Source organism: Xiphophorus couchianus, chromosome 6 (assembly GCF_001444195.1).
Source record: "Xiphophorus couchianus chromosome 6, X_couchianus-1.0, whole genome shotgun sequence".
Taxonomy (NCBI): domain Eukaryota; kingdom Metazoa; phylum Chordata; class Actinopteri; order Cyprinodontiformes; family Poeciliidae; genus Xiphophorus; species Xiphophorus couchianus.
Window position 1 is genome coordinate 20,484,759 of NC_040233.1, and position 141,394 is coordinate 20,626,152.

The following is a 141,394-nucleotide window of genomic DNA, read 5'->3' on the forward strand; positions in this document are numbered from 1 at the left end:
GATAAATAGTTGTCACCAAGATGAAGTGTGTTTTTTTGGTCTTATTAAAATTTATTTATTTTGCAGAACTGCAATGGAGAAATTTGTCATGTGATCAACAACCGGATGTTGACACTGGCACAAATGAAGGAAAAGACTACAGGAAGTATTTGGAGAATAACATGGCATGTTTTTTAATGGCCTACTGCATGAACACACTTAAACACGTGATTTTAATTAAGTTTTTTTTAAATCTAATCAAACACCACAATTATGAAATTGTGTTTTTACAACATTAGCAAAATATTGACAAAGGCTTGCACACATTTGTAATTGAAACTCAGTTATAGACAGGGTTGATTCTGAGATTAAATTACAAACAGATGGACTCTATTTATTACTAATAGATTGTTTCTGGGTTGAACTGGGTTATACTGAAGGATTTTTATTTGTGACCTAGTCTAAAAAACCCAATTTTCCTCCCACTTCACAAAATAGGCCTAACAAAAAAATCAGTAGTTTTCCCTTCAAGAGACTAAATACTTTTGTAATGCACTATCAAAAAGGAATACTACATTCATCTAAGTATCTAAAAACAAACACAGAAAGCTTTTTTAAACTTTTAATGCTGTTCTCTGCATGTACATGTGCATACCTCCGTCTTCCACAGGAAAGCTTGTTGTATATATTTATATAATAAGATAAAGTTATCTCAATCCCGTTTCATCTCTAACCACAGTACTTCCTTGCAGCTGTGGTTGGACTGCTCATCCTCCTGCTGGGATGGACGGATCCCTTCATCTTCCTCTGCTGTTATCCTCAGCAGTTCTTTTTTTACAACCCATTGTTTTCAAGGCTCCAGTTATTTTCTTTCAAAGCAGAAGCCTTTCTCAGATGAAAATCTGCAACACAAGCGAAACAGAGAGAGATATTGCTAGCTCATCCTGCGCTGACACGCCTGTTTTCTTCTTTTTATCAAGTTTAGTTACACACATAGAACTGAGAGAAGAAAAACTAATGACTTTAAGTCCTGATTGGGCACCGCTTTCTCCTACAAAACTGTGGTAGAGTTGGACTTAATTCAGTGCCTCGCAAAAGTTACAATCACAAATTCCAGTGTATATCATTGGGCTGTTGTGCATAGTTGTAAAGGGGAAGGCCCCTTTTCTCTAAATAAAATGAAGCCCAAACATTTACCTTCAGAACTCACCAAGTAGTTGATGTAGTTCACGTGTGTGTGATTTATTCTTAGTATAAAAATAGCTTTTCTAAGAAATGTTTCAATGGACATTTGTGAGAAAACAACACATTGAAAACAGAGAAAAGCAGAAAACAAAAAGCCAAGAGGCTCATGGTAACTCAGAAGGAACCGCAGAAAATCAATGCTGATGTTTCTCTTCAACTAGTTCTATTTGGTTAGTCCGCTTCCTGCTTTTGGAGCGTTTTCCAGTCTACTTGCCATTCAATGCATTCGAACTGCACTTCAACCTAACCAAGACCTACGTTTTTAGATGCACCAGAGTTCATTTTTTTTTGGTGTTCATTAGAGATTGATTGTGCAATCAAAATTCCTCAAATGAATCGTACTTTCTAAGAAAACGAACTAGGGTTCAAAAAACGTGGACTAAATACTGCTAATGTGAATGCACCCTTGAAATAATCCCAAGTCTAGAACTGAGTCCAATTAGAAATCTGTAAAATAGCTCTTCACAGATAATCTTCATCCAATCTGATCAAAATGGAGCTAATTCAATTTGAAAAACGGTCAAAAATGACCTACTAAACTAGGAGTTGGTTTGGTTGAAGCAAACTTTGGTACGGTTTGAATACATATGTGGATGAAATGAAAGCAGAATGGGAAATGCTCCAAAAGAAGGAAGCAAACTATAACACTAAGCATTCTGGGTAAATAGAACCAAAACTAAAGCAAGTGTCTGGCACTAGTGGGAGAAATGGATCATAGTCTTTTCCTAAGGACAAAAGAGAAATCCTACTACCTCTAAAAGCTGATGTCCCTCCATTTTTGTTGACATTCATGAAGAAGGAAGTTGAGCTAATGTCTTCTTCAGAGGTTTTTGTGTTTTCTCCTTCAGTAGTTCTTGGTGAAGAGCCACCACAGGCGAGGGCGTGAACTGCATCAGCTGTAAATGTAGCAAATTTTGCAATTTTGGTGCCCAATCAAATCACCACAAGATCAGGTGTGAAAACATCCTAAATGCGTAAAGCCCTCTAGAGATATACTCCAAAGTGCAAAAGGTGGTTCTGTTCACATGTTCACTGCTTCTGTTGGCTTGTCACATAACATGTCAATAAAATAGTAATAATCTGTGGTTGTGAATTGAGAAATTCTGAAGCGAATGAAAACCTTTGCATAGGGCCGTGTCTATAGACTGACATTTTTTCAGCTGTTACGTTGAACAAAATTTTTTGAATGGAGAGAACAAAAAATATATATGTGGGAGAAATCTGAGGATGAGAATAATGAAAAATTGTCGTCCCTGACTACGTCTCTTTTGGCTCAGATTGCTGTCTGTTCCCTCGTCTGTGTATGTTTGAAACTCCACCTCCCAGAGCGGTCCTCTCCAAACCCCTCCCCTCCACTTTTCTCTCAGTCTCTGGCTGAGGAATCCCAGGCAGCGTTTAATTGCAGAGTGCAAAGGCTTTTAGTTGGGCTAATGAGCTCAGCACCGGAGCTGAGGCGCTTCCACGCACCCTCTGAGAAAGCAAAACACCACATGGAGTCCTTCACCAGACGAGCCTCACATGGCGGCTGGATTTCAGGTGGAGGGGAGAGAAGGGATTCTCAAATAATCCAGGTACTATCGACTATGTGAGAGAATATACCAGAGGCGAGAGGCACTAAGAGGTGGAGAAAAGAGCCAGAGAGGGGAGGGGAGGAGACGGGAAATACTCTGCCAAAGAGAGAGAGAGAGTGAGACTGGACGCCTGCAGCACCAAATGAGACAGAGCAACGAGGCGGGAGAGGTAGAAAGAGAGACAGAGGGAGGGAGGTGGAGAGGGGCCCCGTCCTGGAGAGAGGGCTACAGGGTGACCAAAGAAGAAGGAATGAGAAAAAGTTTGAGGGGGGAAGTACGTAAAGTAATGAAGGTCTGAGGAAAGTGTGCATGAAAGATTAACAGTTACAGGAGAAAAGAAAAGGGGAAACAACAGACAGGAAGGAAGGGGAGGGAGGAAGGAGTCTTGGGTTGAGAGTTGAAGAAAAAAAAGAAAGACAAAAGTTTTCTTGTGGGAAGACGTAGATGAGAAAAACAGCAAGCAAATGACTGGGCTGGAGTGAGCTCGCATAGAAAGGAAAGCAGTCGTTTTTTAAGGCGTTTTCTTCTCAAGTCTACTGCCCACTTCGGACATGTACACAGAAGGCTCCGAAATGACGGGACACCACCGATTTCTGAACTACAGCAACAGTAACAGCCCCTGCCCCTGCCGGCACTGCATCTACTATGACCAGCTGCACGGGCATCCGCAAGCCAGACAAATGGACCCGTCACTGCACGGCTGCTGGAGAGACAACCAGGCTCCTCGGGGTAAAGATGGAGGAGGCAGAGATTTCCTGGTGGACAGAGTTGAAAGAAGCGGTCATTTCAGCCCACAGAGGAGGCCTGTGTTTGCGGGGCCGGGCCCTTGGAGTCAGTCGGACGACTTGAGTCAATCCTGCCCCTGGGAGTTGAAACCTGCCCAGTGGGGCGACCCGACGGAGCCTGGGGTGAGACACTACTCATTTGTGAGAGAACAGTGTGGCTGTGTGGCAGGCGGTGACAGAGCACGCCCCTTCCACTCTGGGATACCCCACCCTCTCCCTCATCTTCAGGTCAAAGGTCAAGGGTACAGACGAAGGCGGACTGTCAAGTACATATCGGTGGATGAGGAGGAAGGCTGTGCGTGCGCTCCTAATGGCTATCATTTGGAGCTGCGCCATCCCCAGTCGGGTCATTCGCACTTGACAAATGGCCACTGTGGACCAAGGCATGTGGTCTTTAAGGGAGAGGAGGAAAGAGATTGCTATCTGGACCAGGGGAGGCCAAAGGGTGGATCAGAGGACCACTTTAACGGCTACGCTGAGTCTGATAAGGGCTTCTTTCCGACTGAAGTCCCTCAGAAGCACTTGAGCCAAAGGAGACATAGGGGATCTGACATCACCTGCTCGGAAACCTCCAAAACAACAACCAACAATGATCTCCACAGTGAAGAATCAGAAGTGACGAGGCAAAGGGGGCGGCAGGACTTGGTGAGGGATCAAATCCGACAAGTCGTAGCAGATCTGGAGGAAGTGTTGGGGGGTCTGAAGCAAGTTCATGTGGAGATGAAAGAGGTAGGAAGGTCTGTAATTAAAGATGTTTAATCCTCTGGGCGTACCTCAGGTGTCCAATCATGAAAGACTTCATCGGCAGATGCTTCAGCCTTTTATCAATTCTCTCCTGGCTACAGTGACATTTAGAGTGATTATCACAAAGTTCAGATCCTGGAAAAAAATTAGCTTTTTGACACAGGTCATGTGTGTGTGTGTACATGTGCACTCGTCATAGCAGGGGTGTGAATGTGTGTGTGTCAACATGCTGACTGCATTGTTTGTGAGTCAGTCATCGTCTCTCACTAAAGACGTGATTGAGAACAATTTGCACTGACCTTTAGCAGACCGCCAATGTAACCGGCAGCGTTGCGGCCGACACATTACAAAGCCCAGAGACATAGACTCTTACTAAATCATGCAGCATTCATTGTGCATGCGGCTGTAAATGAGCACTGATTTGGAGCCAAATGCCTGGTGTTGCTGCTCAATGAATAAAACTGAGCCATATGGACACAAATAGTTGAAATTCTTTTTTAATTTAAGCCAGTTGTTCATAATTTATATTCATGTTTACACAAATATTCCAATTTGGCAGTGGTGAAATAATTATCGATTGCTAATATAAGCTTAAAAGTGCTCAATCTTCAGGTTTGGCTTTAAGACAGCATATTATTAGGCGTTATATAACACTTTATAATACTGTTAAATACATTTTTAAAAACTTCTTACATGAGCTAAAAAACTCAAATTTATGTGAAGTAATCAGAGCCAACCCAACAGTGCTAAAGCAAAAAATCCTGCCAAGTTTTTCGGTCTGGTCAATAATTCCTTAATATCTATGAAAAAGTGCTTGCTATTAGTGAAATAATCTGTCAATGGAACAAGACATGGGAAAAATGCCATGAGGTTATTTCACTTATTAATACAACTTATTTGATCCATATTAAGGAATTATTGACGTAAAATAAGCTACTTCTTGCTGAAAAGTTACATGCAAGCTTTTTATATTATTTCAATTGCAACAAGATCTCTGCACTAGAAACTAGACAAAAAAAAATACTTGGTAAGATTTTGTGCTTTTGCAGTGAAAGAAAAGCGAACTAAATTGCTGGCCAGGTCCTCCAGGTCAGCAGGGGGCTCCACACAAATTTATGTGTGATGTGCTTATTAAGACTAAGGCTGATTTTAAATGTGCTAATAGTAGGCTTGTAAGATTTTAAACTTATTTAGATGTTAGGAGAACTGACAGTGATTCAAATAACTCATATTTTCATAGTCATGGGCAGTTCTACAGAGGGGCCAACAAAGGCCGGTGCCCCTTTAGAACACGCTAAATCAGTATTTTACTGGCACAGAAAGAGTAATTTTGTTTGCTAACCATGAAATAAAGGGTGTTAAATACACAACTTTCAAACTGTTGAGTATTGACAATTAAAAAGAGACATTATTGGTGTATTGATAATGGTAACTTTAAATGGGGCCCCAAATTAAACTATATTTTTGGCCACTTTACTGTTTTACCTGCAGCAGACAGAAACCCCTGTGGTCAGAGTTTGAAAAAATAGAAAAACCTTTTCACACAAGAGTAATGCTCATGGCATGTTAGCCTTAAGCAAGAAAATAATCCTTTAGCTGGGGTAAAACATTTATATCTGCTTTACCCCAGTCTATCACAAACCTGGCGGGCCACCAGGCTTTCCTTGTGCCCCCATCAGGCTAAGCACTGCTTATTTTTTAAAAATGTTTGCATTTTTTAAGATTTTATAGTTTGTGTTCAGGTATTAATCTTCCAATCTTTTAATAACACATAATTATAAAGTGATATTTTCAAATTTCCTGTCAACTTTAAGCATTTTGTAACTCAAAAAGACGATGAGCCGCTGGATGAATGACTCCCCTAACACGCAAGCCCCGGGCTTAACAAGTTTTTTGGGGGAAACCTGTTCAAGCAAACACTACATTAGCTGTTTGTTGTGGGGGAGATTTGCTCAGTTTGGCCTCGTTTTCTCAACAGGGGGGTCAGTGTTATTTCAAAAACAACTGCTAGATAGTAAAAAGAAGTGATAGCAAAGAAGAAAATAACTTTGCTCTTCTATGGACATGGGAATAAACAAAGGAACATAAACACAGAAACTACTGGTGGTTACAGAGACGCCAACAGAATGACAGAACAGGAGTAGAAAGTGACAGTGCTAATGTGAAGACTCCAGAGAGAAAAAGTCTCCCTGCTGCATTTTGGTGCCACTTTATTTTAGCTGCAAATGCTGAAATGAGTGGAATGAATCAAGGACACGGCTTCATTTAATCTCCAGAGGGGATGCCAGTGCTCTGTAGTCAGTCTGTATTCTATATCAAGCAGAGATCCAAACCCTCTTAAATCCTCCTAAAGCCATTTTTTATATTCCAAAGATAAATGCACGAAAAAAGCAAAAACAAAAACAACCCAACACCGTAGGGGCCGGATGAAAACATTTACTCCTCGGATTGAGTGACGAGTAGAACCAGAGTCGGCACAGGTAGTTCTTGTGCCAACATGTTGCCATTTTGTTTATCGCTATGCTTCTATTTCACACACATATGTTTAATTAATCCATTGCAAACAAGTTGATTTGTCATATTATTGAGACAAATAAACATAAAAAGCAGACTTTCATCCATAATTCATTCGCATATCTTTCTAATTGCAGTTTCAGCATGCTACCTAATGCAAATATAGGATTTGATCAGTGATCAAACTCAAATAACTGAGCAACCTCTTGCTGTTGACAACTTTTATTGAAGTTATATAAATGTTTTCTTGCGATGATCAAGCAGATCATCGCAAATGACCTCAAAAGATTGTTTCTGCTGGTACAAATTGATTCGTGACTGGCACAAAATTTCTAAAACAATTTCGAAATCATGTTTTGTGTATTTTTAGAAGACAGGTCCTTTTTGTATCAAGGAAAGTCATAATCAATATGACTAAACCTGCGACAAAGAAATAAAGGAACAGCAATTAAATGAAAAAGAGGTTTAAAACGACCAAATTAAGCATTTCTTTCTTTTTCTTAGGAGGATATTTTTTAGTTGTTTTGGTTAAGCTGCAAATTGTTTCATAAGGACACCATGTCTGATGAGCTTCTAACCTTACTCTGGATTTTTAAATTGTTAATTCTGATTCAGAGTGCTACGAATTAGCAGATAACATAATGGCTACTAATATCAATACTATGGATAAGAAGCTTTCCATAAGTCTATAATATGTCTTTCTGTTGCTAATTAGTAGTGCAAAGTTACAAAACGCACATAGCAGTCTAAGAACATGACACTTTCCTTTAGCTTTAGCAATTTAGCAGGTTAAACATTATCTCTCAAAACAGGAATCATCTGTTGTACAGAAACTGGTTGCATCCCAGTTTAGAGCAGAAACATTTACTTTAATAAAAAAAAGCTGTTTGTGTAGCCCTGAGCATATCATATGAAAGAATGACAAGTACAATTGCTTTAAGGCCGATTAAAGCAATATTTCACACCTATCTCACAGATCCCTGCTTCAAAAACAATCCAAGACATCCCTTCTAAGTGCATCTTGTTTTTGTACCGTGTCTTTAAAAAATCTGTAGATAAACACGAACGAGTCTATAATTAAAATTTTATAAATCTGATCATTTTGAGCAAAATCCAGAATGAAACTTCAGAAAGGAGAATGTTAATAATGGCATATAATTATGTACAAGCTGACAATATATTTTGAATTAAATGAATGCATATTTGTAAAATGGAAGAATAAAGTTTTTAATAATGTTTGCAAAGGAAAAGGTGGAAAGCATTTGTTTTCAGTCCCATTCTCTAGTTTAACCAGATGCATTCAAATGTCACATAGCTAGAGAAAAGAGTTCAGGTTTGTGTTTAAAGTAGTATCATGTTAGAAAAACTAAACTTTGAACATTTCAGACCTGACACGGCCATCCTTTCAAACAGAGTAATTGACGAGCATTAATCAGAGTTAATAATAAGGTGCTCTGATTGGATGAGAATAAACCATAATTTTCTGGGCTACCCACATTATATATGGCAAACAGCTAAAACTGTGAATCATGATGGTGGCAGCATCATGCTGTGTGGCAAGATTGACTCCAATCAAGTGGATGGGGCCCAAATACACGACTGTCCCAGAAAGAAAAAACTATTAAAGGCAGCAAAAAAACGTCAGACTGGGGTGGTGATTAATCTTAATAAAGACAATAACCATGAAGATACAGACAGAGGTAGAGTAGAATAGCTTGGATCAAAGAATAGTCATGCTAGAGCGGCCTAGCCTAAGTCCAGACCCAAACCCAATTGAGAATCTGTAGCAAGATATATTTATATCTTATTACACTTGAAATAAGACAAAACTAACTTACAAGTAACTTTTCAGTAAGTATTAAAAAATACTTACTGAAATAAGTATTAATTTCAGTAAGTATTATTTTGCCTAAAAAGTAATAGTTCCACCGGTGGATAACTATACTTATGACATTTTTCCTTTAAGTGAACTAATGGGCAAGTGGAAATAATAGCTTTTCATCAATATTAAGAAATTATTTACTTAAAACAAGATTGTATATCTTTCTAAAAAGTTAATTGTAAGCTGGTTTAGTCTTATCTCAAGTGTACTAAGATATTTGCAGGAGAAATTAGACCAAAATACTTGGTAAAACTGCAGTGTGGACAAGTACTTCAGTTTTTAGATGCAACGACCAGAGAAACTTCTAGAAAGCATTAGGTCAGTGTGGGGATTAAAAGTATTTAAAAAATATATTTTTTTATATTTATGTACTACTTTCTGTTGGGCTATCACTTAAATTAAAATAGATTTGTAGGTAAGAGTTTACAAAGAACAAATACTTTTCTAAAGAGTTGTATTTATTAACCAAAAGCTGCTAAACTAGACTTATTAAACAAAATTCACTTTTTTCAAATTTTTTTTATTTCCATTTGAGTTTCTACTGATTCTTAAAACAATCCAAACACATAAAAAAATAATAAAAAAAAGACACCCAGCAGTTTTTTGTTTGGCAATAAGTTAATGTTTATAGGTGTCTGGAAAATGAACTGTTTCAAAAACCTTTTGATTGTTAAGCACAATCAACGGGCACTGCGCTGTTACCTAGCAACCCCAGCAAATTCCAGCCTGTTACCCAGCAACCCAAGCTGAGTTCTAGCACGTTTGGTCAGCTGGTTTTACCGCTGTACAATGGCTGCTGGAAACTTACTTGACTTACCATCCAGAAGCTACTTGCTGTATTCTTGTTGGTTGTTCAGAAGTCTCCACTTCTGCTTTTCAAAGATGTATGGCTGTAGAATTGCGCATATATTTGCAGCCATTTTCAATTATGAGTTAAACATTGAGTTGGGGGGGCAGCAGCAGCTTATTTGGATTTAAAGTGACAAACTCAAAGGAGCTCAAAATAGGCAGAACTGATCAGACTGAAATCTCATTATCTAGGAGCGATTTTGTGGAAAAATGTAATGAATGGGTTTTGTTCAGTCTGTAGAGCTATCATAACTTGTTCAAGGAATCATAATGGGTCACTTTTAAGAACATGTAGAGAACCTTTGTAAAAACTGTGACTCAGAAATTCAGTGGTATTTTAAATTGGTCTGCAGTTTGGTAATAACCGCCTCCTCTATTATCATTCAAGGTGGTTGAGCAGATTGATCGCCTCACAGCAAATATCGACCTCAGCGAAGAGGAGCCGTGCATCACTCTGGTGTCATCAAATAACCTTCACGATTCAGCGTCTTCAGGGGACTTCAGGTTATCCCCTCTACCCGCTCGCAAGCCTGCTGCGGTCCGGGTATCGTCGCACGGCGCTGTCGAAGACCACGTCGTATTCAGAACCAACTCCGTCTCTCCCGTCCACATGGCGTCCGTTGTCAAAACGAGCCACTTCACCCCACCCAGTCTCCAGAAAGGTGTCAGTCACAAAAAGCCAAGCGCAAACGGCCACCTGCCTCACCTGAAACTTGCAGGAGATTCAAACCACAACGGCCCAATTTGTCCCGAACCTTACCCACACACCCTTGACCCGACAGTCATCATAGGCAACAGCACTTCCAGTGCAAGAACTCAAAAGCCGCCACCTTACCCTCAAAATGGCCGGTGTGGGAAGGGCCCATACCCGCCACTGAAGCCCATTAGGACCCCTGCCTACCCTGCTAGAGGACGCCAGAGCACCAGCATGGTGTAAAGGAGGCGGGGGGTGGGTGGGTTGGTGGAAGACCCCCACTGGCACAGGAGGCCCAGCCATGGAGAGCAGAGCTCAGAAAGGGACAAGGCAGGGGAACAATTCACAGTAAGTCTTCCTTTTCTCCCTTTCTTGTCTTTTACAGTGTTGATGTTTCTGTCTGTGTCTGCAGCTGATGACGTTTCCTCTGTTTACTGGCAGGGCAGGGTTCAAAGTCAGTAAATGAATAGCAGCGTTCCATCTCTTTGACAAAAAAAAGGAAAAAGGAAAACATGTGTGTTGAAAGTGTGTGTGTGTGTGTGTGTGTGTCTCTGTGTGTGGGCGGCAGAGGAAGGAGAGGGCGTAATATGTCTGCTTTTGTTGATATCACATGATTTCCCGGTCCTCACCACACTGCAAAATGCGTCTGGCCTGGCGAGCGCAACAGGGAATTTATTTCTGAGTTATGTTACACATGTGGTTATAATCAGACAGCAGAGTTGGATGATTTTCTCTCAGGAAGGCAAAACTCCTATTTTAAGACTTTCTCACTTTATTGCAGCAAATTGAAAAAGTATTCACACCTGTTTGACTTTTTCACATTTTTCCAAATTACAATCCCAAACTTCGAAGTATTTCATTTGAATTTTGTAGTAGAGTTCAGCTCACAATCACACATTATTGTGACATGTATTGAAAAGATAGATGATTTTAACAAATTTACATCTGAAAAGTGTGGTGTGTACATGTAGCCAGGTCTTTATAAAACCAAATATCACTGCCACATCGTTTAAAAGAATAATATCGTTCACATGGGAAGTTTTCATTCACATGAACGACAACAAATCCACCACTGATTGTTGTTTTAAACATACCAAACCCGTAGGGGGCAGTGTAGAGCAAATATAAAATCTATGTCAGCCAATCAGATTGCTTCAAAACAAACACAACTTCCTGTTAGGACTTAAACATGGCACCAAAAAGTTCATTTGTGTGGATGGATATTTAGGTTGAACTACTTTTAAATAGCATATTAGAATATAAAACTATTGAAACACAAGAGGGTGTCGATTAGGAATCATGTAAAATTAAGTGTCTGGATATATTGGTGCTTTATTTGTTGAAGGCTTGAATGCATTGGACCCGAAATCTCAGTTTTCCCATATGCACACGGAAACACAAATATGGAGTATTTTTAAATCTCCACTTTGACCGGAGTTTTTATCAATTATCTTCTTTAATTCTATTAATCTGAGGTCCAAACGCATGAAGATATATTTGTTTTCCCAGATATCTGGCTACGTGTCAATGCTTTGTTGAACTTCTTGCTTACTCTTCTTTACAAAATAGCTCAGGTTCAGTTGGAAAGTGTCTTTAATCAATCAATCAATCAATCAATCAATCAGCTTTATTGTCAATTCCTCTTACATGCCCAGACATACAAGGGAATCGAAATGACGTTTCTCACTATCCCACAGTGATACAAGACAGGGCGTTACTAACATTGAGTAACAATAAAATACACAGTCTAACTAAAATTATCCTAAACAATTAATAAATAGATGTACAATAACTAGACATATAGCGTAAAAAGTTTTACAACTGAGAATGTATATGTTTATATATAAGTATATGGAGATATACAGATAAAAAAGTGGCAGAAGTGCAGAGTTTAAATGCCGAATTTGCCCTCTATGTTAGGAGGAAGGGCAGTTGTGCAACGTTCTGGGTTTCTTCTTCTTCATCTTCTAATTAGTTTGAATCTTTAAATTTACATGTTAAATTTGAATTCCTTCTATGTATTTAGATCTGGACTTTGACTAGGCCATTCTAACAGATGAATATTCTGTGATATAAATCAGGGTGGCAACTTTATTTTCCTTTTGGATGGCATCAACATCCTGAATATGCCCTCAAAGGATCAGTTGATAAAATTATCTTTTAACAAACCGTTAAAATTTCTCTGCTGTATATAAATATTTCTCAAAATGTAAACATCTTTTTACATTGATGTAATTTGGTCATGTTCAAATGAAAACTGATATAAGTGATAAAATATTTAACCACACAATTGTTATCTTAAGCAGAAGATGTAAAAGGGCCACTCACCACATAAATAGCTGGAGCGGGCCAGATTTAGCCTGCGAGCCTTGAGTTTGACACCTGTGATCTAAACCAGTCCACTTTTGGTTGTATGTCTGGGTTTAGGGTTAGGGTAAATATTTGCCCCAGTCTCACCCAGATGCCTTCTTGAGACACTTATCCGTGGGATATTGTTTTATAAAATAACTCACTTTGAGCTCTTACATGCCATTAGCTCAAACTCACCTCAAATAGCTTGTAAGACTCTGCTGTGTCTCTATATCCATTTTCAACTAGAACAAAGAATCATTCCAGTCTGAACGAGCAGCCAGAGTGTGATGGTTCAAGATAATGAACCAAAATGAAACTTGGGGTTTGATTCACATCAAGCCTGTTTAGCCCACTTAATCAAACTCTAGTTTGTTTATCTAGAAAGTCCTGTTCATTTGGGGAGGTGTGAATGCGCAGTCGAACTCTAAACCAAAAAGGTAAACTCTGGTCTGCCTAAAAACCTACGTCTCGCTTTGATTAAAGTGAACTTTGGCGTGGTTTGAATGCATATCTCTATGCCAAATGGACTAAAGGCCGCTCCCAAAGCAGAAACAAACTATAGCACAGGAATTATGGGTAAATACAACCAAAACAAATGCACCAGTCTAGCGCTACCTCTGAGAGAAATGTTTGCACTTGACTTTATTTACACTAACTAGTGTAAAGGTATTCAATACAAATGGGCAACATTTTTAGATTTTAAAATACAGAAAAATAAAAATAAAACCCTGCATTATCCACCACTTTTTAATGGTCTGTCGCATAAAACTACATGAAGGTTTGTTGTTCTAATGGGATATTAAGTGAAAATGTTCAATTTGTACAAATATTCAAGTAAAAAGTGCAAACAGGTTGCCTTGTGTTTCCTATGTTTTAGCTAATTAGTTTGAATCTGTTGGTCACGAAGACAGAAACATTGACAGAGCAGAGATCTTTTTTTTAGCAGTCACCACTTTCAGGAAAATAAGATTCAACAGGAGTTGTTGTTGGTTTTTTCTTTTTAAAAAGGAAAACCCCAAACTTGCTCCACACTCCTCTCATGACACAAAAGGAAGCATTGACATATTTACTGCGTGACTCAGAATTGGGTAAAAGACGGGGAATTTAGTTTCTTTTTCTGTCACTTTCACATTCGGTTTTACTGAATGTGAATGTAGTTGCAGCGTGTTTTCATACCAAAGGTGAAAACTTGACTTATACTTGAATTTCAGTCCTCCTCATGTGAGTCTACCTGTACTAATGCTGCACAGACTGAGGTGCATGCTTCTGTACTTCCCTCTTGTGAAGGATATCTGTAACTGCAATCTATTTTTCTGGCTTCTGCAAACTGCAGGAGTCTGGTTTTAATCACTACACTCCTTCAGCCATGTGACAGAGCAGAGTAAGTCAAACTCTTCGTATGTCTGAGAGGTCGTAATAAACATAAAACCTGGAGCTCTGGGTTTTATTCGTTCAAGGTTACAGACTCAAGCTGGAGCTTTGCAATCTTTCAGCTTTTCTTGAGTTTTATATATTTAAATAACACAACCTCCTCTGTTTGTTGCTCTCCTTTCGTCACCAAAGCGTCTCTAAACCCTCCCTGCTGTTGTTGCTTTGCAAGGATGAATCATCTAAATTAATCACCCAAAGCAGGTTCAATGTTAAGGCGACTAGTGCAAGACATTGCTAAGCAACCGAGCCCTGCACAGCAAGTTGTCTCTTGGTCCCCTTTTCTTTATTGTTAAATAACGAATTCCCATTAGAGTCCTTTTGTGTGATCGCCGGCCTCCGAGTGGGCATCAAAGAAACAGAAATTAATTAATTAAACAATGATGCACACTGTAACCCTAATTTGCAAAAATGTCTTAAATAATTTAAGATTTGTATGTTATCTTACATATTAGATGTTATTTGTACTTTGAAATTATACTTTTTTGCCATGGTAATAGGAATCGGTGTTATTTCCCTCAGTTTACCTATCTGGTGAGGCTATTAAAATCACAATAATCGGATTTAAACTCTTCAGGTCCACTCTCAGGCATGAGTTACCAGCAAAAATAAAACAAAATTTGAAAACTAATTTGCTAATATCACAATAAATTCATGGATTAAGGCATAACTTATAAATAGAATGGTAATTAAAATGAATAAATGTAGCTTTGTTAACGTTAAATGAGTGTGGCAATCTGTTTTTTAAATTGTCAAAACATTTTTTTTATTGTTTGGTTTTTACAGTGCTTTGTAAAAATATTCACACCCCCTGAACATTTTCACATGTTTAAACCACAAACTTTGTTTTATTTTATTGGTATTTTATAATGATAACACACAGTGGTATGTCACTGAGAAACAGAAGAAAATTGACTCATGATTTTCAAATATTAAAAAAACATAAAATCTGAAAAGTGCTGTTTTGTAATTATATTTAGCTTTTCTAATTAAATTTTTTACAGAATCGTCTTTTGTTGACATTACATCTGCATATGTGTAGATGTAATATCTACCCATATTAAATTTCTAGTTGAAATTTCAACTAGAAACTTAATTTGTTTTTTTTGCAAACCGACTCTACCTCCGTCACATTGGATGGAGGATCTCTGTGAATCTCACTATTTATGTCTTATTTAAGGATCTTTATTCATGTTTGGACTTTGACTAGGCCATTCAAATATACTGATCTGAACTATTTAATTGGGATAGCTCAGATCAATGAATCTCACAGTCTCCTCACAAAGTTTAATTTTGGTCTCAAGTCAAGCAATTGTTTAAATTTTTTCAATAAAAAGTCGATTCTGCTCTCTGAAAAACACTTAAAGCTGCCATCAAATTTAAGCAAATTATATTTAAATTTCTGGTTTTAACATGATAAGGTCTGGTAAAGTTCAAGGTTTATGAATTATTTTGCAAAACACTTAAAAATAATTCTAATTTAATGCAAATGAACTTTTTGAAATGATAACATGGATTGCTTTACAATGTTTTAAACATTTATGCTGTCAGGAATCTAAAGGTGCTATATGTTGTCAGATTAAAATAATCTTTCATATTACACTGAGTAAAACTTCTGCCTTTTGCAATCGGTCTTGAAGATGTTCTTACGTATTTCATGCTGTTTGCAGCCTACAGTGAGAAAAAAAATCTTTTGTGCATCAGTCATGACCAGAAAGTTAATTTTACTTGCAAATGATAAGCTGTGAAGTTCATCACCTTGCAAAAGGTGCAAAACTTGCAGCAGCTTTCATAAAATCAGAAAGAGCAAATGCACAAACCTTTGACAATTTTGACAAAAACCTGAGTCACAGCAAGCCGACATGACTCACAAGGACACACAGTGTCTCCCTTTCAGTAAAAGGCTGACTGGTTTTGCCACTGAATGATGTTACTGGAAAAACCTTGAAAAAAAGCACAGACTGTGAATAAAACCATGTTTGAACATCTTTGAGCTTTCTGAGCCACTTTAAACTGTTTGTTCTGACAATTTTGATTTCTTGGTGTTTTTTTGGTAGATGCTGCTGAAACAAGCTGGTGGAAACGGAGCACGGCCTGAAGGTGGAGATGTTTTCACAGGGAAAAACTCCCCTGAAGTCGAGCGTTGACCTAATGCTGTCGAATGAGAGCATGAGGCTCTCAAATCTCTCTCAAAAATTTACCTGGAGACGAATAGCTAGTACAAAGAGAAATTAAACGCAACACATCCATCAACTGAAACAAAAAGATGTATTTTCATGATAGAATTTATTTATTTTTACTGTTTTCATCCCCCAAAGATCTATTTTCATGCAGTTTCCAGTAAGGATGTTGCTTGAATTAGTGTACTATAAAAAAAAGATGTCATCTATATAGCTATTTTCTTACATGAGAATGTTTTTCTTTCTGCTACAGGAATTTGAAGAGCAGAGACTGAATTGCAATAAAATGAGATTTCCTGCACTTTTGCTACACAGATCAGACATCTCACTTATTTTAAAAATACATCATTGATTATTGAATGTCTCATGTTTGCAAATCAAATAAACAGATGGCACCAGCATTACATCACACCCGTGTATGAGAAGTTCTTAATATGTCCTCTGAAGGAGGAGTGCTTTTGCTCAAACTGCTGAAACACTTCTTCATCGGTGGTGTGTGGTCCGAGAACAGCTGAGCCACCATCGGTCTCGCCGTTTGTTTAAATCTTGTCTGAGAATTTCACCACCCTCTTTATTCGACCTGCTGGTGCTACCGGAGCGCGCCGCCTCCAGTGAAGTACAACCACAGTTGGTCTGTTTAAAAAACGTCCCGCCCCTTTAAGGAACCTCTTTGTGGCACCAAGAGATGCAGCGACGGCTGGACCTGTTAACTGTCAGGTCCATTTGATTATCATCAACTGAATAATTGTGTTGTAGCTAAATGTGAATCAAAGTTGCAGTTAGCATGATGAGGTCACTTGTCAACATTCATAATTAAAAATGTAGCTATAAACTTAGTAAGAAAACGTATAGGATACTCTAAACTTACTGAAAAATCAATCCTAAATCAATAAATAGTTTACTGCTGTAGCATGATTTCACAATGAACAATTTTTAGTAGGTATAATAAGGGGTGTGTCCAGATTTTTTTTTAATGCCAGGCAGGGATATAAACTGTATGTGGCACTCTAAAATAGCCAATTTCATCTAAATGCACTGAAGTTTATATTAAAATGAACAGTTGGCCAAAAGTTGAATAACAGAACTATTTATTTACCAAAACAAAAAGCATATGAAAACTATAAAGTAGATTTGTTTGTTACAAGCTAATTTTACCAGTCACGCGATTGGCCTATTTAGCTTAGCATAGCTTAACTGTATACAGCTCTACTTTCTGTTTAGCACAGTTATGCTAACTCTATGCAACTTAACAATTATAAACGACAAATTGCAAACAACTGGGAGGTTTTTTGTGCAGTAGCCTAATTCTGCTTTTTTTGCTTTTTCTTTTTAAACATCATATTTATCAACCTGCCGACGGGACTAGAGATAAACATAATCCACTTTGGCCATAATCTCATTTATGTACATGTAAATGTTAATATGTAATGTCCCATTTTTAAAACTTGAAACAGTCAACAAAAAGAAAATATTAATGGTGGCTGAAAACAGCAAAAGGATTAGGATTCACATTAAGTGTGGACAAAACTCTAATCTATGTACAATATGATATTAACAAACTGTTGGGGCTGGCCAATCGTATTTGAAGGGTAGCAAGTGGCCCCTCCCCTAACCTCTATGACCACGCCCCCGACATCTGTGACCACGCCTTTTTGGGAGTGGAAAAGGCATTTCTGTACTTAATTTTCAGAGCTACATGTGAATAAGCCTCAAAATATTTGGAATAAGCCTGAAAAATGATTAAGACTCTTTAAAAGATTATCAGATTAAAATTGTCTCAGAACTTTTTCACAGTCCTTTTTTCATGCTTTCAATTAGGTCCAGAACTCAGTACAAATAATTACCTAATATTACGAGGTCAACGCATTCTTTTATAGACCCTGTTTCATTTTGAAAAGTCATATTTTCTGCTCAGAGACATTTGCTGCAATAATACAAAGTTAAACAAAAAGAAAAAGCATCGATACATGAAGAAACAGAGTCTTAGATAATGTCTGGAGAAAGAGAAAGGTCATGTCTTGATCTGCTGTCCAAGTCTGAGTCACCTCGCCATTTGGGGTAATGAATCTTGTGAGACGGCGCATAGACGTTGCTTTTATTGTAAATACTGGTGGAATGAACCAAAGAGAGTCAAACCAAGGACGATACTTACTAATATCTTCTTATTCACTCATGGAACAACAAATAATATGTGACTTACTGCTTCTTTCTCATCAGCTTAATCTTCACCTTTCTATCAGCAATATTAGATGTTTCCTCATTAAAGGGATCCAAGATTAGTTGACCATGTTGGCCTAAATATGTTGTATCTTTCCTGCTAACTAAAAAAAATTGTTGTGATCTAACAAAGCTCATAATTACTTCAAAATATATACTTTTTGTTATATTTTTCACCCATGGAGGTCGCCATTTTTAAACCCAATGGGTTGATGACACATAATGGTCCATTCTGTACTAGAATCTACAGAGTAAACACAGGGAAGCTAAATTTACCTGAGTTTATCATATTGCCTTTGACTGGTGTAATTTTAGATAATGTCACACTGTGTCACTGTTGGCTGTAATTAAAAAAAAATAATTCATGAGGTAAAGCTAGATGCTTCCAACACACACAAAAAAAGAGCGCCGTGCGAGAGAATCGGAGCCGAACACAGCTTCTGAAGGACCTAATCTGTTGTGATCCCAATATTTCTCTCCAGAAGACTTAGAGTCATTCATATGAGCAAAACTGACAAAGGCTTTAACAGGTGATCATTACCTTAGTGAGTTGAAAACAAATGCAGTACGGACAGTTTTTATCCACAATGCGCCTAGACCCTGCTACTGCCAGAACAAAAAACGCTGGGAGATCAGACTGGCAGCACTGGAAACTCTTTTAAATGCTAACGGAGCTCTGCAGTAGTACAGGCGGCACTACTGCCTCCCCAGACGAACATCGGACCGACACAGAGCTATAGAAGTACTGACCGGATCACACAGTCCGGCCAGAGGTACTGTCATTCATTGTTTCATTTACGAAGCTGAAGGCAGCAGCAGCAAACACCAGCTCCTACAACCAACTCTGTCCTCTTCCTCCATTTGGTCCTCCTCATCATCATCACCTCTTGTGATTTCTACACTCCCATCGATTTCAACGCTGTGGTTAAAATTAAAAAGGTTTTATGATGTTATTCATTGCTGTTTTGGCTGGTGGGGGCTAGCACAGTTGGACCATTAGACATCATTTACCCAGAATGCATTGCAGCGTGAACAACATGGAGACGTTCGTGTGCCACTATTTTATTCAAATTTATAAAAACTAAACGGCCTACAGTATTACTACTGTATTGTTTTTACATCTAAAATAAATATTTCTCAAATAAAATGTATTGTTTCAACTAATCATGGATACTTTTAACATTAATAAACTTTATTCTGTCATCTCTTTTCATTTATTAGTATTAGGGGCCAGATCTCAAAAAGAAGGGTTTTCTGTGTTCAAGCAAGGTTTCATTTGTTGTATGAGAACAGCTTTTATGTTGTGGCCACAATCACTAGAAGAGATGAAGAACATGTTGAGTCAAGAGAAGCAGAAATCCCTCCAAATACCACCCAAGCCATGATACCACCCACTTTGAGAGAAAGAAAAACCGAATCCATCACCAGTCCCACTCAAAGATGACTCAACTGTTTTGTCTCTGGCTTCGCTGGAAGAAGTGTGTGTCTGCTTGTTGTGTAAGGACTCCGATGTGAGGAAGTGTGTGTCTGCTCTCCGTCTCCCCTGGGCCGTCGGATGACCCCCAAGCCGTCCTGAATAATCTCAGCAGGATTACAGAGCTGCTGAGGAATTTCTCCTCTCTGTGCCTAAACCAACCTGCCGATGCTCTCTGGAGGCCGAGCACGTTTCTCTTTTTTCGCCCGCTGTCACGCGGCCTGGCTTTGTTGAAATACGACCTCCAAATACCAAACCTCTCCAAACACTACAACACCTGGAAAGCTCCTCTGGTTTTCACTCAGTGTACGTTAAATACATATGGCACAATCTCCCTTCTTTACCTCCCTGGACACTGGAATATACGTTCTCCAGCCAAATAAAAGATAACAGTCTAGTATTTCTTTTTCCCTTTGGCTTTTCAGTGCCAAAGGATCGTCTCCAGATGTTGACGTGAAGCTGCACAGCTGAGCAAACAGGTATTGTCTTCTCCACAGCACGGCTTGTTTGAAATTACATGTTGGTCTGAAAAATAACGAACCGTTCTCACTCAGATTTAAATGCATCACTGGACATTGGATGGAAATTGGCAAAAGCAATGTGGAGAGTGAAAATTAATATTTAAAATGTAATCTTAGCTAAGAAATTGCACTACAAATCAAATGTTTTCGGTGCATTTTAAGTCAATTCAATCAATCCTAGCAACATTACATTCAATTTAGACATCATTATAGAAGATTCCTGTATTGCTGGGTTTCAAACGCACTTGGATGACGGCGAAATTCAGATGGGGGTCAGGAAGTGGATTTATCTGGTTCAAAACAGAGCAAAATGGATCACAGAGAGTACGCTACTGCCCTAAATGGACTGGTACGGACGAAGTATCTTGAAAAAATACAAGACAATATGATCCATATTGTCTCGGTACAAAAGAGGATATATCCTTGAGGATATACCTGGTGGTGGATCTGGATGATCCTTTCAATAGCCTAGAAGCATACAATTATTTTGTTTGGGTCAAACATTTAGGATCAAGAGAAGCATTAGATGCCTGTCGACTTGTTTCTGCTGGGTGAGTAGCGAGTTGTGCTATTTTGAGTAATTAGTTTACTATAACAAATTCTTTGCATTTCAAAGAACCATTTAAAATTCAAATGGTTCTTTGAGTTGTTAGAGTACTATCGCTCTTTTGAATAATCTTCCCACAGTTTCTGACATTTATCTTTAATTTTCCTTTCAGGAACGGTTTTAACCTCTGATTCAGTCAAAGGTCGTCTGCTAATGAACCTTCGTTTGATTCAGGTTTGTTGAACCAGGGATAAAAACTATAACATCCAGGATGCTGGCCCCATAACGACTGGATTGTTCCTAATGAACACTTTATTGCAGAAACCTCAAAAAGCTGTTGGTGTTTCTTCTGCCAACATTAGTAACAAAGAAAACGGTTTCGTTCTCAAGTACAACCCTGATGAGCTCATAGCACATTTCTGAACTCTGATATTTATTTAGTCAAGCACATCAATCTCAGCTTTAGGCTTTTGTAGCTGAAATCAGCTGCTGGAAAGATCCCTGTCTGTAAATATTAGCTCCAGAAGTCCAAGACAAACAGGAATGGAGATGGATAATTGGAGTAGGGGGGATTTCCAGACATATTTTGTGGCTTACACAATCTATTGAGGCAGGGAAGGAGCCTGGCAACTAAAATGTCCTGGTTTCTAAAGCTAAAACGTAGCTCAAACACCATGTTGGTGAAATACTTTATATATATATATCCTCCAGGATTTATGTTACTTGTTTGCAATTTGATACTTCTACAAAGTCCCCAGTAACGATGAATGCATGATGTGTTGAATTAGAATAAAGAAATAGTCTTTTTCTTTAACAATGCAACAAGGAGGACAGTAAGAAATGGCCTCTGTTCATTCCTCTCTGGACATGTTTCAGTAGAAGTGACACAGAAACACGAGATCCCGTTATTGTGCCTTCACAGAGATCTGTCGGCAAACATGCCGTGTTTGATTGCAGCTCTGTTTGTGTTTGAGGCCACAAGCTGCTCAACCACATCCATCAAAAACAGAGCTCTTCTGCTCACCCGACAGTGGGAAAAAGAGGTTTTTGCACCACAGGATGCTGCAATAACATACAATTATTTTCATTTTTATATTAAAACACAAATATTTATTGCAAATAAAGAAGATTTCACATAAAAATGGAGGCAATTTAGATTTACTTTAGAAATGTTGCTCACAACAGAAAGTAGTTGGAGGATGATGGTGCAACATCTTTTCCAATGACTTATCGTGTGATTTTAGTTTAATTTCTTATTTAATAGCAACACCGCAATTGTGAAATTGTGTGTTTTTTTGGACATCTGCAGAATATCAACAAAGATTTGTAATGGAAATGCAGCTTTTGTCAATGTCCTGTGAGGAAATTGGTCATAATATTTAGGAACAACCCAAAACCAATAAGGTTTTAGTCTAACTGGAACATCAGCGTCTTCGTTGGAGAGAACAACTGGAAAGAGAACATTTCTAATTGATCAGTAAAAGCCCAAATTAATTACATCCATACAAGCGATTTGTGTTGGTAAAGTTCTGCCTCCAACCTACGCTTGTAAATAACAAATCAGATGTGAGGTTGAAGGAAAGGTTGCAGGATAATCAGTGTTTTGTGTGTTATGGGGAACAAATCTGATGTTCCCTGAAAATATTTGGTTGTTCTGTTTAAACCGGACATTCCTTCATTATCACAGCTACTTTTGGTCAAGCCCACATCCACCATGAGGTTGCCATGTTTGTGCAACAGTTGCCAGAAGTAACACTTGACAGTTGTTTCAGTATCCCGCTGTGTGCAGCTTTTTAAATAAACCAAACTACATAACTCGGGACGGATCTTCGAGGTTTCCGAGATTGTTTTCCCCAGAGTTGGGTTCAGACTAAACAACATTCACTTGACGGCCGTCCGGCCTGAAAGATGGAGCCTGACCAAAAATGCTGCTGGTTTTAAAACTTTCCAGGAGTTTTATTGTTAAAATATACAAGTAACCCTGCGGACACAGACGGGACAGAGCAGAGCACAACAAGAACAGAGCCGAGAAATGACAACAAAACAAAGATTTAAAGCCACTAAGCAATACTTCTCAAAGCAACAGTACTTGCTGAGTTTGCATAATCAAGTAATTCTTATTAAATCTCTAGTTTCATTCACAATATTTTACAGAAATGACCAATAAATGCAACTTTTTCCATTTAAATCTGTAATACAAACTTCACCAGTTGCTTTTTTCAGAATACAGGAGGCGACGTTCTGCTGCAGAAATCCAGCAGCTTGATGCAGGAGTTTATAAATATTTAAGCCCTGAAAAAAGAAAGACATGATAAATGTAAGGCATATGACAAACCGGGGTTTACCTGCATATTATGGGTAATGGTGTTATATGAATGATGGTCTTTAATGATTTATTTTTGCTGTTCTGCAACCATTAGTGTAAAAAAAATATTATGGTTTGCATAAACTGCAATTTATTGAAGAATTTCTGTAAAATCTATGCAAATGTTCACCTAAATTATTTCACACATGATGCTGAAGATCTTTTTACTTCACAAAGTCATGACCTGTTTACTTCTGCAGAACATTAATCCCACTTACAAGCAAACAATGATTTATTTGTCTGCATTCATTGGATTAGCAAATACTCAGAGAAATGTGAGAAAGAAAAAGTTAAAACTTTAGATGTGCACAACGTGGAGTAATTTAAAAAACAACAGATCAAACCAAAATCTATGTTCAGACATTTGCACATAAGTCCAAGATTTCTGTGACTAATTAGTTTAATAAGAAACCACAAACTGTCCAGCTCAGATGAAAGTGAATTTGTTTGAACATTCAGAGACAATTAAAGAAAAGTCAATGCTCATGAAGTTGAAAGTGCTGAAACATCTCCATAATTTACATTGACACAACCTCCTTCAAACTCAGGAACTCCTGACTTGATTAAAATTTTCAAATGCTCACATGGAGAAACAGCATTACTTCTGGTGAAACGTTTTATGTTCATATCAGAAAGACGTTAAGCTATTTGATCATAAGGCATGGTGTTCACAGTGTCATGCTATGGGACTTTTTTCAGCAACGGTGCTGCTCAAAGTGGATGGAATAAGGAAGGAGGACTACCTTTAAATTATTTTATCTCATACTTCAAAGAAAGATGATTGGGAAGTGGACACAACTTTCACATTAATTTCAAATTAATCAAGTTTTACCACATTATCTGTAACAGAACAACGAAGTGCGTAGCTACACGAACTGATTATTAAAAGGTTTCTAAAGTGGTTGGTACCTTGCTATTCGACAGCCACGTGTCTGAACATAGACGCCTGTGTATATGACGTCACACCTCACAACGTTGTTGGTGAAATCTGATTCCAGGACGTGGAAATTGGGATTCACTGTAACCTGAAGAAAACCAAAAAATAAATAAATAAATAATGGAAACTTCTGCAGGAACATTTTTAATGTTGGGAGTTCTGCTGTGAATTCATTGAGATCATAAATCAGGAGAATGAGTCGTAAACCTGTAGGATGTAATTTCCTGGAGGCACGTCGGTGATGTCGATCCACTGGCAGTCGATGTTGGCGGCGTAAGTGTCATGGCAGCCTGGACTCAGTCCCTGAAAACACAAAAACATATACTAAAACTGTGAGAACCTGGGAAAAGTTTGAATTTCTTCTTGATGAAAGATCAATTTATCTTTTTATTATAACTGTCTTTATTTTAAACAATAAATAAACCACAAATAAAAATCACACACAACTGAAACCATAAGTAAAATGCATTGTGAAATATTTATGAACAATATATCCCATTAAAAATTATTAATCATCAAGCTCATTTTAATTTAACAAGTGATTAATTGCTAAATTGCTTATTGTGAATAGTTTTGGAAGGCTTTCCATTCCTTTCTGACCAAATTAGGACAAAATCCTACTTAAATATTTTCTGGAAAAGGCAGATTTTTGACAGGTTTTACCAAATACTCTCTTGAGGAACAGAAACTCTGCTTGACGGCAGCTGGAGGTCCGTTTACAGTGGCCAACAGGCCCACCTGGACTTGTATGTTTGAAGGAAAATCATAACAGCTATAAAGTCTTGGCTCACACTTCATTTCCAGCTCTACCTGCGTGTGAGACGTGCAGGCGTAGCGTCGTCTGAATCCGGGGTCGCAGCCTGTGTCCTCCAGGCAGAAACTCGCCTTGTGTCCCTCAGCCACTTTACGTCCTGTCATGATGTCCAGCAGGTCGTAGTTACTGAAGGCGTCCATGCTGTGGAAATGCCTGAGGATATAAAACAGATTAAGCTGAACTGAGAATAACATTTTATTTCTTCTGGCAGGCTTCAGGAATGCCTCTAGGGACACAATTTTATTGTTATGGCTATATTTTGGGGTTGTGGTGATGCTTTCCTGGCTCGTCAGATCAGAACGGAGCAGCACTAATCCGGCCATCTATAAACAAAATGATGCGATGTCTCTTATTTCTACATTAAACTCACTGGTGACAGCTATGCCAGTCCCACTGATATCTGGGCTTCAGCGGGAGGAAGTCTGCGGTTCCTTGGTTCTTCACTTTCTGTGGGAATCGCAACAGAACCCTGAAGTCGATGTCTCGAACGTTGGGCGCATAAGCCGACCTTGGATGGAGATGAAAATAAAAAATAAAAAATGGGATAAGAGGAGCTGGAAAGCACTGCTGCTGCTGCTGCTGCTGGCTGAGCTCCCAGCTCTAGTTTTCTTAAACGTATTGAAGCACAAATGATTTGTTCGAGTGAGCTCAGTGCTTTTGGGAAAATCAACCCAGAACATTTATGTCTTGGCAGGATTTTATTCTGGCCAGCCACTTCTCCATAGGAAGATCAAACAGCTTTTATAACTTCACCCAAATAAATGAAAAAAGAAAAACCCAAAACAACCTAAAGCTGAGACGTAAAGGAAAGTTTCTTGTGCTTGTGTGAGTTACTGTGCGGACGTGCAGCTGAGTGCGTACCAGACTTGAATGACCTTTGGAAACGTACCTGGACAAACAGTTTTCCTCTGCAGCACAGCGTAGCGCGTACATCTGCATGCGCTGGACGTAAGTCCCTGCTTGGATGGCGTAGGGGTCTGGAATGAGGTCTGGCAGTCCTGGAGAGGGAATAAGAAGGACAATCCAAATTATTTAGGCTGGAAACAGTTTGTGGAGGTGAAATCTGGACTAAAAAATGTTTGCATTCCTTCACGATCATTGTTTCTGGTATTAGCTTGATTCAAAGACATTTTTCTCAGTTCACATCATTGCTCTGGAAACTGAAATATTCACAGAACCAGATGACTCAAAGGATAACCATCAAATTATACAAGTTGGGAATTAAAAACAAAGTCTTACTGTTTACAAAATATGTTTTTTTTACACATTTGTTAAAACTGTCTTCATGTTGTGACTGTCTGTGAAAAGATCGATCGCCTCCATCTCCTCTCTGAGCTACTACTGCCTTTTGAAGAAATGCACCACTTCCAACAAAAACCAACCAATCAGAGCCAGGAGGAGGGTCTTACTGCTGTCAATCAAGCTCATGTACTCACTGCTCAATGTGGTATGTTGGTGGAGAAACAACTTAAGAAGAGTTTTTATGTTTGGCTGTATTTCTCTCCTACATGAAGCAACTGAAAGAGCTATCGCTAACATTAAATCTTTCCTTTAAAGCAGTAGAAAGTACTCCTGATTAGGTAGCAATATCTGCACAATATTTATATCAGAAAGGACTGGTTAAAGTGCAATAATTGAGCAATAAACTTTCATTTTTTAAAACAAAATATATATTTATCCAGTTAGACACAGTATCACAGCAGCAGAGTCATGGAAGCACACATTATTTTCCAATATTATCGCCAAATTCAAGACTAGAACTTGAATCTCGAATCTTGAATCGGTCAAAAAACTGATTAAGTGGTTCTGTTTCTCAGTCTTCTCAAGCCTGTAGTTATCTCTGTTTCTGGAGCAGCCATTAAACTTTTCCTTTCCACTGAACTTTCCAATAATGTGCCAGTTTACAACACTGAACAGCCAACTTCTTAAGCGATGAGTTGGTGCGCCGGAAAACTGCCAAGTCAGCAATATCCTCAATTACCATGGAGGCCATAACTGGACCGAAAGATTTCCGTCTTAAATGTTGTAGTTGTTGTTGTTTTGTGTTAAAAAAAATTTTATCTTTAGAGAAACAGAATTTTAGATTGTAATTATAATAGATTTGAATTAATTAAATTAAATCGATGACATTTTAGATCACATTTCAATTTATTGAGATGAATAAATGACGACTTCCTGAGAAGTACATTAACAGCCAGACATCCTGGCTGTTCTTTAAGATATGAATGAATACTTTTTATGGTAATAAAATTTGACATTCATCTTAACAAACCCCCTAATCTTAAGAACAATCACTAATCAAGGATTATCCAATTCAGTTTGTACATTTTAACTTCTGGATATCAAACTCCATCAGATGCTTCCTGAAAATGTTCCAGTTTTTGAACATACAAACACACATTTTTACTCCAGTAAAAGTAAAACTTTTTTTCTATTAAGAGTAAAACATGTGTTAACTGATCAAAACATCAATCTTTTAATGTTTAAAAGTTACATATTCAGACAGATCAAAATATAAAGTTATGATGAAATTTTGGTCTTTAAAAACCTAAATGAAAAGAATTCATAACAAATTAACAAAATGAGGCAAAATAAACATTTCCAAATCAGTTTCTGTCAATATAAAAATACAAAGGTTATGAAACTTTAACAAAAAACTGCAGGAGTGTGTTCATGTCCGGTGAATTTTTGGTTAAAATGTATTTGTGAAGTAACTCAAACTAGAGTATCCAGTATGAGTAACTTCAAACTGGAAATTACACAAACTGATACTTTTACTTCAGTAAGGTAAAAGTATCGCTACTTTTACTTTTACTCAAGTAGCGATACTTCAAAATAAAATCACTCAAGTAATTAAAATACTCCTTAAAGTATTTTTTCCCAAAATGTTACTCAAGTGAATGTAACTAGAACTCCGATTAAAATCGAGGCTTGTTTTTAATGTGACTGGATTTGTTCCCAATGAAAGAGACACTTTTGGACTCACCATTTTGAAAGTACCTGGTTCCGTACCCTGTGCCGGGCGGGTGGCGCGTCCGGCCCACTGACCTACCTCTGGCAGGATACATGTTGTAAAAAACAGAGTTCCTGTGCGTTTTGAACGGATTTCGGGGGTCGTCGCTGACCATGCCGTCCCCGTCAGCCTCGTTTGTTAGATAAACTCTTGACACTGGGAGCGGAGCGGGAGCGTCAGATTCGGTTTCCAGAACTGATGGATGCGCGGGTTGCCTGGAGACAAGTATCCCGTCCCGCAATGCGCGTAATTGTTGGAGTTGCTGCTGCTGCTCTCCTGTGTTACTGGATGCTCCAACAGCTTCTCTTCTGCTTAACGATTCTCTTAAACTCCCGGATGAAGAGGAATTGAAGCGCTGTGCGTCAGTAAACCTCACAACCTGCGCTCCTCTGTGCGCACCCGGCACATTGCTGGCAGCGCCCTCCCTCCTCCTGCTCAGATAAACTCTGGACTGGCTGCCAGACCGAGCCGGAGCCTGGTACTCTGATCCGGTGCTCATCAAGCTGTAAACCTGCCCGTTGTTCTCCCACTGGATGCGGTGCCGCCAGGGTCCAGCCGGGCGCTGCTGTCCAAAAACTAAAGGCAGAAGGACTTGGGAAAGATATAATAAAACCAACCACTCTGCCATGACAAAAATAAGAGAAAATAAAAAGAAATGCACAAGTTTAAATGATATGTTATCAGAAACCAGGTGCAGAGAAGCTGGAAGAAGAGGATGAAAAGCGAAGATGCGCACTCGGGTCCAACTCTTGGAAGCAGCATAACTTAACAGCTTGAACAGAAAGGAGGGACGGACCTGGCCTCTGGAAATTTGTCCAGTTACTTTTGTAAAGCCAAACTCCCATGACGATGAATTAACCCTTCCCTCGCCATGGTTAACTTTGGTTACACGAGGACGTTTGTTCAGTAAACTTTACGCACAGGTGTGAACACCGGCCATCCCAACGCTACCATTAAATCTAATTATTTTCCACGAAGAAAATCACCCAATCTTTTAATATCTTACATTTACCTGCGCATCTATAATTAAACATGTACTTTTTTCTCAAGTGTTGCAGATCTGCAAATATAACAAACCGCAGTTTTTTCCTATTATTATTATTATTATTATTGTTGTTGTTGTTTTCATTTGTAAAACTGGAATGTTGAACGGTCTTATAGTTTGCTGTATTGAAAATATCAAAAGATTCCTAAAATTAAAAAAAATAAAAATAAAAACCTGGTTGGAGTTCACACGTAGCGATGGCTTGACTCAGTTTTAAACGTTCACCAGAAGGCGGCAGTATAGGTCTTTCTATTTCTTGATATTTCATGTTTTTGTTGCATTAGCGTTGCCCAATGTGTCTTTGAATTTTCTTAAAATGTGGGTAATGAGGTGCACAAAAAGGATAGGCAAAGTTTTAACATTCTTCTGGATAAATGCAATATTGTTGTTTTATCCTTGTTTTTTTCTGTTCTGATTTTTCAGGTTTATTTTTGTTCATTTTGGATATTTCTATGAAATAATAACATTATTTGAGGCATTTCCAGTAGCTTAATGTTAGCCTGCTTTGTTCGCTCCTAAAAAAAGCAGCTCTTACTCTGAAACGAAGCCTTCAGGGTCACATCAAACCTGCGGATTTCCACATGGACAAACTCAATGCCTTCGTGAGAAAAACTGAGCTATTCAGCTATTTTTATTTGGATCCAGATTCCATCTGGATGCTGTGCAGTTCGAAGGATTTCTGCCTTTATTTTTTTACTTTTGGATGCAACACCGTCTCAACAAGGTCTTATTTATAGAACCAGGCGCAGCTAGTTAGCATCTCAAAAGCGCAAATAAAACCTGAACTATGACCCTAAATCCCAGGGGAGATGAAAAGGATGTTTGGCGAGCATGAGAAAGAGAAAATCTTTTCCATCTGTCATTAAGGGGAAGCGTTATATCTCTAACTATCAGCAAAGATTCAAAGTGGAGCGGCAAAAGCAAATGTGGTGGATTAGCAGTGATTGCTAACAGCTGATGGTGTCATTCAGGACAGTTTGCTCAATATTGAGCTGTTAGCATGTCATGACACAGTCAGTCTTCAGTCAGAGGCCTCTTAAGAGGCCTGCAAGACTGACTGCTACTGCTACTGGAGAACCGTCCTACCTGCAGATAGATAGATAGATAGATAGATAGATAGATAGATAGATAGATAGATAGATAGATAGATAGATAGATAGATATTCATCTTCTGTCAGATGGAATATCACCCAGTAACTTTTCCTCAGCCAAATAGGGCATTGTCATGGAAAGCTGCTCTATTTTTAGACAGAGAAACCTTCCTCCTGTTCTGAGTCCGGCTCCGCCCCGTTCTGAGTCCGGCTCCGCCCCGTATTGGGTCCAGCTCCGCCCCGCTCTGCTGTCTGTCACCACCCATATTTATAAGAATCACCGAGCCTCAGCAGCGGTTTGGCAGGAGACCTCCTGAGAAGAACATGTAACCCACAAAATATAGCCAGTAAGTATTAACGTTGAATTGAGCCTTTATTGTATGTGTGACCTGAAAGTAAACAAATCACAACAAATGTTGCACCAATAATAGTTATTACTGTAATTTAGTAATGGTTTGGAAATAAAGCAAAAACGTTTCTGGTTGTTTTGATAGTACAGGAGCAGCAGCAGCAAATTACTCCCTGAGTGAAAGACTAATGCTTTTACACTTTGAATATATCAATCTAGGTGACCAAGGCTGCTCACAACTTTGATTCTTGTGAGAAATAAAGAAGATGATGGTCTTAAAATGGTTTTACTAGAAGAAACTCCCCCCGTTCCTGGAATATACCAGTTGTGTTTTTACTCGTGCCATTCTGAGGAGTAAAATGATAAATCCAGAGGGTTTACCACTGATCTCTGGGGAGACAAAGCAGGTGAGAAGCTGGAAAACTGTTTGAAAAAATGAGAATGAATAAACTCTGCTGCTGTGTGTGTGTCAAAGCCAAAAAACAATAAATAAAATATGAATGTTGAAGGAAAATGCTTAATTAAAGTGTAATATTACTGAGTAAGTCATGATTTGAGACGTCGTTTAGTGTGACATAGACATGCTAACCTTATCTGCTCAGTCAGCTCTCCTCGTGTTTCAGCCCTTAGCCACATGCTGCTCTGTCCATCATCACGTTTTTCATTCATCAACATGTGACAAATTAGTGTTGCAACTTCAACATGTGATCTATTAAAAAGAGTCTGACCTTTAGACTGTCTTGTGTCGATCACATGTATTAAACTTAATTTCTTTTATGAGACAGAGAAGCAACAATAAACCAGAAATATGTTGCTGGAAAAAGTTTAAGTTTTACTTTACAACATCTGATTTGAAGGATGTGATTATTGAGCTTTACACAAATGATTAACAATCCAGTTTAATTCAGTTTATTAATGTAGCACCAATTCACAACAAATGTCATCTGAAGGCTCTTTACTTAACAGTAAAATCAGTGATACTAGCAGCAATATTGATTAATCTGTGTCTTACGTTGTCCTTAATACACTAAGTTTATTTTTCTGAAATTATATATTGTTAAACTAAACCAAATGTAAGAATATTACTTGTGTTGCTGTCTCTGGACATGTTTTTTATGCCACTTTAAAGTATTATTTGCATTGTTAAAGCAAAAATGTTCCACATATAGAGGAGGTAATAATGAATTTATGTGTATTTTTTAAAATTCTCCAACTAAAAAATGTGAAATTATGCAGCTCACGTTGCTTCTAAAAAAATAAGAGGCCACTTTAAATGATCAGTTTCTTTGATTTTACTTTTTATAGGTTTATGTTTGAGTAAAATGATCATTGTTCTTTTATTCCATGGACTACTAACGACAAATCTACACCATTCCAAGCAATAATTTAGTTTTTATTTGCAGAAAATGAGAAATGATTAAAATAAGAAAAAAGATGCAGTGCTTTCAGACCTTAAATAATTCACAGAAAACAAGTTCATGTTAATTTAGAAACAGCAATACTAATGTTTTAACTCAGGAGGAGTTCAGGAATCAATATTTGGTGGAATAACCAGGAGGTTTTCAATGTTTTTTTTTTTCAGAGTTGTTTTGCTGTTTATAGCTCAACATTAAAACTTGTCGTTTCCCTTGAACTTTTAAATATTTCAATAAATCATAACTACAAAAGGATCACAACAAACTACCAACTAAATGTTTAATGGAAGAAAAATTAGACATGGTTGATGCAATTGTGCTCAGTCCCCCTGTGGTGCTTCTTTGTAGAATGACCTTTTACCTTTGACCTCATTCGCAGCTGCAGGTCTTTCATAGTTTGTCTCTGTTGGCTTTGAGACTGAAAACTTTTTCCATTCTCATCTGATGGAAACTGTTTGTTATTTTTGACACTTAGCACAGATATTCAGAGCTAGCTCTAGACTAGACTGATTGTAAATAACAGAGTTTGATCTAAATTACGATATTTCTGCCTTTGCTGCATGTTTAGGGTCACTGACCTGCTTGAAGTCTCACGTCTTTCATCGTCCTCTAACAGAATATTTAGCTCCATTCATCTTCCAGTCAACTCCGATAAGTTTGCTTTCCCTTCATATTTTTATCTTTTATTCAACAGTAGCTTTCCTCTTGGGATTTCAAGTCTTTCCCTTAGATTTTCAAAGAGATTTAGATCTGGACTTTGACTGGGCCGTTCCACAAAATGTGGGAAACGTTCTAGATGTTCAAACTGTTCACCTGACATGTTTACAGACATTTTTAGATGCCCTTATTTTACATATTAATGTTCTTTGTTTCTGGCCTTATGTTTTGGTTTCTTTTCTGCTTGTTCCTGCCAACAAAATGTATTTTCCCACAGTAAGATGCTGCCACCACCGAGTTTTAGTAGGACTGGGGTGTTTAGGAAAATGCCCACATGAGATTTGTAATTAGGACAAAATATGTACATTTCTGTCCCATCTGTACAGAGGACAATAGTAGTAGTTTTGTAGATAAATTGTCCCACCTGAGCTGTGTATCTCTGCAGCTCCTCCAGAGTCACCTTCAGTTGTTTCTGTGATTAACTCTCTCTTCGCTCAGCCAGTTTAAGTGGACGGCCATGTTGTTTTAGGTCTGCAGTTGTCACACACTCTTCAGTTGTTAAATAATTAAAGAGAAATCAGTGAGATGTTCTTGGGAAATTGTTTTGTAATCTAACTCTGTTCAAACATCTCCACAATTATTGACTCAGTGGTTCTTGCATGAATGGTTTCCTAGGTAACCCCCTCTTTCTGCCGCCTTATCACTAATTAAAATGTAAGCAATTATCTGAATGTTTTTCCAGCAGAAAGCAGTAACCTAATCTCCCAAGAAGTAGCCAATTTATTTCTTCATGATGGCACAATTATTATTTTCTAATTCTTCTGTGCTCCATCCTTTTCTAATGTACTGTAAAACATTTGAAGGTAGTTCAATTTTAAAATGAAAGTCCTTATTCTGCCTTAAAAATGCAATTTGAAGTCAACAAGAAAATTGTTTTGGTTTTTACTCAGAAATTAAAGTTCATGAGGTTGATTTAACAACAACAAACAAGTTGTCTAAATATAGTTTTTTTTTAATTCATTAATCTTCAATTGAGTTTTAACTTAATGCTGCAATTTAAACCAAATAATTATTTCACAATATGAAAGAAAAAACTAGTCGAAAAACATACGTTTCTCTATTATTTTCTTACTCACAATATCAAGTTAAAATAACTTATTTTACTTTAGAATAATTTACAATCTTATTTTAAATTGCATGGACAAACTTTCAGATCTGATAATCAATTTGATTAAACTTCACAATGAATTCAGCTCAGAAACATTTAGTGTAAACAGGACATTAACCTCAAGCATTAAAATAAACATTTATCCTAATAACACACCAGAGTCAGATCAATTTAACACACTTCCATCTCAGGGTACAACATGCCGCTAAGCATTCTGGGAAATAGTTCCCACTCTTCTCTTTTTCTTCTTTCAGTTTTTTTAAAGTGCTAACCTAGAAGCTCTAGTTTATTCAACTCTTATTAAAAAGTCGACACAACAGTTTATCTTTCACAAACTCACACATTTAGGTTAAAAATCTAAAACTCACTAAATTTATTTGACTCAAAGACACAACTGAATGCTGCTCAAATGTTTTACAGTGCAGTACAAAATGGCGGCTGTTTATTAATTATAAGGCAGTCAATTATGCTGGATTTAATTTAGGAGTATCAGAGGAAAAGGGGTCTGTTTGGAAATGAATGTTGCTCGTTGCAGATTCAACCACTTTGAAAACCATGTAAAATTTTCCTTTTATTCCACAAAATATGCAGCTGAGTCATTTTAACTTTTTACTTACTTGAGTAACTTAAAAAAGAAAAAAACCCATTTAGGATTATTTTTTACTACACTATACTTTTAACTTTTATTTAAGTAATATTTTTTATAAAATACAACTATCCTTCAGTTCAGGCTAAAGTGAGACTCATTATTTGTGAACAAGGTTTGTTTTCAAATGTTATTTTCTGCCTGCTGCACAGTTTGGCACTAGAAGTACTTCACCCTGTTCAAACATATTTTTTATTTGCATTACTGACTATAAATATTAGCTTCATAATTTTTTTTTATTATTTGGAAAATTTCTGCCTGAATCTATTTTTTTTTTTATTTGAGGTTTTAAAATACCAGAATTTAGATACAACTACACTTTTGTCTCACTGATTACATTATTTTTAAATATTAAATCAGATGTTTTTACTTGTTGTTACTCAGTAGTTTAGTAGTTTTTAAACCACATATTTTTTTTACTCTTACTTGGACAGCTACGTTTTACTTTTATTTGGGTAAAAACATGTTGAAGTGGTGCTACTTTTACAATTTTTGGAAACTACCAAACTCTGTCTGTCAGCAATTAACTGCACTGTTTCATTACTGTGTATATCTTCTGAAATCATGACAGATAAATAAATGAATTTGTAATTAAATTAATTGTTTGTAAGAATAAGACAAAAACAGTACTAAGAAGTACTTTTACTCATGTAAGAGAAGGTATTTCTGTGTCATTTGCACATGATTTAAGGATAAACTCCTTCTCACACAGCATGGCTCATGTGATATGTCTCCTTATCTCCTGTGTCATTGCCTCTCCGTCCTTTTTTGGACTCCCTGGCTGGCCGTCCGGAGGTTTCCATGATGACTGATCACATTACATTTGGGGGCAGGACAGGGAAACCACACAGGGCTTCAGAGCTGTGAGTGGGTGTGTTGCAATCAGTAATTGGCTGTACATTTGTTCCATATATTCCCTTGAAGCCTCAGGGCTCGAGCCTAAATTTATTCCTGCTCTTCTGGCATGTGAAGAACCCCGCAGATGCATCATGAGACCCTGACCTTCCCCCGACACACCCTCGGTAGTGAAAATGCTTTGAATATACAAACTGAGGTCTGTCGTTGAGATTTTAAGATTGTAAGGATTGTAATAACCATATTTAACAATTATTTTCTGTTTATTTTGTTTGTCTGCCTTTTTTTTCACTTGGTTTTCATTTTAAAATGCAAATAAAGTGAAACTACACCACTTTGTGTTTTGTCTTATTTTACTTTTTGGCATATTCTGATAAATCATTGAAGCAGAAATCATAAAACTAAACAAAAAACTAAAGTTTATCAAGGATTTTAGCCCTGATTGGGACAACATAATATTACAGGATGCAGAAAAATGTGGTGTAAGCCTTAAAACCAACAGCTGGTGCTCTGGGCGTTGGATTCAGCCAGACATACACAGTTTGTTCTGCTGCTGACTCAACTTTGCCCGGCTGCAAGGGAAAGAATATTTTACACATGGGTTTGTTGATATGTTACCTTTAGAGGTCCTTTAATAACTTCAAGAAACACAGAATAAATCTAAAAGCAGCATATTTAACCAAGAATACATTTGGTATTTCCAAATTTAGCGTTTACAATTTGCTACATGGGTCAAAGTAACAAATTAAAACTGAAGAAACAACAAATACAACAAATTAAGTCATAGTCATCATGGGCGTGAATGGAAAATTAAATTGAGTTTTTATTGATTTATTCAGACAAACAGTTGAATTTATTGTCTATTTTTTACATCTATAAAAGGTTAAAATAATAAGGATTTCTCCTCACTAATAGTTGGTTAAATGTCCTTGAATTTGTCTTTGATCACATATTTTTTGTTGCTACCAACTCACTTCTGGCATAATTGTAGCTGAAAATGTATCGCTCTTCTTGGAGGGTTTGATAGATTTTAGTTAAATTGTTTGATTTTCTGCAACAGATTCAACATTTTAATGACAATTTAAATATGGTTGAGATTGAGGTTTATTTCAGATGCTAGCCAGTTTTATCCTTACTGTGTAATGATCAAATATGAGATGTTTTGTTTAGTTTACCTCTATTTGTTGTGTAATGCTTGTGCTGCGATGTGGTTTGTATTTTTTTAATTGTACGATTGCTTTTGTGGGTATGCCCCAAATTAATGTTACAATTGGGACAATAAACTCATAAGTAAAATATGCTGTAAAACAAAACACAAAGTGTTTGAAAAGGGAGCAGGAAGAAGCAATGGCGACTTATCCAATCCTGTCCGTAAATCTTCTTCAAACAAGTTCTTAATCAAACTAGAGATTCAATAAATACAAATTCACTTCATCACCTATAGATCAGAGCCTAATACGCACATAAATTAAAAATAGAATTTTATCTCATCCACTTTTTTACGCATTATTTATGTACTTCTTATGTTTTTCTATTGAATTGTGCAATATTTTTATTTTTGTTTAGTTTCATCATCTAAAATCAAAATAACTCCACAAACTGATATTAAGTGTATGGCTGCATTAAAGTACATTTTCCTCTCATGTTGAACTTTCCCTGTCAGGTTGAGGCTTTCAAATGTAACAACACTACAGCGGCTGAGCATGGTGGTGGCAGCATCATGCTCTGTTTAGCTACCATTGGTTTAATGCAAAAAGTGGATGGGATAAAGTGAAATCATCTCATAAAAACATTAAAACTATTTTTAAATAATTTAGTGTAGCATTTTGCTTATGAAACGACTCCTAGGTCAACAGGTGAAGATTTTTGAATTATGTCAGAAGTTTTTCTTTGTATGCTGATTATCACTTCTGGCTCAAAAAGTCAGCAACAATTATGAAAGATGGCTTCAAACATTTTGCTCATTTACATTTATACAACTATCATGACACAAATATTCACTTATATAAATATATAAGTAAACTTGTATGAATAATTGGTAAAGATTTGCAATAAACAGATCTGTGAACTCAATGGACAGATTTTTTGCTTATGAATTTAAAAAAAAGAAAAGTTTCTGAGCATTGCTTGAATTATTGTGAAGCTAATTTCTTTTATGAAGTAAATGACTGATGCACTAAGTTAATCTTAACCGTCTTTATTATTGCTTCATGCTGCCTGCTTTCTTTCATCTTCTTCTACCTGAAGTAGTGATAAACCTGTAGATGTGACAACCTGCTGGATTTTATCAGTCATATTCAATAAACACAAAGGATTTGGCACTGAGTCGCCATTTTATGACGCTTTATGGGATCTACATCATTGTGTGTGTAGGTGTTTGATTATATCTGACAGGAAGGAAACAGGAAACATGAGGTGCATTCAGTTTTCTTTGAGTTGTTTCAAGTGACAGCTTTATAATTTCACATCAGTTACAGGTGTTAAACACTGGGTAGTCCAGAGGTGACTAATCTTTTAGAAAAAAAAGTTACACATGGTTATACAAAACAGTTTTTCTGCTGTTCAGTCATAATAAGTTACACTTGTGTCTATTTACAAATCAGGCTAGAAGTACAGAGCTGGTGTTACATGTTTACTCAAAATGATATTTACAAGTCTATACACAACCTGGTGTCGACCCAACCTGCTGGAGAGACAAAGAAGAGAAGCAAAGTTACCCACATGGATTATCAAGGCTTTAATATGTGTTATTAAAGCAACTTATTTACCTATAAGTTATTCAGCAGGGAGTTCTGAACGCTTTCATAAACTGCATTGTAGATATCTTCCTTCGTTGTTGTTCCATCAAGGTATTCTGTCAACAAAAATACAAATTAAAGTCAAAATTTCTCAGCGGGAAAGTGTTTTACATCTGATTTAGAGTTTTTGCAAACCTATTCTGCTGCAGTTGTTGTCCATCTCCTTCCTGTGCTTCAGGTACATGGGCCAGACATGGCCGTCGAACAGGCCGAGGGGGTCTGGGACTGTGTATGTTCTGGTACTGCAAAGACCGGATCGGTCCAGAGTTACAGCGTGCTCTGATGTGCGTTCTGAAAATTACTCCGACAGCTGCTCACCTTCTCCTTCGCTTGCATTCCTCGTAAGGAATGGAGATGTAGAAACACTTGTCATAGACATCAATAAGAGGCCTGCAGAGGGAAACAGGATCTCAGGTCAGGGAGAAGCTTTGAAGGTCAAGAGGTCAGGTAAATGGTGACCTACTTATAGTTGTAGATGAGGAACCCCTCAATGATGAGAATATGGATCCCTCTCTGCTCTGAGTCGGACTCCTCGGCTTCGGGTGACAGACTGACTCCATGCGAACGCGCGAACTTGACGGGGTTTTCCTGCCAGCCTTTCACGGTGTTCACCATCGCTTCCATGTCCAGAGCGCTGATCACTGATGAAGAACAAGGAGACAAACAAAACAAAAACAAAGCTTCACCACGTGTGCAGCCGACGTTTCACACCAATTTATTTCAATCAGTGAATGACGTAGCATTCACAGTATATTTATTTATGTGGTAGTCTACGACTGATTGGTTACCACTGAAGAAATGTGCAGGAAAGGAAAAAGTACATTACTGAAGGGTTTTCCTACGTGAAATCCACTCTTACCATCCCACTGTCTAAAGCCGTCCTCCCCGACTTGTATTTGATCGGGTTTCTGAAATAACAGTCACCAACAAAACATTGCTGCAACCCAGTAACCAATGGGAGCTCATCCCTCCTGGACAGGACAAGTCAGGGACTCGTCTCCACCAAAAGTGAACGCGCGGAGGAAACGATTTTTTAAACGATGTTTCAGCTGGATTGGACCTCCTTTAATGTTACTTTTTCATTTTTTAAAATTAGTTTTACCTTATGGTCATAATGTATGCTGATGACGCCTTTATTTAAATCTGCAAAATTTTTGTTTACAATTTTAAATAATATTTTAAGAGAAAACAACATGTATTTCTTTGGTTTTAATTCTGCCAAAATAGGGAGGAAAACAAAGGATAAGCAAACAAAAACTGGCGGCCATGAGTACAGACGTCATTTAACAGTCTTTCATTTTAGTGGGGACGCTCAGCCCTTTCATTAGCTGTCCAGGAGACAATCAGCCAGATGATTACAAGGCTGCTTCGATGATAGGACATCTGCAGGTCAGACTGGCCATTTCTTACTTTTTAAGCATAAAAAAGAGAAAAAGCTTCAAGCGCAAACAAAACTTATGAGAAATATTCTAGTTGCCACACAAAAATAGTTTAACACATAACAGAAAAATAACACCAGACTTCTTTCTTTGTCTTACCTTGAAAAAGTCATCCTGATGCACCACACAACAGTTAGGTAATGTCTTTAGCAGTCTATTTGTCAAAGTTGTCTTCCCACCGTTGGTCACCCTGAATTTAATGCCACACAAAAGTGAGTTACATCTCAGTTTCTTGTAAAAGCATCTTGGTTTCTATTTTAGCTGAAGCTTACCCTCCGATGCCGATGATGAACTTCATTTCTGACTTCTTCTGTGTTATTGGTCACCTCAGGAATTCAGTAAGTAAAAGCAGGGAACCCCACCAAACCAAACTCTCTCTCTCACAAAGGCTTAAGCTAAAACCTCCCTCTCCTTCTCCTTCGTCACAGATGTCCCCCCCCCTTTACTACTTCATTGATAGACTATCTCCTTGTGGCGCATATAAAGGATGTGGCTGCCGTGTCACCGCCTGCTTGACCAATCGGAGCCGCTTTTCACCGGCCAATAGTCTGCCTCCTCGGAGCCGGAAGCCCCAACTTCAGAGGATGCACAGTTGAAGTTTCAGTGTGAAAACTGATCCTAAAATTTGCACCTGCTCTCAGGGGTCAGGGGAGGGAGGCCGAGCACATTCAGGGAAAGTACAGAAGCTAACTTGTGGCTGAGCTGTGAAATACAAATAAACCACAATGAAGTCACAAGGGGGGGTGCATCAGAAAAGAAGATGGGGAAAACTGGGAGAGGCACAAGTTGAGTCTGAAAGAATTCAAGTTTCTTACACGTAAGCGGTTTAAATCCAAGAAAGGTCATAATCTTTAGGACAATACATTCTGAAATTTCTGGGCAGATGCTCTACCAAGCCGGCTGTGGGCGAGTGCAAACCAGGACCTCTATAATTAGTCTGCAGCGTCTGGCTTCTGCATCATGAATATTTCTGATGCAACCAGAGTACGTGGCGGACCTCCATGGGGGCAAAATGGCGCGTCTGTCAGCCAAAGCTGCGATAAAACCTTTCTCTGAAGGTTAGCGCCTGCCGCTTATCGGCTCTGGTCGTTACACACCTCCGGATGTGAGTCTGTCGTGTTTATTTTGTATTTGCCCAATACTACAAATCAGTTTTGCAGTTTGTTCTTGTCTCTCGGGGTGATAAAGGTGTGAAGGAGGTGAACTTTGAGTTTTAGATAAAAGTTGACATGGTGTCATGTTTCACTGTGGGGAATGTAGCGATACATGGTGGCACTGTGCGACTAAAAGACTGATGTTTGTTAACATAATATATTAAAAGGATTCACACCATTCAAATGCGAAATACTTCTACCATATGAGACTTTTCTCTTTAGTCACTGAGAAATGCAGGATTAAAATAAACTATTTTAGGTAATTTTGCCTTTCCAGTTTCAGAACACAAAAGCAATATTCATAGTAAAGGTGAGAGATATCCTGCTGCGAGACATTTCATTTCATCTTTTAAGGAGCTCACACAAAATAATTTATAGATCAAAATTACGTTGGTCAATAACTCACATGGCCAAATATGTTCAAGGCTATCTTGAATTTTTTTATTGAATAAATGGCAATAAAAGATAAAAATATGTTCTGTTAAAAACCCAACTGAGCCCTGGAGGTTAGCATTCATGACACAGACAAATCCAGTTTATTTTTTATTTTGCTTTATTTTTTAGAAACATTAAATGGCACATTGTCATAGATAACAGTTAAAGTAATTCTTCAGGCTCTCTTTCTTTGAATATATTTTATTTTATCTATAACAATTCAGTCTTTCAGTCTTCAAAAAGCCTTTTTTTTTTAGAATTTACAAACAAGACAAATACAAATACCTAAGAAGGAAAGGATACAAACAAGCATGCCGACTGCATATTTAACGCTGGAAAACCTGACGACTGTTCAATACTTTTGCATCAGTAACATCTAGAACATGTTAAAGAAGAAGGACGTTATTGCACATCATTCAGAAAGCAAATTCATTAAACCGAAGAAAAACCCATGCCAAAATATTTCACTTTGATTCTATCTGCAAGTAGAGTCGGTTTAAGGAGTCTGTACGGTTTTCTTTTAATTTAAAATAGTTGACATGCGTCATAGTACAGCTCAATCTCACATGCAGAAAGCAAACAGTTTTATCTGTAACATCTTGTAGTTAACAGGTTCTGAATTGATTTAAGTGAGAAACAAGAGAAATACTGAGGAGTGATTGTCCTGTAGCTAACGGGTCCGTTCTGTGCCAGAAGCCGCTGAGTTTACTGAATGACCGTTCCCCAGCAGATCTTCAGCTCATTGTGCTGCAACACAAAAACAAAAAGTTTAATTTGAGTATTTTGTGCAACCTTTATGCAACAATAGGTGCATTGTTCACATAGATATTGTTAATACTCAGGAGTGTGTAGAGATCACAGGCTGTAAATCTAAACTAAATCCAACCTGACACATATCACACCGGTTGGGAGACAGAGCCTGTTTCCATTCTTGGGATGTCAGCCAGTCCACCGGCTGCAGGATCTTGTGATGTACGAGGGCAGAGAGGAGCGCACGGACCCACAGGACAGCTCATGGGGTTGGATTTCTGAAATAACCCCATGTACTTTTCCCACTCCAACCCACTCTGACTGGCCCAGGCAGGTATTTCTCCTGATTTCATGACCGGTACAGCAGCTCATGACTCGTCTGTGAAGCCCAGTAAAAATAGACCTGGACGGTTCTGCATAGATGAGGGGAGCAGCTGTGTTTTATGTAACATCGGGGAGCCGGTCTGAGGATTACCTAACATTTGGATTTGGATTCACACGCGGGCTGAATTGCGCGACCTGAAACATGACTTGGCAGAAAAGGAGCCAGGCTTGATGTCTGACAGTAATCAGAGAGCAGCATTCAGTAGGTTCATATTCACAAATACACTTGTTCCTCAAATCACTCTTTAATTGGATGTAATGGCTGACGTTTTTATGTCAAAACATACTTCATCGTAACCAAAGACTCATCTACGATGCCTTGCTAAAGTATCAACATTTTGTCCACGAACTCCAATCATTCCATCACATTAGACCTAACGTGACAGATCAACGGAGTAATGCAGTTTTGTAAGGTGGAAGAAAACTCATTCATGACTTTCATGCATTTGTATTCAACACATTGTAGAGGAACCTATTGCTGCAATAAAGATGCAAGTTATTTTTGGCCATTTTCTGTTTACAATTTAATTTTGTACATCAAGAAATAACTTTTCTGCCTATTGTTCTATAAAAAGTAACTCGATATCAGTCGCCTAAAGACATTATTTTCTCTTCTTGAGTTTGGTCTTTACTTTGACTGAGTCATTCTAATCCGTTGCTACGACGGGTGTTGTGAGATGCTTTGCGTTTTCTGGATATACTTTTACTAAATTGTGTTGAGATAACGAGTTAATCTTGAGAAACCAAACTTTCTTTGTACCAAAACCATGAGATGATTGGTGTTAACCTGATTCCATCCTTCAAATGTATGCACAACTGCATGCAGTGCCTTGCATTTGAAAGATAGAATCAGGTTTAACACCGATCATCTTGTGATCTCGAGAAAAGCATCAGGAAAAGGTAAATGTGGAAAACGTATCTTGGCTTTTATACGACAACTCTTCCAAAAAAGGCCAGAAGTCTGAATTAGGAGTGAAATCTGAACTGTAAACAGATTCCAGAGCTACTTTGAACTTCTTGGCTGGTTCTTTAAATAATGTTGTCTTTAGTTAGTCTGATCAGCCTTATCTTGGTGAGTTTGTTGTCATGTTCTCTGTCCATTTTCTGCTCATTAGTTGTTTAAAGTACAGGTAATTTTTTAAATTTTAAACCTGATTTAAAGTTCTCAACAGCTTTATCCCTGACACCCTACGACGGTGTTCCTTGGTCTACATGATGCTGCTCTCTTTCTCTGATGTTCTCCCATAAACCTTTGAGGCCTTCACAGAACAGACGGATTTATAACTTGTGGTATAACGTGACAATATGTAAAAAAGTCCAAGTAGGGGTGTGCTGTGGTGGCGCAGGGGGTTAGCACACCCCACATTTGGAGGCCTTAGTCCTCGTCGCGGGTTCGACTCCCAGTCCACGACCTTTGCCGCATGTTTTCCTCACCCTCCTTCCTGTCTGCCTACTGTTGAAAAAATACAAGCCACTAGCGCTGCAAAAACTCTTCGGAGAAAAAAAAAAAAAAGTGCATTGCATACTTTTGCAGGACATCTTGTATTAGCACCACCAGCGGAGGATCTTTGAACTATTTCAAGAATTAAAGACTCGAGGTGATGTAATAATTAGGCGACTAAAGCTTGGAGGCCAAGATTCCCAACAAATGTTTATGCAGGATTTAATTTGCTGTTTCTTTTGCACACAGAGGCAAATGTGTGTGAAAATCAACTGACCCTGTGTGTCAGATATAAGTTACAGAGGACTGACATTACAAGCCGGAGTGCAGAGTTAACGACGGACCGTTTAATGACTGGGACCTCTTACCTTAATGTCAGATGTCACTGTTAACCGATGCTAGCATCAACTTTGGCCTGAAAATAACATTCAAATAAAGCAATAAAGAAACATCAGTATTTTCTCAGTCGTCTAGTGCTAAAGATTAGCTGACAAATATTCGCAAAAATAATAAACAGGATTTCTTTAATTGATAGCTGATGTGACAGAAATAGAGCTAAAAAAAGGTTTCCGAGAGTGTTGCGTAACGTAGCTGCATGAAACAGAAAGAGGTCACCTTTCTCCAGGAAGAGCTGACTTGGTCTGCTGCTGCTGCTCTTGTTCCTGTCTGTAGGAAAAATACAATTTGGTTACTTTATATAATGGTGGAGATTTCTTTCTTTTTTTTTTAGGGAAAATGTGTTTCTTACCTCAACTTTTGTGCTTTTAGCTTCTCTTCATCATACCTAAATTAGATTAAATAATGTCAGTAATATGCTGCTTCATTCCCACTTGTAGCAGCAATATGGTACAAAAATGTCCTTATAAGAAGATACATGATGGCTACACATAGTGTTGGCTGCAGTGACTTTTACAGATCTATGTTATAGGTATCCTCATATGAGACAGATACAAAGGAATAAAATATGTTGGGCCAAAATCCATGTCTGAATTGCCCATTAAAAATTAATCAGGTCATCAAAAACCAGCATACTCCATGTTTCTAAAACTGGTGCTCCTCTGCTTCGGAACAAACTGCACTTCTCAAGTTTTCTGAGATGTGAAGAAACTGTAACTGTTCCTTTAAATTAGATTTTTTATTTTTATTTTACAGCAGCTTTACTAAGAAATATCTTTCTTCTTATATTGAAGAAAAAACATTGTATTTCAATTTGTGAGATACAAAAGAATGGGAAAGTCAAATTATTGAATCAACTTGAAATATAGTTAATATTTTTAAGATTTTCCAGAAAGGTTTTAATATTTTAAATAAGTGAAGATTATAATTTGCTTTGGAGATATTGTGAGACAATAAATATTTTATAGAAAAACCCAAGCTTTTCTTGTCAGTGATTAAGGGAAGTGTATTTTGTAATATAATTTGGTGTATTTTAGGGTCTCTTTGTTTGTTTGTTCATTCATTAATGTTCTTCTTACTATACAGTTATTTTCAATAAATTTGAATATTTATCCCAATAAGTCTGGTTTGTCAGATTAAAGGTGCCTTATGACAATAACAACTTTCAATGAAGTATTAAACACACTTTTATTTAAGACCAAATTTCTGTTTTTAAAAATAGTTAATTATGTGGTCTGATGTCATATTTTAATTGTAAATGTCATGTTTTCATTAACTATAAGCAAAAAACCATTATAATTAACAGAAATAAATGCTTTCAAACATCAATTTGTGTGTAATTAATCAATCTAATATGTTTCATTTAGTGATAAAGTTCCTGAAATAGTATTCTGTTGAATGGGTGTGAACCTTTGCTTGCATTTTGTGAGAAGTGCGGCATCTCAACAGCGACCCCTGGTGGTGGAGAGGACTTACTGCAGCACACAGTCGGGAATCTGCACATGCTCCATGGGGATGATGTGACTGAGCTCTTCCAGGGTGTGAACGTATCGAATCTTATCCAGAAACTTCACACTGTGGAGATCATGAACATGTACAATTAAACATATTTTTGTGTTTTTATTATTTAAAGCCCTTTAATCTGCCATTTTGTTGATGAAATTTGCAAAACAAATAAACTTGATTGATTGATAGAATATTAAAGAGCAGCTTGTATTTAGATGCATCCATACATGTAAATAGGAATCAAATTGTATTCAATAAGCACATTTCTATGTTTACATCCAAATTTTAAAGATTTTTACAGTGATATGCTGCAGTATATGCATTGGAAAATGGTCAAGTATTTAAAATAATCTCTCATATGCCAAACAGTCCATGTTACATTTTTGATGTTTGGATCAAAATTCAAGGTCAAAATCAAGATACATCTTTGGTATTATTGTTCCATTTATTGCCACATTAATATACTTTCCTATAAAATATGATTTTTAAAAGTATTAGACACTGGGACAGAATCGCTTGGTTTTGTTCGGCCTCCCCGTCTCGCTCTCTCTCAGCCGTACGTGTGGCAGGTGGATTTCCTGTCTTTGTAATTAGAACCAAATTAGGTTAAACTGTGTTTCTTCCCTCACCATCGTGTTTTTGTATGAAAAGATGCTAAGAGCACAGACATAAAGTTTACAGCGCAGACACAGAGCCACGCTGGGCAACATAATTCTTTGTTCACAAAGATAAATCATTCTCACTGCTCACTCAACGCTCCTCTTCAAGCACAACCACATGTTATACCTGCAGTTCACATCGAGCTGCACAGCAGAGCAACGCAGTGGGGTTTCATCTTGACTCCTACCTTGATGCAGGAGGTCAGGGGGCTTATAATACCCTGGGGGAAACCCTGGATATATGTAAACACATCAGTGACTCCTGGATTCCTGGGCTTCTCACCCCGTCTTTAAGGGAGCCCAGAGACCCAACGGAGAAAACCCCTCCAGTAAAACAAGGCAGCTCCCAGGAGGGGCACTCTCCAGTACCCCCTCCAAGGACTTAAAAAGGTGGGTAAACAGTCAGAACCCGACCCAAACCCGTAGGTAGAGGGAGAGACTATCCTCTTGTTCACCCCAACGTACAGGCACCAAGATGGAGGCAACAAGAAAGCCCACTCCTCTCACAAGGGGCAACTCCAGGGTGGGAGAACATCCAACCCCTTTCAAGGAGACCGGCTCCAGAACCAGAGCCATGCACTGCAGTGAGTCCGACTATTTCTAGCCGGAACTCATGGGCTCTTTTCGGGCTGAGCCCGGCCGGGCTCCATGGGTTAAAGCCCGGCCACCAGGGGCTCCCCAACGTGCCCCGCCCCCAAGCCTGGCTCCAGGGTGGGACCTCATGTAGGGGCGAGCAGAACCACTGTTTCCAACGGTCGTTTTCATCATAAGGGATCTTTGGGCTGCACTTGGTTCTGGTTCCTCACCTTGGACCTGTCTGCATTGGGTGGCCCAACCAGAGGCATGAAGCCCCGACAGCATAACTCCTAGGATCACTGGGACACTCAAACCCCCCCACCACGATAAGGTGGCAGCCCATGGAGGGGACGTGTAAATGTGTGTGTGTATGTGTGTAAATATTAAGTAACCTATTAATTATGTAAGAAAGAGAGAAAATGAGAGAGAGGAAGAAAGTTGTTATTTAACACGAGGAAACGAGCACAATGTGGTGGGAAGCATATTCTGACTGTTGGTCCAGTTGTGAGGTGAAATGTATGTTTTAGTTTTTTAAAGTCTTTTAGGCTCGAATAAAGTTTTTTAGGCCGTAATTTAACAGGTTGAACAGGAAATTAGGAGGAGAGAGAAGGGAAAGACATGCAGCAGATTCTCCAGGACTGGGAATTGAACCCAGGTTGACAAACCAAACCTAGAAGTAACATCAGAAATAAAACACTTTTTCTTTTAACCAGCTATAAAGCTGGTTAAAAAAATAACTGGATTAGGCATTTCCTGCCCCTTTTCTTCTCTTTTATACAAGCAGACAACACATAAGCTCAACAACACAAAAGCTTTATATTTATTACAAAATGTTCATCTAAGAATTGATTTCTTCCTGTGATGGAAATAATTTCTGATTAAGTTTTCTGTTTTCATACTTTCATAGATTGTTCTTCTTTTTACCTTTTCTACAGTTTTTCATGTTAAATTACAGTTTTTCATGTTAAATTGCACTTTTTTGTTAAGTTTGTTAAACTATCTTGAATCTGTATTTCTAAATAAAGACTAACAGAAAGATCACAGTAACTTTTATTTACGATTAAACCTGTTTTTTCCTTATAACAAACAAACCAGATATAACAAGTTTGAGCTTCTTCATGGTCCGGAGTATTAAATTATGATTACAATTATCATCTAATATTATGTACAGATTAACTCTAATCTTAATTTAACATCCTGGAACCTGAATAAATCCAAACCTGTTAAATCAGCTTTTTTATGTTTGGTATAAAAAGAAAAACAGGATTTATCAAAGAAAAAAGGTGAATGGACTGAACTTGTGTCGTGCCTTGCTAGTCATGTTGACCACTCAAAGCGCTTCACACTACAGTCACATTCACCCACACACACATTTACACCCACATGCAGGTCGGGGGGCAACTTGCCGCTAAGTGCCCCGCCCCGGGGCAGCTCAACATGTGGCTCAGGAAGCTGGAATCGAACTTACAACCTTCTGGTCACAAGACGACCACTCTACCACCGAGCCACAGCCGCCCTAAAAAAGCCACTGCATGATCCTTTTGCTAATCTTCTTTAAAATACAGATTTAAACAGAATAACGAGCTACAATTCAGTGCAATTTAATATAAAAAGTGAGTAGAAAAGGTAAACTAAAGGACAAACCATAAAAGCACAAGTACAGTGAAAATAAACAGAAATTATTACTATTAAAAGAAGAAATATTAATTCTTAAATCAATACGTTGCTATAAATACTGAGCCAAGTTGCGGCACTGAGCCGTCTGCCACTAAACCAGCGAAGGGAAAAGGGCTAACGTTTGGCTAATTCAATTCATTTTACAAGTTTAACAATAATACTGGGCATGGTTGGAGTTCCTTAAAGTGTTTTGGGGGCAATTTACAGTGACCAACTGACCTGACCTACATGTTTTAGGAGATGTGGGGGGAAACCGGAGCACCCGGAGAAAACCCACGCAAACACGGGGAGACCATGCAAACTCCACACAGATGGTCTCTGTGAAGACGCAGCGCTAACCGCTGCACCACCGTGCTGCCCACGTTTTTTCCAATCGGGTCGGGAAGGGATCTATTTTCTAGTTAGTCGATGGGGAAAAACTTCATGGTTTTTAAATTTCCTCTTGACGGAGCGTGGCATGGCGCCCCGTTCACAGACCTCTCACGTCTTTCTCCTCTAAATATCCAAATCAAGAACATTAAACATGTTCTTGATCGTCTTCAATCTTTTGGTGTTTTTTTTGGCTTTTTCAATCGCAGAATGTTTTGGACTTTTTTCCAAATTGAAAATTTTGATTTTTTCTTTTTACCATCCTGCAGGGTTTTAGTATCTGGATTGTTTAAATCCTCCAGGATGGTTTCTCCAGCGATCTCAGTCTCTCCTGTGGATTCTGGATCCGTGGAACAACTTGATAAGGTTTTTTCTGAGAGTTCCTCCTCCGAAGAAACCTCTGGACTGAAGACTTTAACCGGGTTGACTTGGTTCTGTGAGTCTTTCTCCTCTTTGAAAACTGGGATGTGTTTTTGATGGAGATCTTCTTCCTCAGCTGTCACAGTGTCGGGCAGCAGTACATCCTCTCTTTCTCTGTCCAAATCATTTATCGTACAACTCATCTCCTGCTGGTATTTTGCTGCTTCCTGTTTTAATGCAGTGACATCAGTTTCATACAGCCGGTTTAACTCCAGGTACAAACTCTTAACCTTCTCCAACTCAGCCTGGACACTCCTTTCCTTGTCTTGAAGGAATTTAATCTCAGTTGTTGTTTTATCTTGAAGGACGGCAAACTCAGCTCTCATATTGTCTAGACGCGCCATGTCCTCCTCTGATTTCTCCAGCTGAGCTTTTCTCTCCTGCTGGTACATTTCAACCTGCTGCTGGATATCCATAATGTCTCTTTCATATTTACATTTTAGCTCCTCGTAGAAGAAGTTAACCTGATCCAGTTCATTTATCAGCTGCTTCTCTCTCTTTTGCAGAACTGTGATTTCTCTGGACATGTTTTGATAGAGCTCCTCCTTCTCAGCTCTCAGGTTGTCTAGACGAGCCTTGTCCTCCTCTGATTTCTCCAGATGATCTTTTCGCTCCTGATTTATCTGCAGCTGAAGGTTTTCTACTTGTTGTTGCAGCTCACAATTGTTTCTTTCATGCATAACCTTCTCTTTCTTTTCTCTGTTTGTAAGAACAGTTTCCTCCGGGTTTATCTTCTTCTGGTACGTTTCAGCCTGCTGCTGTATATCCATAATGCCTCTTTCATATTTACATTTTAGCTCCTCGTAGAAGAAGTTAAACTGGTCCAGTTTTATCATCTGCTTCTCTCTCTTTTGCAGAACTGTGATTTCTCTGGACATTTTATGGAAGAGCTCCATCTTCTCAGCTCTCAGATTGTTAATAAGCTGCAGATTTTCCTTCGTTCTTTCTATGTTGGCGTCTTTCTCATCTGTCGCCTCCTGCCGACATCTTTCCAAGTCTTGCTTTAGTGAAGATACTTCGCTTTCATATTTGCAGGTCAGTTCATTATATGAACGTTTGATCAGATTTAATTCGTCCTGCAAAAGTTTCTCGCCTTCTTGCAGGAATGAAATCTTTTGGGACATTTCTTTAAACATGTCGTCCTTCTCAGCTCTCAAGTTCTCCAGCAGTCGTTGTTCCTCACGCAGCCTCGCTTCATAAAGCTTCTGAGTCTCGGCCTCCTGCCTCAGCAGAGCATCGGCTGCTTCATACTCAGAGCACAGTTCCTCGTGGGAAGTCTGGAGTTTGTCCAGTTCTTCTTGGAGTCCCTGACTTTTCTTCCTCTCAGCCTGTATTTCAGCCACAAATGCTTCCTGGCTGAGGAGGTGGGCCACCTTTAACTCCTCCAAGTCTTGTTGCAAGTTCTTCTTCTTCATGTACTTCACGTTGTTGTGAACCTTGGAAGCAATGACCGCAGCGTTACGGACTGCTGGATCACTGAACTTCTGTAGTCTCTCAAGTTCCCTCTTTGCGTCTTTGGCCTGGTTGATAAAAGTTTCTTTGAGAGCTTTTTGCTTTGTTAACTGGAGTTTGGTCTCTTCCAGCTCGGCCTCCAGGTGGGACAGTTTCTGGTTGTCTTCAAACCTCCCGGCTCTCTCCATTTCCAGAAGGTAACTCAGCCTGTGGATTTCCCCGTGTAAGGCATTCGGGTGTGCAGGAGGGAACCTGCTTTGGGGGTTTTGCTGGCCTCCCCTTCTCGCGTGGGGTCCCATCATCCCACTGTGGTATCTCGGCGTATAATGAGACATTTTCTCCTAAATACAATCAGTAAAATCCTCGATTGGTAAACTACCGGAAAGAGCTTTGCGTCTGAACTGGTCAGTGATATTGCAAGCAATGAAAAATATGCAGAATTGTGTTGCATACAATCCTTCAGTTGATGACATCACAGACTGAATCGCCAGTGACATCACAGAATCTTCCTTTGCTGGTGGAGTGACATCATTCCACCACCAAATATCTTCCTCTTTATTCTTGTTTACATTCTAAATAGTCCAGGATTCAGTCGTTTTTATCCCAAATATCAGGGCATCAAACTCATTTCCATTTTGGGCCAAAATCTGAATGTTCATAAAGTTCCTGTTGCGCTGGATCATATTGATAAAAACCAATTCAATTGTTAAAAGTGTTCCTTAAAATAACATAATATTGAACATCTTTTCACACTAATCAGTCCATCCAGGATTGTTTTTGTGGTTTTCTGCCATCAACATCACAGATTTCGTGGCACTAATTTAGAAATATTCGTAAGGAATTTTTACGATATTTGCTCTAATAAATTATGTTAAATGTGACCTTTTATTAATCGCTCTATCGGTCATGGACTATAACTTGACATCAGGTCAGGCTGAGACAGCGGTCACTTGAACCAAAATGTTTTTGGACAATTTTGAGAAAAAATGTTGATAAACTCAGAAAAATGTGGGGATCTGTTGATTTCTGTGTGAATTTTCCAGTTATTTGTGAAAAACTGGAGGGGCCTATTGCTGTAATTTGGAGTCTAGAGGGGCACATAGAAAGCTATGGCGGGCCAGATTTGGCCCTCGGGCCTTGAGTTTGACATTCTTGCCATATATGATAATTTGGAGAACTTTTTTCAATATCTATACTTTGGAAAGTTAATTTTGCTTGTTTAGTCAAACATTTATTTTCTTTTGTACAGAGGAAAAAGAGAGTGGGAAAGAAAATGTATAATAAATAGATGTAAACAACATGACAAAGTAAAAGATAAAAACTATAACTAGTGATTTCTAAATCTTGTTGAAAGTTGAGTCGGATTGATTAAGCCTCGTTTTTAATATCAGGCTTAAGACTCAAAAATTGTAAATGAATAATAGCTGTAATATACTAGTATTGTTGTGGCTTGTTTATTGTTGCCATAGCAACTGCCTACCAAGATGGCTGTCAGTTAAAACAAAGAAAGTTGTAATCTATATTTTCAGTTTGTGTTTGTTAGCTTTTTAAAGGCACCATGTAGTTCTTATTATAAATAGTTTTTCTCCATTAATTCCCGTTTTTACTTTTATCAGCAGAAATGTTTCAGTGTTATTTGTTACCTCTGTTACCTCCTGAAAATGGTGTTAGCTACAGTTTATTAGCTCTAGCTAGCTTAGTGAACAAGCAGATCACCAGCTAATCACGTTAGCATGTTTCAGTAGAGATCTTGTGTCTAACGGTTCATGGAAAGTTTGAGGAGTTTAGCTGAAACCAAACGTTTTGTGTTTTGAGAAACTCCTGCAACATTAGCCATGACTTATTATGTTTTGTTTATAGATTATAATCCACTATAATCTACCTGCTTCATCGGGCCAGTTAGGTGAAAAATATAACAAAGATATACAATTTCTGAGGTAAATATTAGTTTGTTCATGTCACAGAACAAAACTTAGTAATTACAGCATTTAAACCTGACTGAAGTCATTGGGTTTGTCTTTTTCTGCCAGGGTATGTAAGCTTGTTCAGGTCGGAGGACCCAGGAAGCAATCGTCTTTCGAAAGGTGAGCTGCAGGAAAGCTGAGGAGGTTTTGGTACCTGAATAGGACGCCCCGCCCCCCGTCACGGTTGCTTAGAGACGGTTGCTATGCAGCCACGGTGAGCTGCTATCAACCCGCGTCTTTTAAAGGTCAAATTTATCTCCATCAAAACAGCTTCTATTTGTTAGATCAAATGCACATCAAAATTTCTGATGTGCAGAAACTTTGATGTGGTTTCTGCACATCAAAATTCTATAAAATTTAAATTGTTGACTTATTCAGGAGTAATGAAACCGACAAATGTACAAGTTGTAAACATGCAAAGGAAAGTCTATAATCTGACCATTAATGAGGCAAATTAGTTTTCTGCTTGTGCTTAAGATGGAGTCACTTTGTTTACACACTGGAATGGTAAATACATCTCAAATAAATGACAATTTTCCCTGATTTCATATTAGAAAAACCTATTCAACTTGACCCCAAGTGTTCCCATTCTAATAAAGTTTATGCAGGGTTTACACCAGACAAAGATTTAAAAGATTTCAGACCAAATGAAGGGGAAATAATATTGTCTTCACAGGTTTTTTACAGTTAGTATGTAAGGTGACTAATGTGGGGTCAAGCAAAAACACCTACAGTCATATAATAAATTTAATTGTAGGTTAATATTTCAATGCACAGCCTGGACGGCCTTTATTATTATGACTAATGTTCAATATTTTCTTTAAATTTAGGGGAATAATCACAGCCAATAAGCAGAATGAGAGTAAATGTTTCTGACCTGATGAATGGTCTTGAGATGGCCAGGACGGTTCTGATAAACCATGTTGGATGTGCAATGATCAAACACTTCAGGTTTTTTCTGAGTCTGCAAACACAAACGAAAAAGATTTAAGCTCCAATATCTAAGTATGGCCACCTGTTTTTGCTAATGATGTCATTTTTCTTACTTTCTGTCAATCATCTGGTAGCATCTCTTCAGCCAGCTGATTCCAGGCATCTTCCTGCGAGGAGTTGCACCATTCAAGTAAACAATCATATAATCTTCAGCCACCAGCAGCTCCAGGCTACTCACAACGTACCTGAGAACAAAGACACTTAGTTTAAAGCAATATTGTTGTTTTTTCTCTGTGTCTGAGCCAAATGAAGGAAAAAGCACTTGACATTTCATCACTTCTATCAACCTGGTGCCTCAGAGTGACAATGCTGGTCAGAAGTGGAGCAGGAATTGCAAAACTGCACCCAGAATCTCAGATTTTTAGTTCACAAGGAGTCATTCATCACTGAGGTGACAGGGTGCTTTTAAATCCCTCTGCAAGGTGCCGGTTTGTTGCAATTTTTTCATATAAATATCACCACTCTTAAGCTTTATTGGTCATGTTCTCAGCTGATTTTTGTGTATTATATATACACATATTTTTCAATTTACAATTATAAATGAACACAACTAACTACAAGTCTGAACACAACAAAATATTGAAACATAAAAATGATTATATAGGCTTTTTTAAGATGATTAAAGTAAGGAAAGCGTGTTTGTGACGTTCGATGAATTATGCAGTAAAGTGAGACTGATGATGATGCAGTATGCTGCAATGAGACATCAGAAGAACGTACAGAAACAGATTCTCCATGATGTATGTGTAATCATCACAGCTGCTGTCAGGGAGGTAGCAGGCTGCAAACACAATGATGGCGTTCAGACCTTCACCATGATAACCTGAGAGAGAGAGAGAAGAAGACACATTCAAGGCACTGACCATTTATGACGTTTTTGTTTTATTTCTACCAGATTATTAACTAGAAGTCAGACACTTTTATAAATAATACTCATTGATCAAGCATAAAATGGTGAACACTCACAATTGAAAATAAATACTGCTTATCTTTTCACCAAGATCCTTGTTTCATGAAACCATGAAGGTTGCTTTTGTCTGAATTCTGCATTCTGTTATGGAAGACTTTTGTTTTTCAGATTTTTTTGGTGTTCATCAAATCTTCATCTTCATCATAATCCTCCAGCTGTACGGTGTGCATTTTAGGACAATCCTCGGGTCTCAGGAAAACATTAGAAAAATCGGCCTCATTTGTCAGACCAGAGACAAAAAGCCATCAGATCTCTGACTAAACACCATCAGAATAAAATGTCTTAGCAAAAAGGACTTCAGACAAAAAGATCTCAGAAAAAACGGCGTCAGAATAAATCAGGCGGTACAGAGAAGCTCCCAAAAGGTGGCGCCATTGTCAAAATACGTCATCAATGTGCGACGTTGGAAGACGGTAAAAGCGGCTTACATCATGGTGTACATGAGCATTTAAATCCACACCAACAGAAGCAACGGAGGTAAAAATGTGAGAACACAATAAATTAATGGTTAAATTTACAGCATAATACTCAGCATTGTGAGACAGAAGACATTTTAAATCCACGTAGAGCATAAAAAAACAAAAGAACAGGGACTTTTGGATGGATAAATGAAGAGAAAACTTTTAAAAAATCAAGTAAATAGGTTAGAAATTATCCCAAAAACATCAGTTATACCGCCATGGAGTCTTCCAGAAGCAAGATATAAGATTAATGAAAAAGGAAATCTACATATTATATAGTACATTCATATGTAATGTATTATAATAATGGCGTCACCTGTTGGGAGCTTCTCTGTGGCGCTTTTAATCTGACTCCGTTTTTTCTGAGACTTTTTACTCTGACGCCGTTTAATCAGAGATCTGATGACTCTTTGTCTGTGGTCTTACATCTGAGGCTGTTTTGTGTGATGATGTTTTCCTGAGACCTGAGGATTGTCCTAAAATGTACACCGTACAGCTGTCATTTCTGCATTTGGGTCCTAAAAAAGTGAGATGTCTTTGGCTTCAAAAGAACATTTTATCCTCAAAGTTATTGTACTAGAGGCAGGAAAAATGTACAAATGATTTTGAGAAGATCAAACTTGTGATAGTTACAACTCTGAGTTAAAGCTGAGGTTATTATGAAGTATTCCCAATTTGCAGGTGTCAGTTTTCATCAATTCAAAGAAGGGGACATTGGTGATGTGGCAGTAGGCTCACTGATAGGTTCATATTCATTTATGAATGACTGAATAGACACTTTAGCTAACCTCCATGGGTGACCACTCGCAGGTAAGGTCTGATGATCTGCATGTCAATCCGTTGCTCCTGATCGCCGATTATCACCGTTCGCCACAGATGACCAGAGGAGTCTCTCTCCTCTTCACCTTCACCTGGAAGACGTTTGGCTGTGGCCACAGGAGTGTCATCTAAACAAACAAACAAAAAAGAAACAAGGTCAGTCAGCTTTATGTTAATTTATTTGTCCATTAATTAATTTTAGCAAATAATTTACTTCATTGTGCATCAATATGATCAAAAATAAAGCAGCAAAATTAAAAATATTGCAGCTCTTATTTGTATTTAATTAGTTTAATGGGATTTTACATATTTTTTATATGCAAAAATTTTAAAAAGTTTGAGTGAATAAATAAATAGATTTTTCTCTCATTGGGTTCATTACGTGTAGTTGTAATTAATGTTTATTATTATAGTTTAGTTTCAATCTGCCTTCATTTTCTCCCTTTGTTTTCACCATCATAATTCATGATGAAGAAGAATCAACTCCTCATTTTGGGGTCTTAATCTTCCTTTTGTCTGACCTTCCCACTCCAGCTCGTTGCCGTTGTTCAGGAACTCCAGTGAGTCGGTCTCATCTGGAGTCTCAATGTCGTCGACGTTGATGTCAAGGTCGTCGGGCGTTTCCAGGAAGTCGTCCGAGAGAACGGAGCCCTCGCTCTGATCCAGGGACAGGTTCATGTCGGGGGCGACCAGTGTGCGGCGCTTTCTCTGGTTCATGGACTCCCCGACATTCAGGCTGGTGGGAGGATCTGCAACAACAAGCAGGTGTAAGTTTACAGTTTATGCTAGATGATCGAAAGCTGGGTGTTTACTCCACTTACTGCTTCTGTTGTCAGTGAGACCAACTCCGTCCTCTGGCAGGGGCCTGCACAGATGGCACAAATAAAATTATACATTAAAACAATTTAACAGCAATTCTGTAGAAAGTAGAAATACTCTCATTGTTCCCTCTTTATCTGTAGTTTTTATATAATCACTCAATGTAATCGTCTTTTCTCTGAGACACCATTATAATTACCAACTCCCCTCAAGGATTTATTCTGTAGACACCTTTAAGCTCGATGTGTGGGAGAAATAAGGTCTGGATTACAGTAGATAGTATCTTTACTGTACCAACATGCAGACTGAGAAAAAGATAGGAATTTATCCAAACACACCCTAAACATTGTAAGTATGGGCAAGCTGATGTGCTGTCTGAGTCGGCTGTTTGAGGTGTTTCAAATGTATTCATACACCTCCAACTTTTTCACATTTTGTCTCATTACAAGCACAAACATTAACATATTTTATTTGGAGGGACCAGGGTTTCTTTTAAAATGATATGAGCAAAAAGAAATCCAGTTTCTGGAAGAGTCGAATAGAATGACAGCAAAGACTTAAAAAGAAGTTACTGTGGCTAGATGAGACCAAAATGTAATTGCTCAGCCTACATGTTCAATTCGGTTTGTGAAGGAAAACGAGCACTGCAGATCAACCTAGAAACACAGTCTAGATTGTGAAACCAAGTGATGGCAGCATCTTGCTGTGGGGATGTTTTTCCTCTGCAGAGAAACTGGTCAGAGTTAATGGGATGGTGCAAAGTTTCAATTTTCACTAGAAGAATACAAAAGAATGGTTTATTTCAAAGCATTTCCATGTCCGAAGATGACCCATTCAAAGTCTATATGCATATACTGTATATCCAACTCAGTGTGTGGCAAAGCCATCCTAAATTAATGTTTAGAGAAAGAAAAATAAACAAAATTTTCCATCTTTAGATGTGCAAAACAAGTAAAAACATATCGCAAAACACCAAAGCTGTGACTGGAGCAAATAGTCGTTTACAAGCTATTCCTGCTAATTATGGGACTTCTGGAGGCAACTGCCTGCACACACAGTTATTTGGGGGTTTCATGGTGAAACTTTGATTACACATGAAATTTGAAAAGCATTCTTCAGGTCAGCGAATTTGTGGAATCCACACTAAAATGGTTATTGTTCAGAAAAATATAAGCAAAACAGAAACCAGTGTAACCTTATTTTCATTTCTTCTAATATATTTGCTCATAATAACTCTGATTATACCAATGCATGTATTATTAGATGCAATAAAGACTTACATGAGGAGACAGGAGATATATACTTTTATTCTAATACACTATATTACAACATAACACACGTTTTCCACTGACGTCTTTTATGCTTTGCCAGCTGCTATTTTGTTCTGTGACATGCTACAGTTTCTCCATGTACTCACAACAGAAAGAACACACCTGCTCCCTTATTAGTGTCTGACAGACACGCACGTGACTCATTTTCCATCCATCTCAACCTGTTTATCTCAGACTGCACACAGACCCAGCCGTAGACAAATACCTGGGGAAGTCCTCGTCCTGCCACTCGTCCTTGACCTCCATGCTGTCCATGCGCAAAGTGGCTTCTGCTGTACCCATCCTCTGCAGGGAGGACGGGCTTCAGCTCGCTTTGGACAACAGAAAGAGGAAATACGTAGTGAAGGGTGAGAGACAGTGTGTTATAACACATCGTGTTTAAAACAGCTTTAAGCTCAGGTGCAGAATAAGGGACCAAAGTAAACTGCAGTAGAACAGCTTATGCTAACCTATATTACCATAAAATGTTAAAATGTAGCCTGAACAAGTTTTTTCATAACTAATAAATAAAACAGGAATAATAAAGCTCAATCCAACATTCAGACCTTTAAACAAATGCTCAAAATGTATTTGAAAAGAAGGTTGCTATGATAACACTGGGTTACAAAAATATTTGTTTTTTCAACTGAATTAGGATTATTTTGCGCCGCTGAATCCAAAAATGACATCCATTTTTCTCCATCAGGTCAGGTTTTTATTCTAATTTGAGTCAGAGAAATCAAATTAGATGACATTTTTGTGACATCCGTTCATTTCCGTTAATATTTCTCATCCAAAAAAGGTTTTAGGAGAAAAAACATCGTTTTCTAACAGAATGTATTAATTAAATGTTGCAAACTTGGATTTCTGTAAATTGAATAATAAACACTGAAAAGGGTAAGTACATGTAGATTGAACATTACGTCCTCATTGTGCAAAATTCTCCATCTGTTTTCTGTCCTGATGGAGTCTCTCCCTCTGCTCATCATCCCAGATTATTAGGAAACCAAACCATATGTGATAACTTTCTGAACTTTCCATAGTTCAAAAAGTTGACCTGATTGAGCAAAACCGATGTGATTTTTGGATTCAGCACATCAAAATTACCCTAAAACAGTTGAAAAACCTCAGACAGTTTTTTTGACTGTTGACCAGTGCGATAGTATGATAGCTCAATAGGGTTTACACATAGGGTATAAATATCAATAATATTTTTGGGAATAGCATCTGAAAATGTGCATTACTGTAGTTTATTTCACATTAAAGTACCAATTTAAGCCGTTCAGTGATCACTGACTTGTTTCAAACATTTTTGACTCAGAACATACTTTATCATCTGCATAAAGGAGCATTTCTACCTATAAACACATTCTTGCCATTTTTATTCAAAAAACTATCAAATATAATGCAGCATAAAACTGAGCCCAGAGGAACTGATTGCTAAATGTTAAAAAATGTGACTTATTTATCCATTTTGGAAAACAAACTGTTTTCTACATAAAAGAAAACAACTGAAAACAAGTGAACCACTTCATAAAGAACCAACTTGCAGGCAATATTGCCTGTAGCTATAAGTTAAATCAAAGTTCGTCAACAGCCTGTGGAGTAGAATATACAAAAAAATACAATTTTAGGGATGCACGATATTGGTTGATATCCGATGTGCTGATACACTAAAACTTATTTGACCGATAACCAATACCAATATTGTTTTCCTATACCTACTTACTGAAACTATATGGCTTTATCTACAGTGGAGTTAAATTTTTGCTTTATCTTTGTCAGTTTAGCCAGCTACCAAATGCAAATGCTAAAAAGGAGTATGAAAATGATGCAACACTTTCAATTGCATTGTTTAATGTCAAATTTATTCATGACATTTGCTCTTTCTAAGACAATGGCAACACTCAAGCACTACAAATTTGCTTGTGCTTGCTGCAGGCATCATCGTCACTGGTTTGTCATATAGAAACAAAAAAACAAAACGCCTTTTATACTGAGTTATTTTGACGGAATGGCCAATGTCTAATATTACATTTTAATATCGACAGATAACGATACTATGCTGATAATATCGTGCATCCCGATACATTAAAGCATCATGTTTATAAAGTTGAACTTTAGCCGTACTCTTACCAATGCTATTGAAAATACTGGAAAATAGATCAGAGTCTAATATTGAGCCTTGGGTGGCTCCCTTTATAACATTCAAAAAGCTGGATTTTATAAACACAATTTTATTTGAAAGGTAGCTTCTAATTCAGCCTGAAGCCGCAAACAGGATTAGTGAGTAGCTACAGCACTGGTGAAACACAACATGCATTAAAACAGCTTGACTTTACACAATAATGCCGACTTTTGGTGCTACACGGAACATTATATTTATCTCATCTACAAAAAGTCTTTCACACAGAAGCGAAAAGTACATAAAAAGCATTAGAATTGTCATTAAGGCAGCATATTTGTAATATATTTAATTTCTAACTCACAGTTTTGACTATTTACAGGAAAATGGTCGTCGAATGCATGACATCATGTGAAAGTGGATTTTTGACCCCAGCCGCTGCAGGGAAGGAGACTAAAATAAAACACTGATTTGCTCATACAGCAGCCGTTCCCTGAAGGCAGCACACTCATCTCGTATGTGCATGTACGTAACCAAAGCACAGGTCTTCATCTACTGCATTAACTTCCATTTCTGGTTTTTCGATGCGCATCTGCAGAGTCTGCTGTGTTTGAATCATTTATACAAGTATCAGTCAAGCTAAGTAGAGCAAACCCATCAAAGGGATTTTCCTTCACAAACACATCTCTGTCCCAACCTGAGTTTATTTAACAGACGTCACCCTGGCCCATTAGTCCAGTGGGATGGAACTGATTTGATACAGTCTATTTTTGGATCTAAAACTGCAATTGTGGGGTAAAAGACACATGCTCTGTGCCTACAGGCTCCTGATGCTGCTGTGCTGGGATTGGGGAATCGATGTTGACTGTTTAAACGCGTAAGTTGCAACGTTTTTTTTGCAATCCTAAAAACGAAATGTTGTTGTTTGTCTATTAAGGCTGAGCTGCCTCTCACAGAAATCGGTAATATCTCAATGAGCAATGAGGATTATAGTCACAAATGTCACTTTGACAGCCTTGCTTGTCCATTCAGTGAACATCTGAGACGCAGACGCACGTGTCTGGTGAGGATTTGTGTCCAGATGGCAGCAGGACTGCCTTTGCCTTTGTGTCAACCAGAATATAAAAGAAATGAAAAGCAAACTGTTGCACAAGACAGTGATTACAGGTTTTTCTCCTGACAGGTTTTGTCCCTTTGAAATTCAGTAAAGCAGAGGAGTTCCCCCGTGAGAGAGCGATATTTGTGTTGGCTTGCAGCTTGAAAAGCGTTATTGAGGATTAAAGATAACTCAGATGAAAGGATTTATTACAGGCTCAGTTTCCTCAACTTGTTTGTCTTTATCTAAAGGCAAAAAGGAGGGATGATAAGGCTTGAAAACATTAGAAATCCTCTGCAGCATTTAAGGTCCCCACAAAATAAACAGTAATAAAAGATTTAGTTTGGTAATGCTCTGTTTAATAATATGATCTAAAATAATTTGCTTTGTGAAAAGATCACTTAGTTTCTTTAGAATAAACTGTTTAGCCCTGAAGCTAGCTCATTTTCTGCTGTAATCGCCTAGCTAAAACCTGAAAACAAGTGAAAACATTTTCAATAAACTACAATATAAGCTAAAAATCTTTGAATCTCTAAAGATGCAGTTTTCACTTTAAAACTGGAAGTTGACCTTTCACCTACTAGAGCTGATTTTAGGTCATTGGTTGTTATGTTCAAAAGGTTTTTGCCGAATGTTTGTCCATATTATAGGAATAATGTTACTTTGTCCATTTAGATCAGGGGTGTTGAACTCATTTTCATGATGGGTCACATCAAAATCTGTTTGTCCTGAATGTATTGATAAAACCCATTAAATTGTTATTTAATTTTTATTTTAATTAAATAATATTTTATTTGAACATCTTTTCACACCGATCAGTTCATCCAGGATTTCATGAGTGTTTTGTGTTTTATAGCTTTTGTGGTGCGAATTTTGAAATATTTTTGAGAAGGTTTTACAATATTTGTGCTAATATAACATGTTAAATGTGAGTTTTCATTAATCGCTGTATCGATCACGGACTACAACTTGACATTAAGTAAGGCTGAGGCAGCAGTCACTTAGACCAAATGTTTTTTGAGAAGAAATTTCAGTTTAAAAAAATCTGGAAAAAATGTGGAGATCTGTTGACTTTGTGTAAATTTTACAGATTTGTTGAAAAACTGGGAGGTTTTCAACAAAAAGCTGTTGTAATTTGGAGAGGGCCACATAAAAACCTACGGCGGGCCAGATTTGGCCCTCGGGCCTTGAGTTTGACACAAGTGATTTAGAAGTTCAGAAAAGCTTAATTCATTCAAATGTGATTTTTCAATGGAATAAATATAACTACTTTCCCAGAAGTGCATTTTCTAAGTTCAGAGAACTTTTAATCCATCAAGAATTGACTGACTGACTCAAAAAGAGGACTCATCAACCTTTTTAAGAACTAGTTACATTGTCTTTTTGTTTTCTTGCTGTTGTGCGCATTATCATCTGCTTTCTGTTTGTCTATCTTTGTGTTAAGCTGTGCAATATACAGTTTCTCCTTCGTATTCAAAGTGTGAATTTGGCTAGACAAGAATCTAAGAGTGACCTTTAGCAAACAGAATCAGTTGGAAAAGAAACTCGACAATCCCTACAGCTTAGAGAGACGAAGGCGGGAACCACATGAACAGACATGCAAGTTGGATTTCCAGGAGAGTTTCAGAGCCGACATCCGACCCAGTAACTCTTTTTCATCTCTCTTATGGTGGTTGATGCTGAAAGTGGACTAGTCAAGACTGGTTCTGAATCTTGGTTTTGTCTCTCCTTTCTTTTTCCCTTCTCTCTTATTTTGAAGTTAGGAAAATTTTCATTAATAAACAGTTATTCCTAGATTTTATTTCAGTTGTACAACTTCGCCTTTTCTTTGTAGTTTCATATGTTTTTCTTTTGCCTAGTAACTAGCAGAAACCAGATATTAGTGAATACTCATGCTCATTTTTATAATATTAAAAGTGAAATAATCTGTCAGAGGAACAATGACTTCTTTTTAAATTTATATTAAGAAACATTTCTGAAGAGAAATTCCTTCAATCTGAATTGTGATAGATAATTTAATGTAGCTGAATGGTGCTTGAACCAGCTGTAGATTTATGTCTAGAGACCTGAGAGTCTATCCGGAGATTTTTTTATCCAGTGGCAATCCAGAAACAAAAATCTTTCAGAACACTTACGTTATATAATGATGTAGTTCTGCTTTTCCTTAAATCAGCAGACGGAGGGTCATCACTGTTTACCTCTCCAGGTGGTGCCCTCCTGTCTTATTGACGCTGTAGTTCCTGTTGCGTACTGATGTTGCCGATGGAGGCAAGTTGTGTCTTCCTGTAGAGAGAGGATTGATAAAGAGAGTCTGGAGGTGACATCACTGTGCTCTCATCTTTTATCCAGACGGATCCCAGACTGACTTTTGGGCAAAAAATAATTATTCCAACTCTTTGCAGTATTCTCTTTTTTTTTCTCCAATTTGCGTCTGCTCTTCCCCCCTCATCATCATCCTCCACCCGCAAACACTAAAACCCCCGGGCTCTAATCCGTTCGGATGATGTCAGCCGTATGGGAGCAACATTCTGATGGTTATGTAATCCCAGCTGCCTACCTTTTTCCTTTGATTCTGTCAGGCTGGTTGTTGGCAGGATCACCTGTTTTCCTCCAGTTTAGTCCATTTTGGATCCATCTTGAATTGACTTTTCATCCTCTCCCAAACTGCAAAAGATGGTTCCTTCTCTCTCAGTCTCGTTCCCTGGCAACAGCATCTTCCTCCCTCACACAACCTATATCTCTCTCCTGCTTTTTCTCACCATCTCTAATAGCCTCTCTCACTCTCTGTGAAACTCCTCCTTCATATGAACTCGCCTCCTCTCCTCTTGCTCATTGCCCGTGATGCTGTCGCCACCTCCCCTTCCTCTCTTTCTGTCCTGCTTTCCTCACAGCTGCTCTGAGTGCGATGACAGTAAACACACAGAAGTGTTTCACTCTTATTGACCATGTTTCTCAGCAAAAGCAGCCACAGTTTGATCCCCTTTTTCCACCGTCTGCTGTGGAAAAATATGGATTTCTGGTTGTTTTACTATCCTGCACTACACTAAAAACACTGCAAGCTAAAATAATCTGTTCTTTCACCAACATATATGGCATAACCCATGGTTTTGGTGTTTACACTCAATGTTTTGTCATTATATATACAAATAGTGTTTTGTTGAAATAGATCGGCCAGCAGGTGGCGTGAGAGAGCTCCAAAGTAAACTGGAAGAACCGATTATGCCATAAAACTTCAGTTTTCCTCTCTTTCTTTAGTTTGTGGAGGGAGAGAGCTACACGTGTTTTCATCATTAAAATCTGGTAACCTCAGGTTAAATGTTAGCTACAGCTTAGTAAGTTTTAAATCATTACAACTGAGGAAGTAAATCTTTCAGTGAAGGTATACTTTTAGGAGTTTAAGCTGCTGAGGTAAAACGGCATACATAAAAACAAATGAGACACGTTGGTACTAATTGTATTTTTACGTTGTTAATCCTTCTCCAGGACAAGGTGCACAGAATTAAATAATGAGGATTTTAATTCAAATTCAATTCAAAAATACTTTTTTGATCCCAAAGGGAAATTAAATGTTGTTGCAACTCATTAATCCAAAGTCTTCAAAGAGTTATTGTAGACAGTGATGGCCCTTGGCAGGAGATATTTTAGAGAAACTGTAAACCTAAATCTAGTATTAAACCTGGACACAACTGGTTTTGGAATAGATAAAACAAGCTGACATTAAGCTTCTAGAAGAGTGTCCATAAAACCCTGACCTGATAGAAAATGTGAAGCGATATTATCTTTTTGTACTTACATTTCTGTTTCTACTGCTTCTAAAAACAACCTAAGCTCTTAAAACTTAGAAGATTTTGGCAATAAGTTAATGTTTTATGGTGACTTGAAAATTATCTGTTTCAAAAAAAACCTCAGAATGTAACATACAGGCACTCTGCCGTTACCTAGCAACCCCATGGAAGCCCAGCCTGTTACCTAGCAACCAAAGCAGAACTCGAGCACATTTGGCCAACTACAGTGGCTGCTGAAACAAAAAACAAGAGTTTTGCTGTTGATGTACTATCCAGAAACCACTTGATGCTTCTGCGTTTTAAAGATGTAAACGATGAGTTGGGGGGCGTGGCCATAATCAGCCTGTTTGGATTTAAAGTTACAAGCTAGCAAAGCTAACATTTTGTTCTTAAAGGAGCGTAAAATAGGCAGAACTGATCAGACTAAAAATGTAATGAACATGTTTTGTATAGCCTTTAGGCCAGTCCTAACAGAAAAGATGATTTGAGGACTCTCGAAGTTTAGTAGATGAACTTTAAAATCAGGGTCCAAACAGCCAATATAAATTAGCTCAACATTTTCTGTTAAAATTTTTTTCAAATATTGAGTCAGAATTATACCAGAACCTTGTTGATTTTAACAAAAACCACGTGGCTAATTTTCAATTTGTTAACCAAACATTAGAGGTTGTGTGTATTTATTTGAGCCAGTATAATTTTTACACTGTTTGGATTAGAAAATACCCTCAGTAAATTCCTGCTTGCAAATTAATTAAAGTTTTTTGTTTTATAATGACACCTTTCAATTAAAAACAGCTTATGTACTCTCTTCATGTCACTGTTTCTAATGGTGACTGAAAACTTATGTTCACAATTAAGTTATCCAGAAACAAAGCTTGTTAAAATCAACCTGTAAGTTTGACAAAATGTAACAAACTCTAGATTAAAACATTAGCAACTGTGTTTGGTGCCATGTGACTAAGTGGACAGCAAAAGAGGATGTTCTGCTTGAGTGGTGCGACCATTTTCTAAAGGCAAACATTGCCGCAAAGACAAGCAACTGGCGCCAGCCATCAACCCCGCCGCCCCTCCCTCAGAGTGATCTGTAATTATGTCAAGAGGGGAAAATAGTGTCCCTTTGAAAAGTGTTCTTAATCAAACCCAATTAATTCCGCTCTTTTCCCTTATGATTTTCACCGTGGACCGCGTCCCGCTAGCCAGCCTGTTAACTAGAGCCTGGGCCCAGCAAAGGTCGTGCTTGGTCAACCAAGATAACGTCATAATGCATGTAATTAATTACTAGCTGCAGTATGTCATGAGCGTATTCTGGGTGCAGTTTGCATGATATTCTCTGATTAATCATCTCAAATTATTCTACAAAGGCTCTCAAAGCTAAATTTTATGGGTGCATAAGATGATAAAAATAATTCTGTGGTTGAGAGATGATGTTTGCCAATTAAAACTCTGATGGACATTCATTTTATTCAACCAGAAATTAAGATAAGTTAAGAGACAAAATCTCCTTTGACATGGAGGTATTGTCAAGGTAAAAACAAAAAAATGAAATCAGTAAATACAAAATTAATCATGAACATGCTACACACTTTATTAAAGTTAAATAAATAAATTAAATCTAAGTATCTTCTAGGGATCATTTCCCACACTTTGAGCACAAAGTGTTTAAAAAATACTTTTACCTAGTTTGCCTATCTCTGTAAGTGCAGAGATAGGCAAATTTATTTATTCAGGGATTAAAAATTTGTATTTTTTTCTTCTTTCAGTTTCAAGTTTGGTAGTTTCAGCTGACTTCGTGACTGTTCGTAGATATAAAGTATTTCCAGCGCTGCTGTGTTGTATAAAAATGGACCAAGGAGGTGGAAGAAGAGATTTTTGTAAATAATTCATCCTGACTTTAGAAAATTGTTCCAAAAGTCGAGGAGAAAAACCCACAATAAATAGCAGGAAAGGATAAAAACGTATATATTTAGGTGAATTATACTATTTACATGAGTACTAAAATTAATGTCAGTCTCTCTTTGAGCTTGAAAATGTTTTTTATGGTAATTAATAATAATGTTACCTGGTAAAATTGTCAAATTGTCCCTTACTCTTATTTTTTCCAAGTACACATTTATAACTTTATTTATTTCTGTCCCCTTTAAGCACCAATTTTCCAAACATATTTCAAAGCTGTGGATTCATTTGTGTGTGAATTGTGAGAGTTATTTTTTGTTTTTAAGCATATGCACTGACTGATGGCACCTTTTAAATTTTGTTGTTCTTGTGACAATGACAATAAAGATTGATCTATCTATCTATCTATCTATCTATCTATCTATCTATCTATCTATCTATCTATCTATCTATCTATCTATCTATCTATCTATCTATCTATCTATCTATCTATCATTTGAGTATCTTAAACAGTTAAAATGTAGGAATAAGGAACTGAGTATGAACAAATCTCTACAAAGTTTAAAGAGTTTCCTCCCTCTTAACACAAAGAGGGACATTTGAGCCACACAGGCTACTGGAGGGCAATTAGGGCTTAGCCCTTGTGGCCTCTGCAACCCGGCTGACTGGGCCCCCCGACGCCCCCGGTTGGGCCTGATGGAGTGGAGCTTCATCTGCCTAACGGGCTGGCAAGGCTCCACAGGTCTGAACGGACACAACAGGCTCCCATCAGGCCGGCTCTCCCTGTCATAGCTTACATTGGCCTATTGTCAACCCGTGCTTCAAGTCATTTTAGAGCCTCACTAATGGACGTGTGGAGAGAAGACAAAGTGCTTCACATGCAGCCTCTAAATAGATTAATCGCTGTGCAAGTAGAAAGTGAAAGCTGCTCTAAACCCAGGAAGATACTGAGAAATTGTGCAGAATTGTACAACTGATTATATGTGTGACGTTTATATTTTTTATGTGGAAGTTAACCTTAACTCATTGGCTTTTAATTCATCTATATTCAGGATTAGTTGTGTTGATTCCACATTTTTACTTAAACTTATAATTAAACAAAATCTTACCAAGTATTTTTTTGTCTAGTTTCTACTGGAAATATCTTATTGCACTTGAAATAAGTCAAACTACTTTACAAGTAACTTTTCAGCAATATTTCTTTAAAAAAATGTCTAGATTTAGGTTTAATAATCTGCCGGTGGAACAAGATGTCTTAACTTGTAATATAGGAAAAAATGTCTTGTACTGTCAGATTATTTCACTTGTAACTCATACTTTTTCATGAATATTAAGGAAATATTGACTTAAAACAAGCTCCTATGTCTTGTTGAAAAGTAACTTGTAAGTTAATTTTGTCTTATTTCAAGTGTACTAAGAAATTTGCATGAGATAGAAGACAAAATACTTTTAGACAAAAAGATTTCATGTTGCTGCAGTGTTTATAGTTGGGAATATCATAGTATAGGCTGCTTAGTTACATCCTGTTCTTATTTAAATTTAAATGATCATTTCTAAAATTAAAGATATGAGCTTGAGTGAATCCACTAAATTTTGTTAGACTCCTATTTGAATTTAGTGAATGAAAATCCCATTGACATAATACTACAACATTATCAATAACAGTTTAAATTCAGCTTAGGAACCCCACATCGTTCTGCTTTTTCATCTATTATAAAGCCTATATCATGACAGCGACATGAAAAATTATCAAAATACTTTAAATAGGCGAAATTTTATCTATTTAATCAGACTTACAAAATTAATCATTCCTCTGAAAGATTTAGATTTAAAGTTATCTTTGTTCAACCAAGACGTTTGGAAACGACAAAGACATCTCAAAAGATTTATATAAAAAGGCAAAAATGTTTTTATTTACATGTTGAAATGTAAATAATTATTCTTCTCAATAATTATTATAATTGCTAACTAATGTTTTGCTTGTTTCCACATTTTATTTTTACAGATGAGCTCACTCTAATCTTTAGTTTCTTCCACAGATTCCCTGTCAGATTTAAGTTGGGACTCTGAGACACTAAAAATATTAATCCTACTACTAGTAAAAAGAAACAGAATTACTTTAAATATAAATCTACCAGTGGTGTGAATGTTTGTCTTACTTGTTTGTTGATTTTATGTTGTGGATGATCTGAAACATTTGTTTCATAAAGATATTCAGGAAAACAAGCAAAAGCGTTTCAGTACCGCTAATTTTAAAAACAGTCAGGTGACATTGCAAGGATATACTGCTGTGTATAATTAATGGTAGAAACCCACATGTTAAAGCATGAAGCTGAATTTTTAAGAAGTTGAAGAACTTTCTTATAAATGAAAGTAAATGAGATGATTGCAGTACTTCCAGGAAGGATTTATTACAAATATGAGTAGCATATTTTACCACTAATAACCATAATCATCATAACAATAAAACAAATTGTCAAGTTTGTTTGAAAAGGACGATTTAATCTGGTTTTAAACAGGGTTTTTCAAGGGTAATTCAGGCCATTCTGTCTGTGGCTGAGAATCCAGGGTTAATCGCTTTAAAAGCAATAATTAGGTGTTAAGAGGTATGCTTGTCTGTTTAAATTAGCTTCCAAATCAGATTACGCTCTGTGACTTCCGTTAACCTCGCTCATCAGAACTCAATGCGCTTCACAGGCCGTTTTAATTATTTAAATATAAATGCCAGGATTCCCTTTAAACCCATTCCTAAGTTAAAATTGAGCAAACATTTCTACTCTTTATAGCCAGATGTACAACTCTGTGAAAAAGGAATTTCCCCCCTACTGATGTCTTTTTTGTTTCAGATCATCAAGCAAACATTAACATTGGACAAAGACGGCCATAATGAGTCATTTATTAAGGGAAAAACTGTCCAAAACTACCAGCAGAGCCATGTGTTTCCATCTACACATCAGCAAATTTACATTTTTTAAAAACCATCTTAAAAGAGCATAAAACCAAAGTAATATTGAGGCAATTATGTCAGATTTTGTCATTTTCATTACACTTTTGTAATGCATTACTTAAAGAAAATGGCTGTGATTCTTATCAGCCTAGAAACATTTACAAAGTCAGACTTTGGGACTCTGAGATCCCAAAGTTCTATGTTTTCTTCATCCACAAATGAAGAAAACATAGAACAGGGATGAATGGCCCACCAAAACCAATCCGATAAGTCACAAAACAACCCAGAAAACATCCAAAGCACTGCTGGCCTCATTTCCATCAGTTAAGGTCATAGTTCAGGACTTAAAAACATAAAAAAATGACTGTCTTTAGCTTTCAAGGCAGAATCACCTGCTAACCAAAGAAAAGCCATAAAATATCTAGAACCCGGCTGTCAAACTCATTTTCATGTTGGACCATTTCAAAATCTTAATGTTCTTAAAGGGCCGGTTGTGCCAGAATGTATTGATAAAACCCATTAAACTGTTAAAATATCAATAAATAGCTTTTTGTTTCAGCATTCAGTGTTTTGTAAAATTAAATAATGTTTTATTTGAACATCTTTTCACACTGATCCGCCCATCCAGAATTTTGTGATTGTTTTTGTGGTTTTTTTTGCAATCAAAATCATAGATTTTGTGGTGCTAATTTACAAATACCTTTTAAGGAAGCTTTACAATATTTGCGCTAATATAAGATGTTAAATGTTAAACTTTTTATTAATCGCCGTGTCGATCACGGACTACAACCTGACATCAAGTAAAGCTGAGGCAGCAGTCACTTAAACCAAATGCTGTTGGCCAATTTTGAGAAAGAATTGCAGTAAAACAAATTTGAAAGAAATGTGGGGATCTGTTGACTTTGTGTGAATTTTAATTGTAATTTGGATTCTAGAGAGCCACATAAAAACCTATGGCGGGCCAGATTTGGCCCCAGGGCCTCAAGTTTGCCCCATGTGGTCTAGATGATCCCCAAAATATGTGGGAAAATATTCTGCGGAGTGGAACCTTTTTGATCTGGTTACACCTGACATGAAACTAAAAGCATAACAGAATGATAATACCACACACAGAGTCAAACATGGCGGCAGTGCGGTGGCCTAGAGCTGATGTTGCTTTAGGATCCCCCTTTAATAGGACCATAAAATCTACTCTCTACTTTCTAGCCACTCCTCTTTGGGATTTCCACTAGAAATCTCCAAAAAGTGCAAGATATTAAGATCTCTGAACATATATGAGAACATAATACCCTTTCTGCATTCGCTCTACTGGCCCTTCATCACTGCAAGTACTGAATACAAGAACTAATTTCCCCACAATATGTTCCCTGCGTTCAACACTCAAACCGACTCCATCTGTGCTGATGATAGCAATAAATAAATTACTTTTTATTATTGTCAAGAAAGATGAAGCACGATGACCCAAAGCATATCAGCAAGTTGACATCAGAATGGCTCAAAAAGAACTAGATGGAAGTTTTGGAGCGGTATTTTGAAAATCCAGACTTGAATCTAATTGAGATGTTGTGGCATGGCACTCATACTCGAAAATGTTTCAATATATCTTCAATGAAACAACTTTGTAAAGAAGAGTAGTCTGAAATTTGTCCATAACCAGTTCTTATTAGCAATATGCTGACAAGGGTGGCACAAATAGTGATTTGTCCATGACGGAAATACTTTTTAAGTTTAAAAATAAAACTGCTACCTGGAAACAAATTGTGTATTTACTCTGGTTGTCTTGGATATCAAAATAAGTTTGATGATCTGAAACATGCAAATAAGCGCCAAAACAAAAGAAATCTGCAACCTACAAACATTTTTTTGCAACATAATTTGTAAAAAACAAGATGTTTTTAATCCCGTAAAGCCTAGAGAAACAAAAAATATTACATCATTCAAAAACTGTGAAAACTTTACAGCTGTACAAAACCTTCAAAGCAGAATTTATTGGCCGTTAGTCCTCAAGAAGACATTTTATATCAGGGTTTCTTGCAAGATCTTCACAGGCAGCTGTAGAAAGACCTATAAACGTATGTTTTGAACAAACACCAAAACAAAATCAGAACACCACTTAGTTAAGACATCAAACATATATAAATTTGTTCAGATCTGTCAATAAAATCCATTAAAAAACTTAGCTACCTCTGACAAAATGGCTTTAAACTGCCTTTCTGTTCATATATCTGGATGCAAATACAGTCTAAAATAAAGACATGCACGTTTATACCAGGACAAAAAGTGTCTAATTTGGGAATCCACACCTAAACATTGGGAGGCGCAAAACCAAAGTTTTACCAATCTCCTAAGAATTGGTCATATTCAAAGAAGACATTGAGAAGTTAATTTTTAAAGAGTTAGTTCTCTACATCTTTGGTTCCACACATCACTGTCAATGGTTTATGAATCAAAAAGCAGTCTGTAAACATTCACAAGAGAGAGATCCATTCACATTAGGCAGTAAAATCACATGTGCTGCCAAGTTTTATCCATTGACTGAATGTGCTCTTTAGCCTTCATCCGGAGCGCGGCGATGCTGGTGCTCCTGTCGTCCTCTATCGGGTACTTATCGTTGAAGCTTGGTGGACACTGATATGGAGGTGGGCCCATGGCCTGCATGCCTTGGACCATGCCAGGTGGGCTGTTGAGGAAGCTGTGGCTGGAATAGGTGGGCTGCAGGGCCTGAGGCGACCCCATGAACCCTGGGATGGTGTGCATGGGCGTGGCACTGGAAATAGGCGAGCTCAGCCAGGGGTCGAGTGGCATCGGGTTGGCCACCGGGCCGACGTTGGGAGGCATGGGGGGCCGATTGAAGGATAACATTGGAGAGTCGTGGAGCTTCATGGTGCTGGTGTCCATCTTTTCTTGCCGTCTCCACTTTGCTCTTCGGTTCTGGAACCACACCTGGACAGAGAGTCAGAGAGACTGAACATTGAGGTTTTCATTGGACTTGCGGACATAATGATGCATTCACACCAGCCTGCTTAATTTGCTTTAACTGAACTCTAGTTTATATGTCCGGAAAGTCTGGTTTTTGTTTGGGGAGGTGTGAATGTGCAATCGAACTTTGATGCAGACCAAAAAAGAAAACTCTGGTCTGCCTAAAAACCTAGAGTTCATTTTGGTTGAAGTGAACTATGATGCGGTTCCAATGCAATGTGAATGCCAAACTCCCCCCGAAAGTGGACTAAAGCGCAGGGCATTCTGGGTAAATACAACCAAATCAAATGCATGTGTCTAGTGCTAGTGGGAGAAATGGCTTGTGGTCTTACACCAAAGACAGAAAAGAAATCCTACAATCAGTTACATGTGATACCATTCTATTTTTGCTTACATTTTGTGAAAAAGGAAGTTGTGCTGAGCATCTTCTTCAGACCTTTGTGTTGTTTTTCTCAGTGGTTCTTGGTTGAACTGGATTTTCAATTAGATTGGTTCGTTTTGACTCAGTGCAGTGTGAAAGCGAACCGCATCAGCTAAAAATGTAACAAATGTTGCAATTTTGGTGCCCAATGAAACCGAGTAAACCAGACTATAGATGTGAAAACACCTTTATAGACTGTGATCTTCAAGACACAACTTAACAACAGTGAGTAAAACAAAAGATAAAAACGAGCTCTTTAGTATCTGAATTCAATGTTCTTGATAGACCTCTGAGAAACAAAGTGGTTTGGGGACAGTCACAGGAGATATTAGCCAAGATTACCATCAACTCTCAGCAAATGAGCATCATGCCAGTCATGTTCAGTGTTCCTTCAACGTATAAAGAATTATTCAGCTTCCTAGCATCATCTAGGCTCTAACTAGGCATCCACTCAGTGATTTACTTCAGTCTTTACCTGAACGCGAACCTCAGGCAGATTGACTTTCATTGCCAATTCCTCCCGACTGTAGACGTCCGGGTAGTGGGATTTTTCGAAGGCTCGCTCCAGCTCATGGAGCTGGTAAGTAGTGAAGGTGGTACGATTTCTTCTGTGCTTCTTTTTAGCGTGCTCTTCCTCTTTAGTTCCATCTGGAGAGTCTTCAGCAACGTCCACCTCCTTGTGCAGGTTGCCTAGTTCTTCATCACACTTATCGTTGGAGAAAAGGTCAGACTCTAACATGAAAAAGGGTTTAATCATTAATATTTAGTGTTTCAGAAAGACAAAGTATATCCAATTTGATTTAAAAATCATCCATTTTTTATTTTCCTGAAATCCATGATCCCCATGTGGGCCTGGACCCAAATTGGTTTACTATAAAAAAGTTAACAAAAACCAATTGTATATCACATCTAGGACCAATATGGGTTGGGCTATTATCTCATAAAGTCTATAAGCCATCTGCCCATTTTTCATCCCACTATGAACATTTTTGAGTCCCATATGTATAATAAATAAGAACCAGAGGTGTGGCAAAGATATCAGGCAAAATATTTTTTTTTGTTTGTTTTAGACAATAATTCAAGTTAGGATAGCATATTTATAGCATAGAAGTAGCTTAGTTCACAAATATTTGGTTTTATAGTCATAATTTGCTCTCATTTTCAACTAAGTTGCAGACATTTTTTAAGTGTAGAAAATTCACTTAAAAAATAAATTAAATTGGACCCTTTAGGAGGCCTGTGGATGATCAGTATCATCTTGACAAGTCCCATTTGTCTGATTAAATTACTCATTTTTACCCAGAAATGCAAAATTATCTTCCTATTATTAGATTTATCTGCTTGCAGATATTTAATATGTGTCAAGCAAACATGAGTTTGATTGAATTAGAGTCAAAACTATGGATTTGGATCGCTCTGTGCTTTCAATCTTCTGTATTTAACAACATTTATTTAAATTGGGCTTTATATTAATTAAACTGATTTGTGTTTAATTGGATTTTAATTAAACCTGTACATTTGTAGTGGCAACTAACAAATTAATAAACAAGATTACACCTATAAAACCTTGAAAATTAAAGTTTTGATTTTGTTCCTGGTTGCCACATAAGTTTTTTGATGAGTCAGCATACCGGCAGATGAGTCCCTTTAAGGGTTTTTGAACTCGAGGTATTTGGTGAGTCCAGCTGACATCAAGTCTTTCACTTAATTCAGTAATCCCGTAGTAACAGATGCTGCCTGTCAAACCTGCAAGCCTCTACTTCCTCTATTCTAACGAAGGAGTCTTCAGTTCACTTCTGCACAAGCAACAAGGCAAACAGTCAGATTCAACAAAACAGATTCAGATGTTCAAAATCAATTTCATGGACATATTTCTGTATATTGAACAAGCCTTTTGAGTGAGAAATAATCACTTTTTTGTTTAAAATATGGATTCAGAGCACAAAACCAAAACCTAGAGACCAGAAGTGACCTCTTAGATTGCATGAAAATGTAGGAGGCATGTAGCAGTTTAAACAAAAGTCTTTGGCTCTTTTAATATGGAGTTTTTGTGCATTTAAAGACATTTTTTAGTGGTGGTTACAAAAGATTAAATGTAAAAAGTGATTATTGTTTTGAAAACGTGATCTTTAATCGAGTCATGTATTATATAATAACTTATGGAGCATTAAATGTTTACAGAAAAAGACGAATGGGCATCATGTCATGAACGTCTATTATAAATTCTTAATATTTAATTTCTAAATGCAATACTGTAACTACTGTAACAATTAGAATATTTACACATTTTGTAAAAATAAGCATTTAAATCTTTAAAGTAAATATAAGTTATTTTGGAAGTAGGAAGAGTTGACAGTTTTTCTGATAGAAAGTTGGTATCTACTGTGTTATAGAGGAAAGTGATCAGACATTTTCGGGTCAGCAGCAGCGTCTTGCTGGACGGACTCACCATGGTAGGCAGCATGCTGGGAGCTGTCACCCAGTTCTGGTAGATGCCCGAATGGGTCCGTTTGGACCTGCTTTTCAGGATCCTGTGCGTTTGCTCTCGAGTCTTTCGGACTGTCCCCGCCTCCCACCGAATGGAGCAAAGTCTCCTGGTCTTTAGTGAATCCCAGAATGACATCGATGCTGTGGACCCGACCTCCAGCGCTCGACCCGGCGCCTTTCCCCATGTCATAGTTGTCCACTATGCCGTGTCCACTATCGTCCACTATCCCAAGGGTATCCATTGACAAATGCATCCGAGCCTTTCGGATTTCCTTCAGTGTTCTTGGTTAAAAACAGTAAACGACTTCTGGCTGTTGTTGAACGCTCTTGTTCTAGTTCATGTGCAGGAAAACAGACGACGCCAAGAGTAAGGCGCTCCAAAGATCACTTCAACGATGAAAGCAGCAGAACTAACTTTCATCTTGGTCTGCAAAAGGGAAAAGACTATTTTCAGTGGCTCTTATAGACATTTACGTACATGATTTTTAGAAGAAGTTTAACAGTCACAGTTTATTTACTTGGTGACAAGTCATAACACTTGTAATTCCTTGCGAGATATGCTATCAGCAAATATTGGTTTGACAACAGACTGTTGAATTGTTCTTAAATTTAAAGTCAGCATCCATATTCTAATGTCATTTCCAGTTTCTTCTGATCACTTCCATCTTTTAAGAGTTAAAGCAAACCATCTACATAGTGAAGAAGTTGTCAAAAAGCTTACAGGAAGTATTAGATAATCTTACCTTTAAGTTTCACTTTACTTCCAACATAGTGTCCATGCTGTAGGCCATAAGTACACCAACAATATCTTCTGTATGCACTTGTTACTCCCAGTTAAGTCCTTCAAATCCCCTGCAAACAATTGCACGAAGGAACTAATGCTTGTGATCCATGCAGCAGCAGCAGCAGCAACAACATGTAATGTCTTTCTCTCCTGACAAAACTCTCCTTAACCACATGAGACACCAAAAAGCTGTCGGGGGGAATGGTAGTAAAACCAGAGGCTTTAAGAGGTTTATTAATTGGAATCCTTCCCCTTTAAGAATGACTGACAGTTGTTTTCTGGTCAAGTAATTGCTCCAAATGTGTCCTGCTTTCAGCCCTCAGAGGGAGGCCATTGCTAATGAAGCCTCAACAAAACTTTCTTTCAAAAACTCTATTGTTCGGAAGATAATGACTTGTGTTCGGTGGTTTTCTTTTTTTGATAATCCCTTCATTCTCAATAATGTTAGGGGGAAACAGACCCAGTCTCATACTGTTTCATGTTACGGGCGTCTTCATTTTTAACCTCCAAATGGATGTTATGCAGCAAGTTATTATTCTATATCTTTACTTGACTTGTCATAGCTTCTGAAATTACATGCTAGCAACAAGTTGTGTGCTTAATTCATGTTTTGCATAATTCTTTTGCATGTTCTTCTTCTTAAACTTAAAAAAGTATATATTTCAATAATTTATGTTTGTCAAGATTATGTAAAACGTCAGAGTAGAGTTTAAAAGCCAGACTGTAGTTGTTCTTTCATTATACAGCCTGTAAGTTTCTCCTTTGCTAGCTGGCAGAACCAAAGCTGCTGCTACAGTAGGTGTTGCAGAGATCAAGCCCGTCCTTAATGAGCCTAAAGACTTCACTAGGAGATTTCCTCTGACCTCACTCCCCCCACATGTAGATATATTTAGGAGCTCTTTGCACGTCATTAACAAAACCCCGACATGGAAAAATGGCACAGAATTATTTTTTTTCCAAACTGCATCCCCTTTCCTTACAAAAACATCATGACAACAATCAGGGTTTATTTATCCGTTTTTATTTATAGATGTACCTCTTTTTTATTTTACCGTACTCTTATTCTGGTGAAGTAACCCTGCACAGGTGACCAATCTGGGCAGCTCAGAGGCAACCAGTGGATGCATGCAGGTCTGCAGTCACTCCAAAGTTTAATCAACCAATTAAACTAACCAATTAACTCATTATGCACACCTCTGGACTGCGACAGCATCAGGATGGAAAATTTACATCATCTAAGAAAAATTAAACGACCAATATTTTTTGTTAGTTTGTTTGTGTTTTGCTAAAACCAAAAATGTAAATAAAATTCTCCTTGCACACTTCAAACACGTTGAGTACAACAAGCAATTATCGTTTCTACATTTTGTGACGGGAGCTGCCTAGGAAATGCATTAACATCTCAGAATCAGTGACATGTTTAAGCAGCTGAGCTGAGCTGAAATTTAAAAGCTAACAACTACTTAAAGGCCTTCCTCTGCTCTGCTGCAGCAGACTGGATGCAGGTTAAGTGGCTTTGCAGTGACCACGTTTTCCGGGTTGTTGGTGTTGCTTTCCAAGAACGTAGAGGTTGAAAAGCCTGATACTTTTGCCTTTGAACAAAAAGAAAGAACTACAAGATGCCAGCACAGCAGGGGATTTGAAACCAAACACCATATGGCAATCATAAAGAAAGTCAGCTATTTTTGAGTGTCTCTAAATGTGTCTCTTAACATCTTGTGGCAAAAAACTCCTTAAATTTTGCTTTTAAATAATTGTTTAATGAAATGGGGTTTTTTTCTGAAGGAAGAACAAACTTAATAAAATAAATCTTTTAATAATTTCAGCACTATAAATCTGAGATAATTGTGCCTTGAATGTATTTTTATAAAACACCAGTTTTGATTTCCTAGGCAAAATCATTCAGTTGGTTTTAGTTTTTACAGAACCAGCAGGAGGAAACCAACTTTGGGCCCTGAGGTTCTGCGTCTCAGAGCCCATATTTATCACATATTTCATTATATGATAAAATATTTGTTTTTCATCTGTCAGTTTGAATCAAAACTTTCTGTTATATTTGAGTGGCACTTTAAGCTCCCATTCTTACCTTTAAAATTATAATCCAATGTTAAATCAAATCAAATAAATGTTCTTATCATGCATTACTCTTTAGCTTACTCCATCAATGACTAATATTTCCAATTAGCCCTGCGAGATGATTCTAATAGCACCCAAGTCATAGACAAGAGAAACTGATAATCATTTTATCACATTAATATATTAAAGCCGTCCCTCTTTGCTTGTTTCCCCATTATCCTAATTGAGTACAAATTGGTTAAGAGGGTGCAGCACAGCTATCAAGCGCCTTACTTTTATCAGATGACAATGTAAGTCCCTTAGATCCTATTAGGAAGAAAGCAGCTAATGTTTAAAGGCGCTGTGTCAGCTTACCAGGGGAAAGGGGGATGGTGAGCTGCAGAGGGAGGACAGGACACGACGGAAAGGGAGGGTTGGATCAGGTGGCGGTCCAGGAAAAACCCAAAGACAGTCTGCCACCAGCGGGATGGGTAATAATGACGGCTCAGCTTCATTCTTTACAAAACAGACAGAATTTAAAACCAAGAATCCAGTAGTAAGATATAATAACTCCTGTAATCCCTTCATAATCTGCATTTTCCTGTTTCCATCTAAATGTTGTCTGGTTACTAACACGAACTGGTGTTTTATAATTTAATGAGACAATTCAAAATAAAGTGCAGCGTAATTGTGATGTGTGAGGAAAACAAATGAATACTGAAGTCTACCAGCTTGTGAAGCAACTTAAACGCCACCAGATTGGATATAGGATGTTTGTGGACCACCGATTTTTCAGTCTCGCCACAGATTCTTAGTTGGGGCTTTGACTGGGCCATTCTAGCACATGGATATTGCTTGAACCAATCATGGAGAAGCAGTATTCAGCATTCAGCTTCTATACACCACAAATCTGGAAAAAACAGCAAAACAGCTGAAACACAGAGTTCCTTTAAAAATAGACTTAAAACACACCTGTTCAGAGTTGCTTTTGAAACATTATAAATGAAACGTTGATAAATATTCTGATATGTAACATCTTGTTTCAACATCTATGTTTCAGTTTTTGACTGTGTTTTCTATGACTGCATTTCTGTGTTTTTATGATGTTAATCACCTTGAAATGCTTTGTTGCAGAAATGTTTGGCTGATCTGAGCCATTCTTTTTCAGCCACTAACAGGTTTTCTTGGAGTTTTCTCCTGTTTTTGTCTCTTTCCATCGTTCCATCGACTCTTCCAGCTTCCCTGTTGTGCTGAGAGCAGACGCATAGTGTGTGTGTGTGTGTGTGTGTGTGTGTGTGTGTGTGTGTGTGTGACTTTTTCTGTTGCTGCAGGGCAGGACTGATTGGTGCTGCTTCACCTGCTGCAGCTCATCTCCACTCATCATGAGGTTATATTCAGGGAAAGGCAGGACTGAGAGGAATTGTTTTGCAAGAATTTGTCCTCATTTGTCTTTTTTGGTCCTCATTATGCCTCTGGAAGTTGTAACTTACCTCTTTGTTTTTTCCTCTCTTTTCTTCAAATCTGAGCATCTGCTCTCATAAACAATTCAATAACTCGCCTTGTGGATGTCAAAAGATAAAATATAATAAGCAAGAGGCTGAACTGAGAGGGCACATTTAAAACATCCATCCATCCATCCATTTTCTGTTCACCCTTGTCCCTAATGGGGTCGGGAGGGTTGCTGGTGCCTATCTCCAGCTACGTTCCGGGCGAGAGGCGGGGTACACCCCGGACAGGTCGCCAGTCTGTCGCAGGGCAACACAGAGACATACAGGACAAACAACCATGCACACACACACTCACACCTAGGGAGAATTTAGAGAAACCAATTGACCTTACAGTCATGTTTTTGGACTGTGGGAGGAAGCCGGAGTACCCGGAGAGAACCCACGCATGCACAGGGAGAACATGCAAACTCCATGCAGAAAGACCCCGGCCGGGAATCGAACCCAGGACCTTCTTGCTGCAAGGCAACAGTGCTACCAACTGCGCCACTGTGCAGCCCACATTTAAAACATATGAAAAATAATATTGTAAAGGTATAAAAAAATGGCATACTGAGATTAAAAGAACAATTTAAGTAAAAAAATGAATACCTGTGTAGATTTAAAAGTTTATTGAGTTTGTTGGTAGCAGTGTTGGTTAGCTGCAGCTGAGATAGCATATCAGTGTAGAAAGTTAACTGAAATTATGACATCTTATCTGACCTTCTGCATGTTTGCTGTGTCCGCTAAAGGGCTCAATGCCAAACTTTACACAGGATTTTTCCCAGCAAGGTGAAGCCTGGAGGCAAAAAGCTGGATTTTATTTTGGGCTGTCAGATTACAAACGTACATCCAGTATATTCAGATTTTATTTTTTTAATAAATTGAATACTAACATGTCTTGGTAAATTTCTGCCTCACTTTCTGTTGTTGAGTAATAAAGAATCTGAACAATATACATTGAAGTTTGTGGGAATGTTCAAACATTGTGAATATAGAAACAAACAGGAGAACCAGAGTAGATATAAAACATCCAGGATTCATTTGACAACGAGGAATTCACAATAAGCAAAGTATTAACTCCAACATTCAGAGCTTCATTACCATTTTAAAACTTTAAACAGTATAAGGATTTTTCTATATAAATACAGCTCTGTAAAAAACTAAGAGCCATTGAAAGCCTCATGGTTATTCTAACAAATATTGATTTCTGAACTCTTCCTGAGTTAAAACGTCACTATTGTTGTTTCTAGATCAATATAAACTTATTTTCTGTGCATTATTTGAAGTCTGAAAGCACTGCAACTTTTTTGTTATTTTGACCATTTTTCATTTTCTGCAAATAAATACTATATATTTTTTAGAATGTCATTGATATGTTGTTAGTAGTTCATAGAATAAAAGAACAATGTTCATTTTACTCAAACATAAACCTATAAAGAGTCAAATCAGAGAAACTGATCATTTTAAGTAGTGTCTTAATTAATTCTAGAGCTGGATATGCATAACATTTGTAATTCTGAGTAGAGGATATAAATCTTTTATTCTTTACATACCTTCCAGAAAAGCAGACATTTTTGTATTTTTACATTTATTTTGTTGTTGTTTTGTTTACTTATTATTACTCTTATAATTTTAACATTATACATTCTTTTTTCTTGTTTAAATTTTCTTTTCTTTTCATCAACTTACAGTATTTTACTATAACTTTTCTACAGCACTCTGGTGCAGTTTTAAACCTATTTTTAAAGTGCTATGTAAATAAATTTGACTTTGACAAACCTTGTGAGCATAAAACTTCTCTAATGTCTTTTTACAAACATTTAAAAGGCATTTAAATGTTTCCCAGTGAAAGAAATGGAGACACTGGAATAAAGCCTCACATTGAAAACAAGAAACTTTTCTGTGAGGAAGCTGTCCAGAGCTCAGGCTGTTCTGTAAAACATGTAAACAAAAAGAGATGGTGACACCGGAGCTAAATTTAAATAATAAAGCTTGTCTGGGCGCGACGCCTGTACTGCAGGCGTTCACATGAGGACACATTTGTCCTCCGCAGTCTGCCTGAGCTCGCTCACTCTGCTCTGGGCCTTGGTTTTCAGTTCGTCCAGGTCCATGTTTTGAAGCTTGTGGAGGAACGAATCGCTGGTCTCCTCCTCCTCCTCATCTTCATCCACCATTTTGGCCAGTTCCTCCGGCAGGTCAACGTCGTCTCCGGCCATCTGAATCATGGCGCCGTCGAGAGCGCTCTGATTAAAATGTTTTGCACATCAAAGCAGATATTACATACACTTATAAATACAGTTATAATCTGAAGTTGACATATTTTCCGTAAAAAAAACAAGATATTTTTGTCACACTGTGACATTAAGTTCACTTAAACTTACTGAAATTATTTTATTAGCTTAATGATGAGAAGCAATTATCTTGAAAACTGCTTTCAACTTTCTTTAAGTTTAAAGTTTACATAACCGCCTCAGTGTTTAGTAGTTTTACCCGTTTAACTTTGTATCAAATATTTGGAGTATTTGCTGTAATTTTTACTTCTCTCTTGTTGCGACATGCAAGCTCAGCTTGAGGGATTCCTGCATATTGATGGTTTGCTTAGATAGAAAACTTTCTTATTTCTTTGCCAATTTGAATAACAAAATGAACTTGACTTTGCTTGACATGCAAAAAGTTGCCAGGCCAGGATTCAAATCTGTAATGTTTTGCTACAAGCCAATATTGCTAACAAATGCACCATCCTGCAGCCTGCAATAAATGCTAGACTTAATTAAAATGGACAAAACATTTGCAGAATTAAATTGGAAATGCAAAAACTTATAAGAGAATTAAGTCACCTCTATGGAGGCTAAACTTTCATAGAGTCAAACCTTTCCACAATATATTCTATTTATTTTGTTTATTTATTATATTTTCCTCCCTTTATCATCTCAAGTTGTGGATGTTTGGCTTTGTTTCTTATTCAACAAATGTTTAATCCAAATGTGTGTATTTTATTTTCTTTAATGGAGCGTAGGTGTGTTTAATTTCTTTTTATAAACTGAATGTTTATGACATTAAAATAAACGCTTTTTACTTTTAAAGCATTTCCGGCCAATGAGAGTCAGTATAGCCCTCAGACAACTCCCAAATTTCACAACTTGTCATAAATAAAGAGCTAGAGTATGTCAGAATTTTTCTAGTTTTTAAAAAATTTGAAACAATGCATTCAGATGTTAATAATTAAACGGAGAATGATTAAAGCTCCTCACATCCGGCAGTCGGTATTTATCTCTGAGTGCGACTCTCAGGTTTGCCCTCTCAGCCTTTTTTGTTGTAAAGTCTTTGTCTCGTTGAATCCTGCAGAACAGAAACACGACAGATGAGACAGACAGCTAAAGAACAAACTCTGACTCTTAAAAATAACATCAACATTTGCATGTCAATCTTTTTATTTGTGTTCCTTTACAGTGTTTCCTGTTACACAGCTCATTGTGGCTTTTATAAATCCATAGCTTACGTTCTCAAGAGCTGACATACAAACATAGAAATGTTTTGCAGGTATTGCAGCCGAGGGGCGAATTAAAAGGTTAATAGGTTGACATAGCAGGTGGCGAGGAGCAAAGCCTTTCTTGTAAAGCAGTATCTCAGCACCAGCAGAATTACCACATGATAATAATGTTTGTGTTGAGGAAAAAGCAGCCCACACACTTCCTATCCGAGTCCATTTGTTCTGGTTCTGGGTCCCTATTCCTCCCTGAAGAAATCTCCAGGTCAGTGAGATTGGATGAAGTGAATATATTTTCATCAGTTTTCTGGTTTTTATGGGAATTCAGATTGAAAGTAGCATTTTCGTATGTTCATTAATTTGCTGTCCCATTGTTTGATTAGAGTTTGTGCCGCTTTAAGACATAAATATGCTTTGATCGTATCCATTTTACTGCATCCCTGGCTGCATGTTTATGCTTGTTGTTCCTCCAGCTGAGCCTCCAGGCTTTCACAGCCACTAACATGTTTCTTTTTCAGGTCCGACATTTCTCCTATCAACTCTGACCAGCTTCTGCTTAGGTCAGGTGAGCTCATCAGGATGCCCACTGGACCCAGAGCAGGCAGTGGGAGGCAGCAGGACTCTGGCTAAAATAGCATCGCTGTTGGTCAACATCTCCCATCTACGAAGCTGCTGCAGAACTGAAAGCTCCTTCAGTGACAGACTGCTGCATCCTGGGTGCACAAAGAAGCATCATCACAGATCCTTTCTGCCAACAAGACTGCATAACTTTATAATTGGGTGTTTGCATCACTGCTGGTTTTTGCACAGTTTTTACTTCTCATCTGTTGTAAATCAAGGATGTCAAACTCATTTTTGTTTTGGACCAAATCAAGATCATAAATGTTTTTAAAGGGACGGTTGGAATATATTGATAAAACTTGTTCACCAGCTGCTAAAATATCAATGAATCCGTAAAATTAAATATTGAACATTTTCTCAGTTCCTCCAGGATTCATGATTCTTTTTGTGATTTTTTGCAATAAAAATCAAAGAGTTTGTGGTACTAATTTGGAAATATTTGCATTTATTTATGACGGTAAATGCTACCTTCTTTTGCTCGCTTTTGTATATATATATAAATATAGCATGTATATATATATACATGCTATATATATTAATCTGACATCAATTAAGGCTGAGGCAGCTGTTTAGCGCAAGTAATAAAGTTTTTAACAATTTTTGAGAAAAATCTGCAGTAAACTCCCAATTATTCACATTCCTGATCTTCTAATGACTGTTCCTCAACAGCAGATATTTCTTCCCACACTTTTATAAACTCCATATTTGTGGAGTGTTCTGCTAAATGTCTTGAGTTTCCTCAGGTTTCTCTGCTCTTTCACTGAATTGTGTTTTCTGAAGGAAGAACAAAACAGGAAACAAATTTGCCACTTCTTTGTCTAATCCAGGAGGGTCTATTTGGACTTTCATCTAAAGTAAATCCATTGGTCCTTTTCTCCAAAAAAGGAAATCTCAATCATTTTACAAAGAAGCCTCAAAAACAAAATTTCTGGCAAACTTATTTTAAGTTTTCCCCTTAAAATAAGCTTTTTATTGGATTGACTTATAAAAATAAACGCTTATCTGCCTATCTTGAAGTTCACATTCTCTTCATATTTTGAATAGTGGATATTAGAAACTGTCATCTATTCTTAACAAGAATGAAAGAATTACAAATGTAAATGTTTTCAACTTTAAAAAATGCTGCAAATTAAATTCAGGGAGGGGCAATGATTGTGGCAGTGGGGGTTTCAATAAGAATAATTTCTGTAATGTGGATTCTTTTTTACCCCACCAATTAAATAAACTCTAAAGGTTTGATTAGGCTGCAATGCAAAATTATCCACTTTAAAGGATTTTTCTTTACACATTTTTATCAGAGTGTCAATAAACAGTCAGTTTGATGGATTCTGTATGCTAATCAGTTTCTTTCTCCAGTTCTTGTGTGATTTGGAGATTTTGACTGCAGCCTTAAAACACCTTAAAGGTTTAGTTGGGGTGCAAAGTGCTTCACAGTGCGACTCGGCTCTTTATAAGCTAAACAGTCACGAACTGACCTCCTGAATCCTGATTTACCTCTCTGGAGTCTCTGAGCTGACGTCATTTGTGTTATTAGCCCAGTTCTGCAATAATGTCATTATCAGTGTTATATGTCAGTTTCCATGTTGCTAGATTTACCCTGTGTCTATTTAAGGGTGGTCCTCTCTAACCCTACTTTAATAAGATTAGCTTCCACAAGAGCTACAGCTTGGCGTAAGCCCTCAGTTGCTTGATGTCTAGGTCAGGACTGTCCTCTCACCTCGCACGTCTCTGCCGTCAGGACAGTGTCCGCTTTTTCTCACACACAATTTTGGAGCAAATACTAAAAGTCACAGGAGGTTCAGCAGATAAACTGGAACTAACTTTAAGCTTCCAAAAAGTCTATCTAGTTGAACAACAAATCCCCTGATGCTGAATCCTTTCAGGAAAGATTCAAACTTAATGGTAATGGTTTCCTGTTTATATCCTGTTTATATGCTGCAAAGATAAAATTAAAAAGTTACAGTTTCATCCATTTGGACTTTAATTTCATACATTTAAACAAATCTTTTGCCTCAATAGCTCTAAGTATTACATACCTGATTATTTCTGGTATTTTTATTTTATAATTTATGGAGATGTATAGTGATATTTTATTTAACCCTATACTATTTTACACATTATTAGACTGTTTTTAATTCAAATTCAATTCAAAAATACTTTATTGATCCCAAAGGGAAATGTAATAATTTATGCTGATTTTGATCCACTCCATAATCTAGTCAACTTTTACAAGATATAAGAAGTTATGTCAAGCAAAAAAAATAAAAAGTAAAAATAAAAAACTTCCTTCTGATGGATTTTGTTGAATAAAGCCACATTTTCCTATTTGTGATTGCGTATTAGCGTATTGTTTAAACTATAAAACATGCCGTTTTAAGTCTTTTTAGAGGGCGTCTCGTGTACATGTGGATTTTAGCTATTTGTCCCTAAGCGCACGAATATAGGGTTCACTGCAAAAGCACAAAATTTTACCAAGTATTTCTGACATAGTTTCTACTGGAAATATCTTAGTACACATGAAATAAGACAAACTAACTTACAAATAACTTTTTAGCAAGATATAGGAGCTTGTTTTAAGTAAATATCAATGAAAAGTGTTAGTTCCACTGGCATATTATTTCATTTATAACAAGACATTTTCCCATGTTTCTTATAAGTTAATTTTTCTGCCAATGAAACTAGCACTTTTCCATCAATACTAAGGAATTATTTACGTGAAATAAGCCTTCATTTCTTGCAAAAAAAGTTACTTGTAAGTTAGTTTGTCTTATTTCAAGTGTACTTAGATATTTGCATTAGAAACGAGACCAAAAATACTTGGTAAGATTTTATGTTTTTGCAGAGAAACCAATAAAGGTCAGCGATGGTGGAAGATGTCCTGCAGGATAAAGCTTTTTAAAAATTGCAAAGAAATAAGAATAAAAAAATGACTGAAGCACATAAAAAAGGGACCCAGTGACCAGAAACTCATTTATTCTGTTGATTAATAAACTATCATGTAGGAGGAATACATTTTGTGGATGATGTTTACAATAAAACCCAGGCCAGTGGAAAAAAATCAAAGAAAAAAAAAGATAGAAAGAAAAATACATTTAATTAATACTTTTTTGTGAGGACAAAAGGGTAAATCATTTCTGACTTTCTCCTTTTCTCATTGGCAACAAGATCTTAACTTCATTACAAGTTGTCTTTCACCTAATTGGAGGTAACAAAGAGTTCAGCTCCAGATGAGAACGTAAGGTGATTAAATAATTATTGTTTTAAAGCGCCCTGGCTAAGAGATGTGTTTAATGGTGGCTTCTGTGCTGACAGGTTATTACACACAAGCTTAATCTGCTTCTCTGTCTAATTTGAGCCAGGAGGACATAAACCCCTACCTAAAGCTACCCGGTAAACCCAGCCCACATCCGTTGATGTCATACGTGCATCACAAGTGGCCTGGAGACACAGTTTAAAAAAGAACTGACCTCACCTGCTGAAAGGGCATTTTCATTCAGACAGTCACTGAGAAAAATAAACCTATTCCTTCATTTAAACAACATAACACGAGGTAGTAAACTTTAATTAACTAAAATGAGTCCAGAATGAGCTGAAAAGTGCTCACTACTCTGACAAGCCCTGAAAATTTTAGCTTTATAAAGCCAGGTTTCATTCACCATTTTGTAGTAAATGAATAAGATTTTATTTAATTAATAAGAGCAACGTTGTCCTGGCGACCGGCTTCTCGCTGAGACAAGCTAGAAGTGCCGCGAAATGACCCGTGGAAAAAAGGAGACCAATGTTCAGTTGGGTGAAATGATGAAAATGAAATGTTTTGGAGTGTTTATGGAGAACACTCCAAAACATTTTGAATCTTCTTCAAATGCAGGAAGAAGATTTCTGAGCAAAATGGAAGCCGAACATTGTGGAGCGCATTTTGTTTTTTAATTAAAGGCTCTTCAGTCAAAGCCCTCCGTTTTTCGTCGCCCATCCTCCATCGTAAATTTATAATTTTGTGGCTTTAGAATGTTTTGTCTTTTTTATTGCGCGTTTTTATAAAGAGGATATGCACTCCTGACTATTTACTTTAAGACAATACAGTAAGGAGGTGCATGCACATATAATATACAGGTATGCAATTTTTGTATTCAGATGTGTTCAGTTGACAGATAGTAGAATTGAACTACAAATCTTTGCCACACAGTAACATCATACAGCAGAAATTAAATGCTCTAAATCCATGCAGTATAATTCCTTTGTTGCTATTAGTGATCAGGCTTTCCTCTAATTTTATTTGAGACGATGAAGAAGCTTCTTTTATATTGTTTTAAGACAATCTGTTTAAATTCTTCTGACTGCTGTCAGTCAGCTGAGAAAAGACTCTAATTGTATTTTACATTAAGAATGTTGATATTTGACATTTTTGTTTGACTAACTCAAGACAGCATTTCCTCCTGGGGAATCTCCTGTTAATTTTTTGTTTTGTCACAATTTGTAATAAAAATATTGGTATTTTAAGTTTCTTTTTTTACTCACTTTTCTTCCACCAGCTGCTTCTGGTATTCCTCAAACTCCTCCCTGGACATGCCTTTGGACTCGGCCGTTTCTTTTCCATCTGCTCCAGCTTTGCTGCCACCTTCGCCACCTCCATCAGCAAAACTCTTCAACTTGCTGCCCAGCATTTGATTCATGAGAAATGCCATGGCTTTAAAAAATTGAGTCTGACTCGGTATGTCTTGTAAAAAAGGAAAAAGGTCTGACAAATTTATTTAATATTTTCAAATTAATAATTTATCTGATAGAGTTCCTCAGAGTACAAACATTCCAATTTGAAACCTTGCCTATAGTGTGCCATAATGATTAGAGTGTATCAATAACTTGTGGCTGAAGTAAAACCGCTAAAGAGCTTAGCTCATAATCGACAGGCTTCAGACAATGAAGAGTATTTACCTCGTCAACAAGACGCAGCGGAGCAGGATAGCAGCTCTGCATGTTAGCTATGTTTTCTCATGTCTAAACCAGCACAAATCTTACACATGTTGCAATGCATTAACGTGAATATTAATCAGTAATTTGGTGATTACATTTCTCTATCACACAGATGTCGAACTCGAGACCCGGGGGCCAAATCTGGCCCACCGTAGCTTTTTATGTGGCCCTTAGACTCCAAATTACATCAATAATTCCCTAGAGTTTTTCACAAATCCACAAAATTCATGCAGAATTCACACAAAATCAACAGATTTATTCTGATTTTTACAGCACATTTTTCTCAGAAGTGGCCAATAAAAGGGACTGCTGCCTCAGTCTTACTTTATGGCAAGTTATAGTCCGTGACCAATACTGCGATTAATAAAAAGTCACATTTAAAGTCATACCTTAGTGCAAATATCATAACAATTCCTTACAAATATTTCTAAAGTAGCACCACAAAATTTGTAATTTTGATTTAAAAAATCCTGAATGAGTGTGCAAAGATGTCCAATATTATTTCATTTTAAGAAACTCTGATTCCTGAAGCAAACAGCTGTTAATTGATATTTTAACAGTTTAACAGGTTGTAGCAATACATTCTGGAACAACCGGCCCTTTAAGTTTTAAGTAAATGTTAAAAATGTCATAAGCTGTAAATTTGCTAACGGCAGCGGCTAACTCATTTACTTTAAATCCAGATAAGCTGGAGTTAAAGCTAAAGCTAACAACTAGTCAGAGAGGGGAGAAAAGCAAACATCTGAAAACAACTCCAGTCTCATAAACCTCATCACTGTTTATGAGACTGGGAAATGATTTAAATTGACCAATAATTAATGACAACGTGAAGAGAAGTAGGACATGTGCACCGCTAATGATCTTCCTGTGTGAAACATCTGCAGAGAATGAAACATGTAAAACTTTTCTGGTTAGTGAAACTGTGAAATAAGAGCAAAAAAGTTTGAAAATAATTGTTAGTATTACCAAAAACACTTTACATGTCCTCATCATTTCTCAGGAAGATTGTTAGCAGTTCTTCATCTACAGTTTACATACATGACCATTGTCTTATGTGAAAATAACCAACTAAAGGCATTATTTTAACATCATTTGAGTGTTTTAAATGATTTTATGATTTTCAATTTAACACTGTCGTGTTCTGTGTTTTCTGTGTGTTGATTTCGAGTTTTCAGTGTCTCTGTGTCTCCGTGTTGTCCTGTTCTCCCCTTGATTAGTTCCCAGGTGTTTCTTGTTCCCTGATTACCCCCAGTGTATTTAGCGTCACCTGTGTGTCTGTTCTTTGTCGGGTCCTCGTCGCTTGTCGTCTTATGTGCGTGCTGCCCGTGTTTGGACTGAGTTCTCTTCATTAAATTCAACTATTCATCCTACCTGGGTCTACAACGTCTGCCTCACCGCACCGATTCATGACAGAAGGACCCGACCAAACCGATCAGTGAGGCAGCTTAATATGGATCCAGCTGAATTAAGTATGTCCCCACAAAAGAGGCAGAGCGGACCGAGGCGGAGACCCAGTGGGTCAATCAATCAGTCAATCAAATTGTATTTGTATAGCACATTTCAGCAGCAAGGCATTTCAAAGTGCTTTACATCATTACAAACACAATGCAACATAAAATCAACAATCAAAGCATGACATTAAGTCAAGTTCCATCAATAAATTTGTAATTGATTACATTTCAAATACAATTCTAAACAGGTGGGTTTTTAGTCGAGTTTTAAAAGAAGTCAGTGTTTCAGCTGTTTTACAGTTTTCTGGAAGTTTGTTCCAAATTTGTGGTGCATAGATGCTGATAGCTGCTTCTCCTCGTTTGGTTCTGGTTCTGGGGATGCAGAGCAGACCAGAACCAGAAGACCTGAGAGGTCTGGAAGGTTGATACAACAGAAGCAGATCGAGTCCAGAAGTCGTCCTAGTCCACAAACATATTTTTTGTTTAATTAACTCTGTGGCTCACTGACAGACTGAAGTAAACAGAGCTGAGCTGGACTGAACACAGGAAGCTGTTAGATGCTTAAACTCGCCCTGATCCGCTCCACCGTCCCGTCCGTCCCATGCATGGTTCTGCTACTATACTCTGAGTGTATTAAGGATGCTGTGGTTTCAGCACTGCGCCTACCTGAAACCTCTGTAACTAACACAGAACTAATAAGGCTCAAGATGTTAACCATGTATGACTTAGGATTGCCTAATTACAGGGGATTTGTTGTAGATATTCTGCCCTGTGGAATCAATCCAAACTGTCAAGACAATTAACAAAAATGACAACACCATTTTTTATAGTGTAAAAATCATATTTTATCAGATGGAACCAAGTTTTTTTTGTTTTTTATTTTACACAAATCCACCCAAACTGTGTAAAGCTTGTTTTAAGTCATTTTCTCATGAGAAAATTTTACTTTTTATTTCCAACAATCCCTTGTTTGAGTGTCTAAATAAGCTCTTAAAAACTGGTTTTACAGTCAGGAACTTCACCCACATGTAGCGGCAGCTTTTAATTTGACATATTTACACAAATGTACCTCTTTTCTGTGAACTCTGACCTGTGTTTGTTCTGTGATTTAACTCATGTGGGTGGTAACCAGAGCAAACATGACACACAGCAGCATTTAAGTGGCTGGAAAAGTTACACAGTTTGCTTGTTTTCCTTGGTCTCAGCAACTCAGATTAAATGTGTTTTTGTTTGTAAAAATGAGATAAGTATAACTTCTCTGATTAAGTGACTTCTAGAGGCATTTGGAAGTCGTTTACGGGTATCAGCGTGAATTATTTGTAAAACATTTTGCAACCATGAATCACTTTCCTTCCATTTGACAAGAATAGTGGTACTTTGTGTCAAATAAAATTATCAGAAAATATCATAAGTTGGTGTTTTTAACAAGACCAAATGAAAAGAGTTAAAGTATATGACTACACTGCACTGTAAAACATTAGAAGGTGGTTTAACTTGAAAATGAAAGTCCTTATTCTGCCTTGAAAGTGCAATTTAAGTCAACAAGAAAAATGTTTTGGTTTTAACTCAGAAATTAAAGTTCATGAAGTTGATTTGATAACCAGACAGAAGTGGTCTAAACATTTTTTTTAAGTTCATAAATCTTGAATTGTGAGTTTTAACTGAATGCTGCAATTTAAACCAAATAATTGTTTCACAATATGCAAGAAAAAAAACTTCCCTCACCTTGTTAAAGAGCCACATTTCTCTATTATTTTTACTCACAATGTCAAGTTCAAGTAACTTATTTTACTTTAGAATAATTTGAATTCTTGTTTTAAATTGCATGAATAAATGTGAGCATGATCTGATAACGAATTTTATTAAACATCTCAATGAATTCAGTCCAAAAACATTTAGTGTAAAACAGGACATTATCCTGAAGCATTAAAATAAACATTTACCTTAATAACACACAAGAGTCAGATCAATTTAACACACTTCCATCTCGGGATACAAAAACATGCCGCTAAGCATTCTGGGAAATAGTTCCCACTCTTCTCTTTTTCTTCCTTCAGTTTTTTGTAAGTGCTAACCTAAAAACTCCAGTTTATTCAAAAGTTAACACAACGTACAGCTGTAAGTTTATCTTTCACAAACTCACATATTTAGGTTAAAAATCTAAAACTCACTAAATTTATTTGACTTAAAGAGTAGGAGAGAGTATACACAACTAAATGCAGCTCAAATGTTTTCCAGTGGATGAATATTAAAATCTAAACTAAACTGAAGTTTTTAACCTAAGATTTCCATAACATGTCTCTAGTTTTTATCCATAACTGTGCTGACGTTAGCATGTATTAAATGTGCCACTCAGTATCTTAGCAGAAGGATCTATTTGTTCACAGGGTGAAACATAAAAAACCGACAAACCTGTTTGTCTCTTTTCATTATTACAGTAAGTACCCAGATCAAGCTGAATTTGCCCGTCTCTGCTTTCTGGTTTTGCCGTATTGCCACAAAAGCAGATAAAACTCTTTTATTGAGGTGTCTGAACTTCAGCTGGTAATACCATCCAGGAAGCTGCTTTTTAGAGGAATTGCATTTATTTATCTTTTAAATAAATCTTGTTTAATCTAAACAGAGAGTTTGTTAAACTTTAGCAGTTTCTCATTTGTTTTGTCTCTGGGAACATGTCTGATGTGGATTCTGTTAAGATTGAAGTTGAAGAAAATCACACGAACCAAATTCGTTCTGAGCCTTCAGGTGAAGTAATTTTGATTAGATGCCAAGCTAAGATTTTGAATTTTCTCAAGAGGAATAACTTTGTCATTCTCACAACGCTTGGTGTTGTAAATATGTAGGTAAGAAATCTACATATTTTAAGGTCTATTTTGGCTTGTATTTCTTCTAATGAAATTGTCATTTTATGGAAAATCTTACATATTGATTTCTGTCTGTGGTTCTAAGGGATTGTACTGGGTTTTGCTCTGTGACACATTAACATCTCTGAGAGAGAAATAAAATATTAAACTTTTCCTGGAGAGCTGTTGCTGAGAATGCTGAAAATGATGATGGTGTTTCCTCTTGTCGTTTTGACTCTGATCGCAGGTAAAGATCTACAGTTCAACTTGAGTTCATTTGGGTATAGAAGAGGCTTGTTAAAGCTATGAAAAGAATAAAAACAAACCCATAAAAACGTTGCTAGAAAGAATTATCTAACTCACTTTTGCACTTTGTTTATGGTGGGTTTATTCAGGTTTCAAAAACCAGTAAAAATCTGTAAATACTAACTGGTTCTTTGTATTTTAGGCATGTCAAATGTAGACAGGAAGGCTTTTGGGGAAAGTCGAGCTGCGAACCTTCATCTACTATTTCGTAACCACGGTTACGGCTGCATTCACTGGCTGTTCTCATCAAACCGGGGAAATCCGTCCAGGCGTGCCTCAGCGCCCTCTGCTGGCAGAAAAGAGGCTCTGCAGAGTGTGGAGGCTTTCCTGGATCTCATCAGCTATGTACGAAAGAAGATTAGGGCCACCGAAAAAAAAAAGAATTTAAAGTCAGAATTCCGAGTTTAAAGTCAGAATTCTGAGATTAAAGTCAGAGTTCTGAGATTAAAGTCAGAATTCTGAGATTAAAGTCAGAATTCTGAGATTAAAGTCAGAGTTCTGAGATTAAAGTCAGAATTCTGAGATTAAAGTCAGAATTCTGAGATTAAAGTCAGAATTCTGACTTTAATCTCAGAATTCTTTGTTTTTTCCCGGTGGCCCTAATCCTCTTTCGTAGGTATGAATAAAAGACAACCAATACTGTTTTGTTTTGTTTTGTTTAGCATATTTGATAAAGAATCACCCTCACATGTATTTATTTCCTGCAGAAACATGATCCCCTCAAATCTGGTGGAAACTTGTTTCAGAAAAGTAAGATGGTTCTGATGAGTTTAAATATGTGATGTCAATAAGTACTAATCGGTAAAAATGTTATTCAGTATAGAACAACATGTCACAGCAAGGAATCTGCAATAAATCATCTAGCAGTAGGTAATGTGACTACCAAAAGTGAGTATTTTTCCTTCGAAATAATATTATTTAAGCTGAAGAAACACTTTACTAAACCCTTTTTTACTATATAAAACGTATCAATCCAGTAATTGCATTAGGCATTGTATATATTTGTTAAAACAGGGTAAAGTCCTTCCAGTAACAATTTATCTGCATTTTGTCTCCAAATGGCTCAACAGACACAAAATATCATTAGAACAACATAACTTATGTGCAGAGGTCACTTTAACATAAATATACAATGTTTTTCTTAAATACTCACTTGTCAGGTATTTTACTCAAGTAAGAGTAGCTGTACTTCATAATAATATTATTCAAGTGAAAGTACAGTGCAGTAAAAATACTCCTAAAGGTAAATGTTTTCCTATAAAATATAAAATATAGCAAAGTAGTCCAGAGGAAACATTGGAGAGCTGCAATATACAGGTCTGTATCATCAGTATATTTATAAAGTAAATGTCATAAATGAAGAAATTAAAAAGTGATTATCCAGATAGTGATTTATGAGGAACTCCAAAGATTTCATTATAATCATTATGCTGCTGTCATTCTTGTTATTCTACTGTACATAAATATTTCAACAATACTTTTGCTTTGCTGTTTAGCACCAAGAGCAGGAACCTCAGACGGCATCAATGTTATGGGTCTGTTGGTGTTCTCTGTCGTCTTTGGCCTCATCCTGAGCAGTATGGGGTCAGAGGGAAAACCTCTGAGGTATTTATTCAACTGCATGAATAAAGCCATTATGGGTCTTGTTAGCATAGCTATCTGGTGAGAAGGGAAGACTCATTTAAACCTGCCGACTTTTCTGTTTTGTTTTATATGCTTGAGTTTCTGATATTTCTATAATGTTTGCTCATTGTTTTCAATACATCTTCCTAATGAACTTTACTTTAAGAGGGCATGTCATAAGGCATTCATCAATAATATGATTTACTGGAAAAATACTTATAGTTTCCCATAAGCTTGAATATTTCTTTTTGGCTCTATCTGCTGGTAAGTATTTGACATTGCATCTCCATGGGTGTGGTGCAGCATCTGTCCAGACATGAACTGCAGAAATCCCGTCCTGCAGCGACAAACAGATCCCCAAGAGCCTAATTACCAAAATGGAAGAAATTCATGTGTTGAGCTTCTGTTGAAATTAAAATTATGAGATTAGAAAATTAGAGTTTTAAGAAAATAAAGACAAATCTGTTGGAAAGGAGGTTTTATTTTGTTTTTGATATTGTTGTTTTGCTTATGCTTCTGATGGTTTTATGACAGAAAAATCTAAACCAAAAGTAAAAGCCCTCTCCCACAAAATTAATATTTCTAAGACTTTTCTTTCTAGAGGGAGCTGTGGAGGAGATGTCCGAATCAGAAACATCAAACTGAACTGGTTGTTTCAAAAGAGCAGCGTCTCTAATCTAACCTCCTCCTGGCCACCATACAGATAGTTAGTAGTCGCTAACTATCTGAGAAACCAGTTCTTTGCTGAACTAGAGGAAAGAACTACAGTGGTTGGACGATGGACGAAAGATTACCGATCAAATAAAAAACTTTCATCAACATGTTTAAAATTCATGAGCTAGCTTTAGCTGTGATCAAAAATGCTATAAAAAAAAGTGAGCTGAGTAAATCTGCAAATACTATAAAACCAATTTCAGCAAAAGTTTCAAAAGAATCCAAAAACATATCAATTTAATAGCAGCACCACTCGATTATCACCTTAACCATAAAAAGATAAGCCTGTTTGTAGAGGAGGATTCAAATGCAGAGGAGAAACAAGTACAATCATTGTACATGAAGCAACTTTGCCCAACAAAATACATTGAGGTTTGTAGTAAGATAATAATCTGTAGAAAAAGTACTTTCACAAAGTACAGTACAAGTCAGACCTCTGTTATAGTAAAACTTGTTCTGTGAAATATGTCCAAGAACAAAAGAAATGGACTTTCAACCTGTCACTGTAAAAATATAATCTCGTACCACGTTTTTACAGCGCAATAGAATGCAAGTATGTTTTCCTTCTCAGACATCTTCGTGGTTTTTAGCGTTAACTGTGCTGAAAAGGGAGTTGGGCGGTTCTCCTTAAATGTAAATCTTTCACTCATTACCTCAGTGGAAGCTAACATTTCTTAGACTATAACAGCAGAGCTGGCCCAAACTGTTTTCTTTTTTCCTCAAAATTAGATGTATAAGTCAAGTTGAATCACTTCTTCAATCCACAGAAGGTCTATTTTATCAAGGATTTCTAAACGCCAGCTGGTAAGACTGTTCAGCCTTTTTAGTGGAAACACTTGAAGGAAAATGTACATATCTTGTTTTAAACTGCAACTCATTATGTTTTAGCTTTTGAACAGTGATGTATTCATTCAAGCACCAGCTAAAAGTGTTCATCATTCATTTTCTCCATGTTTCTGCAATAATGTAGGTATCAATGCTTCCGAGCTCTGAGAACATGTCGGAGGTAGAGTTGGTGGAGGTTGCTAAACCCGAAGATAATGAGAAAAATGAAAGATGTTCTCAGCCCTTAGGTGAAGATGAATTAATTAGGAATGAATTTAATATTTGGATTTTCCTCAAGAGGAATGCCTTTGTCATTCTCACAATGGCTGCTGTTGCAGTAGGTAAGAAGTCGTCAGTTTTATGTTGTATTTTCTCTTGCATTTGCTTCTTTAAACTTTTCCTTTGTTGGAAAACTGTGTATATGTTTGTGTTTCTAAGGGATTGGACTGGGCTTTGCTCTGCGACATGTTAACATGTCTAAGAGAGACATAGCATATTTAACTTTTCCTGGAGAGCTGCTGCTGAGAATCCTGCAGATGATGGTGCTTCCTCTTGTCGTTTCAAGTCTAATTGCAGGTCAGATCAGCTTTTTGGCTTTTAGCTTGGCTATAGCAAACAGTTTGCCTAATAAAGCCACATTGGTTCTATCTTGAGAATTAATCATCTTGCTTGTAAAATCAACAGTTCAGTTTCACCAGAGGTTACCCAAACATGAATAGTTTACTACTTTAACAGGCAGCTTGTGGCGAATACAATGTATATATTTCACACCCAAATGTATACTCTTATTGTGAAGGGGAGAAGGTGAGGTGAGAAGACACCAGCGGTTGTACTACATTATATTTTTGGTTTTGATTGTAAGACATTGAGAATAAAACAAGACTCAAATGATTTTTTTTGTCTTTGTCTGCTGACTTCCACATTGGTGACCCTGAACATCTGCGAACATCTGCAAACATCTGCGAACATCTGAACAAGCTAAAGTTTTCAAATTCATCAATTTGGCTGGAATAAACCAGTTCTGTCAAGAAGATTGGATCAATCACCAATGATATTTTCTCAATAATAACTGATATATTTTTTGTATCTTCTCTGGTCATTTTTTATCTGAAATAAAAATATGATGATCTATAAAGAAAAATGTCTTACTCACTTTTCCACTTTAAATTTCAGGCATATCAAATGTTGACAGAAAAGATTTTGGAAAAATTGGGCTTCGGACCCTCATCTACTACTTGGTAACCACTGTTATCGCTGCGTTCACTGGCATTTTCCTGGCGGTTCTCATCCAGCCAGGTAAATCATCCAGACACATGTCCGAGTCGTCTCCTACTGAAACACAGACTGTGCACAGTGTGGACGCTTTCCTGGATCTGATCAGGTCTGTACAAAAGTCATGTGGAGATACATTTTTGCCACTTTATATTTTGAATAAAGAATGATTCTATGATTATGTATTTTATAGAAACATGTTTCCCTCAAATCTGGTGGAAGCTTGTTTCAGAAAAGTAAGCTAGTGCAATTGTTTTGTTGTTATTTCACAATCAAACAATTGTAAGGTACTAACATCTTGATGCTATGTTCTTTAAATAGTTTTTAACAGTTAATCCCAGCAGTAATTCATCAGGAAATACAACAAACAGTGAGTCTTTTTGCTATAAATCTGTGATTTTTGTCCTGCCATACACTTCTTATTCTGCTGTTGGCCTTGTTGTTATTATATGTATTGTTACTTTATCTGCTGTTTAGCACCAAGAGCAGGAACCTCAGACGGCATCAATGTTGTGGGTCTGTTGGTGTTCTCTGTCGCCTTTGGCCTCATCCTGAGCAGTATGGGGTCAGAGGGAAAACCTCTGAGGGATTTATTCAACTGCATGAATAAAGCCATTATGCTTCTTGTTAGCATAGCTATCTGGTAAGAAGGGAAGACTATCGATTAACCGGTTGAACTGTTTACTTAATTTTGAATTATCTTTGTATCTTGTCATTAAATTGACTCAAACAGCTAAAATTGCTGTGTATGAGTGCATGATTTGGTGGAAATATGCTTACTTACTATTTTTCTCTGGCTCCATCTACTGTTTGGAAAAGTAATTGCATCTCCATTTTAATTACACCTCTTTTCATAACAGGTCTTCTCCAGTGGGAATCATCTTCCTGCTGGCTGGGCAGGTTGTTAAGATGCAGAAATAGGTCGTGATGTTGGCATGTACACTCTGACTGTGATCACTGGGCTGATGATCCACGGCTGCGTCACGCTGCCGCTCATCTACCTTATTGTCACAAGAAAGAATCCCTTGAGGTTTTTTGGAGGAATCCTCCAGGCTCTCAGCACGGCCTTTGGGACTTCATCCAGGTTAAAAATAATTACTGCAAACAATCAAAAATGAAGGACCTTAAAGCATAACTTTATATCTTATGTGCTTTTTAATAGTTCTGCAACCTTGCCTGTTACTCTTCGTTGTATGGAGGAAAATCTGAAGATGGACAAACAGGTGACGAGCTTCATGCTGCCTGTAGGTGCCACTATGAACATGGACGGTGCTGCTCTCTATGAAGCAGTGGCAGCTTTATTCATAGCTCAGGTCAACGACATGGACTTCAACTTTGAACAGATTATTGTCCTCAGGTACTTTGAAGGGAATTTGCTTACCTGCAATGCCTTGCAAAAGCAATCATACATCAACAAAAAGTAAACTGAGTAATATATTGGTGAAAAGAAATTTTCCTTAAGAATCTAAAAAGTGTTAACTGCTTAAATTAATATTTTGTAGAACACCTTTCTGCCATTCCTCATTGCAAAGTTAGTTCCTGAGTTTATGGCATTTAGCTGTTTTCTTGAGTTTAATTCCCTTGTTAATCTAATGTCATTCACTAGACAATCTCCTAAATTCAAGCCACTTTCAGAAACAGCTGCCTTTTGTAAATAAGAACTCATCTGTTTTGCATTCCCATAACCACCTCCCTATAATTTACGCCTCAAGTTTTAGATAGTCATTTGTAACCCCTCTGTGTTTGTCTCAGGTTGACTTCATGACAGACACATTCAGGTTCATTGCATTTATTCTAGCAAAAGAGGAAATCAAGTCGGTGGTTAACATCAGCCCAGCAGCTTCTGCCCCTACACATAAAATAAAATATAATAAATAACCCTAGACAAATTACAAAGAAATAGCTCCCAATGAGAAGTTAACGGTAGTTAATAGCAGCTGGCAGGAGTTAACATTTATTAAATGGCTCAAATGGACAATGTTACCAATGATATCAGTTAAAAACTTACAGAAAACGTAGCAAAATTACTCATGAAACTATTAAATTTGTCTAAAAATATATGTTAGACATAATATTTGTAAAGAAAACACAGAGCTGATCCTAATACATACCACAGTTACCGACAGTAACAGAAAAAGAGGGAGGAGCTGTCAGTTACTGGTGGTTACTAACTGCCCTTGGCAGTTTGGCACCACCACCTGCCACCCCAAGTAACTGCCAAACTGCCCTTGGAGCCAAACTGGTGGTCACCAACTGTCCTGGGCAGTTTGGGCAGTTGGTGGTGCCAAACTGCTCTTGGCAGTTGGTGTCAGTAACACCAATAAATGTTAGGAGAAACAACTTATTGACTAAACAAAATAAATTCAAAGAATGAACAAATTTTGACAAACTTCACATCTATATTATTGTTAAAATAAAACCCTTTTACACATTTCCAGATCAGATATTTAACAGGGTTAGAAGCAGGACTTAACAGAATTATATACCAATATTTTAAAGGAATACTTTTTGTAGGGCTGCACAGTTCAATTTTTCTGACTTGCCCTAAAGAAAACTAAGGTCCTGAGTGAATTAAAGTGATGTTGACTTATACAAAGTAGCTCTTACACGGCATTATTTTCTTTTATTTTGTTCAGTTTGGTTGTCACAGCAGCAAGCACGGGTGCACCTGGTATCCCGCAGGCTGGCATGGTAACCATGCTGATTGTGTTGAGCTCGACAGGACTGCCCACTGAAGACATATCACTGCTCCTCATGGTTGACTGGATTTTGTAAGTACACCACTTCGTATAATTTTAGGGTGTTAGGTAAGAATAGGCACATCTGCACAATGAAATACAAAAACAGAGATAAAACACAAGAAAATCTGTGAGCTGGAAAATAGTTCCTAACCTCTCAGATGTTACTGTCTTTGTGTTGACAGGGATCGTTTAAGGACTGCCACCAATGTACTTGGTGACTGCTTTGGTGTCGGAGTGGTGCAGCATCTCTCCAGACATGAACTACAGACATCCAGTCATGCAGAAACAAATCTGGTGTTGGAAGAAAATCCACCCTCCAAGAGCATCAGCATCAAAATGGAATGAGTTGCCTGAAGGAAGAAAACATCCCTTCCTATGTTGAGTAAAATAATGATGATGAATTTTGTTTCTTTTTGTATCCTGTGGTTTGTGGCACAGAAACTCCAGAGGGAAACACACTCTTGTTGTAAGACTCAATAGATTGCACTGGGGGATCTCAATGGTTTTCAGGCTAAAACAAAAACTTCTAAGCAACTTCAAGTCATTCGAAAGGCTTCCTAAACTTCAATAATATTCTTCCAGTATGGAAGCAGCCTTGCTCACACAAACCATCTATTATAATTTCTACAAACTGAACAGCAGTGATCCCAGTAGTGGTCCTTGTGGTACTCCCCTACTACAGACAACAAATGGGCCCATCAGAAAGCTATTCCAAACACGCTGACTTTAGTTTTTATGCATACTCTACTATCTTGTAGAGAATGAAAGTGTTGTAGCACCAAAGGTATGTGCTGGTATAGTAACATAGTTTCTTCTTCGTTCTTAGTAATTTTGTTTTTCAACAAAATGATGACATGTAGTTTAATTAGGGACTTGCTTTCAAGTCAAACTGAATCAGTTGCAGTAAATTTACTCTTCTCTTTAAAACCTGTGAAGTGGTTTCACAGAACAATTTAAGTGGTTAACCTCTAGGCTTTCTGTCCCACCAATTTTAAATATTGTTGTTCAATATTTCTTTTTTATATATATATTGTCAAAATAATTGCCAGAACGTTTTGGTAATGCCTTTGCCTGTTTAATGATATCAAGGAAGAAGATAACTTCATTTCTAAGGCCTTTGAACCTTGTTGATCAACTGCCAAACCTGATTTTTTGATTAATTTTGTTAGTTGCCATATATCACCACTTGTCCAATGAAGAGCGAGCTTTGTATTCACAACCTCAATTAAAAAGGGTGACCGAATTTCTTTCACATTTTTCCTTTGCTAAAACCAGCATATGTTGTTTATTGCTGTCATGATGTGTAAAAAACAACAGTGATGAGATTTTGCAGGCATAAAGGCTTTAATCTTCTACACTGCCAGCTGCTACAGTGGATTGTTGTGACGTTTATTCTGTCCACTTTTTCGATGTTCAAAGTAAAGAGTATTTGATGTCCCCAAGAATTTACTGAGCGGACCAAACTTTTTGTTTAGGTGATACTGGCACCATCTTGTGGATAATTTTCACTATGGCAATAAAAGATTGTAATCTTGTTGATGAATATTGCGCCCTCCACTGGGTAATCTTTAATACAACAATAGAATATGAAGAATATCAGCCTGGTGTTTACTGTGACAGAGTAGATAAGATTGGCCTCATTGCACAATAGAAACTATACAAAAAGATAAGATAAGATAAGGTGTGCATGTATGTGGCAAATTTGTTAAATTTGTCCTAGAAACTAATACAAATTTGGATGAAACAGTTTGTTCCTTCATAAAAGTATCATTGTTGACATTTGCTTAATTTAGCACACTAAAACATACTTTAGCTGAACTTAAGTTAAACCACAAGAAACGAAAAGCTAATTTATTTTGAGTTATAACTAACTGTATTAAACGGGAAACTCTGAAATCTTTCTGAAATATTTTAGAAAGAGAGATAGAGAGAGAAAGGGTAGAGTTAATTCTAGTAATAACAATAGTGAAAAAGTCATTGTTAAACGTAGGAAGTGCCTGACCAAATATGCAAAACATGACATGAACCCAAAACACGGGGTCTCGTTTAGCACCCCCTACTGGATAATGCCCATTATGGCAACAGAACAAAAAACGGTCAGCTGACCTAGCTTCATTCGACACTGGTTCCTGTGTTTTCGTGGTCCACCGTGATTGGTCCAGACACACCAAGCCGCTGTCCAATCAGAGGCAGCCATCTGTTCGCCGTAGCCACTCTAAAATATTCCCTTCTCTTCCTTCTTCCACAAACTACTTGCCGTTTAGCTCGGAGGTACCTCTGTAAGTAGCGGGACGTGCAGCTGAAAAGAGCAAAAATGAAGCTTTTAGGTTTAGTTATGGTAATATTTGCAGTCTACTGCGCTCACGCTAAGGTTTATTTTCGGGAGGAGTTTCTGGACGGTGGTAAGTCTCACTCTGACCCAGGTTATTTTAAATTTACGACACAGTTGTGACATCTATCATTCGGAGCTATAGGTTACAAATCTGTTTTAGTGATGCGATTAATGGTAATTTGTGTTAGCTAAATTTCCTTTTTAGCTCGCAAATCTTACGAATGTGAGGTCTTTCGTCGCCCACATGTTCTGAAACTAACTGGTTATAATTACAGTGCAATTGAATACTAGAGTTACGAATCAGGGCTTGAATTTGATGTATTTCTAGAAAGTCATTAACCGTCAAATTGCTGCTGCTGCTTCTTCTTCTTCGGACAGATGAATGGAGAAGTCGCTGGGTGAACTCCAAGCACAAGTCTGACTATGGAGAGTGGAAACTGACTGCAGGAAACTTCTATGGAGATGCTGAAAAAGACAAAGGTAATTAACATTATTTAGCCCAAACAGATGCTTATTGGTTAATACCGCCATACATATAAGGGCTCATGTTAATCACATATGCTTCAGAGGTCATAACATGACTGTTCCACTTTTGTTTTTCGTTTTTTAAAGTGAAAGAGAAACTTGTCTTTTATATCCTTATTCTCCAACAGGTTTATTATTTAGTCCTTGTTGTACCATTAAAATGTCAATTGTCCAACAGACTTGCATGTCAAAACAAATTAGCATTTAAAATAATCTTTATGATGTCACCAAGCTCAACTTAAGTATAGGATTTCAAAGAATTAACTTCTGGGATAATTGGTGTAACTTCACAAACAATCTTTGATAAACGAAGCCTTTTTCTTGGTTAGAATAAATGTTTAATTTATTTGCAAAAATTATTTAGAGGTTGTGCAGAAGCAATCTATCAATTGAAGCATCTTTTTAACTATAATTAATACAAATCAGGTTTTTTTTGCACTCCTCAAATGTATTTTTTTCCACTTCAGGTCTGCAGACGAGCCAAGATGCCCGCTTCTACGCCGTCTCTGCCCGCTTCGACCCGTTCAGCAACGAGGGGAAGCCTTTGGTCATTCAGTTTACAGTCAAGCATGAGCAGAAGATCGACTGTGGTGGCGGCTACGTGAAGGTCTTCCCCTCTGACTTGGAGCAGACCGAAATGCATGGGGAATCCTCGTACTACATCATGTTTGGTAATAAAAATATATGTATTAAAATAACAATAAAAGTAGGAATATATATCGTATAAAAATGGCAGTAATTAAAATGGAGTAAAGTGAAGAACAAACAAGGAAAAATTGATAAAATGTGCATATTAGTAATATTATGACAGTAGGAATTAATAGCCATTTTGTTAAAACTCTTTAAAACCTCAGGATGTAAAGGACATTGTAAATAAAGTCTACTATTATATTATTCATAAATATTAATGGTAGCAAAAGAAATACATTAGTGGTTGTAACTGTTAAGTGGTTTAAATGACAAAAATATGAGAAAAATGCATGATAAGAAATACTTCAACAATAAAACAAATGGGAACTAAAATAATCAGTAGAAATAAAACAAAATAATAGGAATTATTGCTTTTTTATTCTGTTAACTGGTAGATATAACTAGAATAGAAATGGTAAAAAAGAAATCATGGTCTGTAAGCTATGAAGAATTAATGCTCATAGTTTTAAGTATTTATGTTAACCGTGTTCGTTTGATCCAGGCCCCGACATCTGTGGCTACAGCACCAAGAAAGTTCATGTCATCTTTAACTACAAGGGCAAGAATCACCTGATCAAAAAAGAGATTAAGTGCAAGGTAACATTTTGTTTTGAAGATTTACCTTCCAAGGTGTCGTCATGTGTTTCACAAGAAGTTAAACTCAACTGTTTCCTCTTTGTTTCATTGCAGGATGATGAGCTGACCCACCTGTACACGCTGATCCTGAACCCAGATCAGACCTACGAGGTGAAGATTGACAATGAGAAAGTGGAATCTGGCAGCTTGGAGGAAGACTGGGACTTCCTGCCTCCCATGAAAATTAAGGATCCTGAAGCCAAGAAACCAGAAGACTGGGATGACCGCCCCAAGATTGACGATGCCGATGACACCAAACCTGAGGTGAGAAAACCTAATCCTCTGCTCTCCCTTGTTTTTAATGTTCTTTATATTGTTACTTGAAACCTTAAATTGTACTGTTTTGTTTTTAGGATTGGGATAAACCTGAGAACATTCCTGATCCTGATGCTAAGAAGCCTGAAGACTGGGATGAAGACATGGATGGAGAATGGGAGCCACCGATGATCCCCAACCCAGAGTACAAAGTAGGCCACATTTACACAGAAACGATCAAATACAGATGGACCAGAGGTTGGACTGGTTCTGTTTTCCCTTTATTGGCCATAAAATATAAAACTGTTTGTTTGTTGTTGTTTTTTTTTTTTTCTAAAGAGCTTTCAGGTTTGTGGGAATTTAAGGTTTAAAGCATAAATTTCTTCATTTTCAATTGATTCCAAAAAATGTGAACCAGTTTCAGACCTCAACGAACCAAAAGCCTGATTGGTTTCTCTCTTTAATTGGATATTGTGCTGATGTTCCTGTTTGACACATTGTTTTTTTGTTGTTTTTTTTCCCCTGTATTACAGGGAGAGTGGAAACCCAAACAGATCGACAACCCAAACTACAAGGGAGTCTGGGTGCATCCTGAAATTGACAATCCTGACTACAGTCCCGACTCCGCCATCTACAAGTTCGACAACGTTGGCGTTCTTGGCCTTGACCTTTGGCAGGTGAGGAGACGTTTATGTTGCCAAGTTGTTGTTGCAGAAACAAAATACCAAGAACAGTGTAACATTTTGTAACTGCCTCTTAGGTGAAATCTGGTACGATCTTTGACAACTTTGTGATCACCGACGACGTGAAGGAAGCAGAAGAAATCGGGAAGGAGACGTGGGGTGTGACGAAGGTATGATGGTGGCTTGTGAGAGTTTATTAAATAAAAGTTAGACTGATCCTAGAGCAAAAAGATTTGTCTCACAATTATTATTTTTTTAAATGAGTAGCAATAATTATAAATGAATGTAAAACCAATAAAACAGTCAAATTAAAAAAACAAAAGTAAAATTATCTATTGTACTTGAAAATAAAACTAAAAATATTGTTCAAGTATATATAAGAAAATGAAACCAGAAAAATCTAATTTGAGGGAATTATTCAATAAAAAAAAATAGTTTTACTATTTGTAATATGATGAAAATATGGAAGCTGAATTGGAGGAAAAAAATAGAAAAATGCTTAAATAATCAAAATCTGTTTAAAACTTCTAAAATGTAATAGACAAAATAAGATGTATGAAAATGAAAGGATGTTAAGACTAAATGAAGATGTCATGGCCAATCAGAAATGATTAAATAAAATTCTTTAATTTTAAAAATGGAAGTAATAAAAAAAATCTAAACTTTTGTCTAGTCTTATGTGTTTTGACTGTTTATAAATACCCTAAACAGAGCTGTACCATTAATTTTGTTGAACTGCTTACTAATCTATAAAAAAACAAATGTGACCTTTAAGGCAACAAGAAGCTTAGTCTGATTGTTGCAACCTTTTTATTCAGGAACCAGAGAAGAAAATGAAGCAAGAGCAAGATGAGGTGAAGAGAAAAGAGGAAGAGGAGAAGAACAAAGAGCAAGCCACTGAGGGCGATGAAGACAACGACGAAGACGAAGAGGAGGATGACGACGATGCAAAGGACGAGATTCTTACAGAAAATGAAGACGACGAGTCAAAGCCCAAAGATGAGCTTTGAGACATCGTAGCTAAAACAGATTATCTATTTTTTTTTTTCTTAACCCATCCTTCCCCAGAAACTGTCCCGTCATTCAAGGGGTGTTGTGGCTGCTGTGCATCCTTTTCCCTGAGGTCGGGACACGACCCAATGTTGGGGGTTTGAAGTAGAAAACATGGGAAGGGGGTGTGTGTGAGTGGGTGTTGAGGGACTTGGTGTCTTTCCTTTTTTTTTTTTTTTTTTTTTGGTTCATGGTTCCCTTGAACTGCTGAAATGATTCTGTTTTCTGACCAACAAACTCCATTCCTCATTTTGTTAGCGACACATTCGGTCGGCACTGACATCTGCTGTTTTTCTGGATTTTCTTGATCGAGCCATCTCAGTTTCTGATGGGGTTCTCAGGCGGTTACTATAAAAGTTCTTCAAAAGTCACCAACATCTGTTTTCTTTTTGTTTTTTTTTATTTAGATGAAACAAATCAGATTCAAACAAAAGGAAAAAAAAATAATTTATTTTTTGGTTGTTCCAATGGCACTGACTGTAACCTTTTACTCTTCGTTCTTGAGAGGTGAATGAAATTATATATATATAAAAATCCTGTGAGTACATTTTGTTTTATTTCTCAGCGAGGTTTTTTTTTTTTTTTGAATTGTTGCGTGACGGGATGTGCAGTTTAATCTTGAAAGTCTGGACAAACAGATGCTTATGTGCCGGTGCTGCTCACATAAGGGTAACACACACACACAGGTTTTACTGGACAGAATGTGATTGATGCCAAAGGTTTTATTAAAAGAATAATACTTTTGTTGTCTCATATTTATTTATGCTGCACAAGCACACAACTTTGAAATGAGCCACTTCCAATTTAGTTTATTCATGGTTTTCTTGCTTATGATTCACCTTTTGTAGCACTAAACTATTCATATAAGCCCTACGTGGGGTACCATTATGTAAAGGTGTGTCTAAATACAAACTACATAACATAAAATCCTGCAAACTGAATAACTGTTTGCATAACGAGCTTTTAGCAAAGCAGATTTTGTATTTCAGTAATATTTGTTAACTCCTGTAGCATCTAAATATAACAACTCTTAGATGCTTTGACATTTTGAAACTGCACACTTCAATGTGTTTTAGTGGGCTTGTTTTGTTAAAAGATCTAAACAAAGTAATACATCATTTAAAGGTGTGGAGTATTTGAAATTTTTTCACCTGTAATATTTATCCAACACTGAAGAAGCAGGTTTTTATGTCTACACAGTGAAATTTGTTTTCTTTTTTTTTTTTTTTAATGTAGCTTAAGTTTATTTATATTGGATAGAGAGCAGCAACGTTAAAGCCTTGCCACAGATTCTCAATTGAATTTAGGTTTGTACTTCGACTAGGCCATTCTATCACATGAATATTCTTTGATCTAAGCCAGGGGTGTCAAACTCGTTTTCGTTTTGGGCCAAATCAAGATCATGAATGCTCTTAAGGAGCCGCTTGTGCCAGAATGTATTGATAAAACCTGCTCACAAACTGTTAAAATATCAATGAATTCTTAAAATTAAATATTATCGAACATCTTTTCAGTCCTTGTGATTATTTTTGTGATTTTTTTGCAATAAAAATCAGAGTGTTTGTGGTACTAATCTGGAAATATTTGCTCTTATTTATGACAGCACATGCAACTTTTTACTACTCACTGTATGGATCATGGATTATAATCTGACATCATTTAATGCTGAGGCAGCTGTTTGACAGTTTTTGACACAGTTGTTTATTTTACGTGAATTTCTACGATAATTCCCAAGAAACTGGAGGGACTGATTGATATAATTTGCCAGTAAGCCGATAAAAAGTACATTGATTTGATTTTGAATATACCCATTATAGACTAATGCCTTCAAGCTCAACAAAATTTATCTCAGCTTTTCATCATATTTTCAAATAAATTTACCTTTGCAGATATTTTTGCCTTCAATTTCACATAATTTTAGCTTTAAATAGCTATACTTTCCATTTAATTTACTGAATTTGTTTTAGAACAGTGTAATAATTTTGTTTTTCCAATAGGGACTACTGTACAACATGTTTATTGTGGAGAACAACCCCTATTGTGTCACAATGGCCCAAACCATAAATACTAAAATGTTTCCCTCACATTATGTTTGTTAGTCACATCTTCAAAGACAAATATTTTTGTCAAAATATAACTAAAGCTCTTTGACACAATTTAGGGGCAACCACACATTTCCCCCCTTATTCTTTGGCCTAAACCTGCATTTTTATTTAAACAAAAAACACTGTAATGTTTATTTTTGATTGCATCTTAATAAGCATCATATTTGTAATTTTTTCACTGACGTACTTCAAACAACCATTAACATCCTCAAAAGATGAATAATAGTACATAAATAACGTCAATCGATCAGTGAATTCTTTGTTGTTAATGTCACGTTTACATAAGGACAACGAAATTAAAAAAGATGCAGTCGACAGAGTGTGACGTAAAAGTTAAAAAGTTAAAAACGACATGAATAAATAGCAAAAAAAAAAAAAAAAGTAACATAAACTAATAGCCACCAATTGTACAATAAATATTGGTGTCACTAGAGAGCCTTGCAGGTGCAGGTACCTTTAAAAAAAACAAAAATTAAACGCAGATAAAACAAACAAAAAACACTGCTCTCCTGCCTTTTGTTGATGACGTCACATTCCCGGAAACACACCCTTCTTCGCCGGTGTTCTAAAGCCGCTCGCTCCCCCTTATGGGCGTGTGCGCGGCGCGCGTTCACGACACACACCAGGAAATATGGCGGCGCTCATGACTCTCAGTCAGGTAACAACGTCAAACAAGATAAAGAAAGTCTTACATTTTTAATGTCCGTGGTTATCAAATAACAGTGACGTTTTTTAAGTGTGCTATTTCCACGTCACGACGCCATAAGCCGTATTAAGTATGTGTCAGTTAAACCGAATTAGCGAGTTTTCGTTATCCACTGAGTAAACATAGTTAGCTAGGTAGAGTTGTGATGGGTCAATTGTACGTTTCGGTGAAAATTAAACGTACCTAGATAAAAATTTAAGCCGTTTGCTCGTAGAAATGTGTTCTTAATTAATTACGTGTTAAATGTTTTGCTTATTTAGCACCAAGCTACATTCTGGGTTAACTTTACTAGTGCGTGTTGACAGTTGACATTTTTACCTGTCATTCTTTTCGTTCTTTTACAGTTATCAAATGGAAACGCAGCATATGAAAATTATTACAGACAGGTAAGAGTTTTTGTGGCCGGCATTTTATTGTTCACCTCTTCATGGCTCCTAAGCTAAATGTTATAAGTAATCTAATATTTAATTGTTTTGATTTTTGTGCAGCTTGATCCAGCAAACACAGGGACTATATCAGCAGGCGATGCAGCTCAGTTTCTTAAAAAGTCTGGGTTATCAGACAGTACACTTGGAAAAGTGGGTCTTGAACTGACTGACATGTTGACTCTAAATATATCCAGTAAATCCCATCTAATAATCTTTTTTTATTATTATTTTCACTTTTTCCAGATATGGGATTTGGCAGATTCTGATAGAAAAGGCTATTTGGATAAGAGGGTAACTCAGTCATTCTTTCCATAGAGCTACTTTGTTGGTTGGATGCTGATGTATGCAGAAAACAAAAGATTTGTTCTGCTTTGTTCCTATTTTGTAGGGTTTCTTCATTGCAATGAGACTGGTGGCATCAGCACAGGGTGGAAATGACATCAGCCTTAACAACCTCAACCAAAATGTAGCTGTGCCAAAATTTGTAAGTGTTCAAATTACTTTATCTATAGCTGCTGTTGATCTGATGGGATTAAAATACCTCTGAGATCTTTTGGGAAAACAATTAGTGGGTTTTATAGTCTCTAAAAGGTAATTAGGCATGATGCGAGATTGTCACGATATGATGACAACTTTTTCAGGAAGGATTTAAGGATTTTTTTATTGTCATACCACCTTGATAGTTTGTGGTACAAAATTTGTACAAAGGTCCCAGATAAAGAAATACCCTACACTAAAAAAATAGAAGTTACTATATATATATATATATATATATTTTTTTTTATCTATAGCATCATGCAATTGCTTTTATTATAACAGATAAACTTATTAGTAAAAGTATAATAATGGTGGCCATAATCTTTAACTACTCTTGTGTTGTATGTTTTTACTTTTCTGCATTTTATAGAATGTGATATTCAGTGTAAAGTCGAATTATCACTTTTAGTGTATGCTCCATACAACTGGAGAAAACTCTGATTATTCAGTCACTGTGTCTGCCATCTTATAAAAGGATTGTAGGAACTTTGACTAAAATATCTAACAGCTTATAAAGATTTTTTTTTTTTTACTTTTAATTACCAGTAACCTCTCAATCATAAAGTTCTTTCAGTTTTTTTCTCCTATCCACATGGATATTACTTCATCCTCATATTGTATCTATCTTGTCTTTTTTTAGAGAGACACTGAAAGCCCGTTAGTAACTGCATCATCAACAACATCTGACTGGGCAATCAGGGTGAGCCAAAACAAATTTACAAGACTACTTACTCTCAAGAAGAATAAATGGACAAGCTTGTCATCTGAATGTTTTTATTCTCTCCTAGCCTGATGAAAAAGGGAAGTTCGAGGCGATTTTTGAAAGTCTGTCCCCTGTGAAAGGTCTCCTCTCAGGTGACAAGGTCCGACCTGTTTTGATAAACTCCAAACTACCTCTGGATGTGTTGGGAAAGGTAATGTAAACTCACTAAGTAGCGCTGTGCAGTTGTTTAACATTTCAAAGAAATCAGATCTTGATCGATCAATTATTGTTTAACTATAGATTTGGGACCTTAGTGACGTGGACAAAGATGGACATTTGGATAAAGAGGAATTCATAGTGGTATGCGTAGATCCTTTTCATTATTTACAGTTCCCTAAAGAGAAATGTAACATACATGATGTTTATCACGTTCCAGGCCCTGCATCTCGTTTATCGCACCATGGAGAAGGAGCCTGTCCCAAGCAGCCTTCCTCCTGCTCTTATCCCACCTTCCAAAAGAAAAAAATCTGCGCCTGCTCTTCCTGGCGCCGTGGCCGTTTTGCCTGCCATGTCGGGCTTCGGATCCGGATCGGCTCTGCGGAGCTCTCCTTCTCTGAGGAGCGCCACTCCTCCTGTGGGGAGCGCCGCGTCTTCTCGCGTTTCACCCCTCAGCCCCAGCACTGTCACCTTGTCTCCAAAACACTCCTTTAAATCCAGCTCACCATCCACTCCAGCGGTACGTCAACATAAAACTGCTCTTTTCTTTCTCCATGAATGTGATCATTGTTAGGGCTACGGGTGAACTTAAAGTTTTATCACAATATTTTGTGTTAATCTTGTGATAACAATAAAAGTAACAATAATAACTATTTATTACTACTTTATTAGACAACTGTCTGGCTGTGACTGCATGACATAGCAATTATAGCACCACAAACACAATTTTTTTAAAACTTTCCTATTTATAATACACTACTTTAGGACAACAGTCGCATAATGAAGTGTGATTTGTACCACTAAACTTAACACAGTAATTGCACTTATTGATATTTTCATATTTGTTGACATTTATTGATACACTGAACAAACAGTGGAAAAAAAATAGTAAAAGTGACAATCCTGTTTTTAAACATTAATTGGACTTTATTGTGACAAAGATAAATCAAAATCTTATAAGAAATTTATCACTATAAATGATAAACGATACGATAAATGCCCACCAATAGTTGATTCATCAGACAGAGTTTGACTGTTTCTTATGAAATCTGACTTAAAAGATAAAATTTGCATTGTATCTCCTACTTTTGTATATAATTTTTAGAAAAACCTTATCTTGAATCTTTATAAGAATAACTGTAGTGTTAAGTCATGAACAACATGCTCTTCAATGTAATTTTACTTCTTAAATTTGGACATGTTTGAAACTATTATTCATCATATCTTTTATTTTTGGAAAATAAAAAATATATTTTATTTTTGGAAAATATAGATGCTCTGCTTGCTGCATAGGTTAGTTCTGCTCAGTTTATGCAAAATAAAAAAAGCTCCACATTAAATACGTGTTACAGTTTCTGTGCTTTGACTTTTGGAGAGACTAGTACTCCATGTTTAACTTCATTGTTACCAACAGTAAGACTTGTTTTACCACATTGTTGAGCGCATTGTATGTGGGACAGTTTGTTTCTCCAGCAGGGATTTTTTTCACCTGTGACTTTCTGAGAAACAGGTTTCCTTGAAAGGGAAGCAAGTGGCATTATCAGAATAGTTGGGACTTGGCTTGAATTAACGTAAATGTAGATTTATCTGCAAATTTTGTAGATTTGTCTCAAACAAAATGTTGTTGAAGGTAACATTGCCATTGTAACTCTAACAGGAATCATGGATAGTTTATAATTCTTTCAGTGTAGGTGCAGCTGATATTAAACTTTAAAATGTACACTTGGACAAAATACACTTGGACAAAATACACTTGAACTAGATTGACATTAAAGTAGCAAAAGGCTTTAAACGTAATTGATTGGACAACTTTTTCTACTGTCACGTCAAATCCCAATAAACCATGTTCATTTGTGGAGCTGTAATGCGACAGAATGTGAAAAATCTCAAGGGTTTGAAAACTTTTACAAGGTGCCGTAAGTCTGCGGATGCTCTGGGGATTAAATGCTCGTTTTTATTTGTTTTTTGTTGTCTTTCGCTCCTTCCAGGCTGCAGTGAACTGGGTGGTACCGGTGGCCGACAGAGAAAAATATAGGGAGCTTTTTAAGAAGACGGACACTGATGGGGACGGCTTCATCACAGGCACTGAGATCATTGAGATCTTCATGCAGTCCAACCTCTCTCAGACCATGCTGGCGCAGATCTGGTGAGATATGGTCAATGAAAATGGTCTTTCAGACGTTTATAACGGCTTGAAAAGCAAACCACACTGAAATTCTTTTAAAATATGCATGAAATATGTTATTAGATATATTAAGGCAACAAAATATCCAGAAATCTGCATTTAAAGAGTTTTAATTTGACCTTAAACAACTTTGTAAACACATCAACATTATTATTGGTGCTTCTAGTAAAAATGTGAAAAGACTTAAAATAAAGTAAACTTTCATTGTTGAAGTATAACGTCGCACTGATGAAGGTTAGAAACCTGTTGATTTTATTTTGATCTATTTAGTAAAATAAAGCAAAATAAATGCGACCATGTGGCTAAGAAAATGGTCCTCAGTATTCTATAATTTTAAAATGTTTCATTTGCATTAATTAAATAACCATTGTCAACAATTTTGCTACTGATTAATTAAAGACAATTATTTCTAAATTTGATCAAATTACAAGCTGAATTTTACTTCTATAATTTTTTAAGGAGTTCAAAATTTAAGGATTTTCATTTATATTCTGTCTATTTTAGGCTTTTTACTGATACCTCTGAGCAGTGTTTGAACATTACTTGTTTGTTTCTTAATATATTTGCAGATAGATTTAATTTTTATGGTCCTGTTGGCATTTAAGTCTTGCTCTCTCAATTTCTTATGAAAGTTTAAAATAAAACATTTGTTCTGCAGGAAAACTGTTCAGTTAAATTAACATTTTGATACGGAGGACATAACAAGCAATAGCAGCTTTTGTTGAGTCTCATATCTTTGACCTCATAACTTTATGCTTAATTTTACTGTCAGAACTTTTCTTCATGATCTCTGTTACCTTCTGAATATGTTGAATCTTTCCACGTTGTTTAATTTAGGAATTGCAAAACGTCTTAAAGCAGAGTCTTAACCAGCGAGCGATGTTGGTATTAATTCTCAGAAGCTGCCGTGTTTTTCTCTTTTAAAAGGACAAACTGTCTTGTTTTCCACAGGGGACTTGCTGACACAAAACAGACAGGCAAACTGACCCCGGAGCAGTTTGCTCTGGCTATGCATTTCATCCAGCAGAAGGTGACAAAAGGCATCGACCCTCCCTCTACTCTCACTACAGACATGATCCCTCCGTCAGAGAGGACGGCAGCGTCAGCTATGGGCCTTGTGAGTCCAGACTCCATCTTTAGTCTTCTTTAAGTCACTCTGCATCTTTTCAGTTTAGGCTATCTAAAGTATTTATCAGTTGTTAGTTTAAGTTTTGATCAGGCCCATCTGTTGGACTTTGTAACTTTTCTTTGGGTTGTAAATGTTGTCAAATATCCTTTTTACTCTTCTACAAATCTGCTTTAAAAATCAAATTAATTGCTTTAAATATCAGTTTCTTTACTGCAACGGCATCTTGCATATTCTGTTCTTTGGACTTCTCTTGAACTTTTCAAATTTATTCCCATAGCAACCACAAACATCAATATATTTCATAGGGTTTGTTCGTGATAGACCAACACAAATTTGTGCATAATTGTGAAGGGAAAAGAAAGTTATGCATGCTTTGCTAAATTAAAAAAATGGCTATGCATCTCAAAATCCACCTCAGATGGCTTCTAAATAATAAAAAGTCTAGGTTTGTGGGGTTAAATCCCACTTTCTCAAACGTTTATTGGAGAACAAACAGCTTCATGAAGACCAAGGAGCAGCAGAAAGGTCAAGGGTCACTTTGTGGAGAAGTTTAAAGCAGGGTTATGGTAGAAAACAGCATTAACCCGAAGAGCTGCACAGTTCCCCCTCTCAGGTGAGAGAATCTGTAAACAGGACAGATTAGTTGTATCTGTCACAATTAATCAAGTTTATTTGAATAGCATATTTCAGCAACACGGCTGAAATATGTTGCTGTTCAAAGTGCTTTACATTGTGAAAACATAAAAACGTCATAAATACATCACATAGTCAACAGTTGTGAAAACCTGTAGCAAACATTTGATTTTCATCCCATCTTACGATTTTGAAGATGGATGGAGCTAAAAACATGAAATTCCTTAAAGATAAACTGCTAAAGATTTGAGACTATGGCGACACTTCCAGCAGCACGTGAAAACAAACAAAACGTGTAGCCAGAACTACAGAGGAAGGAAGTTTAGAGTTTATCTTTGTGTTAGAATGACCCAGTCAAAGTCCAGAATTGAAAATATGCAGCAGAGATCAAAATTGCTCTTCTGACGTTAAATTTATGTGTTGGAAAACTGGATAAAAGTGTCAGTCTCTAGACTAACAGATCTACGAAATAGAGGCGTGTCACCATAACAAATTGTTGCTGGACAATAAATTGTCCCAGTAACTAATGCAACAAATGACTATTGTTTTTGAGACAAAAAAATCCAATATAACGGAAAGGTTTAGAAAAATCCAGCATGTTAATTTATGCCTCAAACACCAAGAAACGTTTTGTCAATTTCGTAAGAGGAAGATATAGAAATAAAGCACAACCACCAAAAATAAACAAATAAAATGTAAATAAAAAATAAAATGCATTTTGATGTCTCTGTATACAAAATGTTAATAAGAATGGAAAATTATTGAGCTCATTTTAATTTGTCATGCTATTAATTAACTTGTCGCTTATTGCAACAAGCTTAAAATGTAGATGCATGCCACACTTTCCAGATTTTATTTGTAAAATGATTTGAGCATCCATCATTTTATTTCCCCTACATGATTATGCACATCTTTGTGTTGGTGTATTACATAAAAACTCAAAATACTTCGAAGTTTGTGGTTGAAACATGGCAGACTGTACATTTAATTTAAGTAATTTTAAATGCTGAGCTCTTGCTTGCTGCCCTCCATTCCTTCAGTGCTGACAGTCTGATAATGCTTGTACCTCTGAGTCCTTTTCTATCCTGTCTGTCAGAGCTTTATGGGGATTCTTCCTTCTGTGAGAGCAGACCTGGTTTCCACAGCTAGTATGCGCAGAGTGAGTATTTCAGCACAACGCCACTAGGTGGTGCTGTTGCTCTTTCACACGTGTGAGAAAAGGAGCATCCAGCTGTGCTTTCAGAGTCAGGCCACCTGTTAGACCAGATGGTTTCTTTAGTTCTTCAAGTCTTTGTAGTACATTTTGTTTTAAGTGTGTGTGTGGGTGCGTGGGTTTGTTTTTAATAGTAACATGACTTGTTTCCATTTCTGTCTACATAGATGTTCAACCTTTTCACAGTTTTCACAGAAGAAATTATTATATTGTTGTTGTAAAAGCAAAGAATATATTTTTGATTTTTTTGTGTGTTTGGAGGTTACGTAGTTGTTGCTTTGCAGCAAGAAGGTCTTGGGTTTGAATCCCAGCCCGGGCTCTTTCTGCTTCCTCCCACAGTTCAAAAACATAACTGTAATTGGTCTATAAATTTTTGTGTCGATGGTATTAACTGGAAAATATCTTTGAACTAAACTTACTACTTATTAATGAGTTCTGCTTTAAAACTCGCTTTTCTATGCTGAATTTCCAAGCAAAAATCTAGTATTTATTTGCAGAAAATGAGAAATGGTCAAAATAACAAAAAAGATGCAGTGCTTTCAGACCTCAAATAATGCAAAACCCCCCCAAAAAACAAGGTCATATTTAGAAACAACAATACTAATGTTTTAACTCAGGAAAAGTTCAGAAATCAATATTTGTTGGAATAACCAGGAGGTTTTTGATGGGGTTCAGTGCAGAGGCTCTTGGTTTTATCCAGAGCAGCCATCAGAGGAAACGTCTGCATCTTTTATTCAGGCATTGGAAGGACAAGCGACGTATATATGCTGTGTTTTTGGGGAAATTGTAGTTAGAGATTTCACAGAAGTAAGATAGATTCAACACTTTCAAATGACAAACTCCACTTTGGATGAAACTGTGTGACGCTGTTGGAGCTCTGGTGGAGCCAGCAGTGCATTGTCTGAGGAGGCTGTCAGGATGTTCAGGACGAGAAGCTGATCTCACACTCCAGGCCGGGATTCAAACTTTTTTTTTTCTTGCTACAGTGCTACTAACTACACCACTATGCAGTCGTCTGTTCCATAACGTTGTGATGTGAAATTTTGTTATGTTTTAAAACCTTGAAGTGTACAATCAGCCCATGAAATCCTCTGCATGCATTTCTCTCCATTCATGTATTGTCTGCCTCTCACGCTCCCTCCAAGCTGAGAGAGAGCTTTCTGTTTCCTTCCTGTGACTTTTGTTTTCTTAGAAATACCAGCAGGGGGCTTTTCTTCTTTATTCTGCTCATGTCCCTTGTTTTACTTTGTGCCCCACTTTTCATCCTCCATCATGTGTATCAGAATCACTCCTTCATGTCTTTAATTACGTCGGTGTCATCCAGTACGCGTTCCCCCTCCTGGTGTTGTCCAGCTTGTCATCTCCGCTCTTTTCTTTCTTTCTTTTTTTTTTGTCCCACCCCCCCCGTGCTTCTCTTAAACGTCTGTCTCGATGTCTCTCCCCTCAGGACAGCACCAGCTCCGCTGGGTCAGTTGAGCTCACAGGCAACAAAGAGCTGGATGACCTCAGCCAGGAAATAGCTCAGCTGCAGAGGTGAGCGCCTGCACCCCGAGTAGCAGCAGGATCGCTTTGATTCCCTTCCTCTGAGGGGAAAAACGAGAGAAAATTGAAGTTAAGAAATGCCGATGATCAGATGTTTTTCACTTTAACACCACCAAATTTGCTGAAGAAATGAAATAAAACAAAGACAATGTTTTCTGCTCCTTTAAATTGCTTTAGAAAACATGATTCATGGTTATAAAGTGACTTAGTTCTTGTTCAGACAGAATGCCAGCAATCACTGCTTTTTTCCAAGTTTGTTAAAAACACAAACCTTTCAACACATTTGCGGATGTTAATCTCCTGCCTTCGTTTACCTCTTTTTTTGTCATTGATAGAGAGAAGTTTTTCCTGGAGCAAGAGATTATGCAAACGGAGGAAACCATAAGACAGAAAAACAGTGACGTTCAGGTAAGATGAAGCTAAAATGTTTACAGGTTTGTCTCAGTAAATTAGAAGATTTTAATTTAACGTCTGTATGCTTTAAAATATTGCATTATGGCGAAGATATGTTTAACCGGCAGTAACCACGGAAACAATGCGCCAGCATCATGTAGCCTAGCATGTACGGAGAAAAACTGGTTAGTGTCTCTTCTGTACGTTTTTAATTCTGCTCCGATTTAAGGGGAGACGCTATTTATGACATAAATCATGTGGTGTGAATTCAGGCAAAGACGGTAATTCGATCAACATGTCAGGAGGGAGGAGGTATGGGTCGGCTTCTAAGCTAGCTGTTTCAAACTTCAGTAAATACCGCCGTCTATGAGCCCCAACCAGGTGTGATGCATTCAAAGACAAATCAGCTCGACTCGAACAAGAAGAAATCGTGAATAAACTGGCAAAAACAACTTGGGAAAAGAACTTCAGTCTCTCAGTTCAATACTCCCGATCCTCATTTCCGATGTCCATCATGGCGCTGTGAATGATAAAGTGACTTGGTTGCAAAGGATCAATAACGGTTTTGATAAAAAGGCCGTCAGTAAGGACGGTGGTCTATAGCCGACCTCTGTGTGTTTTGGTGAAACTCAGGACATTCAGCTCGACTTGGACAGGGAGAGCAGCAGCCTGCACAGCCTGACTTCCCAGAAGCAGGACGCTCAGGGACGTCTGGACGAGATGGACCAGCAGCGCTCCAAGCTGGAGGGAATGCTCAATGAACTGAAGCAGAAATGCCAGGAGGAATCTCAGCAGGTCAGAGACGGGACTTTTTAAAACATGCCTTAAACATGCTATAAATGTTTTTAACTTATGTACAGAACAAACAAAAATGTAAACATAAACCGGTGGCACTTTATGAAGTGTAAACATGACACAAGACCTATCATGTGAACGATAATGACTGTTGTCATGAAGTCATTAGGTAAATAATGACACTTTGAATGTAATTTTTAATGTTATTTGGCACTAAAAGTTTAGTTGTATAGTGAACAATGCAAAATTGACACTTTTAATAAACTTTTAATGCAACTTTTAGTGAAACTTTGCATTAAAAGTGTCATTATTTACTGAATGATACTTCAAGACAACAGTCGTAAGCATTTATGAAGAGTCATTCATGTTTAGGTCAGTCTTATGCACACCCCTTCAAATAAAGTGTCACCAATTATCTGGTCGGTTAAAGGGTAATTTACATTAATTTCAGTATATTGTACATATTAAAGTGACAATATGCCACTGGTTTACAATTTAGTCTATACTCGTTAAGGCATGTCAACCTCTGTTAGGCCCAACCATGTCCCCTGGGTTTGCCTCTTCTGTCCTTTTTGTCCTTTGTCCTCCAGTTTATGCAGCATGGATTGAGAAGATGAAATCTCCACCATGGCATCTGTTCATTCTTTCATCTTCGGGGGAATAGGATTGATTTCCAATGTTTCAAAATCATCCTAGAGGCTGTAATCAGTCCAACCTTAATCTGCAATCTGTCAAAATCCCTACCCACTACTCCCTTCCTATATTTAGTCTAAAATCTTTTTGCCACAACAATTTCATATTTGTAGATTCGTCATTTCTTGAAAGTTTTGTCAATTTGTAAAATCTTGAGTCTGTGATTTGTCCTTGTGATGAATTTAGATAATCCAGGATGGGGTTCTCAAAGTTGTTGAACTAGTTTTAATTAAAGACTGTAATCTGTAATACAAGACAAAGTCAAAGTAAATGTATTAACGTTATCTTCATGTTTTGTGTTCGCTCTGCAGATTTCTTCTTTGCAAAGTCAGATCCGCTCTCAGGAGACCAACGTCCGCAGCCAGGAGGACGAGCTGAGCCGCACCAAGGCGGACCTGAGCCGACTGCAGGAGGAGGAGGCCCAGCTGGAGCAGAGGCTGGTGACCGGCCGCGTTCAGCTGGACAGCATCGTGAAGTCACTGCAAACCACGCAGGATGAGATCAACCAGGTCAGGCAACCAGCTGAAGACAATTAAAGTTAGAGATCAGGTTGAGGTTTGAGGATTTTAATGCATTTTCTTAAAGTAGCACACTCTCCCCTGAATGCATTTGGTGCTCAGTGTAGAAATGTTACAACTCAGTAGTTACAGTTATTTCCCTTATCAGTTTAACCACTAACCAAGGCTTCAGTTTTAGTTTGTAGATCTCGTACATTCCTCTTCCCAGAGTCAGAAGGAAAGAGGAAGCGTAGTGTTCTGCAAACACAAGACCCTAAATGCAAGTTCTCACTTCAAATATCCATGTTTTCAATTTTAAATGAAAGTAGCAACCCAATACATGAGAATTTATTTTGCAGAAAAGAGTAAAAATTAGAAGCTTAATAACACCAGTAAGGGAAATTTATTTTCTGGACTGAAATGTTTTGTTTGTAGGCTCGCAGTAAGCTGTCACTGATCCAGGACACGCAGAATGAACTGACCCAAACCATTGAGCAGTACAACAGCGCTTTGAGCGAGATCAGCAGGGGGAACTTCAGCAATCTGCCCGATTTGAGCGAAGGTTTCACTGAGAGGGAGAACGGAGGATTCAGGAGTTCGGTAAGGAACCAAGAAATGTGAATAAATGAGATTATTTCTCCCAACTCCTCCCATTAAAAGCTATTTAGAGACCAGAAATTTCTTCAGTCCATTCCCAGTCGTCCAGTTTTATATTTTTAGTCACTCAGAAAAAAACAAGCTGGGAAAAACACTTCTAGATTTACTCTACACTCCATGTGCCATTTTGTTGAATAAAACGGCAAAACATCACAAAAAGACATTCAGTCTACTTGAAAAGTCAACTGAAATATTTTGAATGAAACTTTGTATTATACATATCATACAACAGATTAAATAAAAAAATATTTTAAACATTATTTACAAACCAAAGCTTATTAAATATTAATTAAATACAAATAATAATATTTAGATTTCTTCCTTTCAGCCTGTCTGCTAGAAAATGAGGCATCGGTCAAAAAATGATACATGTAAAAGGAGTTTCCGTTGTTCAATTTTTACATGTTTCATTTACATATTAATAAAAACAGCATGAACAAAAGTTATTTATTCTCTTCTTAATAATCAACTGAACAATTTTTAGTGATATTATTACAGCAACATTACAATGTTTCCACTGGTATTTTGATGATTTATCTTCAGTAATGAGACCAAACTATTTGAGTTTGGCAGGCCTTCTTAAATAAAAATAGAAATAAAAATGAATGGATCCTTTTCAGTATTTTTAATTTATGTTTTCAGTTGTGCTTGTCAACCAGATTCACTTTTAAATTCTTGATATTTTGTGAAATACATGGAGAAATTGAGGCTTTTTGGCCTATCAAAAGACCACTGCTAATTTCTGTCTTTTTGTAATTTTTTTTTTTACATTTTCCTTTCATTGTTAATGAATGAATGAAATTGTTTCCGTTTGTCAGGATGACTCTTTCAAGTCGAGGATAGCCATGTTCAACAACGGCAGTAAAAAGGAGTTTCCTGCAGACCCCTTCCAAGTAGAAGACCCCTTCAAATCTGACCTTTTGAAAGGTCAGAACAGCAGTCTTACTGTTATTTATGAATTATATGTCTTCATGCTTTCAGATGTTGATTGTTATTGTTTATTGCTAATTTATATTGATTTTTTTCTTTTTTCCCAGATCCATTTGGAGAAGATCCTTTCAAAGAAAACGATCCCTTCAAGGGAGCCTCATCTGACGACTTTTTCAAGAGATCCAACAAGACGGACTTGTTTGGCTCTGGAGATCCTTTCAGTAGAAAACCCACACTACCAGCTAAGGTACGACTCTTTGTTTTTATTTTTAGTGCTAATTAATGTTCCCTTTACGTGCAGCTTGATTTTGAATGTTTGAGGTAACTGCAAACTAAGTAGACTCTTAATTCTCTCTGTTTCATTATATTTATTCATTTTCAGCCGAGCGCCTTTGGGAGTGGCGACCCCTTCGCATCAAACAGCTCTCAAACAAAGGATTCAGGTAGGCAGCTTGTGCAGATATTATTTGTGTCTGCATATTTATTGCCTAGTTAAATATGCATAGTTGTTTTTATCAGGCTCTGTCTGCATGGCTAAACGCAGAACCAGTTAAAAACAATATCTGTTTTTATTTTTAGTGTCGTGTAGGTTGTACAGCACCTAGCAAAGGTTAAACGTTCCACTCTTTGTCACCACAATCTTCAATGTATTTTATTGTGATTTTTCTGACTGAACATTTATCCCATTGCACAAAGTTGTTCATAATTGTGAGGATTGCAAGTGATTTCATGTTTTTTTTGTTTCTTTGTTTTTTTTAGGAATTTTAACCTTTTCATACACAAATAAAAAAAACACACACAATGCTGAAAAAATAAATAAAAAACTAAAATAAGAAGAATCTAATACAGAAACGTATTACATCTCCACTTTTTTATACTTAAAACATTATCAAAATCAAAATAGCGATATCTTTCACATCTATTTTTTCAAAAATATTCAAAAGTCTGCCTTCATCTGAATTCAGACAAACTAAATTTATTCTCTGAATTCTCAACTTTGCTGGAAATTTTTGTGTTTCTGGAATAATTCTAGTTTTTGCCAACTTATGTCCAAACGAAGGTCAATCTGTCTCAAGTTGGACCTTTGACTTCGACTAGGCCGTTTGAACACATGAATATGCTTTGATATAAATCATCCTGTTGTAATCTTTGCCGCTATCATTTTCATTTTAAAAGATATAAAGAAATGTTTCCAGAGGTCTCGAAAGGTCAACCAGCCCTCCGCCACCTTCTTCAAATCAGACAAAATTGATGTCACGTTTGTGCAGCAACATTTTTTCGTTTGTGCTGTATTGGCTTTGAAGATGTTAATGAAAATTTAAAGGTCAACCAGCCCCATTACTTTTACAAAGTCAAAATAATCTTAAAAATGTTGTTAGTATCTTCAAAGCCAAAGCAGCACAAACAAAAAATGTTGCTGCACAAACAAAATTGACATCAATTTTGTTTGATTTGAAGAAGCTGGAGGGGAGCTAGTTGACCTTTCATGACCTCTGGAGACATGTCTTAATACCTTTAAAATGATAGGGCCACAAACGAAAATATTTGCTGCACAAACAGCACAATTTGTGTTTAATTCAGACACTATTCTTATCTGATTTGGAGAAGGTGGGAGGGGCTGGTTGACCTTTCATGACCTCTGGAAACATTTCTTTTCTTTCAGAAAAAACAAAAAGTTTTGCTGCACAAACATTTGGCGCCATTTTTGTCTGATTTGTAGGAGGCTCACTGAGCTTGGATAAATGTTGTGATGATATATCAGATATTCAAAAGGTAACCGAAGGTGAATCTTTCCGTTGTGGTGTGGGAAGTGGTAAAAACCATGCGCTCACCTCGTCACCCAGGCACACTTAGATTCACAGCGTCACCTGTGGACACACCTGTGTGGTTCCTGACGTGCCCAGGAACCACTTGTAACTGGTGCTACGAGTTATTTCACTCGTAGTACCATCGCTACGAGTGAAATAACAACAACACAAAGAAAAGTTTCAACTAAACCTAAAATTTTCCCACCAGAGCTTCAGATCTTTGCATTTCCTGCAGTTACTAAATGAGTTTTGTCTGATTCTCTGATTAATGCTCTTCCTGCCAAACCTGTCAGTTCGGGTCAGAGAGCAATAATTTTTGTCCTCAGTCATGCTCAATAAAATTTGTCTAGACTCCAAGCACATTTCTTTTGTTTGAAGTATTTTTTTATTTTTGCTACAAATGATCGAGCATTGCTCTGTTATTTCAATTTAGGCAATAAAATGTCCCTCTTTTTTATTTAAAAAACAATTAATTTATTTGTTTGCATTTTTTGTGTATTTTAATATTTTATTATGTGGTTAATTGTAAAATCTGCAGGATGTGGCAATAAATGATTAGTAAAATTTACAATTTAAATTTTTTTTCTTCCATTTCACTACTCTGAGTTGGTCTTTTATATAAAAAGTCTATAAAATACACTGAAGTGTGTTTTAATGTGGAAAACTACAGGTGCTTTTTACAATCCGCTTAGCGAAGAAGCTGCTGACGTCAGATAAAAGTCCAACACATTTATCCCTTTGCTCAAAGAAGCAGATTTTTCCTTTAATTTTCCCAGAAAATGACTCCATTACTGGACTTGTGGACCTGAGAGATGTCGGGTCAAAGGACTCATTCTTAGCCGCTCCGGGTGACGTGTCAGATTCAGGTTTTATTTTTGGACGGTGGGGCAAAAGGGGGCAAATAATTTTTACTCTCTGTGGCTTCAGTTTTTCCTCTGGTCTCAAGTTATTTTTAGCCGAGCACCTACGCATTTAACTACTGGCCGACTGAAAATACTCTCTCTTCCCCCCCTCACCCTGGAAAAACAGGAGGCCAGCAGGAGCCAAACAAAACAGAAATTCTGTGACTGTTGCTCCTTCACTCCGAGAACACACTGCCACTCCTTTACGCGCTCCTGCTGCCTCTGTCCTCCCTGCGTATCTGCTGCCATTGAAGTGCCGGGCCTCGTTCGCCGAGGAAGTTGTTTAAAGTTGTTGGTGGCAGCTGCAGGTCGACGCTCTCTGTGCCCTGCACACGCTCTTCAGAGGAACACAGAGGCGACTGTAGACCTGGGCCGAGTCACCGCATCGCATAAAGGAAAACGCTGCGCTGCCGCACGTGAATGGGCCCTTCTGTGGTTTAAGCTCACACAACAAATGTATTGTGTTACAATGTTTTTGTTTTCGCTCCAACCATCTGCAGTTTGTTGCTTTTTTTTTATTTTTATTTCTTTTAAATTATGTGGTTTCAAAACGGCTCCAGCTCAGTTCTGGACTGATGCCTTTAATTAACCAATCAGGTTGAACAAAAAATAAATTTAAAAAAACGCAGCTTCAACAAGTCTACACAGAAAATCTCATGGAAAATTAAACGGTCATGCCACATTCTCTGATCTAAATAGCACAAATCCCCCTCTAACTCTTTAGAATAAGCAAAATTTGGAGATCAATTTGACGTGTGGTTTTTAAGGCCAAACTTTGTTATGATTTCTGGCTCTTTCTGTGTTTGCAACCAAATAATCCAGATGCCTTTAAATGAACTTGTGTTGCAGACTTGTTTGGAAAAGCGGACCCGTTTGGAAGCAGTTCTTTTGGAGGCAAAGGCGGCGGATTTGCTGACTTCAGTCACATGTCAAAGGTGAGTTCTTGTACTCATGAATCACTTGCACCATAAAGCAGTTTTCCACTGAATCTTGTGCTTTTCAGCCTTTACTTTCACCTTGACCAATCTCTGGTGCCTTTAAAAATCTGCTGTGTTCATAACTTTGTAAAATTGTTGACCGTTTTTCTTTCTGTTCTCTTTTTCATTATTCCTCACATGAGCAGAAGCCTGACCCTCCTAAGAAGAATGTGCCTAACCGGCCCGCGCCTCCCTACGGTAATCCCTCATTTTAAGTTCCTCTCTTTGTGTGTTAACATTTGCAGTTTATTTGTACATTAACAAGTTAGTGCTCTTCACAAGTGGCAGTTAATGATCTTCAGTAACATTTTACAACATCAGTGTTTGTCAAAATATCTACATTTATTGGCACCAATGTGGTTGATATTTTGTACAACCCAATTTTGTTTTTTTAACATTTTTTTCTGGATGATAAACTGTCCCAGAATTTATTTATGTAAACATTTTTAAGTAATAGCATAACAATGCAAGTACAACCTCTCAATAAGCTTTAATTTTTGACAACATTTAACACTGGAACTGGAAGACATTTTAAATATCCAAAATAAATCAACAAAACCACTGAGACAACAGATAAAATGGAAACTCTATAAACAAAATTATACTTCTTTAAACAGGCTAATTGAGACCAGACTGAAACCTTTTGTCATGCAGTCTGTGGTAGGAAGAAAGACACAAGAAAAACAATCATCCAAATGGAAATTTTCAGGCTCATGTTAATTTATCTCATTTTAATTTTAATTGCAGATCGTCATTCAGCTCGAGTTGAGCTGAATGTCAACCCAGATTCTTACAAAGTTTTAAGAATCTTAGCTTTAGGCATATTTAAGACTGTTTCAAAAAGTCTTAAATATGCCATTATTTTATGCAGTTGATGCTAAAATGTATTAAGCCGTAACTTTTGTAAATTACAACAAAAGGAAAATAACGCCAAACTGGTGAACGACTCGTATTTTTAAAATTTCTTTTAGTCTCTCCATGTTGGCTCTGTCTGCCCGTTGCTGTGGCAATCAACTGACAGCAGAGGTTATGTTAAAAACATATTTAGTCCGTTACGATATTATGTTTTCTGGCTTGATGTTATTTTTGTGATTATTAATAAGTAGTCACCCAAACCAAAGCAATAATTACTGCGATTATTTTATAGTTGTTGTTGTTGGGTCATTAATTCGAACTTGTTTTTTGGTGATGTTATTAATAAAGTTATAAACGTTTTGGATCTTGGTGAATATTTTTGATTTGCGCGTCAAACCAGAGGGACTCGCTCGTTTCAGCGTCGTTGTGGCGTTCGGTTCGTCTCCTGAAGATGAAGCTGCAGAGATCGACCCAAAACCTTCCTGGTTCGGCACCCCTACAATGAAAACCCTGACGTCACAGGCCACATCACTTATGATGATTACTTACTAGCTTAATCAATTTAAAAATAGCATCTCAACTTTTCAGAATGCTTTTATTGCTTCTGTACAATAACAATAAAAGCATTCTGAAAAGTGCAGATTTGAGACGCTGATTTTAACTTGCATCACAGATCCTCCTCCGTACTCAACTGTGACCAGAGATGCTTTTCAACTCAATCATTATTTGTTACACCTGCAGTGTTTGCTAAAAGGTTTCTGAAGTCCATCGTTCTAATTAAAATCCACATGTTTACGTTTGTAATGGTAGGACAGGAAGTGATTTTCTTTTTTCCTTTCATGACTCTCAAACAACCAGTTAACTTTTATTTATAATCTAATAGAGTCGTAGACGAGATGCTGCTCTTTTCTGCAGTTCTCTAGTTTTTAGTTTGTGGTTTTCTCTTTTCATCATCCTCTGTGTGAACTAGCAAGATAAATATTTGATCTTTGTGTGTCAGTCAATTAATCTTCCTTTTTAGACCACTTTTCATACCAGGGAAGATGTAGCACAAAGTGTTTCATTCAAACCAAAGAAAATGGTAGAAATAATTCCAAAACAAGTTTAACTGAACGTCTTGTAACAGAAAGAAAAACTATTAAGAAAAATTATTAAAACATGAAAATAGATGAATGAAAAATTAAAAATTAGTGAGAAAATTTGAATCTACACAAATTATTTGCTGATCAAAAATGCCAACAAGGCACCAGAGTACATAAAAATATCAATTGTGATTGGATGAAACTTGATTATTATAAAAAGGGTGAATTAAAATAAAGAAATGGATAAAAATTTGAAATTCTGTGTTGTATTTCTGCCCCATGATGACAAAAAGTCCTTAATTACTAATTACAAGCTGGAATGTAAAGAGAAAATCAAGTATAAATATTTTTTTAAAAGTTACATCACTGTAACTCAACATCAAATAAAATTTTTCTAAATTTAAAGGTGATTTTGCTTTTTACCCATCACTTCCAGGAGTTTCATGAAAAAAAGAACTAAAACTATATTAAGCGCTCCACTTGCATTACTGGTTGCTTTTTTTTTCTGTTTTTGTGGGCTCATAAACGTTTTATGGCCTAAATACATGCTAGAAAGCTGCTTCCTCAGTAAGGTATGCGATTGCAGAGATAGTAATTTCTTGATATTGTCAACAGGAAAGCTGCTGGCAGAGATATGTGAATAGTAAGAGGTGAAAGCACATGTGAACCTCCATATGACACGTTCCCATCATGCTGATGTTAATAGGACATGTTTTTTATAGTATTTATGTTTTCCCCTTACTATAATAACCGATGCTAGTCAAATTCTCCTCTGTTGGATGACGGCGAGTGCTACTTTTTCTATTTTCTTTCTGCACTCAGAGTCTGGTGTTTATCTTGCTTTTTCAGTGCATGTGAAGTCACACAACACCTACAACCCATTCCCAGGCCATGCCCTTCCGGTGTGACCTTGCACTTATTCTTTAAGCAGAAGCCGCAGCCTGAGAAAGCTGGTGTTCCCCTTTGCTTTACCACGCAGAATGGTGTTGAGATGAGTTGCCACGTTTTGCCAGCGAGCTTGTTCTCGCAGCATGCCTCTCAAGTAAAAGGGAAGTGAGAAGCCCACTCCTAAATTTGTGGGCTGCTCTCAATATTTGCATCACAGAAACAGTTGCACAACTAATCCTGGTCCTGTGTGAGGCTGCAATTTAGCTGTTTGTCTGCACTTGTGTTGCAAGATTTGTTTACAAGTTTGGTTTAGTAATAGGGATTTAATTAGGCAAATATTTGGTTAGTCTTCCTTCCTATTTTTGCTTAAGCCTTCTAGGTTTGCTGTGACGGCGGTCGCGGATCATGGGAACCAGTTAAAAGTGATTATTGGAAATGTGTTTTCAGTTTACAGTAGAAAAGGGTGTGTCTAGTTTTTTTTGTTTTTTTACATCATATGTTCCAGAAAACAGCACTGTGCACATTGAAGCATCAATGCATCAGTAAGCTTTACTCAAAAAATGTGGTTAGCACCTTTTTTTGAATCATTATCGCTTTCCCCAGGGTGCCGATTCTGAACAGCACTGGCCCAAAGCTTTAGGCTTCCTGTGAATTATTTAGACGGCCCACGATTATGCATTCTTCTTTTAAGTGTGAGCTTATTTTCCCAAGGGAGCTCTGATGAGATGGAAAGATATTTTAGGTATTTATTCATCTAAATGTTTATCTCCTCCAGTGGATCTGCTCGGTTCGAGCGCGTCAGAGCTGCTGCAGGGTATCGGTAGAGACTCTTTTATTGCGACACAGTCAAGAAAAGAATCCAAAGACTGTCCTGCGGGTTTTGCAGATTTTGGCTCTGTAAGTTCAGTCCATTCTCAGTTATTATTGTTATTTTTTTATTTAATGGACAAAGCGTTGTTGTCTGCATGAGCTGCAGAGCTGACGTATCAGAGGTGTCGTCTAATGCCGCTGGGCCGCGTTTCGTCCCTTTATGCCGGAAAGCGAATACTCACAGCGAACGTGTTTGCTGGCTGTTGACTAACAACATTCGAGAGCTTTTTCACAGTTGGGGTGAAAGGAAGCCAAATGTTTGCATGATTGACTCAGACAGTTCTGGAGCTTCATCTCTGTCTCGTCGTATGTTTTCGGTAGGGGTGCACCGATTGCAGTTTTCTGGCCGACCATCAATTTCTGACCTATTAAAAATCCTGACCCGAGGATTCCGATTTTAGTCAATACCAATTTATTTATTTTTTGTCTAAAATGTTGCTAAATGTAGCAAGAAATCTGATGAGTTTAAGTGGTTTGACTGTGTTCTAGTCAAACTTCTCTCACAGCCGAGCAGAAGAAGATGGCAGTTGACTTAAATGCCTTTGCAGAGGTAGATAAAACCAATGGTTAAGATCAGCTTCACATGTAAAAATCGACCTATCACCGATTTCCCAAAATTAGGGAAATCGGCACCGATAAATCAGTGCATCCCTAGTTTTCGGGCTTGCATGTTCTGCAGGAAGCGGCGATTTATTATCCGTACCGCTACCAGACAAGCAGACGTGTCTGCACTTCAGGAGCATTTTCCAAGTCATTAAGTTCAAGACGAAGGCTTACCTGCTGTCAGAGGATGATTTGCCTCGGCGCTGAGCTCAACTCAATACAATATTCCTCTTCTGCTTTCGTCATGATGGCCGGGCATGCTCTCCTGTGGAGAGATGATGCATGGCTGCTGTTGGTGTCTTTTCACGTGACGTGAATTTATTTTTCTCATTCATGCCTGCATGATTGTTGTAAAAGGGATTTGTGGGGTTTTTTTTATGTAGAGCTTTGCAATGTGATTTGTTTTGTTTTTCTGCCAGGATCTGAAGTTGTGAAGGTAAGACTGAAAAAGAGAAAAAATGGTGTGGTGATCAATCTTTGCATGTGAGAAACTCGTCTGCAGCGCATAATCTGAAAATAGTGAATCATGAGAGCAATTATTTTCTATAAATGTCCTACAAAGCAAAACAAAAAATTTGAAATTTGACATTTTGTTTGCTTTAGCTTAGCGTTGCTTTTAAAAAGTGTTGCTTTTAGCTTCTAGTTGTGCTTTTTGCTTTTTTTGTGAGGAAAATAAAGTGTTGTGCAAAAGTGTTAATTACCCTTTAACTTTTAAACATTTTGTCACATCATAACAGCAATATGTATTTTGATTAAATTTCCCTTTGGGATCAATAACGTATTATTGAATTGAAATTGACCATATTTTGTTAGATTTTTTTATGTGAAAGGCAAAGCTGTGACATAGAATTTTATTACAAAATTAAAAATCTGAAAAGTGTGGCATGCATTTATTCAGCGCCCCTGAGTCGACGTGTAGAATCAGCTTTTGCTGCAGATCATTTGGGGGTTTTTACATCTACAGACCGACATTTTTGCCCATTTCTTCCTTGCACAAAAGATCAAGCTCAGAGTGTCGCAGATTCGCAAGTGAATTTAGGCCTGGACTTTGACTAGGCCATTACTAACGCATGAGTATGCTTTAGTTTAAGCCACTCTGGCTGGTTGTTTAGGATTGTTGTCCTGCTGGAAGTTAAAGCCCCCAGTCTCGAGTCTTTTGCTGCCTTTGTGTTAAATATGTATGCCACACTTTTCAGATTCCTTTATGGCACATGTCAGCTGATTTATGGTCTAACGTGACAAAATGATAAAGTTTTACGATTATCAGTACTCCTACAAAGCACTACATAATTATCTCTGCTCCTTTTGTTTTACATTCATCTTAATTTCGTATCAATTTGCCGCCATTTGCTGCTGATCGTTTCACACAAGTCCGTCGTCGTTTTTGACTTTCTGCCTGTGTAGAAGCGTCTGCTTTTGTCCAGTGATTTGTCTGTTTCTGTGTTGACATATGAGCCTCAAGCCACAACCACATTCCTTTTTCTGTTTTTTTTTTCTTTCTTTCTTTTTTTTGTTTCCCAAATCTAATGTTTGTTTGTCTGCTCCAGTTTGGAAGTGAGAACCAGCAGCTGGAGTGGGCCAAGCGGGAGAGCGAGCGGGAGGAGCAGGAGCGGCTGAGGCGGCTGCGGTTGCAGGAGCAGCAGGATCTGGAGCTGGCCATCGCTCTCAGCAAGGCTGACCTTTCCAATGCCTGACCTCCAGCTCGGCTTTCTGTCCACCTTCAGTCCGTTTACAGGCCCGTCACCGCAGCTCCGTGTTTCTCAAATGACTCTAGATTTAAATCCGTTGGAGGTTCAATTGCCAGCTGTAAACGGGGGAGAATCCAGACTTAATCTTTGCTTAGCGCCACTATAGGAAAGTTTCACAAGCTCCTGAACTGCATCTCCGCCTGCTGACTTTTCAACCTGCTTGCTTGGTAAACCCTTTAAGAGTTATCTATAATTATTTCAAATCCTACGCTACAGTAGCCACCGTCTCTTCAAGTGCATAAAGCTTTCTGGGTCAATGGTGACGTAGAATTGCCACTTGAGTTACCACAGCAGTACTGTTACAACTTTTACCAGACAGTTGCTCAAATATTCTCCTGCTGAACCTGCAGCCCTCAGTATAAAATAATGTGAAGATCAAATATTTATGAGCGCAATTGAAGACAAGTGTAATTAATATTAGAGATGCACCAAGCAGAATTTTGATTTTTGTAAACTTTTCACTATGGCTTTTGATTTCTTTTTAAGAGCTTTAATGCTTAAAATGTTTTCTATCCTTTCTCCCATGAGAAGTTGTTGATTATTTATACAGAGTATAGCCAGTGTCATTATTTAAACTGACTTTATCAACAATTACTAAAACATCAGTCTCTGTGTTGAACCTTATTTCAGACAGTCACAAAAGATTGCCAACATTTTCAAATCCACACAGGTTGAAATGTTTTCTAAAAGTCTAAATGAAAAGATGTGAAAATATTTTTTCTCTTTAAAGCTGCAGTATGTAACTTTAATTAAAATATATATATTTTTTTTTACATATTTATTAAAACTGGCGCCATGTCGTAACAGCACAATATGAGATAATCTGTGTTTTCCCAGTAATAATTAGAAACGGCCAATCAGAACCATGAGACAGGTCTTAGCGCTGTCAATCATCTTCCTTGTGGCGCTACTCTTGCCTCTTACACTCTGCAGCTAGCAAGCCTGTTGTGAAGGCTCCGGCTAGTTAGCGTAGCCACTGGCGATCACAGTTTTTCTGTCACGGTAAGTTGTTTAGCACATTTAGCAACGAGTACATGAAGATGATTGATAGCGCTAAGATCCAATCCTCCTGGCTGTTTTTGGTCGGGCATTGTACATTTCTTCAGACAGCAATTGTAGCTCAGGAAGGAGTTGGAGGAGACCAATTTTTTCACAGATTATCTGTCTCTTAGCATATTGTCATGGCGACAGTTTCAACAAATATGTAAAAAATATTTCTTATTATAGTTACATACTGCAGCTTTGAATAATTGTTTTGCATTGCTGTGCTTTGGTGGTGAAAATAGATAACTTGGCTGTACTCCTTTCAGCCCTCCGTTAATGTGATCAAAGTCTTGCTTTCTCTCGCCGTCTTGCAGCCAGTTTGGGAAAATACAATTTCCTTTCAGATTTTTGCATCTGTTCTCCCTCTAAACTGATTATTACTGAATAAAAGCTCATTTTAAGTCTTTTACTGATGTACTGTTTGCACAACCTGATAGCGACTACTTATGGTGTGTTCATTGATCAGAAAAGCATCTGATTTTTGAGTTTCCGACCAGCTGCGCTGAAAATTCGACCACCACAAACTTCTTGGTGCATCTCTAATTACTACCGACCAGATCTTCAGCTTCTGCTGTATGTTGTTTATTTCTTATCCATTTAAACCTTGGAAAAACAGCCAATGCTCAAAAACAATAAAGCTGATCACAAAGGAGCAACCTGAACTTGTTCCCCTGTGTCTGTGCAGCAGCCATTTTTCATAAACTCTTCTTACTCCCAATGACTGCCCACCTTGTGCTTGTTGGTCTGTTTACCTTAAACAGCTGATTACAGGAGGTGGAGCTGCTTTGCCAGCATTAAAAAGGCACTTGTAGCACAGACTCAACACACTTTACCCCTACTCTCATCTTCCCACCTCTGTCATCATCTTCATCTTGCCGCGCGGGTCCAGTAATCTCTGCAGAGTTGTCTGAGACGGCACTCAGAGGGGGGGAGGATGTATTTATCTCATTGTAGTCTCGCAGACTGGAGCCATTCACAGCCATTTTATCTAACTACTAACCATAATGCTTTGCAACATAAACACTGGAGGACTTTTCTCTGATATTATGACATCCATATGGCTCTTCTCTGTGTTAGTGTAACAGGTCGTGCGAGTCGAATTAGGAATATTTTACAGTTTTTGTATGAAATCAAAGAATGTGTGGTGTATGAAGTAAAATGCATTGAAGTCTGTTTTCCATAACCATGAGTGAGGCAGAAAACGTTATATTTAAAGTCAAACAGAAGACGTCAGCCCGTCTGCTGGCCTGAGCTTGTCCAGCTCCAGATGGTTAAAGAAACATTTTACCCACTCCATGCTTTATGATTACATTACAGCTAAATGTGCAAGTTTTGGATACTCCAAAGCTGTCTTGAAGGACTTGGTGTGATCCATTTTTCTGTTGCTACAGATGCTTTTAGTTATTTACGCCTTTGTGTCTGCTGAGGATGAATTCAAATCAAAGCCAGTGATGATCATTCCTCCAGTTATGACCCAGTTGTTCCCAGTTTCTCAGTGTTTGTTGGATTGATGCTTTGTTTTGACAGACTTGCACTCCCATACAACTAAAAGCCTCTTTAAAACAGAAAAGTGTAAACCCACTCTGTTTATGCTGTCGCTGTTACATTTACGTCCTCTGATTTAAGTTACATCACTAAAGATTGCTCTTTTCTGACAAACAAAATAAATTTTTAGATGTTTCTTTCTGTTATGTTTATGTTTTAGTATGTGGAAGACAGCTTTCCAAATGCATTCCCGCCCTCCAACACTAATCAGGTCTATCTGGCACATAGTGAATGTACTGTATGCTCCATACAGGACATGTACAGCATGTGACAACGCCTTAATTATCTACATATCAGCATTGTAAGCTGTAACATTGCAAAGTATATATGTAATTAATAAAAATCAGCTATCTTGTTTTGATTTTTTTTTCTGAAAACTGTAACAACTTTTAACCTAATAAACTTGACTTATTCCTGGAAACAACAAAGTAATTCAAAAATACTTAATTTCTCATATCATGAAAGTGGTGGCAGTAGCAGTCAGTAACGCGGTGAATCTGATGAGGCCTCTGACTGAAGACTGTTGCTGTAAGACTGTAATAAAACGCTAACAGCTCAATATCCGTGCAGCAGAGACGATAATCCTCAGTAACATGTCCAGGATGACTCCATGATTTACTGTCAAGCTCTGCTAATCCACCTCATTTGCTTTTGCTGTGCCTCTTTAGTAATGTTTCTGTCTGTATGGTTGGAAAGCCAAGCAGAGAGACAACAGTTCGGGTATAATTTGAGCTTTTACAACTGCAAAACCAATACCTTGTTGCCATGGTTACTTGTCAGCTGTTTAGAAATAAAAAAAAAATCCTTCTAGCTGCACAACGGTCCAAACATGCAACACCTCGACCAAATAAAGTTTGAACAAAAGTCTATCAAAACTGACAGGGCTACTCCAACATATTAATAATAATGAATTTAATTTGTAACACACTTATCAACAAATCTCAAAGAGCTACACACATTTAATCACAGAGAATAACAATAAAAAACGGAAAAGTGAGTAAAATCAAAGCTGAAATGTTTAAAAAGAAAAGAGCGGCGAAATTCATCAGAGAAAGATAAGTTTGAAAAGAAACTTTAATTATTGTTATAGTAAATAAATAATCGAGTAAGGCTTTTAAAAATGCATTCAGTTTGTTTTTAATGTTTCCTTAATATTTTTTAACCTGGAATTGGAAGATCTAGCTTGAAGTTACTGTAATCTTTCCCTAAAATTAAACAGGAAGGCTCAAATATGTACATACATCCTTACTTGAAATAATGTTGCTGCCTTGAACAAAGTGGATGAATAATGAAAGAAAACATTAAATAATTTGTCTTGAGGTCAAATAAACAACTAGCTGTGTCTACATGAAGCTTATTTTTGATAGTGGTCCTTTATCTGTCCTTTTTTTTTTAAATAACATTTTAAAAGCTACCATGACTTCATATTAGCACATTCTTTGCTGAACCTCATCGAGGTTTTCTCCAGAGCTTTCACTGTAAAAACTAAAACTGTATTTTTACACACACCACAAGTTTGCATGCTCTCATCACTGGCTTGAATTTAATGTTTTTTTATTTTATTTTTTCCTTTTTCATTCTGATAAAACAGAGCTTTTTACCACCATGAGAGAAGCTGGACTTTCAGGTCAGTCCACCCGGTCATGTCTGCACCTTTTCCAGTTGACAATAGTCGCTAACTCAGTAACCTTTTTTCTATATTTGGCAACATTTTATACAAAAAAAAATCAGAATTGGCAGTTGATAGGTCAGAAAACTGTAATCGGTGCGCCACTAATTAGAGTAGCAAATTCAAAACCAAAGAAATTTTCAACTGACTGGGACGCATATTCTACGTTCAAAATGTAGAATGTCTATTTATGCACAGAAACCAGCAACAGAATTTATATTTTAAAAAAATCTGTACAAGTTACAGAAGGAATGTAAACTCAGTCTGAGTTTATTGGGAGCAGTGATGGTTATAAAGTAAGGGTCTGCAGTTACACTCCTTTGTGCACCACGGATGCAGTAGTTCATCAGTGAAGGAACTTCTCTATCTGCTGATCACAATAATGATTTAAATCTAAATTAATTCAGTTCTGATGAAAGGAAAGGTCTTTTTTTTTTTGTTTTTCTGGGGGTTTTGAATGTTTGGATGTCTAATTTTAAATGACGTTTGGACTTGACTGAGTACAGGATGAACCAGAGCCACATAAGAAAAACCATGTGCAAACTCTCACACCTATAGACAATTTTGACCTTTTAACCTACCATCCAAATGATTGTGGGAGGAAGCCAGAGTATCCAGAGAGAACTGGGAAAACATGCAGAAAGAGTAAAACCCAGAACCTTCCTGCTGCAAAGCTGTACTGTTCAGACAGTAAGGAATATTTAAGTAAACATTAGTTAGGGGATTTAACTCTGCATGTATACCTAGGATTAGATCAGAGAATCCACAATAAATGCAAACTTCCGCACCAAGATCTTGTTTTTAAAACTTATTAGCATTTTTATATTCTAAAATGAAATTAAAACCTCAATTCAATATAATATTTACACCCATGATGAGTGTCCAGTGTGTCAACTTTTCTCTGTATTTATGGATGTTTATCAAACAGCAGTAAAACTGCAGTGAGACGGTCTGAAGAAATAGATTTTATTTACTCTCCACCTGTTAAAAGACCTTTAAGATATTTATTTCTATTTTAGAGTTTATGCAATAAAATTGGAACTAAAAAAGTGAAATGAGAGTGATACATTTGCATCTTTCACTGTAGATATTTTTTGACCTAGTAGGCACTTCTCCTTTTAAAAAAAAAAAAAAAATTGTAAATTTTTACACGTCGATGGAAACGTTTCATCTTACATGTTTAAAATGCTGCTTTGGGGGCTTTTCTTACATTGAATTTCAGGTGGAGAAGTTTTGAAAGTCGCTCCTGAAAGCAGTAACCTATCTTCTCACAGCTGCCATCTGGCTTTGATATGCGCTCTCAATGCAGGCCTTCATGCAGGAGATACAAATGCTCACTGACACCGTATGTATAATATGAAGCTTGGACCTGGATACTTTGAAACTGTAGTGCAGAGCGACTGTGTGTAATTGTAGTATTAAGGCGCTTTGATGTCCTACTATAATTTCTACCCATCTGAAAGGGAGTCTAAGGGCTCCCTGATGAGGGTTTGCTGTGCCCCTCTGTCCAGACGGCTCCTGGCCTCACTCTGTAATTATGAAAATGGAGTGTTTGTATTTATAGGCTAAGCCCACAAGCGGCTACCCTTCTCTGTCTTGCAGCTGCAAAACATCACTGGAAATCGAGTTGCCCTCAAGTTTTAAGTCAGCATCTTCTATGGCGAGTCGTGTATTTACTTATGTGGGTGACAGGGTAACCTGCAGCTCTGCTGGGTGCGCCTATTTTCAAGCACAGTTGTGAAACCGTATTGAGTGGGTGGATGTGGTTAATCAAAACGAGCGAGCAAGGTGGATCTGAAATGACTAAGTTCACCAGTCAGAGAAATTTTGTTTGTTTTTTCAAATCTGTTCTTTTTAATATTTACAATAAATACACATTTTTTACAGTATAAAATCCATGTACTTATTTATATAAATTTAAGTAAAAAATAATGCACAGGACATCAAGCCCTGATAGTGTACAGAGGGGCTGGATCCAAGAGTTTCACACAGAGAAGAAGAAAATAAATTCCAAATAGGATTAAAATAAGTCAAAAAGGCAGTTCAGGCACATGAGGCAGTTTAAATAAAACATTGTCTCTGCGCTTGTTAGGCAACTGTATGTGCATTTTACCCCTGTCAACAAGAACATATACATTTTTTGGCCACGTCGTTCTGTTACAAAGAGTTTTACAGTAGCACAGTCATAGAAAGGCACTTTTGTGTCAAACACAGCGTTCCAGTTCTGTCAAGGAAGAGTAGTATATACAGGGCCAGCCCCTTCTTGGTCTGCCTGCTCTTAAGCAAACAAAGCTTTTCTAAAGCTTTCTTTATACAACCAAAGTAGTACCAGCTACATTATTAGAAAAAAACATACACTAAAATGTTTTAATTCAATATTTTATATGTATATAAAAACAGAATTTGGCCACATGGAGAGCATTTTAAATAAAAAATACAGCTGAATCACAATACAAAATAATACAATCCCCCCTTTGTGAACACCCCAAAGTCCTCTGCTGAGCTCCTTCACATGTGTCTCTTCATGTGAAGCGCCAAATGGTCAGACCTGGAGAAGGCGCGCTCGCACAGGTGGCACTGGAAGGGTCTGTGTCCGGTGTGTTTACGGAAATGACGGGTCAGCTCGTCGGAGCGGGCGAACTTCCACCCGCAGCCTTCCCAGCTGCAGTGGTATGGCTTCTCACCTGCGTGGAAGAAACACAAGAGGAATACTATTAGTAGGAGTTTTAAGTTCGGATCATCGTGCGTAATTGCGCACAAAAGCTGTAAAAAGATGAGGAGGAAGAGGAGGGAGGAGAGGGAGAGGAAACGTACCAGTGTGAGTTCGCAGATGTGCCTTCAGGTGTGAGCTCTTGGTGTAGGTTTTACCGCAGCCGGCAAACGTGCAGGTGTGCGTTGCCGTGCGCTTCCGCGGCCACGTACGCCTCCCTCTCTTGGGCTTGGACTCCAGCAGCTCCAGCGGGGACGAGGGCGGCGTGAGCATCACCCTCTGCGCGCCCGCGGGCTGCAGGTTGAGACCCTCGTCGTACATCCCGAAGCCGGGGTGCGGAGCGTGGTAGGGCATCTGCATCTGCGGGGCCTGCGGGTGGTGCTGGAAGGACGCCGCCGTGTGGTATTTCTGCTGGAAGCACAGCTGAGCCTGGCAGTCCGTGGCTTGCTGGTCGTCGGGGCTCAGCGGCGGGGTCATGCTGCTGGCCGCCCTCGGAGAGATGGCCACCCGGGGCTGCTCGAAGGACATCATGCACGAAACGTTGCCTTCTTGCTTGATCTTGCTGCAGCTCTGAGGGACCATGCCCATAACGGGGCCGTAGCTGTCCATGGCTGGCTCTATTTTGATGTCCGGGCGGGGGAACGGCGCCGTGTTGACGAAAAATCTCCCCTGAACGCCGGGGTTGCGCGTAACGCCGTAGCCGGCGGGTCCATCGGAGCGGAGCAGCTCCGTCATGAGGCTGGCGCCGTAGGGAGGAGGCGGGGAGCGGTGGTCCTCGGCGGGATACTGCGGCACAGAGTTCCCGGTTGTTGTGTATAAGTTGGGGTCAGCTGTGCCAACGTATTCCACCGCGCTGCCTGATCCGGTTGTGTTGGAGAGAATAAAATCCAGATCCAAGAAATCGCTCAGATCCTCGTCATCCTTTTTGCTCTGACAGTCCAGGGTTTGTACCAGTTCAAGCATGGAGCAACTTGTAGGTGGGAATTTGTCCATGTCTCCTTTCCACCTCTGCGGGGAGAAAATAAAATAAGAATTAGGCATTAGAAATACATTTGCACAAGTTAAGTCTTGCATTTCTTGCTTCTTTAGCGCACAAAAAAGTATTTTAAGTATTTAAAAATCATCCTGCAAGACGAGTGAAAACTTACATTTTCCCAGCTTTTTTCTCTTTGGTTCGAGAACGTCGAAAATGAGGGCAGCATCACTCCTGACAAGGCCATCGTTTAGGGTGAAATAACACTAAAACTTTTTATTTTGGTTAAAGTTAAGCGGAGCGGCAGCCGCGCCAGAGTTTAAGTTACTTTCACCGTGTCCCCCTCTCTCCACAGCTGCGCTTCAAACACATGAACACAAGTTTAAAAGTGGTAGGAGGTCCTCCCCGACTTTATAACTCTCCAAGCGGGGATCGCCTGGCCAATTGTGAGAGCTCAGGAAACAACGTAAAGTTTGGTAAATTTAGCGCTTTATAAAGCAGTGCGGGCTGCCGGGCTCAGTGTGCTGTGTGACAGGCACGGCGCAGCAGCCCTATAAGAAGATGATGACGCAGAAAGCGGCCAACCCACCTTGTAAAAAAAAAAAAAAAAATGTTGCAGGATAAACACACAGCCTGTATAGCAACCATACTTACGTAATATGCACAGAAGAACAAGTCTGATGACAGAAACCGCCGCAGGACAAGACGCACTAACAGCCTCATTTATAAGCTGTCAGTTGTTCGTGTAATCATTACCCCACAGGAGTGAGGCTTTCAGGTGTTCACTAATTAGGTTTTATTTAATCTGAAGTTATGCAGAAAAGATCTGGAAGAAAAAATGGCTTCCTGTACTTACGCAATCACGAGACAGCACAAAAACGTCTAATTGCATTTTTTAATGCAGGAAAAAAAATGTTTAGTTTAGTTTTCATAACTAAATAATTAGTTATGAAAATTATTTTATTTATAAAGAAACATAAAAACGTGTAAAAAACGTTTTAACAATTGTTAAATGATTGTGACGCCGATTGTGTCGGTAGCTACAGCGCTAATGCTAACGTTCAGCTTGCTAGCAGTTGATTAGAAATCATTTCGTTTTAATCAACTACGTTTGTTTTAAACACTTTATGGTCGCAACATTAGCTGCT

The 141,394-nt window shown here is 37.5% G+C and overlaps 9 protein-coding genes, 2 long non-coding RNA genes and 1 pseudogene across 20 annotated transcripts; 5 read left to right on the top strand and 7 right to left on the bottom strand.

Moving 5' to 3' along the window:
- Window positions 1–2,608: 2,608 nt before the first annotated feature.
- Window positions 2,609–16,627, top strand: LOC114146820 (uncharacterized). The gene is made up of 3 exons (XM_028021214.1): window positions 2,609–4,309; window positions 9,958–10,611; window positions 16,101–16,627. Exons 1-2 carry the CDS (start codon window positions 3,347–3,349, stop codon window positions 10,504–10,506), a joined length of 1,512 nt encoding a protein of 503 aa, XP_027877015.1. The 5' UTR covers window positions 2,609–3,346; the 3' UTR covers window positions 10,507–10,611; window positions 16,101–16,627.
- On the bottom strand, window positions 16,411–20,487 carry LOC114146821 (uncharacterized). Its single transcript, XR_003595969.1, has 2 exons — window positions 19,891–20,487; window positions 16,411–18,330 (listed from the first exon to the last, which is right to left on the bottom strand). It is a non-coding gene; the product is annotated as an uncharacterized LOC114146821 (long non-coding RNA).
- Window positions 20,488–22,911: 2,424 nt separating this feature from the next.
- Window positions 22,912–29,185, bottom strand: loxl5b (lysyl oxidase-like 5b). The gene is made up of 7 exons (XM_028019679.1): window positions 28,085–29,185; window positions 25,988–26,096; window positions 25,469–25,606; window positions 25,095–25,251; window positions 24,492–24,587; window positions 24,257–24,372; window positions 22,912–23,274 (listed from the first exon to the last, which is right to left on the bottom strand). The coding sequence occupies exons 1-7, from the start codon at window positions 28,737–28,739 to the stop codon at window positions 23,268–23,270; spliced, it is 1,278 nt and encodes a 425-aa protein (XP_027875480.1). The 5' UTR covers window positions 28,740–29,185; the 3' UTR covers window positions 22,912–23,267.
- A 1,315-nt stretch (window positions 29,186–30,500) lies between these two features.
- Window positions 30,501–35,676, top strand: LOC114145853 (uncharacterized). The gene is made up of 3 exons (XR_003595781.1): window positions 30,501–30,594; window positions 30,816–31,003; window positions 35,195–35,676. It is a non-coding gene; the product is annotated as an uncharacterized LOC114145853 (long non-coding RNA).
- Window positions 35,677–37,748: 2,072 nt separating this feature from the next.
- LOC114146806 (nicotinamide riboside kinase 2-like) lies at window positions 37,749–40,054 on the bottom strand. 3 transcript variants are annotated; one of them, XM_028021190.1, is made up of 8 exons: window positions 39,847–40,054; window positions 39,674–39,764; window positions 38,995–39,043; window positions 38,599–38,776; window positions 38,454–38,525; window positions 38,271–38,377; window positions 38,106–38,191; window positions 37,749–38,020 (listed from the first exon to the last, which is right to left on the bottom strand). In XM_028021190.1, the coding sequence occupies exons 1-7, from the start codon at window positions 39,870–39,872 to the stop codon at window positions 38,106–38,108; spliced, it is 609 nt and encodes a 202-aa protein (XP_027876991.1). In that variant the 5' UTR covers window positions 39,873–40,054; the 3' UTR covers window positions 37,749–38,020. The 3 variants fall into 3 exon arrangements, with proteins under 3 accessions (XP_027876991.1, XP_027876990.1, XP_027876992.1); XM_028021189.1 differs by having other exon boundaries at window positions 37,749–38,023; XM_028021191.1 differs by lacking the exon at window positions 38,995–39,043 and having other exon boundaries at window positions 37,749–38,023; window positions 39,847–40,036.
- Window positions 40,055–41,263: 1,209 nt separating this feature from the next.
- On the bottom strand, window positions 41,264–64,142 carry atcayb (ATCAY kinesin light chain interacting caytaxin b). 3 transcript variants are annotated; one of them, XM_028021187.1, is made up of 14 exons: window positions 63,908–64,142; window positions 63,549–63,633; window positions 58,356–58,461; window positions 56,822–56,865; window positions 56,522–56,749; window positions 55,970–56,128; window positions 54,471–54,573; window positions 53,804–53,935; window positions 53,635–53,721; window positions 45,611–45,709; window positions 44,487–44,522; window positions 44,354–44,404; window positions 44,107–44,153; window positions 41,264–41,910 (listed from the first exon to the last, which is right to left on the bottom strand). In XM_028021187.1, exons 3-13 carry the CDS (start codon window positions 58,430–58,432, stop codon window positions 44,114–44,116), a joined length of 1,056 nt encoding a protein of 351 aa, XP_027876988.1. In that variant the 5' UTR covers window positions 58,433–58,461; window positions 63,549–63,633; window positions 63,908–64,142; the 3' UTR covers window positions 41,264–41,910; window positions 44,107–44,113. The 3 variants fall into 3 exon arrangements, with proteins under 3 accessions (XP_027876988.1, XP_027876987.1, XP_027876989.1); XM_028021186.1 differs by having other exon boundaries at window positions 63,486–63,633; window positions 63,908–64,141; XM_028021188.1 differs by lacking the exon at window positions 44,107–44,153 and having other exon boundaries at window positions 63,486–63,633; window positions 63,908–64,141.
- A 7,739-nt stretch (window positions 64,143–71,881) lies between these two features.
- rx2 (retinal homeobox gene 2) lies at window positions 71,882–76,836 on the bottom strand. The gene is made up of 4 exons (XM_028019792.1): window positions 76,606–76,836; window positions 75,825–76,289; window positions 73,851–74,107; window positions 71,882–72,918 (listed from the first exon to the last, which is right to left on the bottom strand). Exons 2-4 carry the CDS (start codon window positions 76,114–76,116, stop codon window positions 72,481–72,483), a joined length of 987 nt encoding a protein of 328 aa, XP_027875593.1. The 5' UTR covers window positions 76,117–76,289; window positions 76,606–76,836; the 3' UTR covers window positions 71,882–72,480.
- A 4,977-nt stretch (window positions 76,837–81,813) lies between these two features.
- cplx4c (complexin 4c) lies at window positions 81,814–89,091 on the bottom strand. Its single transcript, XM_028021370.1, has 3 exons — window positions 88,812–89,091; window positions 83,440–83,527; window positions 81,814–82,431 (listed from the first exon to the last, which is right to left on the bottom strand). The coding sequence occupies exons 1-3, from the start codon at window positions 88,976–88,978 to the stop codon at window positions 82,213–82,215; spliced, it is 474 nt and encodes a 157-aa protein (XP_027877171.1). The 5' UTR covers window positions 88,979–89,091; the 3' UTR covers window positions 81,814–82,212.
- Window positions 89,092–96,755: 7,664 nt separating this feature from the next.
- On the top strand, window positions 96,756–102,582 carry LOC114146818 (excitatory amino acid transporter 1-like; annotated as a pseudogene).
- A 683-nt stretch (window positions 102,583–103,265) lies between these two features.
- On the top strand, window positions 103,266–107,953 carry calr3b (calreticulin 3b). The gene is made up of 9 exons (XM_028021213.1): window positions 103,266–103,441; window positions 103,750–103,851; window positions 104,364–104,567; window positions 105,089–105,183; window positions 105,277–105,486; window positions 105,576–105,689; window positions 106,011–106,154; window positions 106,238–106,330; window positions 106,979–107,953. Exons 1-9 carry the CDS (start codon window positions 103,354–103,356, stop codon window positions 107,168–107,170), a joined length of 1,242 nt encoding a protein of 413 aa, XP_027877014.1. The 5' UTR covers window positions 103,266–103,353; the 3' UTR covers window positions 107,171–107,953.
- A 1,909-nt stretch (window positions 107,954–109,862) lies between these two features.
- eps15l1b (epidermal growth factor receptor pathway substrate 15-like 1b) lies at window positions 109,863–135,250 on the top strand. 6 transcript variants are annotated; one of them, XM_028019738.1, is made up of 25 exons: window positions 109,863–109,973; window positions 110,366–110,407; window positions 110,510–110,599; window positions 110,693–110,740; window positions 110,838–110,933; window positions 111,627–111,686; window positions 111,775–111,900; window positions 111,990–112,049; window positions 112,126–112,425; window positions 113,894–114,051; window positions 115,042–115,207; window positions 116,949–117,011; window positions 118,513–118,598; window positions 118,943–119,015; window positions 119,634–119,795; window positions 120,800–120,997; window positions 121,421–121,585; window positions 122,461–122,569; window positions 122,680–122,819; window positions 122,955–123,015; window positions 126,132–126,217; window positions 126,406–126,457; window positions 129,860–129,981; window positions 130,977–130,993; window positions 132,105–132,250. In XM_028019738.1, the coding sequence occupies exons 1-24, from the start codon at window positions 109,947–109,949 to the stop codon at window positions 130,989–130,991; spliced, it is 2,505 nt and encodes an 834-aa protein (XP_027875539.1). In that variant the 5' UTR covers window positions 109,863–109,946; the 3' UTR covers window positions 130,992–130,993; window positions 132,105–132,250. The 6 variants fall into 6 exon arrangements, with proteins under 6 accessions (XP_027875539.1, XP_027875535.1, XP_027875538.1 ...); XM_028019734.1 differs by lacking the exon at window positions 130,977–130,993 and having other exon boundaries at window positions 132,105–135,250; XM_028019737.1 differs by having other exon boundaries at window positions 130,977–132,135.
- A 3,202-nt stretch (window positions 135,251–138,452) lies between these two features.
- On the bottom strand, window positions 138,453–140,783 carry klf2b (Kruppel like factor 2b). The gene is made up of 3 exons (XM_028019740.1): window positions 140,422–140,783; window positions 139,378–140,281; window positions 138,453–139,247 (listed from the first exon to the last, which is right to left on the bottom strand). Exons 1-3 carry the CDS (start codon window positions 140,491–140,493, stop codon window positions 139,072–139,074), a joined length of 1,152 nt encoding a protein of 383 aa, XP_027875541.1. The 5' UTR covers window positions 140,494–140,783; the 3' UTR covers window positions 138,453–139,071.
- Window positions 140,784–141,394: the final 611 nt, after the last annotated feature.

What these genes read in the sequence shown, in the direction of transcription:
- LOC114146820 (XM_028021214.1), top strand. Translation starts at nt 3,347, where the DNA reads ATGTACACAGAAGGCTCCGAAATGACGGGACACCACCGATTTCTGAAC. An exon ending in TTCATGTGGAGATGAAAGAG is followed by an intron (nt 4,310 to 9,957) that starts GTAGGAAGGTCT and finishes TTATCATTCAAG; the next exon opens with GTGGTTGAGCAGATTGATCG.
- loxl5b (XM_028019679.1), bottom strand. Translation starts at nt 28,739, where the DNA reads ATGGCAGAGTGGTTGGTTTTATTATATCTTTCCCAAGTCCTTCTGCCT. An exon ending in AACCAGGTACTTTCAAAATG is followed by an intron (nt 26,097 to 28,084) that starts GTGAGTCCAAAA and finishes TTCCCTCTCCAG; the next exon opens with GACTGCCAGACCTCATTCCA. An exon ending in GACTGGCATAGCTGTCACCA is followed by an intron (nt 25,252 to 25,468) that starts GTGAGTTTAATG and finishes TTATATCCTCAG; the next exon opens with GCATTTCCACAGCATGGACG.
- LOC114146806 (XM_028021190.1), bottom strand. Translation starts at nt 39,872, where the DNA reads ATGAAGTTCATCATCGGCATCGGAGG. An exon ending in ATCAGGATGACTTTTTCAAG is followed by an intron (nt 39,044 to 39,673) that starts GTAAGACAAAGA and finishes CTGTTATTTCAG; the next exon opens with AAACCCGATCAAATACAAGT. An exon ending in TTCCTCATCTACAACTATAA is followed by an intron (nt 38,526 to 38,598) that starts GTAGGTCACCAT and finishes TTCCCTCTGCAG; the next exon opens with GCCTCTTATTGATGTCTATG.
- atcayb (XM_028021187.1), bottom strand. Translation starts at nt 58,432, where the DNA reads ATGGGTACAGCAGAAGCCACTTTGCGCATGGACAGCATGGAGGTCAAG. An exon ending in CAACGAGCTGGAGTGGGAAG is followed by an intron (nt 56,129 to 56,521) that starts GTCAGACAAAAG and finishes TTGTTTGTTTAG; the next exon opens with ATGACACTCCTGTGGCCACA. An exon ending in ATCTCAAGACCATTCATCAG is followed by an intron (nt 45,710 to 53,634) that starts GTCAGAAACATT and finishes TGATCTCCACAG; the next exon opens with TGTGAAGTTTCTGGATAAGA.
- rx2 (XM_028019792.1), bottom strand. Translation starts at nt 76,116, where the DNA reads ATGCATTTGTCAATGGATACCCTTGGGATAGTGGACGATAGTGGACAC. An exon ending in CCAGCATGCTGCCTACCATG is followed by an intron (nt 74,108 to 75,824) that starts GTGAGTCCGTCC and finishes TTTTCATGTTAG; the next exon opens with AGTCTGACCTTTTCTCCAAC. An exon ending in TGCCTGAGGTTCGCGTTCAG is followed by an intron (nt 72,919 to 73,850) that starts GTAAAGACTGAA and finishes CTCTCTGTCCAG; the next exon opens with GTGTGGTTCCAGAACCGAAG.
- cplx4c (XM_028021370.1), bottom strand. Translation starts at nt 88,978, where the DNA reads ATGGCATTTCTCATGAATCAAATGCTGGGCAGCAAGTTGAAGAGTTTT. An exon ending in AAGCAGCTGGTGGAAGAAAA is followed by an intron (nt 83,528 to 88,811) that starts GTGAGTAAAAAA and finishes TCTGTTCTGCAG; the next exon opens with GATTCAACGAGACAAAGACT. An exon ending in ATAAATACCGACTGCCGGAT is followed by an intron (nt 82,432 to 83,439) that starts GTGAGGAGCTTT and finishes CATTTTAATCAG; the next exon opens with AGCGCTCTCGACGGCGCCAT.
- calr3b (XM_028021213.1), top strand. Translation starts at nt 103,354, where the DNA reads ATGAAGCTTTTAGGTTTAGTTATGGTAATATTTGCAGTCTACTGCGCT. An exon ending in GGAGGAGTTTCTGGACGGTG is followed by an intron (nt 103,442 to 103,749) that starts GTAAGTCTCACT and finishes TTCTTCGGACAG; the next exon opens with ATGAATGGAGAAGTCGCTGG. An exon ending in AAAAAGAGATTAAGTGCAAG is followed by an intron (nt 105,184 to 105,276) that starts GTAACATTTTGT and finishes GTTTCATTGCAG; the next exon opens with GATGATGAGCTGACCCACCT.
- eps15l1b (XM_028019734.1), top strand. Translation starts at nt 109,947, where the DNA reads ATGGCGGCGCTCATGACTCTCAGTCAG. An exon ending in ATGAAAATTATTACAGACAG is followed by an intron (nt 110,408 to 110,509) that starts GTAAGAGTTTTT and finishes ATTTTTGTGCAG; the next exon opens with CTTGATCCAGCAAACACAGG. An exon ending in ATGTAGCTGTGCCAAAATTT is followed by an intron (nt 110,934 to 111,626) that starts GTAAGTGTTCAA and finishes GTCTTTTTTTAG; the next exon opens with AGAGACACTGAAAGCCCGTT.
- klf2b (XM_028019740.1), bottom strand. Translation starts at nt 140,493, where the DNA reads ATGGCCTTGTCAGGAGTGATGCTGCCCTCATTTTCGACGTTCTCGAAC. An exon ending in GAGAAAAAAGCTGGGAAAAT is followed by an intron (nt 140,282 to 140,421) that starts GTAAGTTTTCAC and finishes TTCTCCCCGCAG; the next exon opens with AGGTGGAAAGGAGACATGGA. An exon ending in ACATCTGCGAACTCACACTG is followed by an intron (nt 139,248 to 139,377) that starts GTACGTTTCCTC and finishes TCTTCCACGCAG; the next exon opens with GTGAGAAGCCATACCACTGC.